The sequence below is a fragment of the Carassius gibelio genome, chromosome A19 (genome assembly GCF_023724105.1).
Source record: "Carassius gibelio isolate Cgi1373 ecotype wild population from Czech Republic chromosome A19, carGib1.2-hapl.c, whole genome shotgun sequence".
NCBI lineage: Eukaryota > Metazoa > Chordata > Actinopteri > Cypriniformes > Cyprinidae > Carassius > Carassius gibelio.
The window spans coordinates 13,040,926-13,185,104 of record NC_068389.1 but is presented as its reverse complement, the minus strand read 5'-3'; the positions used below and the strand labels follow the sequence as shown (position 1 = coordinate 13,185,104).

General features: G+C 39.6%; 3 protein-coding genes across 6 annotated transcripts in view; 1 reads left to right on the top strand and 2 right to left on the bottom strand.

Moving 5' to 3' along the window:
- Positions 1-5,924, bottom strand: part of LOC127935907 (peroxisome biogenesis factor 1) — a 9,914-nt gene extending 3,990 nt beyond the window's left edge. Inside the window, exons 1-15 of the mRNA XM_052534127.1 lie at positions 5,462-5,924; positions 5,193-5,333; positions 5,036-5,119; positions 4,549-4,663; positions 3,764-4,449; positions 3,145-3,264; positions 2,936-3,059; positions 2,754-2,854; positions 2,591-2,682; positions 2,340-2,472; positions 1,990-2,086; positions 1,709-1,879; positions 1,464-1,618; positions 665-851; positions 430-590 (exon numbers count right to left, since the gene is read on the bottom strand). Of these exons, the coding sequence (XP_052390087.1) occupies positions 430-590; positions 665-851; positions 1,464-1,618; positions 1,709-1,879; positions 1,990-2,086; positions 2,340-2,472; positions 2,591-2,682; positions 2,754-2,854; positions 2,936-3,059; positions 3,145-3,264; positions 3,764-4,449; positions 4,549-4,663; positions 5,036-5,119; positions 5,193-5,333; positions 5,462-5,569 (2,475 nt within the window). The 5' untranslated portion in view covers positions 5,570-5,924. The remainder of the gene's footprint in view (positions 1-429; positions 591-664; positions 852-1,463; positions 1,619-1,708; positions 1,880-1,989; positions 2,087-2,339; positions 2,473-2,590; positions 2,683-2,753; positions 2,855-2,935; positions 3,060-3,144; positions 3,265-3,763; positions 4,450-4,548; positions 4,664-5,035; positions 5,120-5,192; positions 5,334-5,461) is intronic.
- Positions 5,925-6,275: 351 nt separating this feature from the next.
- On the top strand, positions 6,276-11,674 carry lrrc69 (leucine rich repeat containing 69). Its single transcript, XM_052532550.1, has 9 exons — positions 6,276-6,590; positions 6,854-6,980; positions 7,064-7,136; positions 7,226-7,421; positions 7,499-7,570; positions 8,028-8,129; positions 8,311-8,490; positions 8,884-8,979; positions 11,651-11,674. The coding sequence occupies exons 1-9, from the start codon at positions 6,414-6,416 to the stop codon at positions 11,672-11,674; spliced, it is 1,047 nt and encodes a 348-aa protein (XP_052388510.1). The 5' UTR covers positions 6,276-6,413.
- Positions 11,675-24,457: 12,783 nt separating this feature from the next.
- LOC127935775 (protein CBFA2T1) lies at positions 24,458-87,370 on the bottom strand. 4 transcript variants are annotated; one of them, XM_052533933.1, is made up of 11 exons: positions 86,951-87,370; positions 49,066-49,203; positions 47,084-47,325; positions 45,483-45,572; positions 42,290-42,471; positions 40,406-40,656; positions 36,805-36,902; positions 36,115-36,316; positions 35,814-35,882; positions 28,166-28,356; positions 24,458-27,144 (listed from the first exon to the last, which is right to left on the bottom strand). In XM_052533933.1, exons 1-11 carry the CDS (start codon positions 86,976-86,978, stop codon positions 26,866-26,868), a joined length of 1,770 nt encoding a protein of 589 aa, XP_052389893.1. In that variant the 5' UTR covers positions 86,979-87,370; the 3' UTR covers positions 24,458-26,865. The 4 variants fall into 4 exon arrangements, with proteins under 4 accessions (XP_052389893.1, XP_052389894.1, XP_052389895.1 ...); XM_052533934.1 differs by having other exon boundaries at positions 28,166-28,353; XM_052533935.1 differs by having other exon boundaries at positions 36,814-36,902.
- Positions 87,371-144,179: the final 56,809 nt, after the last annotated feature.

The following is a 144,179-nucleotide window of genomic DNA, read 5'->3' as shown; positions in this document are numbered from 1 at the left end:
ATATTCTCTGTTTTAATTTTATTGTTTTTGACAATTTCATTAGTTTTAAAAAAAATAAGTTTATATAGTTTTATCAACTTTTATTTATTAGTTAGTTACTTCAAGTTAAACAAAACGGAAATAAAGAAATACATTTGTTATTTTATATTTTCTGTTATTTCAGTTAATGTTTATTTTGTTTGTTTATGGTTTTAATTTTAGTTAATGATAATAACCCTGGTCCTGACACTGAGATTTGAGAACAGATAGACTGCTATTATCATCCTGGCCTGCTAGCAGCACAAACACTCACAAAAAAGTTGCAAAAATGTATTCACTATTAAAAAAGAAAAAACACACTGAAAATATTCAAGTCGATTTGTGACGGGGACTGTATAGCACTCTTCTTGCATATATAAATGGACATATAATGCACAGTAGCGTCTGTACCTTAGCTGGCAGCAGTATGATGTCCATCAAGAGCTGACGTGCCTGATGAAGTCCCCCAATACGCTCCATGCCGGCCCCGGTGGGAGCCTGCAGCTGAGCCCCCCAGAAGGAGGGTGGGGTGAAGCCCTGTAGGGCCTGTCTGAAGTCTTCATAGTTTAAATCTGTGAAAGCAGAAAGCATAGATTTCAGCAAAACAGCTGAATCATAGAAAGCTCTAACTAGATTAAGCACTCACCTTCAGAGCTGCCATTGTTCCTGCTGTGTAGGGAGTTGGCATGGATGGCCCTCTCGAGAAGCAGGTGCAGGTCTTGTGGCATGAATCCTTCTGTTTCTCTGGCAACAATGTCTAGGTCAAGAGTAGTTGGACAGTCTTGGAAGTTCTTTTTGGTTATTAAAGACCTTAGAATCTCAACCCTTTGAATCTATAAAGAGAAACATCATATTACAGTCACTATTTTCTGCGGGGAAATAAAACACCAAGCAAGAAAAAAAAACTTTTGAGTATAAGCATAATGTCTGGTCCACACTGCAATTTATTCTGGCAAGGATTCATTAACACAAACATTATAAACGAAGCAATTCCATAAGCAAAACAAGTGACTTGAATTGTACCTGGGAACAAATGTCAAAATGTCTTTGATAGATTGCAGTAGGGCTGCATGATTAATTGAATTAAAACTGAAATCGTGACATTGTTTAGTAAGAAAAGAAGAAATTATGGCAGTCATTAATATTAGTATTGTAATTTTAAAGTTTAAATGACTGCTATTGTTATTGTTGCTTTTGTTATTATTTTTTAGTTTACTTGAAATACTACAGTAGCAATATTTAGATATTTTTAGGAATAATAATAATAATAATAATAATATTGATTGTTATAAATATTGATTTTAATTGCTATTATTATTATTAGATTTTATTATCAGCATAATATAAAATTGATATCATTTTATGTATTAATAAAAACATTTAAATTTTCATTTTCATTTTTTACCCAAATCATGCAGCCATAGATTGTGGTTTCATAAACTCACCTGATCTGGTGTTTGGATCTTGCAGAAACTTTGGAAGAAATGTGAACCCTGCACCGCAGTCAGAGTCTGATGAAGAGCATTTTCACTCTGTGCTGTGATCATCAGAGCTATGAGACTGGAGCGCACCACCATCTCATCCACCAAATCCCTCAGACCTGCGGAGAACATGCAGAGCGAAGATGTCCATCAGACGGTTCCTCAAAGAGATACATGTAGAGCCAGGTATGTCTCTGAAGATGTCTTACCCTGTGCGATGTGCTGCCGCAGTACTGCCTCTGGTCCATGCTCGTGCTCAGGTGAAGCTGCGGCACCAGTCACGTGATCCAGGTCATCCAGCAGGACCACTGAGGGCTGTCTCCAGATCGCCTGCTCAAAAACCTCTTCCAGTCTCAGTCTGATTTTATCGGCTCTTTTACCTAGAAATTTCATTCATAGCATCAATAAATTTGATGGAAATAAAATAAAAAAATCTTGCATGTTAAGTTGGACTGCACAGCAAAACTGCTCAATCTAATTTCTTGCCTACCTTTCAGTGTCTTGCAGTCCACAACTTGAACATGGGCATCTAGCTCTTCACTGGCCTTTCGACACAGTGCTCTGGAGAGAGAAGATTTTCCACTGCCCTGTGGAGAAAAGCAGGAAGCGTATCACATTTTCCCATTCCATTCAACTCACATTTCAAACGTCCTACTTAAACCGGCACTTGGTGTCAAACATACTTAGAAAATATTTACAGAGAAAGACCTATACTGCATGATCTTGAATAATGATAGTCAAATGCCTGAAAAAGGCATTGCCTTAATGCATAAGGATATCAAGCAGAAGTATCCCATATCTGACTTTGAAAAGACTGTAGCATATGTGTCTGAAGGTTACCTTTGCCCCTGTGATGAGCAGAGCTCCGCCCCTCAGTCCACGTCCTGTGAAGACCAGTTCCCGCGAGAGAGGACCTCCCATTAGAGCGTGAGAGATGTGCTCGAAAGCAGACCTGCTGATGTCCTCTACCCCACTGAGCAAAGACATTCAATCACAGACAACAAAGAACAGCTACACCGACTCATCAGAAAGTCAATCTTGTTTGCTGCTAAGGATATTAAAAAAATACACAGATTTTTCAAATTTTTTACCCAAGAGAGCTGAGGGAGGGAAAGCCGAGATGTGGATCTTCACTATCATTATCAGAGCCGCTGTGATCAGAATCATCTGGCTCTCTGACAATCTAAACAGAGATTGGTTTGTTAAGGCAGGAGCAGAAAAATTAATTTGTAAAAACAGCATTTGACTTTTTACCTGCAGATTTGATTTCTTTAGTAAACTGGCTGATAGAAAGAACATTTCATCCTCTTGCTGTTGCTCTGGTTTCAGCACAGTCAAGACAAACTCTTCTTTTCCTGAGAAGAGGGAAACCCAGGTTGGTCTGTAATAATAGTAATATGATTAAAAACATCAATTCTGATGGTTGTTCCTCACACCTTCGGCACAGGGTAAGAAAATGACGTTAGTGCGGCCTGTCAGACAGGTCAAAGGCTGATGGCTCAGAGCATGCAACCAGTTGAGGAATGCAGTTTGAATGTCGTCTTCTTTTTCATTCACTGCCTGCAAACAGAAAGGATATTAGTATACAATACAATATTTTCATTATCTGACAACAAAAAGCATCAAGTCTGAAAGAGAAACTTACCAGCGGTTGTAATGGTTGCACCATGACTGCTTCTGCAACTCTTGGCTTTGATTTCAAAGGCTGAATCCTCACAGCTGATCGAGGGTCTATCCTCAAACGCCTCTGCAGCACCTTTGGAATCTGCAACAACAAAAAATTTAACTACCGTATTTTTCGGACTATAAGTCGCACCTGAGTATAAGTCACATCAGTCCAAAAATACGTCATGATGAGGAAAAAAAACATATATAAGTCGCACTGGACTATAATTCGCATTTATTTAGAACCAAGAGAAAACATTACCGTCTACAGCCGCGAGAGGGCGCTCTATGCTGCTCAGTGTAGACTACAGGAGCAGTGAGCAGCATAGAGCGCCCTCTCGCGGCAGGAGACGGTAATGTTTTCTATTGGTTCTTGGTTCTTATTTTCATTTATTTGTACCAGTTGATATTGTATATACTGTATATTTTGTCTAATATGTAATTGTGAGGATGCAAGGGTGTACAGATATTACAATTCTTGGCATAATAATCTAAGACAATTATATACTTATGATATAAACGGTCCCATCCCTAGGAATGATGGTGATAAAGGATATTTCTATGAAACATTATAACTGAACTTGAATGGAATAACTTACCCAAACTCTCCCAGAGTAAATGTCTTCACATTTCTTGAATTTCTGGTCCTCCTGCAGCCTTTTTATATTGTGACAAAGCATCCTGACCACAACGGCGTTCTCCTTATGTTCCTCTGTGTCGTTCCCTTTGTGAGGTCCATCTCTGATCTTCTTCTTCTCCATGGCCTGCTTGACTTTCTCCCTGAGTTCTTTAGGAGAAAGGATCTTTGAAAGCCTGCCGTATGTTAGTGCAGACTGCCCTGGATTCCAGTTCTCTTGCTCTTGCAGGTTCCATGGCAGTATATGGACATCTCCGTGACATGAGCCTAGATGGCTGACAGACCTAGGAGGGGTTCCACAGGTCCGGAGGATACAGTCTTTCAGGATGGTGGGAACTGTGGGAACTGCGACATGCTCTTTTGCTGGCTCAAATCCTCCTGCAAAAAGGTATCTAACCAGGCTTTTCAGATCAGCTATTCCTCCCCAATGGCCTTCATTCGGACTCTCCAGATGACCACTGATGGGATCCTGATGGACGAGTGAGCTGGAGGAAGATGTGACATCAATGTTCTGGTTTTGTAGATCTTGGCTTGGTTCTTCTGACCGAGTTTGGAGCAGTTGTTCACCTTCTGGATGTAGTTTTGGGGAGACAACAAGCTCAGTGAACTGCTCCAGTCGGCCAAACGGAACAGATGGAGAGAGGGACGCTAAAAAAAAAAAAACATACAATCATTAGTGTAAAAAGATCAGTTCATACCTAACAAAAACTAACAATACGACATGCCTTTAAAATAGGACTGACTGACCTATCCTGATATAGATGACAGTGTGCTGGTCCACCCACACAGGAAAAACACCCTCACTGAAGACCACTCGGATCTGATCCAGGAGTCGCTGCTCCAGAGCCATGCTGTGCAGCTCCTGGAACAAAGTACAATCAGATTCTAGACCCAAAAGACATTCACAACCCATTTTAATTCTGTAATCTGACATATTTTTCCAAGTAAAACAGGGCATTTAGCAAGAGAAAATGTACAACAGGATACAGCGTAGAATTGATCAGATCATGAAAAGTCTGAGTTTCATACAAGACATTAATGCAAGGTGGCAGTGGATCATGATGGAGTCATGCATGGATGAATCATACAAGACTAGAAATGTGTATTACGAAAGTTTAGGTTTCTAGTTATTTGTATGTGCATTTTAATGGACATATTTTGCTAAACATCAGATAAACTTCTCCTAGAGAATGAAAAAAAAGAGATAAACGAAATGATGCCATTGTGAACTGACCAAGATCTCCCAGTCATCTGGAGACAGAGGCTCTACGAACACCTGCTGCACTGACTGCACCTGATGACACGGCCGCAGATACCCCTACAACACATCACAACCTTGTTACATGCATCGACATCAGTTTAACATACTATCCCTTTAAACAGGGACAAACCTGTTCTCCCTCCTTGAGCCCAAGTTTCTCTCCCAGCTGTCTGCTGATCTCAACTCTGTCCTCTGGACCTGAAGACCTGGAGGTGATCCAGCTGAGGAACACGGGTGCAGAAACACCCCATGACAGCTCCAGGATCTGGTTCTGACATCACATCACATCACATTAGAGCTACATGACTCAAAACTATGATGGAACTTACAGAAACACAGTACAGTGGTAGACTACCAACTGGCATGCATCTATTATAAAGCTGCTAGCTTGATACAAACCTCTTGAAGACAGAGATGCGTGGCAAAGTTTGATGAGAGCTGAAGAAAGCAGTTTTTGGAGTTATTGAAGTCTAGCGTGACAGGTTGAATCCCCTGACTTCCCAACATTTCCTGCGAGGCTACAACAACCTCGCTTCTACTGCAAATTATCCCTTATTTATTGAAATGATTCTGTGGTATTAAAGCCAGTATGCTAAAACTGTCGACATGAATTGCACGTCAGAGATAATCACATAGAGTGTGACTGTGTAAATAAGTCGTAAGCGCTGTTTGAACGAACATTTTCGATTAGCTCCGTCTCACAGTGTTGCCAGATTTCACTTGGAAAACAAGCAACACTTCATGATTAAACAAGCCTCAAAACAAATCGATCAACCGCACCAAAATGTGCGACTCCATTTCTTTTATTTATTGTTTATTTATTCTGTCATTTTAAACCATTACCAAGAGGAAAAGAGTCTGAAGTATCTAAGGCTTTTATTTTGAAATTTTATATTTCCGGATGTGCTGAAGCCAAAATTAACTATTCAATGGATATTCAATCTATTGTAGTAAACAGATGGATATTAATTTTGCTGTATTACCACAAATCCTGTTACTACAGGATTTCACCCATTACAAAATACTGTAAAATTCCTTAAAATTATTACGCAGAAAAAAAAATTACATTATTTGTACACTTTCAAATCATTATGTGAAGACAAGTAAATATCATTCTATTTTGTTAATTTAAGTTATTTTTAACCTGAAAAAGAAAAAAATAACAAGCATTTGCTGAAATAGAAAATACATTTTAATAACCTTTCAGGGACACGCTTGGAATATTGGGACACTGACAGCATGTTGTTGTGATGTTTGTCCGCCAGGCGGCACCTAGTCCCTCAGCATTAGGTGAGAAACTGCGTTGCATCTCCATAGAAACGTGGAGAAAGTTGGCTATGCAAGTGTCAAAATGGTAAACGATTCAATTATCAAAGCGTTAAAGACGAAATCAAAGTCACTTAATTTGAGTTGTAGGAAAATTACACATCTTCCAGAAGTTTTTGCGAGGCTAACATGGATTGTTGTATTAAAGTTGAATAATAATTACCTGTCGAGTCTGCCGGCTGAACTGATGTGTCTGCAAAAGGTGAGTTCGTTGTATCTGTCCCATAGCTTTAATACTTTTTAATACTAATATTTTTTTTTTTTCAGAGCCCAACGCAAAACATGAACCATACTGAAAATAAAAAATAAAAACAAGTTTGACAAACAACAAAACATTGGAAGCAAGAAACAGCACAATAAATGAATTATATATTATTTGCATGTATCATATAGAAGATAATTAACTTAGATGAACTATGCATACATTGTGTAGTCAATACTTTCATTTTCATTGTATATTTATAGTTGACAGAGCTCAATCTGGGAAATAATGTTCTTGAGGAGATCCCACCCGTGTTAAAACACTTCAGTTGCCTAAATAAACTGTATTTATATGGAAACAGAATCAGGCTTTTGTCACCAGAGGTGTTGGGTAAGATCAAACTCTTTCATATGCAGGTTATTTTATTGTTGCGGGTCAATAGTGCTGATTGTGTTGTGTTGCTGTATTTGCAGAGGGTCTACCAAACCTTCTGCTTCTCAATTTGAACCACAATAGAATCAAAGTCATTCCTGCAGAAATACAACGGTGAGACATCTTTTACACTTTTATCCTACGTCTTTATAATTTGATTAGCATGATATCTGATTTTTGAAGTGCTTCTTGTTTATTTGCAGGCTGTGTAGTCTAAAAAGCATTAGTGTCACAGACAATCTTTTGCAGCAGATTCCAGCTGAACTGGGCTTGATGAAGTGTTTGACTGAGATTAACTTCACTAATAATGAACTGACTCAAATACCACAGCAGTTATACAATTTACCACAGCTGAGGAAATTGTATTTGGCCCGAAACAACCTGACAGAACTACCAGAGGCAAGACAGACAACTTTTTCATATTTTAACCATTTTTTATGCATAGTAGTTTATCATGTGTTCGCTTTTTTGCTTAGGGCGCCCTTGGATGGAAAAATCTGAAGATCTTGGATGTTGCAGGAAATCGTTTATCTGTGTTTCCAGTTGGTGTAAGTTATTTGGACAAATTGGCAGCCATTTCAATTGCTATTTTAAATGTTTTAGTTATTTAATATTTGATACACTAAGGTTTTGTGAGATTATAACAGTATGGCAGATCAAATTATGGCAGATCAAAGCACTGTATTTTTTTTTTTTAATTTTCTCTTTCAAGTTTCTCCATTCCAGTAATCTTTTCATTTTGAAATATTACCAACCATATTAAATGTTCTTAAAAAAGAATAAACTCAACCATTTGGTAGCAGGCATGTACTGTTGTTGATTTTGTAGAAAGTTTTCCAGCAAAGTTTTTGTCATTTTGATCATTTAGAGGCCTTTGTGTATTAGATACAATACAGTTGGCTTTATATGACTAATGTTAACTTTTGTTCATGAAGTCATATACCATATAAAATATTTTTATGATATTTAAAAAATGTTTTTTCTCTCTCTCTCTGTAATGTTTAGTTTCAGTTTCTCACATTGGAGGAACTATTCTTTGAAGGAAACAGTATAGTTCCATTCACACTGATGGAGTCTGTTCAAGAGAAAGAAGTCCTCACCTTAAAAGTAACAATTTGTATTAAAAAAATATTATTATTTATTATTTTTTGCACAAATCTGATTGCTGTCTTGCTAGACTAGACTAGAGGATGTTAGTAGTGAGAAAACAATTTGAAGTAATCTTGAAATAGTTAGTTTTAACTATAACATTTCCATGGTGCTGCTGATTGTAGTTGAATGTGTTCAGGAGCTCTCAGCCAGGCTGATCCTCCAGCAGAGCACTAATAAGTTGTCAGTGGTGTCCAGAGCTCTGCCAGCATACCCAGAGCTGCAGGACATGCTCTCTCACTGGGGCCAGTGTGCTCTGTGCTCACAGCCCTTCCTCACCACCTGGCTGGAGTGTGTGCAGTTCATCAACACCAGGAAGGTATCAGCTCATTCTGCAGAACACCAGTGTTCACCATTCAGTGTCTGTGGCAGTCAGTGCACAGAAGAAGTGCCGTTGCTGAAAATCGGCAGGACATGCTTCACTCAGGATGTTTGATGACATTTTAATAGTTTGACAACCTGACACTTGCATAATAGCTGTTTAATATGCCTCAGGCACACAGACAGCATTTGTTAAGTGAATCAACAAAGATTAACAGGGTCACAATTTAACTTATGCTCCTGATTAGTAAATATTAGCCCAAACAACAGTGCCAATGTGTTACTACTTTTTTTCCTGTATGTTCCACATTGCATGTAAACAAAAGTAGAAGAGAATATTAGAGACTATCTTTTCAGAGTAACCAGAGTCTGTTCTTTTGTCTTTGAACAGCAGATGGGGATGAAAAGCTCTCAGTCTGTTCCAGTCAGAGTTCTGCTGTGTTCCTACGACTGCTTCAACAGAGATGACCACCAGTGCTATGGGCTTGTACGATTATAAATAAAAAAATGCATCGTCTTACCCCAAGACTGATTTATTATTAAGAATGAATAGTTGATGTTTTTGCTATACACCAGCAGATGGCAAGATTTGATCACTGACGATCTTTGATCTTTGACCTCTGCAGAAGTGAATCATTCCAGTCATACAGTATTTTTTTTATGACTAACAAAAATACACATCAGTATGCTTCTATGTTAGATTTCAATGTCATGCAATTCTCTTTCAATCTCTTTTATGCTTTACCTTTAAAAAAAATGTAAGCGATTTTTATATTGCTGTGAAATAAAAAATATTTTAGTCATTTTTAAGTGTAGAATATGTAGTCATTATATAGTTCCTCCTGAGTTGATTTTAAAAGTCATTTTTAAGTAATCTGAAGCACTCCACTGCAGGCTATGCCCAATTTTGATATGTTTTCCATTCACACTTTGCTCCTTTACACTTGCCATAATAATTCCCCACAGTGAAAGAAATCCACACCTTCCCTCTGTTTGGGCCAATGGCATCTGTTCTGACCTGAGAGGAAACATCTCTCCAAATTAATTTCTCATGCAGGTCTCCTGAGCTCTGAGTAGCGTCTACGAGTTGGGCCTTATGAATAATGCAGCAGGTTTAATTGCAAAGCCAGAAACTAATGACTTTGGACTGGTTAGCAGCAGGGGAACCATACATCTCTGCAAAATGAATGAAAAATCAGTTCAGAAAAAAAGAAAGGAGGTGGGGAGGGGGATGCTAATTGATGAATAATTAAAGCTTGAGCTACAGGGCATAATTGTGACATTTTGTTTCAATCAATTTAGAAATGCGGGGAAAAGTGCACTTAGGAAACTAATGGTGACTGTGTGGATGTCCACTGAAAAGTGCCACGAGACCCAGTCATTTATTATACAGCCCTCAGTCAAGCTCAGCCATTATTCTAGAGCAGTAGCCTCGATTTCCAAGCAGTTGTGCATTTGGTGAGCGTTAATGCGACTCACAGATTGTATATGGACTCCCTATGAAAGGAGGAGAGGAGATGGTGTAAACAAGTCTGTTTCAGTCTGATGTTACTAAATTACTTTCTTTGAGGCAAATGCACCAACAAGCAGAAAGCTTTCAGGAGAGCCACCCGCTCAGCCGCGATAAGACATTGTTGTAAAATCAATCAACCAAATGACAAGGCTCTCAACAGAGCACTTCCTGAACCATCCCATCTATTAAGATCCCCACGTTTGTAACTCATCAAGAGTACATAAGGATCTTTTTTGTTCACAATTTGGTGAAAAAGCAGCTGGTCCAACATGCAGCTTTGTTGAGTCAAGATGCGCAAAAACTTTGAATCTACATTTGCAAGACCAGCAATTCTTCCCCAAAATGTTGACCCAAACAAGCTCAGCAGAGTTGTCTGAAGTCTGAGCCAACATTTCATATTGAAGGTTGTTTCTGATTTCAGGCTCCCATGCAACATTCGGTGATGCATGAATAAATTAAGCTGTAACCATTGAAAGAGTACTGTTTTGCCGTAGCTTTTTTTTCATGCTGTTTACTGGCACAACAAGAGCGATGCTTTCCAAATGCATGGCACGATAATCACAGCTGTGCTGGCATTCAGAACAGGAACTGAGTGTGGTATCGATTTTAAACAACAGTTCAACGAGCAAGATAATGGTGACTGAAGGTGCGGTGACATCACATTTACGGACAAAATCCATCCTTTAAACAGAAATCCACATCTGAGAGAGAAAAAATTCAAACTGATTTCGCAGCGGGTTAAAGTTGGTCCAAAGAAAGCGGTTTCGTTTTTAAACGGTATTTCATAAATCGCTACTGACACAATAAACAACAACTGAGCTTTTGCAAAAAAAAAAAAATGGGCCAAAGATATATATTAGTTAAAATATATATATGTTTTAAAAAATATTATTTAAAAAAAAATCTATTTTTGGCCTTTTTTGTATATTTTTGAAAATACATCTTAAATGTATAAATATATTTTTTAAAGCATTTGAAAAATATATTTTGACCTCTATATAAATCAGTCCAAGAAAATTTATTTTCTTGCACCGAAAATATATTTTGGTATATAAAGGTTAAAAAAGTAAATATATTTCCTATTTCAAAAATATATTTAATTGGGCTTCACTGTTTGCAACATATATTTCACATATATTTCAAATATATTTTGGCCACAAAAATGGATATATAGCCATATGGGTAGAGACACACTTTCTAAGTCATTCTGGTAAATATAACTCTCAAACCTCAAGCCAGTTTTTGGTTGTTAGGGGAAGACAATTAGCATATCCATAAGTTGCAGTAATTAATTTTTTTTCTACTTCCACTTGAACTATATGTTTTACATGTACAATTAAATAAGTTTTGTTTATAATGTATCGATAAGTGTTTCTTTTTTAGCACATTCATATTTTTTATTGTATTTTGCCTTGGTAATATTATTATTATTATATTGTTTTGTGTATTATGCTGTGTAAGGCAATACAAAATCATAAATAAATTGACAATTTTGTGGGAGAGCCCAGTGGCATTACTCAGTGCACTGGAAACAAATGGTGCACCAGTCTCCTCCATCTCTTTAGCTGTATTTTGAGCACCCTGGGACATCTTTGAAGCTACCGGAGCAGAGTTTAACGCATGATCTGTGTCATTTGCATTACAGGCAGATCACCGCAGCATCGTGTAGAGAGAGAGAGCATCTGAAATAAAACAAGCATTATTCCAGAGAGCAGATGTTGGGGTCCTGGAGCAGCAGGACCGCCTCGGGCCCTGTCTGGTGTCAGTGTGTGTGTGTGTTTGTGGATGTATAGATGTGTGTGAGCAGCTCTCCTCTGTCAGACCACTTTGTTAAAACAGAGCCCAGCCTTTCCTCTTGTTCGCTATCCTCGTTTCAAACACACTCCACTGTTGTTTTCATACATCAACGATGCAGGAATGTCACCATCTGTGTTGCCTGAATAGAGTGAATGTGTTTGATTGACATTAATAGCAATGCAGATTATCTATCAGAGGAGAAAATATTGCACAGTGGGAGGCGCAGTGGAGAACCAAGAGCATTTTGCCCATACACTCTGAACCAGTATGCCATATGTTAATAAGGAAGTCTACACTGATATAATTACTGAAAGGGAATATTGCCTATGGTAAGAATAGCTCCTCACCACCTCATGGGGAACGTAAAGGAAGATAAAGTAGGTGTGCATGAATGTAAATTTACTAGCCTTGAAACGGGAAGAGTAATGTTTGCAAATTCACTCAGGATGATCTATTGGAAAGCTTGCTTTAGTGCGTTTCTTCTTTGTCAGACTCTTTAAGCTCTTATCAAGCCCACATACACAAACATGCGCACATTAAGGATGCTTCAGTGGCTACGTTACAGATTAGCTCTCTTTAATTGAGTTTCATTTGATCCGTTTCAGAGATTCCACCGTAATGCATCACGGCATCACTTATAATGGCAAACAGAATTTCTCCCACTTAAATATTAGCAGTAATAGGTTGCATAATGTACTCACCTTATTTACCTGCAGTCTGCTACTTCACTATATCTATCATATACACAACATTAATTGTTTATAAGATACTGACAGTGCTTTATTGTCACGTTGGACTTTTACAGATCAGCCAAAATAGGTTTCATCACAGCATATTGCTGTCATAATCTCTAACACGCATGTAACCGGAATGAGATTGCTTTGATTGTGCTTTGCCTGAGGCATCCGTGCTCATCTCTCCTTGCTGTGCCCAGTCTCCCGGGTTCATCTTTATACCCCTGAATATTCTTGAATGCTGGTGAGAAAATCTGACTCTTGATTGTAAGAATATGGCCTGAAAGAGTGAAAACACTATTTGTTCATCTTTTTTAAAACACTTTATGTCTAATTTGTGTAAGTAAATTACATCTTGCCTCGAAAAGTGAGATCACATCATTACTTTTATACATCAATACTTGTCTTTAATTTCTCAGTTATATTAAATCTCTAGGGAGAACAGGCTCTGAATATGACTGGCGTGGGTCGATTTTTAGCCCTACGACCTGTTATCTTCTGAGTTCAAGTATTAAAATTAGCATCATTGATTGGTGTATTGGCCTGCTTCTGAGAAGGGAAAAAACAGCTACTCAATACCACGCAGTGAACCACTGTCAAGCTAAGAAGAGCACTCTCCAATCAGGAAAATCTATTGTCTGGCATCTTATGCTGAATGAGGGCTCTCCTATTGAGCTGCTGGCATGGCACCAAGGCGTTGTCAACATGATGGTTGTACAATCAATCTGTCACAGTCCTTCTGGGCACCACTAGGGGGCACTGTGTCTCTCTGGTTAATGTCCCGACAGCAAGCATGATTGAAAAGCATTGAAGCAGAACCTGTGAAAGCACCTAAGAGGACGAGAATACCATACACTAAACAAAATGGCTGAGGAGGACTGGAGATGTGCCAAAATGTAACCAAAAAACACTGAAAAGGTTTTTTTTAGGCACCGCTTCAGCTAAAAAGACTTCAATTGACTGAGGTTTTGACTGAGCGTCAAGCTGTGTAGATTGTCTGATTTATTTACATTTATTTAATTGAATATTTAATTGTGCCTAAAATCAAAGCCAGTAAAATGTAAAATGTTCTGATATATCTATTATATAAAAAATACAAAGAAGTAAAAATGGCACATTCAGAATCATCCCAGATATGCAAGATTTGTTTTTCTGCCTCGGCTCAGAACAAATGAGAGTAAGTGTTAGACAGAGTGAGGCACGGAGGCTTTGAGGTGAAGATGAAGCTATAGCATCATTGGCCCTCTCCTCATTAGCTGGTTTTAGTTTTGGGTCATTCGCCCCTTTTTTCAAGTGTAAAAACACCTTGTGTTGTTAAGAGCAATAAAACATATAAGAACCAAAAAAAAAAAAAAACTTCAAAGAGCAAATAAGCTTTAATCTTGTTTTGTGTGCTTTGAGAGTTTCAGTAGTCACAATAATGATTGTAGACTATCCACAGGGAATTATAAACCTAGGCCTCTTTCATACTTTTGAGAGGCTTTGTTTTTCGTGTTAGTTTTCAAGTTTTGTAATTCGAAAAAAAAAAAACTACTGATGCACTGAACCAATCAATCCTTTGATGCGTCTTGCCTGAAAGAAAAAGAAATAAGAAAAAAGGTCAGCAAATTGGGGGATGATACTGTATGAGCACTGAGTTACTAGAGCGGTGATTCTCTTCATAATGCTATTTAAAGCAGATTAAATCAAAACGAAATTTATCAGTGCATATTATTCATTATTTTAATTAATAATAACAACTTGATTTACTTTTAAATTTACCTTTCTTTTTGCTTATATGACCTATCGCTCTTAAAAATATACTGAAGTAGAACCATTTTTGGTTTCCGAAGGCCCTTTCAGTGAACATTTTGTAAAAGAACCAAGTCTTTTTCTCAGTATCAAGAACATTTTTAAATCTAAAGAATTTTTTTTCACTATAAAGAAACTTCTGTGGAATGGAAATGTTCCATGGATTTTAAAGGTTCCTCATGTAAAAATCAATTCCAATAAAGACTCTTTATTTTTAAGAGCGTTACCCCAAAAATATATGTTTTACCGCTGGGGAACATCATAATGTTATTGCGGGTGAACTTGACCTCCTCAAAGGTGGATGTCTGGATGGATGTCCCCCAAAGTCCTATTTTTCTTTTTCCTTGAATATCGTGTTTCACCCAAAAATATGTCACATTAAAGTCAAAGCCAAGAAAACATTCCACAGAAATATGTTTATAATTATTGGGTATACACTGCAAATCTGATTCAATTAAAAAAGTCATGAGTCCTTAAATCTTTAAGAGTGACTGACAGAAAAGTTTTACTGAAAAATAATATCAAATAAACATAGAAGTATAAAAGAAAAAAAGTATTCAAAATACACAACAGAATGGCGAATATGTGCACACACACACACAGACACAACGAATGAAGAAAATGATAATAATAGCAAGTATTTTTAATAAAGTAATTGGCTTGTCAACATGTTTATTTCATATTGTACTTCATATAAAGAATCATTGTCAGTGGACACAAGTCTCATGCTTGTGAAGCTTCAAAAGCCTTATTCTATCATAAAAAAAAATAAACGCACAAAATAAAATGGATTGCAAATGTTGTTGACAACAGCACTAATATAAAATATATAATATATTTTTTTAAATGCTAATAAGTGATTATATATATATATATATATATATATATATATATATATATATATATATATATATATATATATATATATATATATATATATTTTTTTTTTTTTTTTTTAAACAGGTTTGGGCAAAAAGTACCTCTATATTTGCAATAAATGCTTTATTTGCTGATCAAATCAAGTGATGTATGACCCATCCCAGTGTAGGTCTCTGTGTACTGTCTGTTTTCCCCTTCATTCCCTGATGGCTCACATGGCCGAGGTTCATGCTCAATATGAAGGGCAGCTGACACCAGCACGACCCAGGAGGAGGCATCTGTACTCTGAATGATTCCGGAACATGCTGCGCCTGTGGCATTCTACCTTGACTGGCTCAACATCTGTTTCATATGGAGGGACAGGAGCAACGTCCTTGAGGAATAAGTCCGCTGTATTCATTAATCTCTCTCTCCCGCTCTCTATTTCAGTAACGCTCCACCACAGCATCAGTCATTGTCCCATCATATGTTACATTTACCCTTTCACAGTGCCATATGTCTGGCTCATATGTGCACACATGATTAGACTTAAGATGAAAACAGGGTTTTGACGCAGCCCAGAGTCATCACAGATCTATTAAAGGACATATTATTTGTCCAATACCAATATCTCTCACAGATTATTCACCAGTATTTCTCTACATTAGGTCGCAGATCTTCAACCACAACAGTTATGTTCTTGTTTTCAATAAACTGAATATGGAATATGCATGCTTATGAATCTAGTGCAGCATATGGGAGGCTGAGTGTGCTCCAGCAGGTGTGTTTGTGGAAGGGAAAGCGCTCCGGTCGCTGTTAACGGGTGGCTCTGCAGTTGTATGTGCTGGAACACAGCCAGCCTAACTGGAGCACCTGGCTTAAGTCAAGACCCTCAACCCACCCATTAATGCTACTGCTCTGGTAATGCAAGGAACATTTCGAAAATGAGACGATGAAGACTGTGACCCATTGAGACTGTTATTAAGACTGTCTAGTTAACTAGTAGATAATAGAAACTCCTGTGAGATGAGCTTGTCTGGTTCAACATTTTATGCTGATGAGCTGATGAGTCCACATTTCTCATAATTACTCCATACCAGATTAGAATAGAAAAGATTAACGAGAGGATTTTTTTTCCAATACTTTTTGGTCTTTTTGTCATTGTATTTTATTTTTGATGACAGAACGAACTGAGTCAAACTTATATCACTCACATGTGCTTCATGACTTCTTGTCATGGCTATGACATATATATATATATATATATATATATATATATATATATATATATATATATATATATATATATGGCTAGCCGCACACCAAATTCAAAGTATCTCTTTCAAAGTCTCTCTCATCTGCAGTAAATGGATTTGTACATATACACTCACTGGCCAATTTATTAGGTACACCTTGATAGTACAGGGTTGTACCCCCTTTTGCCTGCAGAACTGCCTTAAATCTTCGTTGCATAGATTCAACAAGGTTTTGGAAACATTCCTCAGAGATTCTAGTCCATATTGACATCATAGCATCATGCAATTGCTGCAGATTTGTTGGCGGCACATCCATGATGTGAATCTCCTGTTCCACCACATCCCAAAGTTGCTCTATTGGATTGAGATCTGGTGACTGTGGAGGCCATCTGAGTAAAGTAAACTCATTGTCACGTTCAAGAACCCAGTCTGAAATTATCTGAGCTTTGTGACATGGTGCATTATCCTGCTGGAAGTAGTCATCAGAAGATGGGTACACTGTAGTTATAAAAGGATGGACATGGTCAGAAACAATACTCAGGTATGATGTGGTGTTTAAATGATGCACAATTGGCACTAAGGGGCCTAAAGTGTGCCAAGAAAACATCCCCCACACCATTAGACCACCACCACCAGCATGATCCACTGAGACAAGGCAGGATAAATCCATGCTTTCATGTTCTTCATGCCAAATCCTGACCCTACCATCAGAATGTCGCCCCAGAAATCGAGACTCATCAGACCAGGCAACAATTATGCAATCTTTTGTTGTCCAATTTTTGTGAGCCTGTCCAAAAGTCCAAAAAGTGTCTCTTTTTATCAGATGCCACAGAGACAATACATTCAAGTTCCAGTGTGCAGACATGACTTACAGTATGTGTTCACTGGAATACCTTCAAGTAATTTTCCTTCTTCCTGTATTCACAGGTTTCTCTTAACAGACTGGTTTAGTGTGACAGCTCTATACAGCTGTCTGGAAGTGCCAGTTTGATGTGTGTCACACAAGTGATCAGCGGACAGGAAAAATCAGTGCAAAGAAATTCCAGCTTGTTCCATCCTTGATGCATTCAATCCATTCAAAGAGGCAGAATCCTCCTCAGCACATCGGAATAAATCCCTCTCACTGAGACAGACAAAAGACCATCTGTATATATTTATCTGGAGTCTATATAATTAAATAGGCAAATGCGTTATGTCAAATGTGTCAGGTCCTTCGCACAGCTGTATAATACAGTGGAACAGCTTGGCCAAACATTTGTTTTAGATCTGCGTGGCATCAGTCATTTTAGATAGATGGCTGGGACAGAGGGTGAGGAAATCACACTGCTGAGCCCAGCCACTCACTGCTGGAGGGAAGTGCAGGCTATGAAAAACAAAGATGTATAATACTGAAGAGATTATAGAGGGTAGTAAATCTCTGCATGATTAAGGCAAGCATGACATTGAATGTGAGGGTGCTGCTACGAGCCGCCTGAGGGAAGAGAACTGAACATGGTTTAGTTGCCACATAGAGACTAATTTACATGGGCTACTGCTACACATTTATCTTGTTTCCGCAGGACAAATGCTGAATACAGCTGCAGACCTGCACTGCCTACAGGTACTATGTGCTAAGTATGCCACAGTATGTTGTTCTGCATCTGTTTGTGAAACTGCATCTTTTCTACATGAATATAGCTTTTCATCTGTTACAGATGACACACGCCGATGAGGAATTATAACATTTTTACAATGCCTGCCTCCATTTTATTCCTTTTTGTGACGCACATCTAATTTTAATGGATTATCGAAAAGAAAAAAGAAACATCCAGTTATGACATTTTGATTAAAAATTATGTAATAAAAAAAGAGAAAGAAACATACATGGATGAATCTTTCATAGAAAAATCAATAAAATGCATTTAGAAAATATATAGGGTGAATTTTCATTTTATGGCACAATTTCAACCAAGATGATGAAAAATTTGTTAGTTCCCATAACTCCCTCCCAAAAGCAATATTTAGGGCCCAGATGGGCTCTTATTCTATTTATTTCTATTTCTTCTGTTTATTTCTATGGTTTATTTTTTCTTTAATTTTATTTTGGCTTTTCTTTCTTTCTTTTATCTTGTATAACTATTTTTGTGCTGCCAAAGTCATCGTCTTAAATCATCACTTAATTTTTTTTTTAAATTTCATATTTAATACAGATGAGTTTGAAAACTTTACAAAATACTGTATTAAATACTAAGTTAAATGCCATTTTTATATTATTTTAGTTACATTTTGAGTCATGAAAACATATTTTAGTTTAGTTCCAGTTTTCAATTTCTTTAGCTTTTATTATTTTCATTTAAACGTTTTATTATTATTTAAGTTCAGTTCATTTTTTTTATTTAGTTTCCATTTTAGTTAATGTCACTAATAAGCAACCACCTAGTAACCATTAAAACCCTTAGTAACTTAACCACCACCAACACCCTAGCAACACCGGAAGAAATGTTCTAAACATGACCAAGAATACATTAGCAACTGCATAGCAATGCCCTAAAACCACTTTAGGATTGTTCCAGTTAGTTCTGCACCAGAACTGCTCACATTTGCATTAGAAAATGTAAAAATCCAGTAGTTTTTGCTCCTGCGAGGGTTTGGAGGATGAGATCATCCATCAATGTGTGTGAAGGTGATGAAAGAGCTGTGGCATGTGAGACAGGATCTCAGGATCTGTCTCAGGAGGGGTTAGAGGTGTCGTCTCAGCCACTGGATTGATCAGAACGAGTGTGAATAAGGTGACACTGCCAATCTTGCCAAGTCTGGCTCATCTGCTTTCCATGATCTTGCAGCTGGAATTATCCATTCCAAGTTTCCTATTCCAACAAGAGCCACTTTTATCACATCTCATCAAAGTGTGACCGAAGGAGGTGGTTTATACGCTTCCCGGCCACTCTGTAGGAATCTGAGCTATGACACTTTTCAGCATGAAATATGATTTGGGAGCCTGATAAGCCGACTTTGAGAGCTTGCTAATTTTAAATGCGGCAGATGCTTAATTGCTACATTTTGCATTGAGATCCATTTACCTGCAATGCTGTATGGCTTTGTGTGTTTTTCATTCTTTCTCTTCATCCTAACTCTATAGAGCACCTGCTGGGTGCTCGTGCTCCCTCACCCCTCCCTCTGTGGCCCGTGAGAGATGGATGGCTCGTCTCTCTCCCGGGCCCTTGTCCAGGTGTGGAACAGCTGGGGAAGACCGTGGTGGGGGAACGGCAGAGATGAGCATGGGGGGAGAGCGCGGCAGGAGCTATAAATTGCGCAGGAACTCTGGGTACTTAACACCGGCGTGTCTCTCTAGCACTATTAATCATACGCAGGAGCTCAGGTGTGTCCTGTCACTCCTCTGGCCGTCAGCTGCACTTATTCACCTCCAATCCTTTTTCCACCATCTACGATAGTTCTCTTTTGCTCTATATTTCTCGTTCGGCTCCCTCCTGCTTTCTATCCTCATGCCGAGGATGGAGGTGGGGAGGCCCGACGGAGTCCCACTGATTTATGACCTCTATCTGGTTGTTTATTTGGTGGAATGAAGGCACATCACTAGCTTTGCCACACTGAATTTCTCACATCAACATAAAGCAGTGGTTTACGTCATTTTTAAAGGAGTCTTGGTGAATGGGTGAATTATTCAATGACTCATTCTTAAAGACATTCATTTGTTGCCACCTAATGTCATAAAAGGCTTAAAATGCTTTCAGTCCATGCAAAAAAAAAAAAAAAAAAAGACATACTTGAGTGTCCCTTCAGAACTGTTGGAATGCAGAACAACTAACTGTTTAATAATAAGAGAGATTATAAATCTCTTATTATTCATAAGATAAATAATTCATTAATCTTTATTTCACATCACAATAAATAAATTTGTATTTTAAAGAAGAGGACACATATGTTGGTCAGCACCTGACTGCATCACCTCTCGCTGGCAAACTGAAAGTCACAATTATTTGCAACCATTTATCAACATAATAAACACACACTGTATGGCAACTCTGTTTACTCAGAACCTTGCCGGCTGAGATCTCTTTAACCGTATTTCTCAAAACAGTTTACAAAACAGATTAAGAAAAAATGTATCAGCTGGCTGCAATATTCCGACGATGGCAGCCTGGATCGTGTTGGTGTGATATCTCACATGAGAAATCCTCTGTGGAAGACTATATTTGCAGAATGATGGATAGCACACAGTCCCACTCCATGAATTCAGATGTTTCTAGTGCCAAAACCCTGGGGGGTTCATGGAAAATTCAAGAAACTATGATGATTCAACAGACCCAAAACTATTTAAACATTAATACCAAGGCTTTGTGTATTTCTCCATATTACACTGCACCAAGGTCATAAGACGAGCCACGTGCCTGTTTCACAGCTGCATTAGGTTCAGTCCTAGCCAAATGACAGTATGCAGAGCACATCCAGTGAGGCCTGAAAGTTGTGGGTTCCATATGCCTCCTAAAGTTTTATTGTGCACTAGGCTGGCTCTCGTAAACACAAAGTTTGTATTTAAGTCAGCAAGTGCTGCCCTGTGTATTTAGAGCAAGCTGTTCCTGTGAAGAGGGGGCCGGGGAGCCATGAAAAGCATCAATCACGCTTTAAACACAGTGGGTAGCAGTCGGCCTGGTCCTCACTCTGCTCTCATTAGCCATCAGTCATCTCAGCTGGGTAAGACCCACAGCTCTGGGCTTCTGGCGATGTGCACGCTGGCACTTTTCTCGCAATCCAGCTCCAGTTCAGTTTCAGTGGGCCAGTGATTCTCCTGTGCTGTCTACATCTCTGCATTTCTACTCCTGACCTGTTCTCATCAATGTATGCCATATAGGTAACTTCTCAACTCCAGTCCTCGGGACAAACCTCCCAAAATGTTTTAGATGTCTCGCTAATTAAAACACCAGGTTCAACTCATCAGCTTTAGTGTCCTCAATGGGGAGACACCTAACACCATAGATACATTGCTATGGTGAAGACATCTCCCACCGTCACCTGCTTCATAGCGTCATCAAGCTTCGCCTTTGTTATTGTAGGAAATGCGCCCTCTTGTGGTCAATTATAAAAAAAATCGCATACTGGAGCTTTAAGAGTCGTTTGTTGTGAATCCTATCAAATGACTCTTATGAGCCAGTTCTTTCCACAAATCACTCATGCACTCAGTCCATATATGCCTACTCCCATACCATTATGAGAATAGTGTGGCAAAAGAGTAATATGGCCAAATTCACATATATATATATATATATATATACACATATTGTTGTAAGATTGTTTGATTTTGCTGTACTGACTTGTGCATGCACCTTCCCGTAGCCTAGATTTAAAATCTAGATTTACATTTGATTTACTCAACTTAGATCCAAGATTTACACATGTTTGAAACCAGAGATTTTATGTCCATCAATAACTATAATGGATTACACATTTTCTCACTGTAGCAGATTTTATGACAGTGTGAGAAAGAGCCGTGTTGTTTTATTTTTCACTGGATAAATATAGGCTTGTGCTCTTCAGCCCCTGGAGATAAACGGTAGATATATTTCTGCTGTTTTTTCTTCCTTTCTTGCCGTTCATCAGCAGGGTGCCGTGGAACCATTAGCTGACATTTAAGCATTGCACTCTCTTTTTCTCTCTCCATCTCGGCCCATATTCTCTGTCTTGGATGACGGAGGGTGGTCTACATGCATCATTCAGGTCTGGGTGGAGATGTAGACAGTACATCACTTCCTTAATAATGTCATTTTGCTTGAATGGTATTAACAGATTATCCAGGCCCATGGCAGTCAGGCGTGTGCCTGAGAAAGATAACCTTGTGTTCTGTAATTTAATCAAAAATGTTTTCTCCATAGAGACACTTTGCCCCCACCATAACAGGCTCCTGTACCCCCAAGTTGTATTCCTCCGTGGTTGCAGAGCAAAAAAAAAACTTTTACAACAGAGATTTGCGGAGCTTCCTCAGCGAGGTGTTTCGAATCACTCAGCACTTCATCCGTGGGCATGGGACTATAAATAGGCTTAGATGATATCAGATTAAAAACCTCAAATTTAGCTCAGCTGCATATCAAAGAGACACTCTGACTCGACTCTCAAAGGCAGTGTTATTTTCTCTTCCGTCATTGTAGGCCTACAGTAATATTCCTCACCGCATATCGGGTTCTAAAAAGCACGGTGAAATTCTGCGACACAGTTTGATTTAGTGGCAAAAAATGTAAACCATTTAGAGACGAACTCTTTATGGAGTTTAATCCTGCATTCCATCCCTGGAAGCCGAATTTATATCCCGCGTTAGCTATCATCTCGTCGGAGTATTGCTCTTTTCCTCGCGTGAGTGTTTTGGAGGCAGTCGGCAGCCCTATCGCTAACGAGCACATGCACACACGGGCATTATGGGCTTATCTTATCTCGCACAGCCCGCGCTACGCCTCGGCTTGGTCCTCCAGGCCACTTTACTAATAACCTTTATCTTATCAGGCACTATGCACCTCTGACTGTGATCCAAGATCCAATTAATGGAGTTGGGAAAGGTGAAGCATTCAAATAATAGAGACATCTGTTTTTCTCTGTTTGAAAGAATCCATTTGTATTGTTATCAGTAGAGAACAGTTCTCCAGACCTTGCTTAATTGAGGGTCTGTCAATTATCTCTCAATTATCAGCTTTATAAAAAACGTGGAAGGTGGTAAGTGGCAGGAATATCACAGTGTTTCAACTCACCCATACAGTAGCTTTATGATCTCTTAAATGGTAATAAATGCAGATAAGAAGTGTGAGAGCTTAAGAAAAGCATAGACTTCTCAGAAGAGTCGTGTGATTCTGAAGGTTTTGTCATGGCTGAGAGATCGACGAATCCCAGGGTTCATTTTGGGGTGGGGGGTGGCCGCATTTATAAAGCCTTTCGGCTGGGACGAAGGTAATTGCTTGACTTACTGTAGTGTGTTTCCTTGTCAATGTTGCTGTCACATTTCAGGAAAAAATGGGCTCAATACTGGACATATTAACATTTCAACATTAGGTAAAACGGGGGACATGGGAATTAAGTGACACTTTAAATACAGACCTTCCGTGCTAATAGCTTCCCTTCAGAGAGCATTTACTCTTCAATTCCCAAGGCCACTTATTTTGGGTTTAGCAGGCATTTGAAAGGGCTTTTCAATGCTTCAAGCTTTTCTCGACTCATATATGCATACATACCGATATACAATTTAATCAATCTTTAACAGTACACTTCTTACTTGCAGTATAGTTTTTGGTGTAGGTATATGTGTTGTAAAAAGCCATTTATCAATCAAGCTTTGAAGTATACAATTCTAACACATTTTGACATATTCTATGACATTTCCAGTCATTTGTGGTTTCTATAGACTGCACTCAAAAAAAAAAAAAAATACAATAAATTATGCCTGGCAAAAATCATAATTATGATATTAAGTAACAGTTATTACCATGTATTGAATTATAGTGTATATCAAATGGAGTCAACGCTCTGAAATCTTTTTTTTTTTTTTACTTTGAGTTTTGTGTGACAAAATTAAAAAGAACATAACTTATTTTTCTAGGTTTTTATTTTATTTTATGTATTCAATTTTTTTTTCTCTCATGAGGTCTGCATTGTTACCAAGTAGTGATATGGTTTGCAGCTATATGAGCTTTTAACTTTGGGTTTAAGTCCTGTTCTCATTCCCATTTGGTTTGACTAGACCAGTGTCCGCTCAGCGACTGGTTCTCCTAACGTGCTGTCAGAGGTAGAGTGAGACTTTTTGCCACAGAGGAAAAAAAGGTTGTAGCAAAACAGACATAATAGACTGGGAAAGAGAAGGAGTTATTTAACGCTTCACCCTTGCTTATTTTATTCAGGTCTCCCTGATCGAACTTACTACACTAACTATGTATTTAAAAAAAATATTGAAAAATAAAAAAACTAGTGTTTCAAGACAGCTTAGCTGGCAGGGTCTCTGGAGATGCAGACAGGTGTCTTACACCTTAGTTTTTTTTATTATTATTTAACCATAGCATGCCTGGAGTGCATCCAGAGCCAGCCACTCCTCAAATGCAGAGTTTAGCACCATGGTTTGGGGGACGTGAGCCGTCAGAGTGCAGTTAAGTGCCCATTTAGACCCCTCTTCCTTTTAAGCCATTGATGAGGTTGTTTAGTTTTAGAGTCTCACATGGCTTTTTATCTTGAGCTGAAACACTTGAAGGTTTGGTTATGCGCCATTCATGAACGAGAAGAGCTTCGGTTCGGTTGGGCTGGTTGCCTTGTGGAGCGACGTTCTCATGACAAATCCGTTTTCTAGGAATGATACGTTAGGAAAAACGATGACAATAAAATGGTCATGAAACCTCACCCTGCACCTGTTCGATTATTGCTCAATCTTTCAGACCGCATCATCCACACGTGAAACCCTCTTTCCTTAGGAACTGCTGCATGGTTTGGAGTGGCTCCTCCTCCCTACGAGCTGAACAGGGCTGGTCTTGGCTCTGGACAGGGGAGAGTTAAAGGTTTTCGAATGGAAACATTGCTCAATGTGGCTTCCCCTGATAAACACGTTGAGAAAACAAGAATGTCTCTTTTGTCATGTTTAAATCTTGGATAAAATCATGTTTTGGTCCTTCATGTCTGTCTTTGGCTGTCTTCCATGTTAATTTTTCTGTAATACTGTGTATCCTGGTGCTCTGCAGTGTTAAAGCTGTCTGTTTTTCACCTCTGCTTTTGGAAAGTTAGTTTCTTAGTGTATTTTCAATTTTTGTATTTTTCCTTTTTTTTTTTTTTGTAGAAAACAAAAACAACACACACCATAGCGTTCAGTATGCAAATGCATGCACTGTCCTTAACTATCCAAAGCAAAATGTTTAGAAAAAAAATCTTAACAAAAGCAGATTGTGATACTTCCGTTTTCTTTTTTCTCTTTTTTTCCCATAGATTTTCTACATTTTTTTTACAAGAAAAGAAAATCACAGATAAGTAACGAAGCACTCCAAAGATAACCTATGAAGTGAGGCTCCATTCTGCCAAAAAAAGCATGCTGAGAGAAAACGTGACAGTGCAAATACATTTATGTACGTCCCATGTACAAAAACATTTATGTTAGCATTCCATGTAACATGCTAGTTCTCAGAAAAACATCTGAATGAGACTGAAGTAGCAGCTCTGAGAGATAGCGTCTGTCTTTCGAGGACAATGGGAAAAGTGTTTTTTCTTCTTAGAGAATTACAAGGGGACTAGCACAAACACATACGAATAGAAAAGCAGCTTGCCAGAGAGAGAGAGAGAGAGAAAAAAAAGAGAAATTATGTTCTTCCTTTTTGCAACTAGAAAGACTAAAAAGTTGTGATCGTGGTTTAAACTATTAATGCGTCGTCAAAATTGTCCAGCACATGTACAATAAATAACCATTGGAGGCGGCACAGGACACAAGTGTTTAACACGATGAGATCTAGAAGGGCAAAAAGAATCAGAACGAGGACTGATGGTGGGATTCGAGGATAGGAGGAGCTCTGGGCTGGCTCCAAAAGCCTGGGATTTCTAGGTAATTTCTCAGCCCTTTGTTTCCCAGCGGCTGTCATAGTGAGGTTCTGACAGTCCTGCTCTGGTGGGCCCATGACTTCACTTCCTGTTTTGGGAGCAGATGGAGTTGATTTGGGATCAGGGCTCAGAGCGCATCCTTCATTATGTGGTGCGGTACTCAACATCCAGCACGGGCCCTCCTCGCCCCTACATTCCTCAGTGAAACAGCTTTTTATTTCTCAGACCATTGACCTGGATATTATCTTGCAGAAGATGGACGAACATCTGCGTTCCTTCACAATCTGCTGCACATCTGCAGAGTTCAGCCCGCCGTCTACTCCACCACGTCCAACACAGATGCCGTCCATGGCATGTCTTTTTGTCTTAATAATATTCTTAGTCTTTGCTTTCATCAGCTATGAAGTATTTCCTTGGTTTTTGTCATTTAAAGTGTCTTTTAATGAGGTCAAAAAGTTTCATTTCCCAGCTACTGGATAAAGAGCTTTAAGATCGGAATGAAGGAGAAAAAAAAAAAAAAACAGACAAACAAACGGAACGAAGTGGAGGTCAAATACTCATTGAGAGGTCCTGGCTGTCTACTTCATTTGTCTTCTTATTTACAAGAATGTAAGAGAGCCATAACAACAATAAAAGACATTATCAACAGTAATCGATAATAGCTGTAGTGACAATAAAGAACAATGAGAATTTCAAACAAAGAATATCTTTGCGTTCTCTATCATGGCAAGTCAATATGACCCGAAATGGACCTCCTGTGGGTGATCGCCCTAAGTACAGTTTTCTCTCTTTGTTAGTGTGCTAGATTTAGCATTTTGGAGCAAGTTAGGCAGGTGAGTCAGTCCCTGGTTGGCTGAGGCATCTAGTATGGCCCTCCCGGGGCTCTAGCGCGGCGTGGACTCTATGGTGGAGGGTGTGCCGGGCGTGACTGAGCGAGGAGTAGCGACGGATTGTGTGTCCGCGGGGCTGCCGGCGCCGCTGCTGGGGGTGGCTGAGGAGCTGACGGTAGCGGGGGTCTCGCCCTGCTGCTGAGCCTGCAGAGTCTGGCCACATACGTGGTGGTGCTTTTCCCAGTCCTTGTGCTGGCAGAAGGAACCACAGTAACGCGCCGTGTTGCAGCCGCTGCATGTCTCGCTCGCCTTCCGCCCGCAATTCCAGCAGCTCTGCACAGGAAAGAGGGAGGAGGAGGATAAAGCTGTGATATATTTAAAAAAAAAAGTGCACTTCTTTCCATGGGTCTTATCCCAATAAGGAAATAATAGATGCATAGACCTTTTAGAAAAGTCTCGGCTCATTTGCAGAAAACATTTCCCATTTGAGTTTAAGTCTAAATAGAGAATTCTGCTTTATTTTTCTTTGGATCTCCCTGCTTTGAAAACACAGAAATTATGAGCTAGCTCGGGAAAAATACAGTCATTTTACCCAGTTCCACATGGCGCTACGTGAGGACACATTTGTAACAGGTTAACTACAAAACGGTTAAAGATCACACAGAAACTCAGGTTACCACTGTGGCCTCTTTTTTGTTTGTCTCTGGGCCAAATAAGAGCAATTATCAAAAAGTCTCAAATGCGTTCCAGAGACAAGAAGCTAAAGTTATAAAAAGCTACCGATTCAATCCTCCAGGGGGACGTGCATAAACATGGTTTGTGCAATTAAACTCGGATGCGTGCTGCCTTTCTCTGTTAACTGATTAAACGAGCCGTACCCCCGCTGTGCGCAGACACTCTGCGCTCCCTTCCCAATTTCCCTCATCCAAATCAGTACCACCTTAACTGTCCACATGTTTCATTTAGAGGAAGAAAAGCTCTGCTCTGCCTGAGGTGATAAATGCAATATTATATTCCTCGGCTCTGCGTGACACTGGGCTGCATGAGAAATTATCTGGGACACACTTTCTCTTCCCCCTGTGCTTTTCATATGATCTCTATGTTTTCCAAAAGATTTCCATACTGAGGAGATCGGATGTAAGCTATGGAAATAAAACAGCCTAGCCCAGCCAAGTAAATCAGGCATCTACATATTACATGAAAAAAAGAAAATCCCCAAGATAATATATTATGCAAAATATAATAAATTATGGAATATATCACTACCCCCATGAACCATTGTACAGTATGTGAATGCTGCAGCTGTTCACTAATATAATAATAAGAATGTGGCGGTAGGCGTCCAAGCTGTTACCTCACTAGAGTCCTCCTGCTGGTTGATGACTGACAGCGCGTCCTCTGCCGCTTGTCTCTTGGCCTCTGCCACCGTGCGCTCCATCTTGGCTCGCTCAGTGCTGATCATCTCGTGGGCCTTGCGCTCGGCCTCTGACACAGCTTTCTGCAACTCAGACATGGCCTGCCTCTTCACCTCATTCACAGCCTCTTCTGAAAGAAAGAGCACAGTGCTTTTACGTGTTCAGAGCACAGCAACAGAAGCCCAGCAAATAGTTCAGAGAGAATGTTAACTGATGTTAATATAACATATAACCTGAAGCTCTGCCAACTAGATAAAAACATTACAAAAGTGAAGTGACATACAGCTAATTATGGTGACCCATACTCAGAAGACATGCTCTGCATTTAACCAATCCAAATTCACACACACAGCAGTGAACACACACACTGTGAACACACACACAGAGCAGTGGGCAGCCATTTATGCTGCGGCACCCAGGGAGCAGTTCAGGGTTTGGTGTCTTGCTCAAGGTCACCTAAGTCGTGGTATTACTGGCCCGAGATTCAAACCCACAACTCTAGGGTCAGGAGTCAAACTCTCTAACCAATAGGCCACAACCTCCTACTGTCTGCTGTAAAGATTTGTCCAGCTAAACTAAAACATGAAAACCTCACTAATACACAACCAAAAAGTTTAAAGTCCTTATGCCAAAAACCTTTAAGAACCTATCTCTCTCTCTCTCTCTCTCTCTCTCTCTCTCTCTATATATATATATATACACACAGTCACTTTACAATATTATCTGACATTTTAATTCAATTCAAGTAACTCAACAGCTAATTATTTTGCAATTTATGTTTATGTTGTTGAATTGATCCATTTGGTTTGTTTTGTTCAAAAGCAGCTGAGAGATGAATCTGGGGATTAATTAGAAACATCCACTTTTATTTGAATGGGCTCAGATGACTTTCTGTGTTTGCTGAAGACAAATAAACAAGAAAAAGTGCTTTTGTTTTGCCTCAAACCAAAGACAAGGCAGATTACAGGTAATCCTTGATATTTTTTCCGTCTGAAGTATACATGTATTTCCTTGAACTCGTACTTTATCTGTGCTTTTACATTGTTATCCCATTAACCGTAAATAATTCTGGCAGGAAAACCTTCACCCCTTATTACACTGTGGCAACTTGTGAAGACCTCTTTAAGGCAGTTCTGACTCTTAAACACTTTTAACTTGGGGAATTAAGAAAAAGGCATGCTGTTCTCAACGAGTTTTAATCGACTAAACTGTCAAGGTAGTCTCTTGTTCTGCAGAAACGGATGGCTGCAGTTGTACGGACCCTCCTCCCCAGTCTTAAATATGAAGGGTTGTACAGCCAGGGACACTTTCATCAAGACTAGACAGAGTTGTGAAACCATGGTGGTTTGGTGCACAAAGTTGTTGATTGGCTGAGGTCACAGAAAATGCAAAACATTCCCTGATACATTTTACTGCAGATGGAATTTCAAACTGTGCTCATTTTTTTAGGGTGTTACTATCACCTTGTGTGATGCGAAGGCAATGTATTAACTGAAACGAGCAGTCTTTTGTAACGTCACTTTCATGGTAAGGTTTGTTCACTGTTATAGAACCTTTGGTAAGACCACACAGCAAAGACAAACTGCTTTAGCAGATGCGTCTGTTGTCTATCAGAGTGTCTATAAGGTAAACAATCTGCCATTACAGAATCCATCACCTGTCATATTTCACACAGATCAACTGCAAAGCTTTAAACAAACCCTTTTAATATCTTTATCCATCTTATAACCAGCTCCTCTGCTGTGATAAAACAGAGTGTCGTGGAGAGCACAGCTAAAGGCAGTGGTGCTGAAGTGATGTAAAGGCTGGGAGCACTTAAGTGTCCTGTTCAGCCAGAGCAATAAAGGAGCTTTCTGATCTGACATCACTGTTGGAATGTGTAGAGGTGCTTCCAGTGAAGCCAGTCACTGAACTGCCCAAAACACGACTCAGGGAACATTACAGTACAGGAGGCAAACAAAATGCCACAGAACAAAACAGCACAACGAAAATGTTGAAACCCACTAAACCTTCCAAGTTTTTTATCAGCTTCTTAACATTTTTAGTTAATATTGGTTTGTAAATATTGGTTATATGCATTAAATGCATGATAACTAAATCTTATGTTTGCCCTTGAAAGACTTTTATTTTTTATAAAGTCTTATTTTTCAATGAAGTATTTTTATTAAACAATTCCAGTAGTTCCTGATTATTTATTATAATATTATTTTATTTAGAAATATGAATTTATTTATTGTTCAGTTTTTGCTGAGTTATTAATATTTGTTCTGCGGGCACCTTGTGCATTTCTTTTTTCCATAGTGTTTCAACTTCTTTAATATGAACATAGTCTCTTATGCATTTGATGAAAAAAATTCCCCGAAATTTTTCACAAGAACAACCATGATCTCAGGAAAACGTCCCTAGGTTACGTATGTAACCCTAGTTCCTCGAGGGAACGAGACGCTGCGTCGAGCGCTTTTGGGGAACGCCTTTGGCAAGAACAACTCTGAATATCGTGTGCAATCAGTCCAATGGAAGAGCGTGGCGTCACGGGCGGGGTGACGCAGCGACCAGGAAGCTATAAAGGCACCTGCCACACAGCTGACTTCAGCTTCGAGTAGGGAAGCAAGCGCAGGCAGGGTGCCGGGAGTATGGCTCTGCGACGCAGCGTCTCGTTCCCTCGAGGAACTAGGGTTACATACGTAACCTAGGGACGTTCCTCTTCGGGAACTCGAGCTGCGTCGAGCGCTTTTGGGGAACGATGTGCCAACGCTGCCAGACTACCAAACCCCTGCCTAGTGTGTATCCGAAGAGCACAGCTAAGGCGAGAGGACAGAAGAGCCAGGAGCGGCTTGCATATCAGGATTGTAAAATCTGGCGAATGTAGAGGGCGTGGACCACCCCGCAGCGTTGCAGATGTCCAAGAGGGACACACCTGCTAGAAAGGCCTTAGAGGCAGCCATACTCCGTGTAGAGTGAGCCTTGGCTCCCAAAGAAAGGGGAAGACCAGAGGACTCATAGGACTCGTTGATAGCCTCGACTATCCAACGACTAAGGGTCTGCTTAGAGGCAGGGGAACCCTTTTTAGGAGGACCGTAGCAAACAAGCAATTGGTCAGGTTTTCTCCACAGCAGCTCTGTGGACGTATGTGTCCAGTCCTCGAACTGGACTCATACAGTTTAGCTTCACCTGGTCTGGCTCCCGAAAGGGAGGAGGACAGAAGGCCTGCAGTACTATGGGTTGTGGCGTAACAGAGGGAACTTTAGGAATGTAACCCGCTCGAGGGTATAAAAATGCTTTGGCCATACCAGGGGCAAAGTCTAAGTAGGTAGGGGCCACCGAGGGGGCCTGACAGTAATATTCATGAATCGGCTCAAATGGAGCTTTACAAAGAGCCTCTAACACCACAACCAAGTCCCAGGGGGAACACGGGACCGTACTGGAGGTCTCAGCCTCAGCGCACCGTGGAGGAAACGTGTAACTAGGGGGGTGTCTACCCACTGACTGACCATTGAAAGGGACGTGGTAAGCAGCTATGACCGCCACGTACACCTTTAAGGTGGAGTGAGTTAACCCCGCAGAGAGCCTAGCTTGGAGAAACTCCAGAACTGTACCAACTGGGCAGTTAGCAGGGTCAAGCTGGCGGTCTCTGCACCATGAGGAGAAGGGTTTCAACCTCAGGGCGTACAGTTTCCTCGTAGAGGGAGCTCTGGATTGGAGTGTGGGGGTCTCAACAACCTCGGTTGGGAGACTGGAAACTATGAGCTGTGCCCCCTCAGGGGCTACACAGACAACTTCCACAACTCCGGGCGAGGGTGAATATTTTGCCCTACGCCTGAGAGAGCAGATCTGTCCTGATCGGAATCACCCATGGAGAGCCGTCGAGGAGAGATTAGATCTGCGAGCCATACTGGGCTCGGCCAGAACGGGGCTACTAACAACAGACGGACCCCGTCCCGGCGTACTCTCGCCAGAACTCCCGGGAGCAGAGCGATAGGGGGAAAAGCGTACGGACGAAGCCTCGGCCAGGTCTGTACCATAGCGTCCAGTCCCAAAGGAGCTGGATGAACTAGAGAGAAACAGAGGGGACATTGCGATATCTCTTGAGTCGCAAAGAGGTCCAAAAACTCTCCATATCTACTTCACCTTAGGGTGAAGCCCCCGGGTCTCGACCCCTGTCTCGACAGTATGTCTGCTCCCACAGTCAATCTCCCAGGAATATACACTGCTCCGAACGAGAGGAGTTTGTCCTGGGACCACAGAAGGATCTGGTGTGCCAGCTTGTACAAGGGGCACGGATGCCGATCTCTCTGGTGACTGATATAAGAGATCGCCAATGTGTTGTCGGTGCGCACCAACACATGGTGACCTCTCAGGTCTGGGAGGAAATATTTCAATGATCGATGCACAGGTAGCATCTTTAGACAACTGGTATGCCATGTTAGATGGCGACCGCTCCACAGACCGCGGGCAGGGTGGCCACTCATGACCGCACCCCAACCGGTGAGGGACGCATCTGTCGCTAGCGTTACACGGCGACCAAGAGCTCCCAGCACCGGGCCCTGATTCAAGAACCAAGGTTTCTTCCATATGTCTAAGGCACGAAGGCATCGCCGCGTGACCTGAATAGTTCGGAAAGGATTTCCCCTCGGGGAAAACCCCTTGGTCTTGAGCCACCACTGAAGGGGCCTCATGTGCAGGAGACCAAAAGGTATCACGTTGGACGCAGCTGCCATGAGCCCTAACAGTCTCTGAAACTGCTTCACAGTGAGTGACTGGCCTTCTTTGACTCTCTTGACTGATGTGAGGATCGACTCGATCCGAGCAGGAGACATACGTGCCTGCATCGTGGTCGAATCCCATACTACGCCTAGATAGGTGGTTCTCTAAAGTGGAGAAAGTACACTCTTCTTGGCATTCAGTCTCAAACCCAGCTCCCCCATATGGGCGAGAACGACACCTCGATGTCGAACCGCCATCTGCTCTGATTGAGCTAGAATCAACCAATCGTCGATACAATTTAGAATGCGGATGCCCTGCATACGGAGGGATACCAGAGCCGCATCTACACATTTTGTGAACGCGCTGGGTGAGAGTGCAAGGCCGAAGGGAAGTACCCGATATTGGTAGGCTTTGCCCCCGAAAGCGAACCTCAGAGACTTCCTGTGTTGTGGAAGGATGGATATGTGGAAGTATGCGTCTTTGAGATCTATTGTGACAAACCAGTCCTCGGATCTGATTTGAGCTACATCCTGTTTGACAGTGAGCATTTTGAACTTCAGTGACGTAACTGAGAGGTTTAGATGACGTAAGTCTAAGATCGGACGCAACCCCCCATCCTTCTTTGGAACTATGAAATACCGGTTGTAAAACCCGGATTCCCTGTCTAGAGGAGGGACCACCTCGATGGCCGCCTTCCTTATTAGGGTATTCACTTCTTGTTCCATCACCAGAGCCTGCTGGGGGCCGACTACTGTCGATGTAACCCCATTGAATGTCGGCGGTGGATGGCCGAACTGAATGCGATAGCCTCTTTCTACCGTGTGCAGGACCCATTGAGATACATTTGGCAGTAGTTTTCACGCTGCTAACTGATGTACTAAGGGAATCAGTCCCTCGAGACTGACCTCTGGTGTAAGAGGCCCCCGAAGGGGCGGCGAGCGTCTCAGCTCCGCTACGCTCACGAGCGGAAATAACTGAGAGCAGTGCTCGCTGGAAGCGGCTGCACCCTGAAACTCTGGCAGGGTTGGCAGACCCACCTCCCGAGGGCACTGAGGTGAGACAGGCACCGTATAATGAGGTGGACACCGCTCTACCCCAGTAGGGGCCGCCCTCTGTAGTCGTGACTGAAATGCGTCATGACTTCTTGGCCGTGGACCTCCCAGCCTGACATCTTAGATTGGGATTAGGCTGAGAAGTCGTCGGCCCAGAGCTTTGCTCTGTCTGTACATGGAGGGGCAGCTCCCGCCCAGCAGTCCCTCCAGTACATCTAACTTCACATGTTCAATAACTGTCATTATATTCCTCAGAATTTAATGCAATCAAACAATCAGACAAGTAAACACGGTCTGGATTGTGATACAATTCACATTGAAGTGATATATTGAACTTCTTGAAGTTAGATAACGGTCATTAGATTCCTCAGAATCAAATGAAATTCAGCAATCAGACAAGTAAACACGGTCTAGATTGAGATAAAGTACACATTGAAGTGCTGACTTCTCAAAGTCATTATATTTCTTAGAATTTTTAAACAATCAGACAAGTAAACACGGTCTGGATTGTGATACAATACACATTGAAGTGATATATTAACTTTTCAGTTATTAAATTTCGTAGAATTTAATGAAATCAAAACAATCAGACAAGTGAACACGGTCTAGATTGTGACAAAGTACACATTGAAGTGATAGAACTAACTCCTCCTTTTTTAAATGGAGTTTAAACAACCAGACAAGCGGTCGGGTATGGAAAATTCACATCAAAACTGAAAATGATGTAATACACGCGTTGCCTCGACAGCGCGCGAATAATTAGTCACACAAACAATATTAATCCCCTCGGAGACTTAAATAGCTGCTTGTATAATGTTAGGCATAACACTGTTTATTGTATATGCTTATGCAACTTTATGTTTGTGCAACTAAAAGCTCGCCGACGCCCTCCGTATCAATCTCCTCGGAGAAAGAAAGGTGGAGCGTCAAGCCCGATGCTCGGGGGGAAGAACCGAAGCTCGGGCTTCCGAATCCCGGAATCAGGCAGATCTGATGGGTAAGGTAGGAGATAAGGACGTGCCCGTCTCCATTCCCTCCAACAGATCGATCTGTGAACCCAACGAATGCCGGCGCCGTTCCGCCTCGGCGAAAACGGGACCGGTATCGCGAGGAACGCTGGCGAAGGCTCTCTCCTCGAAGAGAGCCCTCCGGGATCGAAGCGTACACAACGGCCGGGCAGTCGGCTCCCTCGAGAGCCGACTCAGCGTGCTTCGATCCCAGGCAAACCACGCATAGACTGTTTGTATCCCCACTCGTGATGTACGTGGGCAGGGAGGAACAAACAATCCATAGCGCAATCTGGAATCGCCCTCCAATTGTCGTGTCTTTGCTTTGCTCTTAGGCATTATGTTGTTTATTGGGACAGACAACAATAAATAAGACTCACAAGACAGACTTTAGACATGCACACACAGAGCGCTTGCTGAAAGACGCGAAGCTGAAGTCAGCTGTGTGGCAGGTGCCTTTATAGCTTCCTGGTCGCTGCGTCACCCCGCCCGTGACGCCACGCTCTTCCATTGGACTGATTGCACACGATATTCAGAGTTGTTCTTGCCAAAGGCGTTCCCCAAAAGCGCTCGACGCAGCTCGAGTTCCCGAAGAGGAACAATGGTTATGCCGAGTTCACACCAGAGTTTGATGTGACACCGACCAGGTTCCCACCTGGCTGTTCTGCTTAAATAACTAACTGACTGACTGATTGAGTTTCAGAGAGCTTTTAATTTACAGGCTTTGAAAGAGCTGTCTGAATAAGTTATCTTTGATTTTCCACCTGTGCTTATGAGTGTGTGTACATATTTAAAAATAAGAAGAAGAAAGACCGCATGCTAACCGGCTTTCTTCCAGATTTCTTCAGGGACATATCCAGACACAGGTCTGTGAAGGATCTCCCGATGGATGTCTGGAAGAGAGAGAGAAGAAAGGACACTTCATTTACAATGAACTCAATACATGGTACAACCATTTTACCAGTCAAAATAAATTATAGATCATTAAATTAACATCAGGACAATTGACTAATTTTTTTCTTTTTAAGATCAAATATATCAAGCTTATATACAAACAGATGAACAAAATAGAACATGAGGCCTTTTAGGTGATGTAGACACCTTCTTGTGCTGAATAAGTGTTACCTAAAGCATTACTTTCTTGACTGGCGGGGCTCTGCTGTCTGGACTGACTGCTGCTGGAGCTGCTTGTCTTTTTAATATCTTCAGCATCGCTGTAACGACGGATCCAGTAGTTGAGCTCCTCCCGGTCAGCCTCCTGGCACCTACGCAACACTGTCAGAGAGCGCCGTGTCTTCTCCACCATATCCATAATGCAGTTCAGGAGCTGCGGGGGAGATACAGGCAGTGTGTTACCAACACAACATCTGCTCTAAACAGAAATGACCAATTTAGATATAAAAACACAATGCTAAAGGCTTACATTTAATGTTGACATACTCCTCTATATGTTTGCAGTCACTGAAGAACTAATGCCAACCCCTGACAAAAAAGTTCATGCTCTGAGGATGATCTTTTATAACTGAGGAGACTTACAACTTAAATAATAACTGTTTTTGTCTCCTAAAACTTATTAGACAAAAATTGTCCAAATGAATATAGATATTTTGGAAGACTTTGAAAGAAATCTTTGGATTCATAAATCTCCAGTTGAGCTCAATATAATGTTTAGAAGAATGGTAAATTTAAAAAAAAACACATACAAACACAGAAACATACCAACAAACACACTTCTTGTGTCGTATTCACTCTCTCTCTCTCTCTCACACACACACACACACACACACTTTGGATAGTAATAAAAAATGTTATTACTTTTCTTACATGGTCAAGGTGCTTCCACTCTTCTGCCCATTCTCTGTCTGTAAGTCTGTGATCTATGACTTCCTCCGGACGAGTGCTGCCGTGCATCCCTGACACAGAATGAGAGAAAGAGAGAGAGAGAGTGAGTGTTAAATGTGTTACTATTTGGGCCTCGGTTTTCCATTTCTCTTGCTTGCCCTCAGCAGCATGTCCTGCCCGTCTGTTTCACAGCCATAGCTCACCCGCTTCCTGACATCCTCCATCGCTCACACACTCTTCATTCCTCACATGCTCTCATCCCTCACTCCTCTCTCCTGTGCAGCCTGCGGGCACGCTCTCTCCTCGCTGCACCAGAGCTGCCACGCTTATGCATATATCACTGGCTAACATGCTTGAGTATTTTTAGCACATTTAAACCCGATATGGAAAGTTGGTTTTATGTAAACCTCAAATTATTTTTAAAGGAGTTTATGTTCCTGATCCAACTAAGCCCCGTCTGGTTTAACTTCTAAGAGTCTGAGTGGCATGCAGTGGACTTTTGAGGATTTGCAGCATTGGCAAACTCAGCCACGGATAATGAGGCTTTTTTGCTTTTATTTTCTGAAAATAATCTGAGAAATGTATTAAAAGTTTTACACACACACACATCTATATATTATTTGTTTGTTTATGTCATTTTCATTGATTTTATTTATTACTACTTATACAATACAATTTATTACTACTTATTTAATTAAAGAGCCACACAGATGGGAAATCAAAAATAACCTGTATTACAGTGTATGATGTAGCTGTCCATCAGTGTAAACAATGTGCAAATAATTAAACCAAAAAGTACACGATTTATAAAGTTATTGGCTTCTAAAGTAAGGAGTCGACTCTGAATCGCTGAAACGAGTCGTTATAGATTTCAAATCTTTTGCCCATCTCTATGTCAATCATTAGGAACACTTTACATAATAATCTCCGCCTACCGTCTTGGGAGAAACGGAACTCTGACCTGCCCCCACCCCCCACACAGACGCTCTGGTTGGTGTGATAGCATCATGTCGAGGAGACAGTGTGTTTTATTTTCACTGCCAAAGAATGAAGATCAGAAGAACCAATGGCTAAAATTTATTTTCACCACAATACCAGAGCAGTACAACAAATCCTTGTTGTGTTCACAACATTTCACTGATGACTGCTTTTCTAATCTCGGTGAGTACAGCGGGATTTTCAAAGCGTTTGGCCATAAAAGAGGGTTCATTACCAACTTTATTTAGAACAACGAGCATCTCCGAATCACAACGCGAAGTATGATTATGACGTTATGTGTCTGTTTTCTCCCGAGCGTCTTATCAGTATGTGTGCTGTCTGCAGCCTGTCTGCGCTGATCTTCATTTACAAACACGTCATTAAAATGAAGTGTAACTCTGTGAATACACAACAAAGAGACATGAGAGAGATATCTATAGAAAGCTTGACATGTCTACTTTAAAACTAAACAAGTGCTGCCGAACAGATATTCTGTGATAAAGTAATCCATATGAAAACAACGCGATGTCTGTTTTTCATGTCTCCCTTCATTATATCTAATGTGACCACGCCCCCGCGCTTAACGCGCTATTCAGATTCAAACTGAAGCGCGCGGCTTGAATACACCCACACAGAAGAAAAAGCAGCGAGACTGTTCAAGTTTTTTATTTCACTGTTTGCTTCGCGGTGAGAGGAATAAGACATAATTCACCCCAAACAGATGCTAACGCATAGTTTACCGTGGAGGTGTATGCGGAACAACCAATCACAGGGTATCTGCACATTTTTGATCAACAAATTTAATGACTTTTAAGACCTTTTTAAGACCTTCAAGAATTAAAATTAAGACCATTACCACGGCAAAAATATATATATAAAAGGACACTCGACAAAGCTGTTCAGGTTAACAAAGCACATTTGTATTTGAGCAACAGTGCATATTTAGCAACATAAAGTGCACGTCAGGCAACTGCCTTCTCAATACTACAACAATACTGCTGTAAATAACGTACAAACAGTGTGTAAACAAATCAAATTGAAAATGACAAGTTAAACACAGTCCAAAAAATCGATGGAGTAAAAAAAAGGAATTAGTGTCCAAACAACAGCAAAGAACCCCAATATTCTTGCACAATTTTTACTGTTGATCCGTTCAGTAGAACGAAGCTGCCTTGAATCACACTTGACAGAAGTTCCCTTTTTATGTACGGAACAAGTCCAAATCGAGCAAGATAAGAGGTTTTGTCCTTGCCACAACTAAATGTTTTTGCACATTCCGAGTCAGGGAACATTGCCCTGAAGACGGTGCTCACGTCTTCATTGGATGTATAGGAGTGATGTCGGCTAATCGTGTGCAAAACCCACAGCATTTCGGCCTTCAGTGTAGTGGTTGGAGAGAATGTACCGAAGGCATTACTTGTACTGGGACCCAACGCGGGTGTAACGTTAGCCTTTGAAGTAGATACCGATGCTGCAAACAACTGAATGGGGACAGTTGTTGCCTGACTGTCGGCATAGCGCTTGTGCTTCTCCCCTTTCATATGTGCATCAAGGGCTCTGCAGCCCATTGTTCCCAATTGTATGGTCTTTTTGCAAAGTCTGCACCGCACTTCGTATTCCAACATTTTTTGTAACCAGCCGCGATATTTCTCATCATCGAGCCAGTTATCATTAAACCTACACTTTCCCATCTTGGCTTGCGTCTGTCACGCTCATAGCTGAAACACTTCTTCGTCTGTTTCTATGACAGGCCTACGGGGAAAACACTGCCCCCTAAATGAAGTATGATGCCTGTGTTATAGGCACACGCTACTTACTTTTTGCTGTCTTTAGACAGGGACGTGCGCTGGTGAAATTACGTTAGCATGGAAAATAGTTTTTTCCAATATCTTTCTTTCATTCTGCCCAGATGAAATTTAATGCCGCCCAGATGAAATTTAATGCCACTTTTCGAAAATTTGCGAAATTTAATACATTTTAAGACCTTAAAAAACGTATATTTTATTTAAGACGTTTTAATACTTTTTAATGATCCGCGGAGACCCTGAATCAAAGCTGACTATGTTAGTTGACCAATCAGAACACAGTATGCTACCGAAAGGTGGGGTTTAAGGAAACTGAATCTTTTGAACAGCTTCGCGCGAACCGTTTGGGGATCTCTGAGAATTGAGGTAATTTTAAAATGATATTCTGACAAAATGACAATGTTTTTTAACCTTGGATGGATTTAAACCTAATGTACAGGACTTATAAACAGTGATAGGAAGCTTAGAATTTTCATCTTACTGGCTCTTTAAGCAAGTACCCTTTCACTTTTTACTCTGACACTTTATGCTTCTGGGGTCTATTAAAGGATATGACCTGAATTTGAGCCTCATTTTATTTAAAACTTGTTTTTACCCTCAAAATGTATAGGGGTCTTGCATTAAAATGGAATATGTTATTCACAAAGTTTGAGGATTGGAGGAATTGGTGACCGCAACCATGGCAAAGGCAGCTTATATTGCATGTCTCAGAGTCTAACAATCTTTCACAGCACAGTGAAGCTCTTATAAATGACTGTCCCCAGATGCTACTGTAATCTGCCCTCTCTTACCCAGCGGTCGAGGGCGGTCGCGGAGCTCGCGGTGGTTTGGGTGGCGGTAGGAATCTCTATAGTGCTGTGCCACGGCCATGTCGTCCAGACGGTAGTGCTGTGGAGGGGGCGGGGTGGGGTGCGGCAGGCCGTTCGGCTGGTAGGAGATCCCGTTGGAGGGGCTGAAGCGCTGGCCAGGGCTTATAGTGCAAGGCCTCTTGTTGGGGTGCTCAGGGTGGAGCGGCTCCCGCTCAAAGCCGTTCTCTTTGGTTCTGGAGAGAGACAGAAGAATCCAGAGTGAAGAACAGGAAGGAAGGAACAGAAGTGTAAGAACGCAACACTGGTGTAAATGTTATGATAGATAGATAGAAGTTTTTTTTTATGCATGTTTCTGAGGACAGTGTGCTCACTGATGTAATGTACTGTCCTCCGCTGAGGACTGAAGGAGAACGTGAAAGGCAATAAGAGTCTATCATCTAATGTGCTAAGTAGAAAAGCAGCTTCTATGTCTCCATCAAGCACTTTGTTGTCAGGAAAAAGTGGTCTTGACAGAGCACACAAGGACCCTAAGAGATGTGCACTTACAGGACTCACTCACAGCACCTAATCCCTAGGGCTTTCACATTGCTCTGCCCTTCACTTTCATGTGTCACGGGTCCAGGTGTTCACAGATGCTGGTGCTCATGAGAGTCACTGTGTGTGTGTTGTGAGGCGGTTGTCCCTCGGTTACCTCTGAAAAATAATGAACTGCTTTTATGAGCTGCTAATGTGCATCCATCACTGTCCATATGCTCCTCAAAGCCACCTCTCTCCTCCACCCAAACCTCCAAACACAGATGCCTTTATTTTACTCCAGTCTCACTTATTTGAATACCTATACTAATTCTATCTATTCTTCATTAACTTCATTAACATTTATCAAGTATAAGAGACTTCATTTAAATACAAAAAAAAAAAAATCTTACAGAGGCCAAACTTTTTATTTTATTTTATTTTTTTACTTTTTTACAAGGAAGATCTAACTGACAGTCCTTGTGTGTAAGCATTTGAAATTCTAAGTTACGTTTTAAATTACCTCAGTTTACGAGACTCTTGTGGGGATCATTAAAAGCTGTGAACTGAATATGAACCTCATTTCAATGGGAATTCACCCTTTTTTGTTTTTCAAATATATAGGGGTCATGCAGCACAATGGAATATTTTATTCAAATAAGTCTCAGCACACATTTCTCTTCTAAATGAGGAGAGTCGTACTAAGAAGGCATTGTGGGGTGCACTTCTCTCCGTAGCCGCAGTTTCCCGATTCCTTTGATATTAATCAGAATGAAGTGACCGTACATTGTGCTCTGTGATTAAGGACAGCATTGCTCCCTTTCAAATTCCAATATTGCTTTCTCTCTCTCTTGCACATCCTCATTCTGAGCGCAGAGAGTTGAGTCGAGCTGAGCCGAGCTAAGCAGAAACAGAAGCGCTTAGCCAGCCGTATCTGAGCTGAGTCTCATCTGTATGTGTTATCAACCATGTCCCCAGACTCACCTAGCCATACATTAGAGCTCACACAAAAATACAGGTATTACATAAAAAAAGAAAGATAGAAAGAAAGAGAAAAATAGAGAGCTGTATATTCTTCTCTAATAACCACGGGGACCTGAGCTGATATGTATTCATATAAGATAGCACATTAAAAATCATATTTCCTCACTGAAAAGAGGAAATCATTCTGCGCTCCTGGGAGTGAACTTATATATAAAAGCTTTTATGTTTTCTCTCTGACCGCAACAGACATGTAGCCTCTCTAGTTTTATAGTGTGACTTCAAGTGAAAATATAGTGTGATTGTTTGAAAACCTACAAAACTACATGACATGACTGATTGATGATAATGTTCATTTACAGTTCGGCTCACCTGTCAGGCGTTCTTCTCTTGCCATTCTCGTTGACATCCATCAAGAGTTCAGACGAGTCGACAGGTGACGTGGTGCTTGTGTCCAGCAGGAGTTGCTCATGTTGGGCGAGATACTGAGCCGGGTTCTGCTTGGCCAGTCGTGCACAGTGCACCAGCTCCCTCTGCAGTAGCGGTAGGTTGGCCTGTAGGGGGAGATAGCGGTCAGGATGTGTTGAGCAGATGCAGCACTGTGAAGCTGTACATAGCCAGAGGCTCTAAACACCGTTTTTTGTTTACTCATTATTATCATTACAGGTACATTCTTCCAAAATAAAGACACTCGTGCTGTTCTGAGCAGCACTCTATTGTGACCTGAAACATGCATTAGTGCCCCGGGCCCTTCATATGAGCAATCATGGTCAACATAGAAAATGACATCTTCAAAGCAGAAGGTTTTGAGGGGTGGGGGGCGTTTGTTTTCTGTCTCATTTCCTCTGCATCTCCATCGTGAATACTAGCTGGCTTGGCTTTCTCCAAAAGCACTTGCAGGCCTTGCCACTTCAAAGACACACTGAGGAGCATTTTCACGGCAGATGAAAGGTTTTTGTGAATCCCCCATCCAGGGATTGTCATACTATTGCACCATCTAAACAGCACAAGGTGAACAGCACAAGATTTCTTTATTTCTGTTTTCTTTCTTTCTTTCTCTATGGCCTGTGACTCTGATCTAAGACTATAATCAAACATCCTTTCAGCTCTGGAATATTCTCCATTGTACTCCCACTGTGCGCCTTTTCAGTGATGTAATGGCTAAAATTAGGAGCAGTGCGTTGATTGAATATTGAACGAAGTACAACGTAAGCACAGACTTTAAAGAAAACGTGTCCGCCAGTTATGATGGAGATTAAATGGCAAAAATCAGAACAGTAAAATATGAAAAAAGTAAATAAATAAAAGTTACTCTGATACATTTTTATGATGATGATGGAGATTGTTTATGAAAGAGCGCCTGGTCACCAGCTGTATGAGGTAAGGTCTGTTAGTAGTTTATGATGATAATTACCAGAGGCTAGTGAAATTGCTTTGACCCTCAGTGACCTCAGATTTTCATTAAATGGAGGTCCTCACAGTTAGTTCAGTTCACATAAAACATGTACAATGCAAAAATAATTTTCTCTTAGAACTAAGTTTTGTTTTTACTCCATTGGCTGATGTCTCGTTTAAACTCACTTAATTTACTTTCAATCTGAATTTATCTTGTTTTAAGAATGTTTAGACATTTTATTTACTGGAAAACAAGGCGAAATACTGAGGAAGAAAGCCATTCTAGCAGTGTATTTCAAGATAATGAATGAGAAAAGCTTATTCATCAATAACAGTTAGAACAGTAGTTTACAGTTTTATTGTTTATCATTATCAATGTTTTAATTAAATCCCACATGTTTATAAAAATGCAGTGATTTGGCATTTTCTTCGATTATGTCTTGAGTGTGTTCTTCAGCTCCTGTGTGGTCCATTAGCACACAATTAGTTGGAAACCAGCATATCAAACACAAGCCGCAAAGCAGTTTGCCACGTACATGTAATCCTCACTTCCTCTGCACTGCTAGCTGGTGAAGCACCGTCTGTGTCACGCTGAGAACGTCTCTGAGCAATGAGGCACAGAGCCGCAGAGGAACACACGTGCTTACAGGCTTTATGGAGCCTGCTGAATGAAACGGCGGCTAAATATTACAAATTTATTTGACGAGGAATCCATTTAGAGATATCATAAACAAAAGCCATCAGCACAAATGCTGTCAGCTGGTGTCGAATTTGGATTACATCATTAGTGTGATGCACGCTGCCCTTCCTGTAAACACTTCCCCGCAAAACCCAACTCTGACGGGAGGGTCGCTAGACAACATTAGCCTAATGAAAAAACGCTGCTAATGCACATTGTTGCAGCTGCGCTTCTGCACACTTATAAAAGCCCCTGTTCCCACAGCCATATGGTATTTGTCATTAAAGGCTCCTCTGAGGAAAACCACTAAAATTAGACGAGAGAGAAAGAAAGAGCGAGAAAAAACAAAACAAAAAAAACCACAAGTTGCATGTTTGTATCAACCATATGGCGTGGAGCTGTGCGAGAGTGAGCGAGTCAGGGAAGTGTCCCTGTATGCTTCTCTGCATCCGTCAGTGACCGGGCGCAACCCCTAATGGGTCCAATTTCTTTATGACAGAGCCGCAGTGGACAAGATGAAATGCCTTCGAACGGAGACCACATCAAACGGACAGATCCCTTTCCATCATCATCTAATGGAGTAAACAACAGATTCGATCCATCTCCACTGGTCGCTTATTTCATTATTATGGAAAGGAAGACGGAAGAACGCAAAGCGCAAGAGAAAGATGGGAAACAGGGGGAAGGGGGTGGAGGTTAGACAAAGAGGGGGAGGAATGGGTAGGTTGGAGCGCCGTGCATAATAGCTGTCACTTACAAGCAGATTAAAACGAATGGCTAACGATTGAGGGAGGATGGATACAGCAGTCACCATATGCTCATGGGAATTTAATCTCTATCAGGCGCTGATGTCTATTTGTTACATATGTCATAAATTAACTAATTATACATACGCTCTGCAGCCTACGATCATTTTAATCTTGAACACGATTATGTGATACAAAAGTATGGCATGTGTAACTCAAATACTTCCCTTGGTCGAAAGAATAATATGCAGAGTGTTTATTTGAATGGTTCGTGTTAAGTGCTCCAACATAAACAGGCCCGGAGACACATTTAACTGTAATGAAATAAGAGCTGCAGTGACAAATGGGGAGCAGAGAGGGCAAAGGTTGATATTCTCCCAGACAACAGATCGTCTTACTGTGGTAATGGTCTCAGATGTGCCCTGCCCTCCAAAATTCGGCGTGTGTGAATAGGCTGAACAAGGGGGTCCATCGGCACGCATGAATAAATAGAGACACTGTGTAGTGGGACGGGCCCGTATGGTGCTGTTACACTGATTAATCTAGGTTCACATCATTACACCAAAGAGAAATAAAAAAATATCCCAGTGATCAAGAAACCTGATGCCTCTTTGCTCACGAGGAAACCACTGTTTCCATTTAGGCCATTTCAAAGTGAGGGGTGAAAAAAATCGAAAGCTGGGAGAAATATGTACATCTGTGCCTCAGTTGTTTATAAATGTTTTCCAGATTGCTTGTGCAATACCTTCAAAAAGGGGATGACAAAAGGTCGGAGTGGGAAGTTGGTCGCTTCTTGCAGTTTGGAGTGGAATTCCTCAATGGTTAGAGTGGAGTTCTGCAGGGAGAGAGGAAAAAAGACATGAATACATGTGGAAAACATTATGTGATAATATTACTTATTGGAGGCAAAACTATATCCTGCTGAAGATTGAATGATTTAAAGACTGTAATGGGAGGCGTATGGATGGCTGTGGTGAAAGGCCTCTTATGGGGAAGTTTGATCCGGAGGCTTTTACATGTGCATGCGCTGACCGGATCACCATTGCGTCAACAAACACATGCACAAACATGTATGCAGACAAAACTACAGATGCAGCATCACTGCACATCTTGCTCTGCGAGATAAAACATGGCATAAACATCGTAATGCACACAGAAGGTATGCAACTTTAAAAAAACGTATTCCCTACCGAACTGATATATATCTCACCCCTGTTAAACTCGGCAGTATAAAAAGAGAAATTACTAATTTCAATTATCTTTTAACATATTGATAGGACACTATTTTCAATTTCTACATGTTATTTCCAAGAGAGCTAGCAGAAGGAAAGACTGGAAAGAGAGCAAGGAGTCGTACATTTGAGGAAAATACACAGGCTTTTTTTTCTCCCCTCATTTCCCAGTCCTGAATTTTGTTACATTAGGCTTACATCTGTTCGGCCAGATTGCAGCGGCCTGTTTTGACAGCCAGAAAGCCTCCTGAGCTTTTCTCCAGCATCCGCGGCGCTAATTAAGTGTGTCACTCTTTTCAATAAGGCAGAGTGGGGAGCGAATTAAAAAGAGCCACGGAAGCCAAGGGGACACAAGGAAGCCTGTGCATGTAGACACAGCAAAAAATAAACAAATGCATGCTTTAAAAAAAGAGCTTTCCTTTGGAATGGCTAATTAAAGCAGCCCTCAGGCTGCTATTTCGTTATTGTTTATTCCATAACTACTTATTAACGAAAACACTGCTGTGGTACAGCTTATGGTGCACATCTTGTCAAGTGGATTGTTTTTTTTTTCAGTTATGTTTTCTATTTGATTTATTGTTGTTGGACAAGCCTTTATTTTCTATGATGAAAGCCAAACAAGATTTGCTATCAAGACCTTTTTGGTGGCAAGAAAGCAAAGCAAATCAGTTTCTACTGTCTGCAAACTTTTCAGAATACAATAAACACTATTATCTTGGCAGAGACAACTGTTTTTTTTTTCTCTAAAGAATGAGTCAGAATATACACTTCACACTATGTTATAAAATTCTTGCCTTTCCCCCTTTAATGTGCAGAAATGGAAGTAATGATTTTCTTCCATATTGTGGTGTACATCTGTGTGAAACTGGTTTTCACTGGTTTTTGACTGGAATTTAAGATTTCAGATACAGGTGAATGCAAGCTTGCAAGTGTGGGGGTTAAGCTGTTTAAATGACTGGAAAAGTCCTGTTAATGTAATTTCACGCAAAGTGAAACTTTAAAAATCAAACTTGCACGGATGAATCATTCAGAATAAGATCAATGACATGCATATACACAAGAGAGGATGCATTTTAGCCAGTGAGTGCCACATAGTTTGTGACTGTGGACTTACCACAAGCCCCAACACCAGGGTACGCACTCGTTCTCCTATCTCAGGTGAGATGTCATTGCCGAACTGCTGTAGTGTCGTGAGAAAGCGTTTGAGCTTGCTGAGCTGCCTTGCACCACAGGCCGGTGGCAGCTGTTGATTGGCCAACGAGGATGATGATGATGATGAAGGCCCATTGCTGAAACCATTGGGTGGAGATGGAGCTCCATTCAATGCAGTGGGAGAGTGACTGGTGCCATTCGTTACTGGAAAACAGGAACTAAATTATTTCTACATGCCACAAAAAAAACTTTATTTACTGTGACTGACGGTGCTTGAACGAGGCTCTTGTGACAGTGGGACATTTGTTTTGAATCAGCCACGGCAGTTGTGAGAAGGAAGCCAAGCGTTCTTGCTTCCATACATCAGACATATATTAAGAATACATGTGGTCGAGTGCCCCCCGTGCCACGATGAGAAACATACGTGGCGGAGGGATGCAGCTTGGAATCAACGTCTCTCTAATGAGATTAGGCTGCGTGATAGCCTCGTTTGCCTGGCCTCCCTCCAACAGAACAGAAACGAGATACTTGAGTTGAATCTGGTAACAATTACATGGAGGGGAAATCAAAGCATTTGCTTTGTTAAACCTTCAGAATGTATAATTAGAGTCTGCCTTCAAAAAGGCTCCGGATTGCTTCAGACCCGGCTTGCGTTTTGTCTCTTTTTTTCATAGGCGCTAATTGCAGAGTCCAACTGATCTTTTTTTAGGGATGTAACATCAGAGAGAGGAATGTGTTACTGCTGTTGACAGCACACCACTGCTCAATTACACTGATATGGTGCTGGGAAACTGTGGCACGGACGCCTTTGATAGTGAGCCGCTCTAGTGCTCCCTTGAGCTGGCATGTGTGATGCTCTTTGTGCCATGAGCCAGCAGGCAGACAAATTCTTTAAAATCAACAAAGTTGATGGATTATCTGAATGACTGGTCAACCAGTTGGCCTTAAAACCTTGTATAATTTTACCACTTTACTTGACATTTTTTTCTATTGATCTGTGGTTTGATTGCTTTCGTTTCCATATTTGTGTTGAATTTAAATTTTCTTATCTGTTATGTCATTCCTTGTCTTTATGAAGTAACTTTGAATATTAGAAAGGAGCTATTTAAATAAAACATTATTATTAGTAGTAGTATTAATTAGGACAATTTATGATGCCTTTCCACTATCACTAACATTTAAGTATGATTTCCGTACTGTATCTCACCCCCCTAGAATCATGAAGCAACCATTACCCTCCACCTATTCATTAAAACGAGACTACAATGAACATGTGAATATATTCACACAAAACAAAAGAAAGCTAAATATAATAGGTTTTCTAGGAATCATAATAATAATAATAATAAAAAAGACAATATAAATAACAATTTTGGACATTAATGATAATTACCCATTTTACAGAAACAGTATTTAAAAAATAACATTTTAATTCTGACCTTGTGCTCAGACTCGATTAGAACACATCACATCTAGTTTAGCAGTTGCTTTCAGTCAATTCAATTATTTTAATGCAGTTGAAGCTTAAATTGAATCTGAGAATTATGATTGGAAACCCATGCAGATTATGTACTAATCTCTATTGGATGAAAACACAACTGATTTAATATTTGAAGCACATATTTCCTTTAAACCAACTAGTCAACAATACTGACACATCACAAACTGTAAAAAGCAGGAAGATGGATTGCAATTCCAAATTCCAATTTTTAAAAGAAACAATGCATCTCCATAAACTCCCTTTCTATTAACCAATTGTAAAAATCTGTCTGCATTGCTCTGTCTAGACTGACTTGGTTAAAATATTGTAGATACTGGAAATTTATTTAGATTACAAAAACAGAACTGTACACATTTTAATCATAATCTAGTTTCATTCATATGCATTGGTCTTCTGTTAAGGGGTCTACGTATAGGCCAAGTATAGTGTGTGCTAGAACTCACACGCAGTGGGGGTGAAGGAGCTGGTCCTGGGAGCTCCCTGTGTGGTTGGGGGAGGAGGCATGGTGGGCGGAGTTAACCTGGACTGTGTTTTCACATCAGCAGGTGAGTCAGGCATAGTGGAGCGCTTCTCAGTGCGATCTGCAGAAGAAAAAGTGGAACAGTTCTTGTGAGACCTTAGTGATATCCCAACAGCTGCCGCTCTGCAGCACCTGAGCTCCTGTAAAATACACACACACACACACAGCTACATAGACGGTACACGCCTTTAGAGAGTTCAGAGATAGTAACACCAGTCAAATTCCAGCTGTCATCCCCATTTCCCAAATGATCAAAGACACTGGCAATATCCTCATTAAAATGTTTCAGAAATCTGGAGGAGCCCCACAGAGGTCTTCAGCATCTTCAACAGACAAGTAATGTCTAAAGTACCCCATTTCTCTATCGACCTGTTTTACACTTGATCATGGTTAAAAACAGTGTTGGGTAAGTTACGGTACTTAAATTTTTTCTAATTACATCATCAATATTGTATTTAAATTACTTTTCTAATTACTTTGTCTAAAAAGCCACTTAATTACTTTATAAGTAACTTAATTATTAGAATCGTTAACAACATGATTTGTACCGTCATTCATGCACATATGCTTTGTCTGTATGACCACACAGTTCATAAACAACATTCTGATATATTTTATAAACTAAATTCTTATTGCTTAGCACATTATAAACCTCAACATCTGGTCGTAGATCAGTAAACCCTGATCTAAACATTCCTAGATTGTAATAATCATCGTGCTGCAATGAAACCATTCACATTACTTTATATCTATCTATATATATCGTATTATATCTCATATTTTTTTATAAGATAGCTAAATATTTACATCCACCATGACATTTAGTCTATGTAATAAGTTACCTATATATTTATATGAATGTATATCATATGATATTTCAGCATATTTTACTCACATTCACACATTTCAGTTTTGTTTAGTTTAGGAAAAGCCCATCTTGTAAAATGCATACAGGATTATGTTAAACTTAACATGTTAAGTAAGAATACATTACAGAAATTATATCCTCCACTGAATAAAGCCGCATCAGATCACGCTGTTTTTTTTTTTTTAGGTAAATTCCAGCTTCTACTCAAGTCTCCCCCCATCCCCCAATTTTTTTTTAATTACATGTTTGTATCTAGGTAATGAGGCCTTGTGTAAGTTTCATACTGATTACAGATTTGGAATTAGTTAATTTAAAAGTAGACACTTCAAGTTTTCTATAGACATATTTCTAACGTATGTGTGTCAAGTATTCGCTGAGTTTCTGTTCATTTTTGTGACGTTTTTCATACAGAAGTTCAGGAGACCAAAACAGTGTTACTTAGGGTGCTTTCACTCTTGGTCCGATTGCCTGGTCTGAGCCTGAGTTCGACTGCACCCCCCTCCCCCCTACCCCTGCTACTGCTCGACTGTGTTCATAGTATATTATTTGGGTCCGAACCATGGTTTGTTTGCATCATCAAGCCAGTTGCTGTTTACCTTAGTTGCTAAGTAATGAAATTGCAGGAGAAGGCGGCAAAATGGAAGACAGCGTTCACATCATCCAAACGTACCGAACTCTGACGTCAGTCGAACCCGGGTGCGCACCAAAAGTGCTAGTGTGAAAGCACCCTTAGTAACACGTTAAGAATAATAGTTGAAATTTGAATTTTAATGTATATATTTTATGCAAAATGTGCTGTCTCAGCTGATAATGGCTATGAACTGCCTTTCAAAGATGTTTCACAGTTGAAGATACCAGCTATTGTCTTGCTTGCCATGTAAACATTGCAGTATGATCTAAAAAAGAAAGGCTGGTGCTTTTAGACAACCACAGTCTGACCAGAAAAGCACAAGGGATAAAAAGGTGGGAATTTCAGCTCCGTATGGCTCCCATTCTCTAGGCACCTCAGTGGCTATATGTGTGCACCGGATCCCAAACATGTGTGTCTGTGTAGGCTTAATCTGCCCCATACTTACTCCCCATGCACTTTCAATCCTTTCCCCAATTGAAAACAGAGTTGTCCACACTAAAAACAAAGCTTAAGCTTAATATATTACACATGCAATGCTCCCATCTATCCCCGCCTAAGCTAACCATTTATTTCCTCAGATAAAGAAATAATACAGAATAATCAGCAGGGGTCTTCTCACACCTACACATGTGCTGATTAACAGTTTTGTATCTGTATTGTTAAAAAAAAAAAGCAAATAAAAAAGCAATGAGGAAATGAGACAGGCTACAGTGAAAAAGCAGTGCTGGTAATGTCAATGCTACATATAATTATTTCTAATTAGGTGACTCTGCATTTGGTCCATGATATTCATTCAAAAACACAATGATAGAAATTAAAGATTTTTGAGTCAGTGAAAGGGATGAAGCAAAGCAATGTGGCTTGATCCAACTTTAAAAACTCAGTATGTGACCAGTTATTACATTGACATGTTAACAATGTGACAAGTCCAAGCACTATAATTCACAAAAACCACAGCACAAGTCTGAAATGAATAAAATTGCCCTAGCACTAGTGTGAAAGCTATACTGAACCAATAAGCCTGTCAGATCGTTATAATTGGAAAATACCACATGAAATTGGAAAAAATATATATTTATTGTCCAAGACAGATAAGGTCTACAGGAAAAACTTTTATTCAGCTTTGGTCTCAGTAGGAGCCCAGGGCGACATAAAAAGCAGTTTGTGGATCTACATGTGTTATTGAGGATTAACATCTGGGTCAAAGTTGGGATTGGATTGGGTATCGGGAAAAAAGAAACAACCCCAAGGCATCTAAACCTCATCCTCTCTCCTTACCTGTCAGCCAGAAATGGATGATAAGAGGTAAAAAATAGGTTGTAATCTGCAAGCACACGTACATGCGTGTTTACAGGTCTGGACAACATACACACTGAGATTATGACCCCTTGAAGACACACAAAGGTGTGAAAAGGTGGTGTAAATGTGGAACATCCTTCAGAAGGATCTGTCACCATAACATATCCATGATGTTTTATATTTCCTTCACTACTTTCATCTGAAATATTATACATCAGACAACTTAAAAGCATTGCACTTCCATAGTGTGCGTCATCCCATGTTCAAGTGAAATAATAATCGTCATAATACATCTAACTTTTATACTGGTAAGATGGATGAATTCCAGACAAAGAACAGTGAATAGTTGTAAAAACCCATCTGAAGAAAAGGAAAAACTGTTCAGATAAAAGTGTTCTCTAATATTTATATTATAAATGCACTACTTCCATTAGACTAAGAGTGTTTGAAAAACTTAGTATTACATAAATGGTGTGGAGTGCAAGGTACATTTGCACAACATTTATATATTTTATCTCCTATTATTCAAAGTAAAAAAGGACTGCTGATAAAACTGCATTGTACAACAGCAACAATAAACCCACCACAAGTGGTAGACTGTGGAAATATGTTGTTGAAAAAGAAATGCTTAACTCAATTCAAATGAGTTCCTACTAGGAGTAGAAAAGAAGCAATTTAGGATTTTAAACAGGCTCAAAAACATACCAGAGTGCACGTCCATCCTGCCCTGATTTCATTTACACTTAATCCATATAGAGTTAATCTGCGGACAGTTCACGCACAGAGTGCATTTGTTTGGCAGTTACCTTGCCTTTCAAAAGGGGAAACAGGTGGATGAATGGTACAGGTGAATATCAGTCAAGCCATCATGGATACTGATGCAGAAAGAGATTTAATGTGGCTCCCAGGAAGGACGATGAAATGCTTTCCATTTTCCTATCCAGCAAGGTCTTTTATTGCTTTTCAAAAAAGCTCTCAAGTAATATGGATCGCCATTAAATGGCACGCCAAACTGAGCATTAGATAGCACCGACTCGCTTACAGTATCTTCATTCCATGCCTGGTCATTTTTCACGACCCAACAGTGGCAGTGAACATCTTACTAAGATGTGACTGGCTCTTGTAGCTGCTTCCATTATATCTTTGTGCTTATATCACCAATATGCATGTAAAAACACACACAGAAGTCAATGAGGAATAACAAACTTTCACACTATTTTATGAGACCACTACTAAAAACCAGTCACATCCTTCAGTGTAAGTTAGTAAGTTTGCCTTTAAGATCTAGGGTCAGCTGTGCATGCTGTCTATTTCTACAGTTTTCCATGAGGTTCAATAAAAAATATATAATACAAAAACTCTTTGCTATTTAGTGGCATTTTAAAAATACTACTACATAATAATGTCCAGCATCCCTAAACAGAGACACCACGTAGGTGTCTCAAAGTCTTGAGACTTTTTTACTTGTTTTCATTTTGATCAAAAAACATTAGACTAAATAGTAAATTATCTACAAAAAATATTATATAGAAATCCATAACAAACCAACCAATCAGCTATCAAACTATGGTCTGGTTAATGTGCCGGAATGGATAATGGCTAATTTTTCCAGTTTAAAATACTATAAACTTTAAGCTTATAGTCTGTACTTTTGTATCCTAGATATCAACATCACTCTTTAAAAAAACATATTATTAATCAATAATTAATCAAGTCTGGTCTGCTCCTTTCGTACATGCACCCTGTGTTAGATCTTTTATCAGATAATGTAACCAGAAAAAAAACATGAGACTGTTCATATGTTTGATGCACACAGCTTGACTTGCATGTCTCTTACATCACTCACTGCACAAGTAATAATGTTCAGCTCATTCCACAGTGGGTAAAACAGACATCCGTGTACACATGCAGTAAAAAGAAGGTCACAAATAATCTCATTAATTGTTTTGTTGTGTTCTGAAAACCTTAAGGTTGTTTCTGAAGTGGCCCTCCCCATGTGGGAGGCAAAGCTAGAGAACACCTTTCATGGGAGACATCTCATGGGACAGATAGCACTGTGAAAGTAGATGACGAAGGTGGAGATACAACCAGCTGCTGCGCTTCAGAGACGCCGTGCATTAAAGATGAAAAAGTTAGTAATGTGGTGAGAACGAGAGAGAGAGAGAGAAAACATAGACTCTTCGGATAATTGGAATTCAGATGCCGTCTAAGGTATCCGAGGCCGAGGGTGAACTGGCAGAGTGTGTTGTGTTGAATACATTATGAACTTGTGCACACTGATGCACCATGCAATCATCTCCGCCAGATGGAACAGCGCATGGAGCGTGGCCCATCAAACCCTGCCGGCTTGTCAAGGAAGATGTATGGTTACCCCCACCTTCCTGGAACTCATTCCCAAACACTTATTCCGCTCATTCTCCCTGCAACAAAGCCTGTCCCTTTGGATCTCCATCTTCTACTCTATCTTGTTCCCTCTCTCCCTGAGCTCTCACTTTTCAAGGCTTCTCCCCAGGCGCAATTGTTTTCCCGAGCCCCACTTGGCCGGCGCCAGGTGGTGTGTCAACGTTCCATTCCATCCCATCAAATGGCACGCATGCTGAAGGGACCTGCATCAGTCTGTGCTCACTCAAGAGTTTCCGATACACCCAACCACCAACTGCAGCACACAGCAACGTGTGCACTCCGATATTTAAAAAGATTGCACTCTTCCGTCTGGCTCTTTCTGCAGCACGCCCAACCGAGATGTTATTTCTGGATTCCGACAGATGAATGAATCATTCCACCTCTTAAATGTACCGTAAATGCCATCATCGGTTACCGATGGCAGTAACCTTTAAAAGAAAGTGATTTCACACTATAGCTACCCACTTTGATGCCAGTCGTGCCGACTTAAGTGGACACTGACGAGTGGGCACTGCTAGTTTTACAGTGTGGCTATAATGTGAGATAATGTGTTCCTGGAGCATGTCTGCCGTAAATAGGAAAGACCGGGAGCCATCTGCTGATCCATTTCAAAATATGGTCTTGCGTCAAAAAAAAAAGACTGACCAATAAAAACAGATGCAGCATTTATAGTGGAAGCCACTTTTTTCCCCTTCGTCCTCTTCTTGAAAATGGATTTATGTTAACGTCTGTTTTAACCATCTGTTGAAATAAGGCCCCATTGGCATGAAGAGCTGAGGAAGAAAACAAGTGTAGAGGAACAATAAAAGTGATTCACGGTTGCCGTTACACATCCGTTGAAATCGCAGAGATTTGTGCAGTATCATGTTGCCAGACTTTGAAAAAGAAGGATAAATCCTTAAAAGCTGTGACAGTGCAAGACCTCACAGGGGAACTCGCATAAAAAAAACACTTAGAATCTTCTCTCATGTCTCATCTACAAACACACAATCATAATTGAAATGGGAACAATGAAGGAGCTGCAATTACACTACAAGCACAACTGCAATTTCCAGCATCTTTTGAACAAACAGTAAATAATTATTTACTGACTTATCTAGAGAGGCAGAATTAGAGCATTTTTCAATAAAAAGCCTTTCATACTACATTAGTGCTCTCAAACGCTTGTATGAAGCTCGTCCAACTCTCAAGTCAATGACTCACTCAGCTTCCTGGCATGAGCAGATGCCAGCTGAAAAGCGGGGAGAAAGAGAGAGAGAAACAGAGAAAGACTGCACATGCAATATGGCTCAGCACCTAGACACATGGCTTTAATTGGCTATCCACCAACACTGCTGTGTTTTTTCACCATGTCCCTCATTAGAATCATGTAGGTTAAAGTCAAGTCCTTGTGGGATTTATGCTTGGTCCACGAGCAACACTCTGTCATTGAAAAAGTTTGTTTGGTGAAAACAACATCACATAAACAGAATGTCACATGGCCTGAAAAAGTTGTTTCATAACTGATGATAGACTGATAAACATTGAGCACTATTTGGCCATTTTGATATTGAAACTTGGCAGCTTAATACAAGTGGTACTTTCCTTTTGTGTCTTGTGTCTTTTTGCCAGAATCTACAATCAGCCTTATCAACATTTCTTTGTTTTTGAATGTTTTTATGAAGTTAATGTATCTTATAAAAGCTCATGAGACTTCATGGAGTTAACTTTGCCTCACATGTTTCCCATAGAAAGATTAAACCAAAATAGATATGAAAACAGTCACATATGAGATCTCTTGAATATCTTTTTTTTTTCTCCTAGAGAGCAATGAGATAATGGAACATAAATGAATCACAAGAGATCTCAAAAACATCTTAAACTGCACTCATATTTGCCAAGATTAAAAAGACTGATGAAAAAAAGGAGAAACATTAAGTATGACCTTAAATATTTCTAATTAGATTCTCCCAAGATTAATGGATTATCAAAAGTTAATAAATTTTTGTTTCGCAAAGAAAGTCACATGTAAGCACAATGCGTATTTGTCTACAAAACATATGTCGAACATTTAAGCATAAGCCTCTGTATAAAATTTGTTTTTTTTTTATTAAAGAGAAACATCAAATCTTTCCAAAACTTTGACTTGTAGTCACATAAGTGAACATTTCATTTTATCAATTGGAAGTATATTTTTTGTACATTGTACATTAGCCACTGAATAGGGTTAGGTATCGATTGTTTTTATTCGATACCGGTGTCATTTCGATACTTTTAAAATGGTACCGGTGCCTAAACCGACACTTAAAAAAAAAAGAGCCACAAAAACTTTGGATAACATTAAAGAACATTCAAAATATTTAAAATAAATCAATAGCTATCACACGCTCCATGGATGCTCTCATTTCCCAAGTTGTGCTTCCCTTAATCTAAGGCTAATAAATGTATTTCATGATCTAAGTCATTATTTAATACAAAAGCACACATAATATTTTGACTGTATCTCTGTTAATCTCTCTGATATTTAGTTAAATTGAGTGCTGTCTGTCACTGTCTTTAATAAGTTCTGTGAATGACTGTATGGTCATTCTTTATAAAGTAGCAACAATGTTGTTTGTAAAGTACAGTACTGTGCATAAGTCTTAGGGACGTTAGAATTTTCACCCCCCAAAATGGTTTTAAGCCAGTTATTTATATCTTTTGCCTCAGTTTGCCTCAGTGGTGAATGGAGCGAAAACTTTACAGTAGATGGGAAACCGACTGCTTCCTGAAGAGTGCGCTGAAAGACGAGGAGGAGACAGATCTGATGGCATGTTCATATGAAACTTAAAGGGACTGACTCTGAGGCGATCGCGAATTTGTGTACAGTTTATGGAGCTAAATGCTATAGCTCCGCTAAAAAAGACTAGCAACGACAATGCTTCTTGTGAACATTTCGGAGAACCAGGAGAAATATCTGCGAAATTTGCGCTCTGATTCGTTTCGGTGCATACCGGTTCCATATTGGTATCAGATTTCGGTACCCAACCCTACCACTGAATAACCCATAATGGTCAACAACATGCAACAACAAACGACAGCCTAACAGAAGTCCAAACTGAAAGAAGCTAGTGAACTTCATGAGGTTCCCACAGAGAGCCCTGGAGTTTCTTCGAATGCTAAGAGAACACATGTCAGATGTTTCATCCATATCCATATACAGCTCCTGTCCTCTCCTGAAGCTCAAGCAGTCTGCAATTTCCTCTGCACTCTGCTCATTGCCCTCAGCACCACCAAATTGCAGGCCTTTATCCACTTATTCACTTTATTCATTTCAGTCACTTAATCTCACTGGCTGTGGCGGCTATGAATGGATTTCTCTTCATGCTTGGCAACAAAAGTGTTGCAAAGTCTCTGATGCTAGGACGAGTCGAGCCCACGGCGGTGGATGTCAAATCAATTTTCAACATAAAAAAGAGGCTCATGTTTTACATTAACAAAATGCTATTTTACTACAATCAAAAAAATGTGAGCTAATAATATATTGCTCTCGCTAACTGAAAGCACAGCTACTTGATAAAAGAATAACTGACAGGCACAGAGGAGAAGTTGGGGTGTCTGAAAGTGTTTTGAAAATATCACGACAGAAGCCATGTGTTCAAAATTAGAGTGAGTTAAGTTCACGGTGCAGAAAAATATGTCGACAATTCATGAAACGCAGTCCTGGATGGAGATTTACTAAGTAGAACCAGATTCAGAAAACAACTACCCCCCCACCCCCGCCCCGCCCCATTACTGTGCACACACACAAACTGTCTCTTTCTCTGTCTCTCCTTCCCTCCTCCTCTTCCACTCCATGAGACCTTAAAAATGGTTTGAGTCACATCTGGCAGGCAGGAGACGCCAGAGATGGTGGAGTATGACCTAACGTCAGGGCACTTCCACCCTGAGCACTTTTCTGTGTGTGTGTGTGAGCATGATTGAGGCACTGGCCACAGTTTGCTAATGGCTTTCAGTACAAGGAACTGAGGCGTAGCTCCAGGCAATGACTGCCCCTCAAACGATCAGCCATCACTGAGTGGCTTCTTAATGACTAAATACACTCGAGCGAGGCTGTCTTTAATGCTTAAACTTGGATCAAAAGCCTTGTTGCCATACTACGCAAAAAAAAAAAATATTGCAATGGGAATTTTCTTATATAACACTGTATATAACAAAACAGTTACAAAGCTTGAGGTAGAGATAGTTGTTTTCATATTACCCAAGAGAACAAGCTTCATCTTGCAGGGCTCCAGACAAAAAAAACTAAACAAAAACAAAACACAATTCAAACAAAATAACTACTGGCTAGTTTTATTATCATTCTTTCTTTTAACAATAACATTACAGTCATCCTGCCATGTTTTTATGTCTTATCTTTTCTTGTCTTTTTCAGTATTTTAATCCATCTTGTACAGTAGATGTCCTGGGAAAGTAGTATTACACAGAATCTGTGCCAATATCATGGACCATAACCATGTCAGCATCACTTGGCCATTGATTGTAGTTTGGGCTCCTCCTCAATGCATCCTATAAATGCTGTCATATGTCCTGCACACATCCAGTCTGTTTTTCTTCAAAAGTAACATGCAATTATATAGGAGGTCTTGAATTTTATTTTTAGACTCTGAATGCTTATTTCGTACTATAGTAGAAAAGTAAAGGATATGATGGGTTCACGTGCTGCTTGAACTGAGGCGATAAAGTGATCGCTCATCATGCCACATCAAAGTTTTTTTTGTTGTCTGAATTTTGTTAAGAATTGGGCTGAATTTTAAAGCTGATACTTTGTTTACTAAAAGGTAACAGAGCACAAAGCTTATTGCAATTATTGGACGGCAGGTGTGCTACTAATAATATGAAGTTCAAGCATTTACAGAACACAGCATATAGACTAAAGAGCTTGAGTTGATTTCGTCAGCATGATAAAAATTTGATAGCAAAACAATCAGGAAAAAGGGCGTTACATGCACATTTTTAAGATAGAACATGTAGTCGCAGTGGCAATCTCAGCAAAAACTTAACTCGCAAATTAATATTTTTGGCCAGAAATGTGACAATTTAATGGAGCCCTGTCTCGTTACAACAGCATAACGCCATATATCGCAATCTAAGAAAGTTCACTGAAAACGTATCATTCAAAAATGCTGATAACAGTAAGGTTCTATAAACTTGGTTCTATTTCTATACTAACAAAGAACAACTTCTAATTCGTTAGAATAGCATAACTTGCAACTGAATATTGCAAACTAAGAACCTTTGTTAAACATATACTGTATGAAAACATTGTTGCTAGAAAAAAACTACAAAACTACAGGAGCTTTGCCATGTTTCCATATTACAAAAAAAAAAAAAAGACCTTTATCTCTTTACAGTAGCATATTATTGTAAACTGAGAAACATGCGTTAAAACATGCTGTACAAAAACACTCTTGCTAACAAAAAAAAAACGATATAACTACAGGCGCAGAAGGAGCCAAGCTCTGCTCAGCACTGAAAGCTTCAGTGCCTGCCACAGATGGACGGCACTGTGTTTGGCACTCTGCCAGCGAGTGAACAGATTGTCCGTGGCGGCGGCCTGGAGGAACGGTAGCTCCAGTGCAGATGGGTGTCCGAAATAACCCAGTGTCAGTTCTGCTCAAGTGTCCCTGACCTGGCACACGCGCCTGCTTACAGCTGCTTCCTCCAGAGCTTCCCCGAACAATTCTACACATGCACACACAATTCATAAACACACGCTTCACATAAAGGCCAATGTTAACAAACACGTTTCAAGTGGCCGTTTGAAAAGAATAAACTGAAAATCCAGATCAAAACCAGGGAAGGAAAAAAAAAAAAAAGAATAAAGACATTCTTTGGTACATATACTGTTCCTGAAAAAGCACAAAATTAGAAATGCAACCATCCATAACACTTAGAAGATTTGAATACGATATCAACTCAACCAAAGAATTTCATCATTCAAACTTGAGTCTGAGAAGCCACCAGTTACACTGAGCCAAATACACAAACAACAAGTTTCGAAAGAGAAACAAACAGAAAGAGAAGTCAAGGGTGGGTAGATGGAGAGGTGGGCACCAGACGGGTTGGCTGGCAGAGAGGTAGTGGCCATGGTACACAGGAGAGCATCAGTGCCAACAGAGCTTGTCTCACAACACCATCTGTGAAGAGCAGCACTGAGATCTCCCTGCAGCCTGCACACACAGCACGCCAGCTGCCCTCTGCAACTCTCCTCTCTCATTTTCTTTCTCTCAGTCTGCTTTCTTTACTTTCATGCTCCTGTACAGTGATTTTACTCTTTCTAGAACAGATCTCTGATCTCCCTGAAAAGGGCTCAACAATGAGGATGTGTAAAAGAGTTGATGGACTATCAGGCCATTGCTTCATTGTTCACTCATCTTACATTTATTGGCCTCGTATTTGGACAGTTATGTATTGTGAACATAAATTTTTGGTTTTCTATGATAAATGAAAAGTTGCCAACTGTGTCTAAGTGACAAAGGTAAAGTTAAAAGGCTAATGATTTGTAATAAGTCTTACAACATGATAATTTTCATGCAATTCTATGTGCAAGGATTTAGCCATCTTGGAGTTACATTATAGCTTCAGAATTGACAGCTATAATTGCAAATAATATATATAAAAAAAACTTATTATTGAGCTTTGTATTATTGGATTCTATAAACAAATGTTTATAATTTATCAGCATTCCCTTGCAAGGTAGAGATACCATTCATCTTAGCTTATCAGAAAAATACATCAGCTGTATTTAAAAACAAACATCTTACATAATAAATGCATTAATTAAAAAAGCATATCATTTAAATAAGGTTTATGCACTTATTTGTCTTACAAGAGCAACCAATATAGCCAAAAAAAGCACAAATTACCTTATATAGTCCACTTCTATATTTCAAGATGCACAATTTCCCACTGACACAGTCACACACATTGAAAGCTACCCAATCTCACCTGGCATCATGGATGATGGAGACAAACTAGAAACCAAAGAGTCCAGGGTATTTTCTCTATTTCTGCCAGCTTTCCTGTAATCTTAATCTCTTTGCGTCATTCTGTGCTCTACGAGGGGCAGGGGGGAGGCACAGGACCCCGAGGCCGGTACACCAGGTCTGAGCGAGAATCGAGCAGCCTGTCCTCCTGCTTTCAGAGCCCGAGAGTGACAGATGGAGACCTGCCTCTCGTTCTGCTCTGCTTCCAAGGATGCCCTGTACTAACGAGGGCACGTGTGGCTGCTGGGGCCTCGTGTTATCCTGCACATGCTTGCTCCCTGAGCCCGTAGACTGAGACAATGACAGCTAGAGCGCACGCAAATACGCGCACACAAACATACACACACGTTCTCCACCTCCTCCACTGACCCCTCCCAACTGATGTGCGGCAGCCAAACAAAACACAACACATGTAACAGAGAGTGAGGGATAGATAGATAGATAGACAGATAGATAGATAGATAGATAGATAGATAGATAGATAGATAGATAGATAGACTTGTGCTGTTTTTTTATATATATATAGATTTGCTTTGAATCTGTCCTCACATATGCTTTGAATTAAGAGCACTCTTGCAAAAACAACTTTCTTCTGGTCAACCGACCAATCTGAGCTCAGTCACATCTGCTTCTGTTTAACCAGATTCACATCATACTTCACAACTACATTCACATCAGATGAAAAAATATAGGTGTGAGGTTAACAGCATGTTTGCTCATGTTTGTGATGTCCAGATTATCAGATTTCGTTATCAACCTCTTGATTCACCCGTCTAAAAATTCACTGTGTGGATGCGTGAATCATGAAGATCCATACAAAATAACGGCATGTGGCTGTCGTGCCTGCATCAGTAAGCCTCCCTCCACCATTTTTTTTGCATGGAGCGGCGCGAACAACCTCATTAAAACTAAGAAAAATCAATTTGGAGAGTCCAAACCAAGGCAAGCATCTGCCTCTACTGTGTTTTAAGTCTCTAGAGTGGTGCTCTTCCTCCTCTCTCCCCCCGCCCCCCGCACACATTCTTTTTTTGCTCTCTTTCTCAGTTTTGCTGTTTCTCTCTCTCCCCTCCTAGACTGCCATCACTGCATGTGATTAACATATGTCTGGGCTTTTAGCCCCTGTCAGCTTGCAGGCATTTCTCCCAGCCTCCTTAAACAGCAGATGAGCTCCATGTGGAGGAAACACTGTAGAAGGGGGGGGGGGGGGGTGAAGACACGAGGGGTGGAGAGACAGATAATTCCTTGTTGCACATTTAGTGGCACATTTCTCTCTTCATCAGCCTCCAACCTGTCTCTCCATATTGGGGGTTGAACAGTGTGTGACTTTAAGATAAACAGCACTGGCAGTTCCTGAGATTCCATCCCAACCATTTCACTGAGATGGGTAATAATCATCTCAGGGATAGGGATCATTTTACCTTAAATGTTCAATCACTGGCAAAAAAAAAAAAAAAGTTTTTTGGAAATTCCCATTGGCATACTGCCGTCAAACAAGTTGATTTGTATTAATGGGCAGCGGCTGTATTCACTTCTAAATTATGAACATCACCAACACTCCAACAATGTCATATTTCCTCATTTGCTTTTTCCTGCAGCTTTAAATACTGAAGTAAAATGCAGTGTAGCTATCAAAGTCACAAAAGGCAATGTGTGCTACAAGGTATAAAAAATTATAAAAAAAAAGATTAAAAAATAAACCCCTGCTATACTGACAGATTTGCTTTCAAACACCTTGTCAATGATGCCTGCTGCAGCTCTTTCAGAAAATGTAAACATAATTGAACAACTCTATGATGATCACTTACCATGAGGTAAAAAACAAACCCTTGCTGCATTTATATCCTGCAATGAGGTGTGTGAGAAAATGCCCTTTCAGCTTCCTTTCATCAGCGCTTACACACCTTCACGTTCACTCAACATAAAGCCAAACCTGTCAATTCCGTCAATTCCCATGTCCAGGATTTTATTAAAGCAACATAGCAATTATTCACTAATTATTAATTATTAACTAATTATTCAGGCTTTTCTGTGGCTCTCTTACGTACCCTCCCTCCCCTTAAGCCAATGTGACAACCCTTTTGAGTCGGTTGGAAGAGAATATTTTCCAGGCTGGCTTTATAAAGACTTGCTGCATTAACAGACTGAAAGAGATGGAATGAGACAATGCAAGATAAGGAAACTGTGTACTGAAGGGATTCCACTTCGTTTGTGTTCCAAGGATCAATAGCACCATATTTTTTCCTGATGGGTTTAAGAGCTTCATGAAAATCCAGTGAGTATAGGGATACCTCTTCTGCAGGGTCTTTTCTGTGAAGCGAAGGCCCCACCTAGAAAAGCGGGACAGAGTTGTACACATCCAATGCCCCCAAATGCTCTGCCCCTTGACCTATGCTGCACATTGACACCGGGGGAACAGTGTCTTTTGTTGTCTGTATGTATGGGTGAGTGTACATCAGTTTCATCACAAACGATTATTTTTTAAACGATTAATCTAGCGATTATTTTTTCGATGCATCGATTAATCTAACGATGAATTTTTTCAGACCAATTTGATTTCGATTATCTCCCCATTAATTGACTACTAACAATTTATACATGTTGATTTACATATCTGAATGAAAAAAAAAACATGAATTCCTTAACATTGCAATTTATGTTTATTACTCTTAAAATTACAAAATAAAAGACTGACTAAGAATGCATTACTTTGCACTTGTATAGAGATAGCATTCAATAAAACCTTGAAGCCTTGAAAACACATAGCTTACTGAAACAAGCTTACTGAACACATAGGGCCTAGCTTACTGAAAAAAAAGTTCTTCTTTCAGATGAAAATAACAACAACTTGATATCTAGCATTCAATAGAAAAGGTCACCCAAAATACTTGTTTAGAGCAATTGAAAGAATACAGTAACCAATGTAAACTTGAGGGCTTTAAAGGAACACTCCACCGTTTTTTGAAATAGGGCTTATTCACATTATTTCCTACATTTAGATAGGTGGACAAATGCATTTTTGTGTCAGTGCATGCATTGTTTTAGTTTGACTGGGTCGGCATTAGCTTAGCTTAGCACAATGAATGGAATCCTTTGTTGCCAGCTAGCATGGCCTGAGTAAAAGTGATCAAAAAAATAAAAAAAACCACCTAATTACTTCTTGTGGACTGCGTATTCACAACGAGTACAAATAGCGATCCAGATTAACACTAGGCGATTTCCTAGGCAGATATTGGCTTGGGACTATATTATGGGGAAGCACTGCTGCTTAGGCGAAGCACTGCTACTTCGGCGCAGAGATATCACGCAACACATGAAATCCCACGACTTCCGTCAACATACCGGCGTGAATAGTAGCTGCCTGGCTATTTTCCTTACAGTACACGAATGGCGATGAACATGGCTGATTTTGAGAGAGACGAAGAGGGTGACTTCTCAGACAGTCAAGAACCAGAACCATACCTATTTGAACCAGAGTTTACAGAAGACGAGCTGCGTGCTTTGGAAATAGAACGACAGTAGGAGACTGCGGTCAAGCCAGCCGCACTTCAGAAAAACACTGTCAAGCCAGCCGCGAGTGAAATTTATATGCGCGTGTATTAGTTGCGATCGCTCAACAGCCTCAGGACGTGAGGATGAGAGCCAACATGAACTGGTGGTGTGAATGTGGGGGAATATGCCAATCTATGCCGACGGAAATAGAGTGTCTTTGCTGTAGAGAGTGGGGCATGTTTTTGCCATTGATGACCAGGCTCAACACGTCAGATCAAGATGAGCGTGCCCGAAGTTGTGTCACATCTACAGAGGATTTCACGGCGCTTATCCATTCTGCAGTACTAGATTTTTTTTTCCGGTGTGACAAAGTGAACTGGAAAAAACGCCCCACGCCGAATGGACCAAATGTTCAGCTGTCCACAGAGTAAGTGATTATTTTAATCATGACGCATGTATAGATCGACCCATATTATACCTGTATTCACATAGAGTTGATGTTTTCATGTGTTGCGTGATATCTCTGCGCCGAAGTAGCAGTGCTTTCTTCTGTGCTTCCCCATAATATAGTCCCAAGCCAATATCTGCCTAGGAAATCGCCTAGTGTTAATCTGGATCGCTATTTGTACTCGTTGTGAATACGCAGGCCACAAGAAGTAATTAGGTGGGGTTTTTTTATTTTTTTGATCACTTTTACTCAGGCCATGCTAGCTGGCAACAAAGGATTCCATTCATTGTGCTAAGCTAAGCTAACGCCGACCCAGTCAAACTAAAACAATGCATGCACTGACACAAAAATGCATTTGCCCACCTATCTAAATGTAGGAAATAATGTGAATAAGCCCTATTTCAAAAAACGGTGGAGTGTTCCTTTAAGCTAATACAGAGAGTGCTTTTCCAAAAAAAAAAAAAAAAAGAAATTAACAGTGGGAGCCAGCAGCCTGTCATGGAGAAAAAAAAAAATTATCCGAATGCTCCACAAGAAACTTTGGCGTTCCGCCCTTTTTCTATCGTGTCTAATGATTTTGGTTAATATGCACGAGGGAGAGAGAGAGAGCAAGACAGCGCTAGTGTAGTTCGAAGACTGTGAGTGCGCGAGCGCGTGTGAAACTTTGGTGTTTCGCCCTTTTATATCGTGTTTAATGATTTTGATTAATATGCACAAGGGAGAGAGAGAGCAAGAAGGGCTCGTGTTGTTTGAAGACTGTGAGTGCGCGCGCACAGCCGGGGGATCTCTCTTGTACGCGCCCTGTCAGGCATCACTCACTGATCAAATAAGGCTTTGACAGCCGCCAAAAAAAAGATCAATGCAAAAAACCCCTGGATTGGTTATATAACGTTGGACAGAATGTTGATCCGGCCATCGTGTATATTCAGCGCACATAATGTCGCAAAACGTTTGGCAAACGTTTTTTAGAGTAATAAAAACAGGTTGACGAATCGATGCGCATATTTTGCGTCGACACATTTTTTGCGTCGATGTCATCGATGACCTCGACGCGTTGTCCCATCCCTAATCGCAAATCAAAATCACAATCGCAATATCGGTCAAAAAAAAAAATCACAATTAGATATTTTCCCCATATCGCACAGTCCTAGTGCGAAGTTTGCTAGTACCATATATGCCTCCTCTGATCCTATTTAAGGTTAGTTTGACTGTATTTTTAAAGGTTTCTTTTCATATTATTTATTTAATTATATGGATGTGATCCCTTTTTAAAAGTTGTCTTCTGCTCATTGTGTAACTGTTTGTACAGCACTATGGAAAACATTGTTATTTTATTCAGTACTTTAGAAATAATTTTGAACTTTGAATTTGTTGTCTGTTGGCACTGAAAAAAGGGCCAAATTAGTTAAGTTTATCTTGTGCATTGTCTGCTTCTCAACTCAACCCAAAGGGCTTGATTTTCCACACAGCTGGAAGCCATTAGAGCTCTCTGATGATCTGCTTGTATGACGGGTTAGCTACAGAGGCTGTAATAAGACAGAAAAAAAAAGAGAAAAAGAGGAGAAACTTTGGAAGTAGACACAGTCATTAGATCAGCCAGTATGCTGCAGTCTCACAGAAAAACACCTAAAAGGCAAGACTGTCCAATAAGAATGTATGAATCACAGCTTAAAACAGACAGCAGAAAATATTTGAAGATGCTCCTTGCAGGAGCAAAACACTGAAAACAAGCAGCCAACACAGGAATGCTTATATTGTATCTTATGTAGAATTGCTACAAATATGAACAGGATATCAATGAAAACTCAAGCAAGCTGGAAATGCCTCAGTTGATCTATTGTGCTTTAATAATGCTACAGAGAAATAGTCTGTATAATGCTGGAAATACAGTATACATATGAATGGATGCCCTATGATATGTCCTGATCCCAATAACACTCTCCTTTTATGCAAACAACATGGATAAGCAAAAAAAAAAAAAAAAAAAAGATAAACATGTCAGCAATGTGATGCAGTTCACAACAAAAATGGTGCTAGTGTAATGGAGGCCAGCGAGTAGTGCTGTGCAGGTAAACCTCACTCCCCGATCTCAAGAGACGAACTAGTGACTGACACTAGTGGCTGTAGCCATTTAGCCTCTTTGTTAGTGCGTCCGCCTCCCATGCCAGAGACCTGGGTTAGAGCCCCGCTCGGAGCGGAACTCATCTGTTTAAATTATATTAAGACTTAAAGTTCTGCATAATTAAGGGTGTGGCCACTTGAGTGATACTTGGATTGCTGCTGCTGACAATACCATCGCGCTAGGTGGGTGTGGCTTCAGCAAGTAGCTTCTGCCTTTTTGCCCATTTTTGATTGTCCGGAAGAGTCGCGCAGTGACACGCTGCCAAGATGGCGACGGCCCGCTCTGCACACTTCAGGAATCTACGGTTGACGTCACAGACACTACGTCCATGTTTTTATACAGTCTATGATAAAAACCTATATTTTGATCAGTAATATGACTTGCTAAGAACTTTAAAGGTGATTTTCTTTCACCCTCAAATTCCAGATTTTCAATGGTTGTATCTCAACCAAATATTGTCCCATCTTAATAAAACATGCATGACTCTACAGCTTGTTTATTCAGCTTTCATTTGATGTTTAAATCTCAATTTTGAAAAATGACAAAATGTGTGTTGTGGCCCAGGGTCACATATGAAATTATGCTTGAAGAATTTCACTATGACTGGTTTATCACTTGAGAACAAAACACCCTGAACAGCATGAAGTATTCAATTACCCTAATTTAATTAAAAACAGTTTTACAGTTTCAGTTTTTGAAAATGAAAAATGTAAATTTAATAAAAATTTGTTTTGGTGCATCACAATTAGTTTCTATATGTATCTTCTGCAAATTTAGGCATCACAGTGTTTTGAGTTTGCATGAAAAAAAGAAGAGAAAAAGCAGAAGCAAGTATTTGTTTGTGTGTGTCCAGTCCTGAGCCATCTGTCCTGTTCTGCTGTCCCCGAGTCCCAGAGCAAGCCAGATCTGCGTTCCGCAGTTATTCATGACTTTCCCACTCCACCTTTTCAGCATGACTGCAGCACACAGTGCACGCCAATCAAGCTCAACAACGGTCACCAGGTTCAGAGACCCCCCTCCTCACCAGTCCTGACGGCAGAATGATCGAGCTCTCCAGTCTGTATAATGTTTGCAAGTATCATCTGAATGTGTGGCTCACACTAGAAAGTGACACAGGCAATTGTGCTGATTCATGAAAAGCATGTCGTCAGTAACAAATCAGCCCCCTCATTTGGACCCGAGCCAGACTCTGCTCTCAGCCACCATCTGACAGCTGAGTCTCTCTTACTTGCTGCGGAAAACAGAGCATGTTTCATTAGGCGGTAGAGTTTGGCATTACTCTGAAGTCTGTTTAATCTCAAAACATGGAAAGGGACGTTAAGGTAGAGATGTCTTCATGGCTCATCTTTTTTGTGTTTGCACACAAGGTGGTGCTAGTAATACACACTTCAGATATACAGATTGACAGATTCATTGTGTCTGGTTCTGTATTTAGGTAACAAACAAAAACACCTACGTCTCATTTCTAAATCCTGATCATGAGCTGTTCGGTTTTCAGAGCTGAGTCCAGATGCGCACTGACAGATTCACCAGCAAATGCTGAAGACAGAGAGAGAGAGAGAGAGAGAGAGAGAGAGAGAGAGAGAGAGAGAGAGAGAGAGAGAGAAAAGATGTTTCTGCTTTAGAACGTTTTTGTTAACTTTTTCGAAAGTGAGGATGCCAGCTGTCCCAGCTTATGTTTAGATTATGTAATGCAAACATATGGTGGAAAGAGGACAGAGACAGCACAATGCAGGCTCTTCTCAGTCCTTTTATTACGTTCTGTATCCTCATGAGTGACTAACACAAAAAGAGAGAGAGCAAAACAAAACAGGAGGAATCTGTCAGTGGGACTGGAGCTGGCTGAGCAAGAGACCGAGTCCAACAGGAACCAGTCATTCCTGGCCCAGCCCTTCTCCACACAATGGCCTTTAGAATAGAAGGAACCACGGGCCTGGCAGAGATAGCCCACTGTCAGGAACTAGGACGGACAGGGCCCGGCCTCCCCGGGCAGGATGTTACTGCTGCGCAACTGCACAGCCCCGATATCCCACGTTCACACACTCTTCCCCCACCGGCCGGCCGGGATGTTTTGCTCCTAAGGTAATTAAAATCGGAAGCCCCTGAGGGGTGGCGAGCTCACAGACTGACCTCCACTGTCCTGGTCGAGAGGCTGGTCCCGCTATCAGGCTTCCGCAAGCCATGCTGGGGCATCAACAAGCTGCAGATACGGTATCTGCCCCACTCTTGCCCTCCTTGATGAACACCCAGAAGGCAAATTAATGGCAGAAAGTTAAACAGATTTCTACAGATATCGAATGACCTTCATTCATAAATGCCACTTGTATGATCATCAAGGGATTAGTTCACACAAAAATCATTTTTTACACCCTCATGTTGTTTCAAACCTGTATGACTTTCCTTATTCTGAATAGTACAAAGGAAGATATTCAAAATAATATATCAACTGTTTCTTCCCATAAAATGAAAATCAATGGAGTAAAAAATAAAAAAAGGTCTATATGGACTTTCAATTTTATTATTTTTTGAATGTATTACTCCATTTTACCACAGAAAATGTGGCACACACACCTCTTTTCACAGGTGTGAGGATACAGGAAATGCAATTACGGTAGTTCTTTCTTCTAAACAAAACAGTCCCTCAAAGAGGAGCTGAGGCATGGATTTCACAAATGTCCACACTTTATATTCACAGATTAGGATAAAACACCTCCAGCATCCTCATGAAATACTGACTAGCCCCAGCGAGGTGAGGACATACAGAGCTGTGATTCTGTGGCACACTGACCCCAGGTGTCCCAGGCAGACCCCGAGCATCCCTCTGGTCAGCACTGCTCTACTTCAGCACACCTCCGACCACAAAAGTACTGCCAGAAGCCCGCTGCAGTTGCCATGACAACGGGCACTGCAGATATGTTGTGAGGTGAGCAGCCTGTCAACCTGCAAAGCTGCTTTTGTGTGTGTGTACTACATGGTAAGTTATCGCCACTACTAGAAAGAGAAAAGAGAGAGAGAAAAAGATACAGAGGAAATAAAAAGAGAAACCCACTGCTGTTAATAAAATATATGGTCACCCGCAGCAGTGGATGAGTTATGCTCAGGCTTGCATGAATCAAAACATGTCTCATGTCAGAGCCATTAAACTAAAACAGTCCTCTGGCATATGTATGCTATTAACGTCACTTGTTCATTGCTTAAAAAAGCCTCTTAGTCCTTAAATCAAACCCACAGATGGCATGAAGACTGAGATGGGAGAGGAAATGGGTAGAAAACAGAGGAGGCACTCAATTCAGGGTTTACATTAGTCCGTTATCAGAGGAAAATCCAGGGACACAACAGACTCACCAACTGACAAAGGAAATGCAAATAAAAACTGAAAATGGTTTTCTCGAATGGAATCATTTTTTTTTCTTTATGATACTATTGAGAATGTAAAAAAACTATGTAAAAGTAATTCATAATTTTGTGTATGTCTTATGTGCTGTGATTAAATTATATTTATTATTATAAAGATATCAATATCACTCTAGATGCTATAACACTGATTGCTATAACTACAACTATTAAAGGTAATAGCCTTTAGCACTGCCATTGTATGAGTATAAGTGTCAGGATGTGATTAGACGGTGATAAAAATAAACATCTATTAACTATTTTTTTTTATCTTTAATTAATTGTATTTATATGTATTTATAGTTTAAGATGTAATTAACATTGGCAACAGCCAGACACATATTTTTTTTTTTTTTTCAGTAGGCTTCTTCCAAAGTGATTCCAGTGATTCTGTGATTTTGGCAAAAAAAAAAAAAAAAAAAAGAAAAATAGAAAAAAGAAAGAAACAATGGCTAAGAACTGACCCGAAGTCTTTTTTCTGTCTGGAGCCCAGCACAGCCAAAAATCCATAACAGTCAGTAAACACAGACACGTGCAGTGTGAATTTTGGGCAGTGAATGCAATTCCACATCAACACTATGTGCTATTAAATGTGTTTAGGAAAAAAACAAATACAACCCAAACAATTCTTTTGCACACACTCAACTTAAAACCCAAGAGATCAAGATCGATGGCACTGTCAGGTACTCCAAACTCAGATTCTTAAGTGAATGGCATGAACAGAGGCAGATGTCTTTGAACGAGTGAGATCTGCGAGAATGAGGACAGCAGGAGTTAACTGAACTCTCCATAGCCTCCAGCTACACGCTTCTACTACAAATGGCACATTTCTATCACAAATGTTCAGTTCTACTGAAATATGTTGTGTTGGTTGCACCACCACCCTAATAAAAAAGACATGAATCTGCAAAGTTATGTTGCACTGTACAACATAACAGCCTGCATTATCCATAAACGAGGCAATCTGATTATAACATTATTCCAGAGCCCATCATAAATAAAGCTAGTGATTATGAGCGAACAAGCACAGCTTGCAAGAGTGATTCAAATCCGCAAATTAAAACATGATACTATACGATGCTTCTGAATGTGCTGCTGTTCAGACCATCTCCTCCGGTTTCATTTATCCTTTTCCTCTCACTTCTTCCTGCTTCTATATTTTGTGGCATCTGGCACAGCAACTATACGTCTGTTCAATCGTTCTGTGCTCCACTCTCAATCTTCCTTCTCTCTCTCTGGTCTCTAACAGGGTTGCCTGATCTTCTCCTCCCTCTGGTTTCCTCTGACTAGTTCTGCTCTGTGCTGATATAGTCCTGGCTTGCAGCCCTGTCCATCAATCTCCAGCCTGTGGCACTGATGAACATGGGAAGGCCCCACCCTGACAAATGTCTGTAAAAACATTATTCCATCCAGTCTTTCTCTCTTTATCTTTGCCGTTCCTTGTGTCCTATGGACATCTCACTCTGAGGTCAGTTGTAGCTTTGTCTTTCCCATTCGTTTTGTGCTCTCCGATTTTGTAGAATAAATGCCTCAGGGAGACGGGAGGCATGAGCTGAGCTTTATCCAATAATCACAATGATCTTGAATTTTAGTCCATTCTCATTCCATTTCACTGTCCGCTCATCATCGACCATCTGTGTTACCCATAATCCACTCTTTGGATTAACTCTATTTTCATCTCATCATTCCTGATAGCAAATTCCCAGAGGCCCTCTGGTTGTTTTTTTTTGGGGGGGGGGGTATCACTTTCCTTTTCATGGTTCTGGATAACCCGCCACACTCCCATCAGCATTGACACCCACCTCCGCAACCCCCCTCCCAGAGTGTGGATAAATAATTGCAGGGATTTGCCAGACTGTAAGCTTCCTTTCATATGTTAATTACTCACAAACAGTTGTTTTGAATAAAGGCATTCTCTTCTCTCTCCTCCTCTTTGGGCTCCAAATCCTGCGTGGAGAAAAATGTGGTGCCAATCGCAGATAAATCCAACTCTCTGTTTATAGCATTAATCCATCTTGTGCACACACACACACACAGACGCCTCCAGCGCTCAGCTGATGCAAGGGGCCTTTTAAGAGTCGTGTTTGGCGCAGAGTGACAGGGAGCTCCATACGGGAGCCAAAAGTGAGATCTGAATACACATGCTGTGCGCACACGCTCTCTAATCAGCTGCTGACTTTTCAGTTTACGCTGTCATTAAAAGCAATAGCCTGAGGCAGTGCATGACAAATCGTCTCTTTGGCAATAAATGTTCATCGAGGCTGTATCCAGAAGGACCCCCTTGTCAGTGACGAGTGCTGTCTTCTATGCTTCTATGCTTCCATGCTGCGCGCAATGATGGTGGCTAATCACCTCAGGATCTCTCTGGACACCGTATTAAAAATAGGATGAATCACAATAGTGGATTAATTGTCTAACAGCTGACTAGTTGAATCTCGAGATCTCTTTTTTTTTTTTCTGTTTGTTATTTTAGCAGTGGCACTTTCATTAGAATGCTGTGTTCTTGTTCGATAGTCTGATTGAGTCAGATTACCTGAAACTAGCTTAATTGTATGGGGCTTCTTTAAAGGGATAGTTCTGTCATCACTTACTTACACTATTTTTTTTTTTGAAGAAGAATGTTTAAACTGTTTTGTCCATGAACGTCAGTGGAGTTCAAAGCAACATTTGGACCACTGTTTTTACTGTTAACTGAAACTAAATATATTAAAATCTGTCTTCATCTGTAAGTCGCTTTGGATAAAAGCGTCTGCTAAATGAATAAATGTAAATGTAATGTAAATGTAAAATAATTTAAAGTAATTAAAATAAAGCCGAATTTTTCAAATAAATATTATATTACATACATATACTCAGCTTGCATATAAACAACAACAATGGCAAAAAACTGCATGAAAAGATTTACTCAAAAAAGTGGAATAAGTAAATTTAAGATGAAGTGTTAAATTAACCAAAAAAAAAAAAATAAATCTATATAGAAAATAAAAATAAAAGCTTATTAAAAAATAATAATAACCACTATTAAAAACTTTTAAAAACTGATTACTCAACTATTCATTCAGGCAGCTCCCTGACTAGTCAATTTATAATATAAAGTTTTGCACATCACTAACAAAAAGTATCCCAGGGGTAGCTGTAGCTAGCTGTAAAAGGGTGAGCTTTTAGACTGTGACCTGGCCAATGATCATTCTAGATTCGATCAGGTCTCCAGAGGACGGAAATGTTTGGAATTAAGTGTCTCAGGGTGAATGAAACCATGGCAAGCTCCTAATCCCTCTATTGAGAGCGCATGCTGTACCTCGCGCAACTGCAACACAATCTAACCATCAAGGTGGCTACTACTGCACATGACTCTGCAAAGCACAAACCCCCATCATTTGACTGCAGCAGCATCTCCCATATGGTGTCGTGAGGAGGCGGGGCTGGAGGGAGACGGTGAGACAAAAAGAAAGAACAGTCAAACTCGCAAACATAAAATTGCAGCTGCACCATTACATTTGATCCCAGTGCAGCTGTGTATTATTATGTGGACCATTTAATACTGCCAAAGAGGAAATAGCAGATTAAGATCATATCTTTGCAATCGCTGCCAAGGTGTGCATGTTCCTGAGCCCAGAGCCTTGGAGCAGAGGATGGGTTCGCTACAGATGCATCTCCTTTTATGTGCCAAACGAGACGGCTGGAAGAGATCTTTCTCGCTTTCTGTGTTGGTAAGGTACGTGGGGAGGTGCAGACAGGGCTGTGCTTAGAGGGATGAGCATTCACGTTTCACTCATGCGCCCCGAATGTCCTGCGAGCCAGTAATTTGTCCAGTCATCAGGGGAACATTGAAACCAGAACAAAATAATTATTTACAGTTATGGAAAAAGTGAAGAGAAGAAGAAAAACAGGCACATGCACATGCACACATCTTTCCCCTGAAAAGTTATTACATTTTGTAAATGGTATGGAGTAATGGCAAGCATACGTGGTGCAGTAGTCAAGGCTAGGCTAATCGTGCTAGCAGGAACCCTTGACATATAACGGATACTTGTTACTGAAGTATAGCTTACAAAACCAGATGTTGATAAAGACACATTAAGACAGATGGGAGAACAATTACTGGCACAGACAACTGTCCTGAAACAGCTTAAAACATTTCAGCCATTATAAGGCAAGATGGATTTATACACACTGCCATTTTATTGCTCCATGAGACCCCTTCCCATTTGGAGAGGGGTTTCAATTTTGCCACAGCTGTGCCATTTGCCGCAACATGCAGCTATTTAAAACACTGGTGCTGAAGTGTATTTTGAAAGGAATAAATCAGAGACAGACCACAGCTCAATGAAATACCATATACTGGCACTCTAATCCATACGTAGCCCTATATATGCATGGATACATTGTTCAGGAACTTTTCTGGCAAACTGAAAAATGCCAAAGATCACCACTTCACTGGGACTCACTGGGCAATTACAAGTCTTAAAATCAACATAAAATGACACATGTGACATAAAATTTACAACAAAAAACTGCACAAAGAATTTGGGATGGGACTCAAAGAATGCCTTAATTCCTCTTTGCCTACTGGTTAACATTATCCAATAGCCAACACTGCCTTAGTGATGTCAGCAAGGAATGTGCACTGACGAGTCACATTAATACCAGGATATCCAAAAATCTAATAAAAATCTTTAAACCGTAGAACAAATGCACAATGAACCAAATATTAATAGTCAATGTCACTTTCCAAATACAATGCATGATATATCAGTAGCGACCATATCAGCTATATAGTCATTTTGTAATTTATCTGTATCAGTCAGTAACACTCAAAGTTAATCTGTAAAACAGTAATAATGCAATAAGAAAATGTAATCTTGTGCTAATCTTAAAATTAATATTTATTTATTGTACTAATCCTTATAATGTTGTGATGCCTCAATTCAGATAATGTTGTGATGCAGAGTTTAAAATTTACATTTTTAGTGTATTTCTTGATATTTATTTTAGGCATAATAACATTAAATTCTAATATCAGCCATAACAGATAAATACTTGTCTATAATTTGTCATATTGGATCATGCTTAATACAAACATCTCCAAATTGTTTTTGAAGGCAGAATCTCAGGTTCTTAGAGGATGTACCACATATATAAAGGTTAATGATATCCAAATACTCTGCACCAGAGATGGGACCAAGTCACACATGTGCAAGTCTCAAGTAAGTCTCAAGTCTTAACCTTCAAGTCTCAAGTAAGTCCCAAGTATTTTTTTCTTGGGCAAGTCAAGTCAAGTCAAGTCACAAGCTATGTCAAGTAGGGATGCACGATAATATCGGCACAACATCGGTATCGGCCGATAAAAGCTTAAAATGACCATTATTGGTATCGGCTGATATGAATATTTCTGCCGATGAGCCAAACCGATATTCTCCAAGTGAAATAATTGACCTGTTTTTCAGATGTGAATGTCTGTCTACATTTGTAAAATAATAAATTTATGGTAGAATCAGTACAGAAGAGATACATGGATTTCTCTTCAGTAAAATTAAAGTTTAAATATATCAGTATATATTTGTAAATATATCAGTATATATTTGTATATATATCGATATCGGTATCGGCATCGGGCAAAATTATTTAGAAAATATCGGCATATCGAATATCGGCCAAAATCCAATATCGTGCATCCCTAATGTCAAGTCAAGTCCAAGTCAAGTCACCTTAATATTGTTATTTTACCTGCAGAATCTGATCTTAATAAAGTTAAAAGACAAGATATAAGTAACTGTCAGTAAATTAAAATAATTTGGATTTGCATTGTAAATACTCATGTTCAGTAAAATACATCATGGAATCAAACAAAATTGTAACTTCCTAAAATTATTTATTTTTCACTTCTGCCAACAGTGTTTGAAATGTTTTACATTTTCAACATTGAGTCCATAAAACAAATAACAGCTAAACATCCAACAGACTCCTCTCTGAACACCTCTCTCTCTCTCTCTCTATCTCTCTCTCTCAAACACAGTTTACATACAACATTAAACTTTGTTACATTTCTCCTCTCTCTCTCTCTCTCTCTCTCACACACACTCACACACTCTCTCTCTCTCTCTCTCAGAGTATAGAATATAAATATGACGTATTTTCAGTTGTTTCATACTTTTTTGTTATGTACAGTACAGACCAAAAGTTTGGACACACCTTCTCATTCAAAGAGTTTTCTTTATTTTCATGACCATGAAAATTGTAGATTCACACTGAAGGCAACACGCTTGGCATTCTCTTGATGAGCTTCAAGAGCTAGTCACCTGAAGTGGAGTTCTCCGAGAGATGCTTAGCACTTGTTGGCCCTTTTGTCTTCTGTCTGCGGTCCAGCTCACCCCTAAACCATCTCGATTGGGTTCAGGTCCGGTGACTGTGGAGGCCAGGTCATCTGGTGCAGCACCCCATCACTCTCCTTCTTGCTCAAATAGCCCTTGATGCCTTCAGTGTGACTCTACAATTTATATATAAATATATATATGTAATATGCACTTCTCATGATTGGGTAATCGAGGCAGCTACATTTGTTTTTCTGATTAATTGTTTTGCTCTATGAGAAAGACAAGGTAACAAAATATTCGGGGCTTAAGCCCCCTTAGCCCAGCCCTAGCGACGCCCCTGGAATGCGTTTTTTTGACGGCCTGCTAGCGGATCATTAGGGGCCGTTCACATCACGTCTTTTGCGTGCGCAAGTTCGTTATTTCCAATGTAGGCGCGCGGTATGCGCGCTCATAATGGAAGCAACGCGCGCGTGTCGCACCGCATCGAGTTAAAAACATCTAAACTTTTCAGAATGCCGCAAGCGCACTGCAGGTCATGTGACAATAACTAACCAATCAGCTTCATCTTTCCCGTATCAACGTTGAAAGCTCAGCTAAGATGAAGGAACAGCTGTTCATAGCTGTATATGAATTGCCATTTTGAAACGAATTTAGTAGCAGAGCTACTGCGAGCGATTTTTAGTGCTGCAAATCCATTTATCCTTTGCTGAAATTTTTACGTCTTCATCGAGAGAGAACGTGTCATGGATGCTTAGCAACGACAGACGCCCCAGGAGCACTTCTGCTCGAGCGCTTTGGAAAGAAGGAGAAAGCGGCGCGACTAGCGTTTTCCACGCGTTTTTAGGCGCGAATTATTGAAGACAAAAGCGATGACCCTCGGTAACTCTCAGGCTGACATGTTGATGTGATGTGATATCTGATTTAAGTGGGCGTGGTGTGTGTAAGGTAGAGAGGGCATGACTGATGATAGTGTCCTGACGCTATTCTCAGCCTGCGCTCCAGCTGAGTAATCAACTTTATTTAAAAAAATAATTTATATATTTTATATTCAAACTGAAAACATGATGTGATTAACACTCAAGTCATTCAAGTCATCGTGTCTCAAGTCAAGTCAAGTCCCGAGTCTTTAACTTCCAAGTCTGAGTCAAGTCTCAAGTCCTAAAAATAGCGACTCGAGTCGACTCGAGTCCAAGTCACCAAGTCACAAGTCCCCATGTCTGCTCTGCACAAATTAAAGTGACACGGATCACTGCCCTTGTCTCCCAACCCCCTCAAATGAGACCATATTGATCCATAATGATCCACTCCCCAAATACCACACACAGGTCACGTAATAACCATGAGTGGTACATCACTTCACTGTACTTGATCTGCTTTGATGATCTTCTTCAATATCTTCTTTTGGGGGGGGGTCGAAGATCTTTGGCAGCTAGGATTGGGTATCTTTTGAATTTTATCAAACGATACCCCATCGTTTGAATAAACGGTCAAATATCCTGTTATTATCAATATTCCAATAAGAAAAAAAATCCAATTACATATTATTTTTGTCATAAATTTAAATGTCAAACATTTATTCTGTCTTTTTACAAAGTGCTCTGTTGCAGGTGAATATCATGAGCAAGCAGCCTACAGAACACTTTTGACTTCTACACTAAGGAATGTTTGCCTATGATTTTAACAAAAAATACTACAGCAAAAACATTTACAGTAATATGAATTTCAAACAGTAAATTGTTAAAGACGAATAAACAGTCAGTTATAAAATTGGAACAAACAAATCAATTAGCAAGGGCTGGGGACTGTGGTTCTCTGTGCTCACGCTTCAGATGTGTGCAAGTTCTTTCCCTTCCTGCACTTAAATCACGTTAAATAAAATTAAAATGGGAATGCAGGAATATTAAGCAGAATCTAAATGCACATGTCTTATCGAATCCCTGGTTCATGGAAATTTGGAAGTGGTTCTAAAATGAAACTGGTATTTGATCCCCAACCCTAGTGGCAATGCCCATCTGTGAGTTCATTCTGCGGTCATATGTGTGCAGTGGAGCCATGCTGCTAATGGCGGAAGTGACCTGAGTCACCAGGAATGGCTCCTGGTAGGGTGAATTCCTTCCCAGCTGTTTAAAAAAAACATGCTCACATCCACACTGCCATAAACAGGATCTGATACAAGGTTCATTCTTGTTCCACAGTTTCTATGAAGTCTGCATACAAGAGTCTTATCTGAGGAACCTCGTTTGTCAGGAAATGTCTACTGGTACTTTCTAAGCTGCCATAATTCAGAGCATTAAGTTTAAAAAAGCGACTGAGTAATAAATGCATTGTAATCTTGGTCTATGGTGTTTCATATATTTGGTATATTTTGACTTTTGTGTTAAAACGGCTCCTTTAGTCTTTCCAATAGCGATGATGGTAACATGGGGAGATAATGTCAAGTAATTTAGCGCAATTCTCCATTCATTCTGTAGCTACAAACAATTTTTATACGCTAGGGGTGCCCCCTCCATTCATGGCTAACAAAAGCTTAGATGCAACAGACGTTTAACAAAATTATTCTTTTATGCGTAGCCGCTTTGAAAACGAAGAGGTTCATCCACCCGGGTGCATGCTCCTCTTTACCTGCACCCCCACGCTCTGTCTTCCTCTTCTTCTACACTCAGCCTTGTCTTATGAATCACCTCTTCTAGAAATAATTGACACAGAGCGTTTATCTCGAAAGCACCTGCTGATCGACAACTACAACACAATCTTCTAGTGTGCTACACTTCAGAGCTATTGTGCCACCACAGTGTCTGTGACACTAACTGCCAACAACAGGAAGCCTAAACTATAGCCTCAATACAATTTGGACTAATCGGGAGGGACGAGAACACACGCACAAATGCTTTTTGAAAAGAAGGTATTGATTTTAAGTTTGAATTCCATTTTCTCTAGCGTTGTAAGAATCTATAGACGTTATAATGAATGCACACCATATGGCATTGTGTGCTTTGGAAAATCACTGTGTTACACAATTGCTTACTACCTTATTTTTCAATTATTCAGACCATACCAGTGTTGAGTGCAATTCTATCGAGCTATCTTGTTCTCGCCATCTTTCTGCCCGCTTGCTCTCTGCTTTTCTCGTCAGCTCTAATTGACTGAGCGTGTCAATACGTGTAGTGAACACACAGGGGTCTACTGTCTCTGCCTATTGATCCACAGCTCTTGAAGGAGTCAAGCTCAAAACAAATCTTAATTACACTCCTCTTTACTGGGCCACAGAGGCTGCACTCGAGTGGGTGCCCTTTTCATAAATACATATCAGAATCCATAAATCAAAAGTAATGGGCGTGAGCATCCCATAAATCAAACATTAGTGACTGAACAGATACAGCTGACAGATTCCCACTCTGATCCCATAAATTAAAGAAAAAGGATGGTTCTTTATGCATCTGTTCCCCGTGTAAACTGAGAACGCAGTAATAGCAGCAAGTAGGGCTGAGTATCGATACAGATTTTCCAATTCAATTAGATCTGATTTGATTCAAATTTCAATTTGATTCTGATTCATTTGGGTGCATTTCAGGTATAATGGATTCTGTTTTATAACAGCCCAGAAGGAGTCAGATTTGCTTTATAATTTTTTATATTCATTATATTTATATACAGACACATGTTTACATTTCTGTTCTGAGTCCTTTAATTTTAAAGTGTAATTAAAGTACACTGGAATCAATCAAATTAAAACTTTTTTTTTTTTTTTTGGTGTACACTTATTATTATATTATCATATTCATTATTACATGGTTATGTAATATAAAGGATTTTTTTTAGAAGTTCAACAAAATAACTAGGCTTTATCATGTCAGCATGAAATGAGTGAATATAAGATTTAGCCACCCCTAGCTAGAAGTGACTGTAAAGGAAGCAAAAGGATAAACGTCACTGAAAGAATGTTTCTGATGTCTCTTTGGCTATTTGTCACCAAGGAACACCCTTTTTTATGGAGGGACTTTATAGACTTCCTGCAAGAGCTGAGTCCATCCCTCAGCAATTGTTACCTCATAAAAAGAAGTAAACCTTAATGAAGCCATTACACAGTCCATATTCCCCATCAATCATGCCTTTACACTGATATGCCAAAGCGTAATGTTGGTCATGTGCCATTCTCACCTTCTCCTTGGCAAAAGCAGCCACTGAATCCACAAACAAAACCCAATTACAGATAACAATGTGCTAATCTCTGTTCCCAGGGAGCAGAGAGTCGGTCTGGAAAGAGATAGCGATGCCACGAGGCTGAAACGCAGGCCAGATACAGCCTGTATGACAGAGCCTTTTTTTTCCTTCTCTCCTTCACTCCTTCCTGCTAAAGTCACACTCCCTTGGACCCCCCCCCCCCCCCACAACACACACACACTCAGAGTACACACTCATCCTGACACCTTCACCACCCTGAATCTTTTACCCTTTTACAGTTAATCTTTAAATGTAAATCCTGTGACGGGAAAATAGAGGAGGCAAAAGATAACAGGTCACATCTTCACTCCTGCGCCTCTATCGTCTTCTGCATCGTTGAAAAGCACCTATTCAATAAGATTACCTTCTGGCAAAGTGCACGGCGACACACCGCGGCTTTGTATTCATTAAACACACATCCAGGGCTTATCTGAAATATAAAGGGGCTTGTCAGGATGGCACATTGTGTGTATGTCTAAGGGGAAGGCAATGTGCATTAGGGCGATTACAATATCAGCTTGGTCCAGATGGAGGCAGGAAAATAAACAGAGGGGGAGAGAAAACGAGCGATTGAGAGACAGAGACAGAAGACAGAGCGGTAGTTTAGCATGCGCGTGACTGTGCGTGAGTGAGTAAGTGTGGCTGATGGATGTGAGTGAAAAATAGGATGTGTTGGAATAAGAGAGGAAAGGAGAGAAAGAGAAGTTAATTGGCAAATTAATCTTGGATTAACAGACAGAAAGAGAGTGAAAGAGAAAGAGAGAGAGGAAGACAGATATTGAGCAAGTCTGGGCAGCCTGGACACCTGTCAGCTGGAGCAGTGGTTTGTTTAGTTAATCCTGGTCTGGACCACAATGACGGCTCAGGTTCAGATAGTCTACACTGAAAGTAAAAATCCATCTTTACAGAAATCCTTTAGCTTTTTTAAGACATCGAAAATGAAGTACCTACAGCAATATTCATAATAATACAAGTAATTACCTGATGTATATAAACACATCTCAATAAATTTGAATGTCTGAAATGTTTGAAAAGTTCATTTATTTCAGTAATTCAACTCAAATTGTGAAACTTGTGTATTAAATAAATTCAGTGCACACAGACAGAAGTAGTTTAAGTCTTTGGTTCTTTTAATTGTGATGATATTGGCTCACATTTAACAAAAACCCACCCATTCAATATCTCAACAAATTAGAATATGGTGACATGCCAATCAGCTAATCAACTCAAAACAACTGCAAAGGTTTCCTAAATCTTCAAAATGGTCTCTCAGTTTGGTTCAGTAGGCTACATCAATCATATAAATCATGGGAAGACTGCTGATCTGACAGTTGTCCAGAAGACAACCACTGACACCCTTCACAAGGAGAGTAAGCCACAAACATTCATTGCCAAAGAACTGGCTTTTCACAGAGTGCTGTATCCAAGCATGTAAACAGAAAGTTGAGTGGAAGGGAAAAGTCTGGAAGAAAAAGATTCACAACTATTCTAGAATTTAAAAGAACTTCACAAGTAATGAACTGAGGCTGGCATCAAGGCATACAGACGCGTCAAGGAATTTGGGTAAAATGGTCGGTTTCGTCTTGTTAAGCCATTCCGGAGGCGTCTTATCTGGGCTAAGGAGAAGAAGAACAACACTGTCTTTTTTCAAAGTCACTGCACGCATTTAGCAAGAAATTTTGGAACACTTCATGCTTCCTTCTGCTGACCAGCTTTTCGAAGATGCTGATTTAATTTTCCAGCAGGATTTGGCACCTGCCCACATTGCCAAAAGCACCAAAAGTTGGTTAAATGACCATGCTGTTGGTGTGCTTGACTGGCCAGCAAATTCACCAGACCTGAACTCAATAGACAATCTATGGGATATTGTCAAGAAATATGTTTAGTATTAACTGTTTTGGATTTTAAAAAAAGCTCCATGTAAATTCTTACACATTCCCCTTTGACTTTATATTGGCTTATTAAATTGTACACTCCAGCCCCACGAATCACGATACAATAAAAACAATAAAAACAAATTGAAAATTTGTAACCATTATGCCCCCTATAAATCCGAAGCACACATTCTGGGATATGACGGCCACCTCAATCATTCACGGCCTGCCCTCCTCAGAGACTCCCGTCGAGTCAAATCTACAGCCCTCGCAAATAAGGGCCCTTCCTCCCTTCTGACAAAGCCCAACAACTCACGTTGCTTATTTACAGCCCAAGATTGAGTGTGTCAGCAAGTCCGACAGTAGCCCTCAATGAATATAAAGAGCCTCATAGATGATAAAGCTCAATGGAAAGAGATGCAAGTGAAATAATTCTAATGTATTATGGGAATGTTTCCCTTAAGAGCTGAAATATTAAGAACACATAAAATGCACTTGGCTGATATTGCGTAACTGAACTCGCTCACTTTTCTTCCCTTTTGTTATTTCAATTTTTATTCATCCAGAGAAATTATATGGTCTGTCAGCTTAGACTTTTTCGCACACATTTATTATGATTTGATTTGTATTTTTTATTTTAAATATGCATGAAAGAGAAACTGTAAAGCATCGAGACATGCTGCGTATTTGTGCAAGTGTCTGGTGAGAATGTCTCCCAGTTTATGTATGGGGTTAATGACATCACTAATGAAATGAGTTACTGCAAATTCTGCAATGATAACACGCTTGGCTTTCGGCCAGAACGTCTGCTGTTGTTCATTGAATATACACAGTAAGCACTTAACTTCAAAAGTTTTTACGCTGCTCTGCATTTAAGGTAAACAAGAAGCACATTTATCCGTAGTGGAATGCGCAATACTTGTCTTTCATCAATGCGAAAAAAAAAAGGTTTAATACTTACTACACTGTGTAGTTAATTAATTTCTAGTAGGGCATGGTGCATATTTATAGATTATCCTAACAGAAAATATGTATTCAATTTACATATGTTTAAACCAATATGAGTATCTGAGTATCTTCCGGACATACTCGAAAATAATGGATGAGTATTTCCATATCTCTCTCACACACAGCTGTGTGTGTGTGTTGGTTTGGGCAGCCGAGTCATCTCTTCATTATGCTGTGGCAGTGTCTGGTTTCATGTGTTTGACCCGTTTGAGGCCAGTGGGAGTGGAGGAGAGGGGAACAGGTGTGAGGCAGGCAGGCTGGTGGCTGTGCAGATGGCCTTAGCCAGAGGATGTTGCTGCCTGCTAATGCTGGCTTCAAAAACACACACACACACACACACACACACACACACACACACACACAGTGCTTATCACTCACCGAACCCTCACCTCCGGCCACCATACACTATATTTGCCTTTAATCAAGGTACGCTCACTACTTGCTCTGTCCATTGGTCTCCATTTCAAATCTCACGTTGACAAAGGACATGTGCAAAGACCTTCATGGGTTTTTGAAAAATATTAAAATTTTTTTAGAAGAATTTTTTTTTTAAAAGAAGACGCTGTTTTTAGCCTCACTGGGCATTCTAACACAGTTCCCACACGTGCACCTCAAATTAGTAAATAATAATCATAATAAATACATATCACGAAAAGTACCACATAAAAGGCTGCATCGGTATCAACCTCAAGTTCAAATTGATAAGGTAATATAAAGGCTGTTTTTGTAAGCTCATAGTATCTATGTCTACAAGTAATCCTCCTGGGCAAAAAAAATTATTATGGTAATGTGTATTATGTTTCTGACATGCATGGTATATGGAAAGTCCTATCACAGACTTCGCCAGGTGACCAATCAGAGCAGAGATAGGCTTATGGGAGTGAGGAGTTTACAGACCTTAAGCTAAGAAATGCTTCGAACAAATCATTTCGAAATCATAAAAAAAAAAAAAAAAATGATTCCAGTTTTAAATGTATATTCTGAAAATTACAATGTTTTCCGACCTTAGATACATTTAAACCTGTTGTAGGGGACTAACACAATATTAGGACACTTTAAAATACCATATGACCTGCTCTTTAAAAAAAAAAAAAAAACCTGAACTGCATGACTATGAAAGTAAAAGAAGCCCCTTTTGAAAAATAAAATGTAAATCTACTTTGTGATGAGAAAGTTCAAGATTACGAAAAAACTCTGACTGATTGTTAAATAAAAAAATACATTAAAAAAGCATACATTTGACCTGAGCAACACAAGCTGTGAGAACAAGCATATTTTGTCATGGGAACAGCAGTTCTTCAAAACCAAATCTTTTTTTTCTTTCTTTCTGCTTTAAATACACACTGAGAGCAAGGGAAATAAAACTTTACCCTCTAATTTTCGACTTTTACCCATCCAGCCTTAAAAAAAAATCTAATTTAAACTTTAAAGGCTCAACTCTTCTGTTGAGAGAACTTGAGTGCTGAGAGTGGTCTATTCACATCATGATGGATTGAGAAGATGAGCTTTTTTTTAAAAAAAAGCTGGCTTAGACACAATTGATGAGCACATCTTCTCAATCCATTGTGTAGCCACAGTTGTCAATACAGCCACATTTTCAGACACATCTTGTCAATTCACTGTGACGTCACAACAACCAATTGATATTACATTGTTAAACACGCCTGTTATATCACACTTCTCAGATGCACCTTCATCCATTGCGATATCATGATGGTCATGGATCTTATCAAAATATGTATCACTATTGTAAAAAACATCTTCTCAATTGTGTTGTTGTCACAACTGTTAACTGATTAATTTACAATTAAACAGAGATGCAATAGCCTTTATTGTCAAAGGTGTCCTCTTGAACGTGATTTTAAAAAGCATCTCCTAAATCCATCATGATGACAGTTTTCTTCCAGTCTCACACCAGACGTTTACCTGTGCTTGCAATCAAACATTTGATTTGATCAAATGCAAAGACTGGCCGGCAACAATTCAAGTTTATTAGAGAGCATCCACGTGTTTCAAGACGGAGGTGATATTACACTTGGCAAACAGATGACAAGCTGATAGTATGTAAATGTTTGAAAGGTTGACTTTATATATTTTAATATGGTGAATTACTGTAAAAATAAGATATAAAATAACGAATTCTAAACGAATCTAGAAGCTGCATTAAAATTCTTACACAAAGCCTTGCAGTGTTTTGTTGGATTTGCTAAGCTGTATAATATAAGATAAATGATTTACTGAGCACGTGAGACAGCACGCATTAACCATAATTCATTGGGGGGAAAAAAATCGCTATTAGTAATACAATCTACAACAACAATTACTCCCATAGTCTCTCTTACACAACATTTCCCTTTAGTTATGGGAGAAATAAAATATGTCATAAAATCCAGAGTAGCCTAGATAATACGCGTCACATGAAAGAAATGCATTGCTTGAGCGATATTTTACAAATAGAGGTAAAGGCGGCCATTTAATTTACTACAGGCAAATATGACAACTTCAAGTAGACTATTATTTATAGCAGGCGATATTCGCGTTATGTTGCGAATCATACATTAAGCGATATGCGCAAAAAAAGGAGAAAAATAATGTAACTGTTTGTCAGTTATCCAAATGTAAAACAAAGCATCCTAATAAAATAATTAAACGTGGCTAAAGTTCACAGACTGGTAAGTATTCATCTGAGATCACGGGAAATAGATATAAAGACAGTAACTGAGCGACTTACACTGAAAAGAGGTAGAAATTCCCACCATGCGTAACCGCGTTGTGAGAGAAAAAATAATTCCCTGTCCTTGAGTCCGGTCGATATATTTAGCGATGTTTCTCAGTCTTAAACGAATACTTCCAAGACGAAGAAGAAAATGTGTCCGTCAAACTCCAGTGCACAGTGCTAGAAGCGCTCCAGTGTGCTGAAGGGCAGTGAGCCCGAGGCTCGGATGAGGCTCAACTTGACAAGAGAAGGATGCTGTGCGTGTCTCGAGCTCAACTCGTTTTCCTTCAACTGTCCGAATACATGAACACGAAACACACGAAAACGTTTGATCCTAGTGTGCGTCAGGAATATTTAGAGAAAATTGAAGTATTGGGGAAAACGGTTTCTTCCGAAGAGCTTCTAACGCCCGTCCGACTGCTTGGAGAAGCTGTGGTACTTTGCCTCTAGTCGGCGAGCTTCGGCGGGAAACCCAGGTGCAGGGTGGGCGGAGCATTCTCTAGCGATGGGCGGAGCCTGACACAACAGACATCTGGATATAAATACGTACAGGTCTATGGGATAAACTCCATATAGTGCGTAATAAATGGGATTGTATATAAAAAAAAAACAGGATGATAACGGATATGGCTTGTTGTGGGAAAAGTGCATAAGTGTGTTAAGAGAGGCACACAAGTTTAGTTTAAATTAGTACAAAGATAGTTTTATTTTATAAAACCAAAGTATACTTCAGACTTAAATAATGAATGTTCTTCAAGTAGTACAGGTACTTCTCCCCACAGCAAATCAGTTCATAACATAATGTTAAGTTCTTATACTAAACATAAATGTACAAAGAAGACATACCAGGTACATAAACTGCAAAATTCTTCAGCTGACCACTTGTCATCAGATCACCAGAGACCTTAGCACAGGGCCATATATAGCCATATATATCCCCAACACCCCCCAAGGCCAAAAAAAAAAAAAAAAGATTTGCAGTCAATCAATATGAGTTTTTCAATGACCCCTTCTTCAACTTTTACATTTGCCTGCCCCCTCCCCAATCTGGAATATTTGGTTCCATCCTTGGGCAAACAGTTCCCCAACCATCTGGACTTCATCTCGGCCCGCCAAGCCAGGAAAAGCAGAAGCGTCATTTACAGCCTGATGATAACAGCCTCTTTCACACAGATGCTGTTGGTGAAGTTAATGCAATGCAGACTCCCTCTCCCAAATCTCGCTTTTTAACCCCAACTCTGCCAATACGTTGTATGCTTCAAGTGAAATATGTATATTCTAGATGGGTTCCTTTTCCAATAATGGTTTGCAATAAGATTAACTTGGCAAGAGCTTAAAATATGATGTATTGTACTCTTGTTAACAATGTTTTCATCTTGTTTCAGCTGCTCAAATGAAGAATATTCATTTAATTGCAAAGACTAAGCTTAATCTTCGGTACTTAGGTTCTCAATTGACAAATTGTTTTCTCAAAGATCATAAAAAGTCTTGAACTCTCACTAGTTCGTGATGTGCAGGTTTGATTCTTTGTTCTTCTCAGACAAAGACAACTCAGTGAGATGCTCTCAATTTGGGAGCCTGAGAGCTGTCAGGTGAATGAAATGCACTTGTGTCAGATCAGTACAAACAGACCCCCTCTGTTATCACAAGGACTCAATCCAATCCCTTTTGTGCACAACGTGCCTTAGAGAAAAGCTTCTTGTGGCAATCACAGGGCAACATCTTGACACCGGAGGCAAAAAGGATGGTGGTTTAGGAAACCTGCAGGGGCACAAGACCAGGAAACACATAGTGCTGTTTTTGCCGCTGGGGTTCCTGAAAGTTAGCCGTCCTGGACGATGAACCGCACATATACAGGATACGTCGCCTCTGCTGAGGGTAAAACATGCTGGGACTGACACACACACACACACACATGGCCACATAGACTTCCTGCATTTCCCCACCACCCGGTCAGCCACCTGTGGCATGCATGCAAACACGCTGAATCAAGCCACTGTCTGTGAGCTTTAAAACAACAGCAAAAGAAACTAATGTGACTACTGAGGAAGTAGTTCATATAAAGTTATCATCCATTTACCATTTGACCCATTATGGTTGCAATGCACATTTATAAACCACATCCTTTTCAGCAAGAAAATTAAGAGCCAGATATTAGATGTTTCTGGATATTAGAAGTCTTGGATGATGGACCAAACAGTTGCTGGTCCCCACTGACTTCCACAGTATGGGGAAGAAAAGAAAAAAAACAATATCGGGTACTAACTGTTCAGGTTCCTACATTCAAAATATCTTCTTTTGTGTCCAGCAGAAGATAGAAGTTTTCGGTTTGGAACAACTTGGGGGTGAGTGAGTGATGACAGTTTTCACTTTAACTATTTCTTTAATAAACTGCAATACCTAACATTTAAAATTATTTTCTCTATGTAGCATTTATTTTGTGAACTCTTGAAAAAAATATAGACATCTTCAAATCAATAGTCAATAAAGAGCTCAAAACAAATTATCAGAGAATAAAAGCAGAGTAAACTCAATGAAATATTGGATTTTTAAAAACTGTGAGTGCCTCATGTGAGCCTGTCTTCCAACAAAAAATGACCATATAGGTCGTTTGTGCAAGCACCTTATTACGACCTATATTTACGTATTAAAGTTAAGCGCCCTCTAGCGGGCGTAAAAATAATGACAGTATCGTGTTGCGTCTGTCGTCATGAAATGACGTATAACGTCATTACCAATCAAAACGCACATTTAAATGCAATGTGTGGGCTTTTTACACCGATCTAACAGTATTTCCTAAATATTTAACTAGGTGGCTTATTCGTTCGAATGACCACACCTAACCCCACCGCCAAAACCTAACCCTCACATGAAATCATGCTAAATTATGATTTATTGATACATTTAAATGTAACGTTGCCCTTCCTGTCAGTCATTCACAGATTTTTAAACAAACATACACGCTTACAGTCTTTCTGAACCACACTCCTTGAATTATGTCCCCGTCGCTGTGTCATGAGAATGAAAGACAACTGCCTTCTTTCAAAAACTGGAAGTGCTCTCAGTCAAATGGATTTCCCACACATCAGGAGATACCTACTGTCTGTGAAGCAGACAAATTAAGAAGCCATAAAGAGGAAGCATAAACACACTCTTGCATACAGTACATATGAGGACACCCACTATGCACACACAAATGCATTAGACAAATATGATTTAAGGTAGCCAAGGCCCACTGTTGGCACAGAAGTGTTTGTTTGCACCAGGAGAAGACATCAACATAAATAAATCACCATAGTAGAAAGGGATATCAACAAATACGTTTTTAACAAGGGAGTATTTTGAGCTTTTGTTTATAGACTTGGCCTACCTCAATTCACATAAACAAAATGAAGCAAAATGTTATGAGGTTCTCAACAGACACAAAACTTTAGAGTCAAATTACTTGCTTCGTGCATCAGATCAAGGCTGCATCTCATTGTTAGATTTACTTGACCTTAGTGTTCTTTTCAACACCATAGATCATGACATACTGATAGATCGATTACAAAATTACACTGGTATTCAAGGGCAGGCTCTAAGATGGTTTAGATCCTACCTGTCAGATCGCTACCACTTGGTTTATTTAAATCGGGAGTCATCTCATTTATCACCAGTAAAATATGGAGTGCCACAAGGATCTGTGCTAGGTCCTCTGCTATTTCCAATATATATGTTGCCCCTTGGTAATATCATTAGAAAATACGGGATTAGTTTCCACTGTTATGCTGATGATACTCAACTAAACTGTATATCTCAGCGAGACCAGATGAAACTTCTAAATTAGCTAACAGAGTGTGTTAAAGATTGGATGACCAATAATTTTCTCCTATTAAATTCGGATAAGACAGAGATATTACTTATTGGACCAAAAAAAAAAAAAAACAGTACACAGAATCTAGTAGACTACAGTTTGCAACTAGACGGATGTACTGTTACTTCCTCTACAGTCAATAATCTGGGTGTTATATTAGACAGCAACTTGTGTTTTGAAATCCATATTTCCCATGTTACAAAAACGGCATTCTTCCATTTTAGAAACATTGCCAAACTATGAAACACGTTACCTGTTTCTGATGCAGTAAAGCTAGTTCATGCATCCATGACCTCTAGACTGGACTATTGTAATGCACTTTTAGGTGGTTGTCCTGCATCTTCAATAAACAAGCTACAGGTAGTCAAAAATGCAATGGGCTAGAGTCCTTACCAGGTCAAGAAAATATGATCATATTACCGCAATTTTACAGTATCTGCACTGGCTATCTAATAAGTTCCGTATCAGTAACAAAATATTATTACTTACCTATAAGGCCCTAAATGGTTTAGCTCCTGCGTACCTAACTAGCCTTCTACCATGCTACAATCCATCATGCTCCCTAAGGTCACAAAACGCCGGAATTTTGGTAGTTCCTAGGATAGCAAAGTCCACTAAAGGAGATTTCTTGTCCACTTTTTCTCATTTGCTTCCCAAACTCTGGAATAGCCTTCCTAATTAATTTTAATTGGTTGGAACAGCAGCTCCGCTAATTATGTCTCTATTGTTTCTCTTTTTTGCCACAGGATTTACATCCTGTGTTAACTAGGATTTATACAAGCTCCAGTCTGGATCCAGAACACCTGAGAAGAGACCCCTCAAAGGACCTCAGATGATGCTAACTCTGAAACAACATACAGAACTACCAAATATTGCTACAGGTGTAATTGGATCATATGATAATTGCTGTTAATAGTGTTCATCGTCTGGTTGACTACGTCTTGTATTAATTTTTTCTGAATATTTCTGGCATATGCACATAAACTGACAGTCACCACTGATAAGCAACTTCAAAATTTTGTAGAAACTTAATTTTCTGTTGCTTTGCAATGATTTGTATCGTAAAAAGCGCTATACAAATAAAACATGAATTGAATTGAATGAATTTAGATATTTAAAAAATATTTTAAATATCTAGTGGATTTACATTTACCCCAGACTTCTGTCACTGACACTTCAGCCATTCATGCTTCGTCACATGGAATTTACAGCACAGGTTTGATTGGTTTGTATCCAGTGCTCATAACCAAAAATGGCAACATTTTGCTTTGGGATTTCTCCAGCATTATAGACCTCCATGGTTTTAAAGGCTCCATGAGTCTGATTCTGAATACAATACTTACAAGTTTCTTTTGGTAAGAAAATGTCAGCTCTAAAAAATATAAATGGTAATTTATTACAAGTTTTAGGCGGAACTAGACTTGGCCGACTCTAATGTGATGGTGGCTATACACACAGTAGCCATTGGAACCAAATGAGCTCTGCAGACAATTCATGTTTAAAGCATATAAAGTTTAGAGACTTCCCACACTCTACAATCAATGGAATAGTTTACCCAAAATGAAAATACTGTTTTTATTTACTCATCCTTATGTCCAAAGCCAAAACCATTTCTTTCATGTAACCCAAGGATTTTTTTTAAAGAATAGCCACTCCTGACCACTCAAGTATAATGAAAGCAAATGAGGACTGGGACTGGCAGAAGTCAAAAGGCACCATAAAAGTAAAATGAAAGAATCATAAAAGTAGCCCAAACAAATTGTGTACTAAACTCCAAGTTTTCTGAAGTCATTCAATAGCTTTGACTAAAAGTCATTACTTTCAAATAATTTTTCTCTTCAGTAGGCTCACTTCCCACACTGTTGCTTCTGAACATGAACATGTTCAGACTGAACATTCTTCCCACATTAAGTGAACAAATAATTCAGACAGATTTTGTGAACTAGATCAACCAATTATATATGTTCCATGCAAGAAAGTCTGGACAACATGAGGGTGAGAGAATTTTCGTTTTGGGGTGAACTATCCCTTTAAACTCCATGGTACTTTTCCACTAGTAGACAGGAGAAACAGAAAAATAGAAGCAAAGAAAACAGAGACTTTTGCAAGGGAGGAGAGAGCTATCTCTGGCTGAGGAAAAGAGAAGAGAAAAGGAAAGGAGAGACAGACAGCAGAGGAACAACACTCCCAAGGTAGGCCTGATTGGCAGCGTCACTCCTCATCATTCAACACATGGGAACTTCATACTTCCCAAATCCTTCAGCAGATGGAGTGGCCAGTCTGTTTAAACACCTGATATGAAGCCATCCGTCATGCTGTAATGCGCCAGTTGGGTCTGCAGCTGGGCCCCCGATTCGGTGCGGCACAACTTTGGCGAGCTTGAAAAGCAGCCTGAGTGCACCCGTGATGGACTAGAGCCAGGCTTGCTGCACCACACCACGCTCTCCCCTGATAGCATTGACAGCCCTCCACTGGACCACGGAACAGGTGGATGCAAGAGAGAGAAAGACGGTGTGACTTCATGTGTAGTGGAGTGGGGGCAAGGTTAAGGTAGAGTGGAGGACAAAAAATGCACACAGCTTCCTGTGTTGAATACCAATGGTTTGAGAGCCCCAAGAGCTGTACACCAACCCCAGACAAATAAATAACCATTACTATCCTTTTGACAAGCACAGAAAAGGTGCAGTTTATTTCAGCAAAATAAACCAGGCGCAGATGCTCGGCCTTGAAACCCATAGTTAGCTACCAACTGAGGCAGAATTTTAAGGCAACATATGTAAAAGCTGTTCCAAAAGGTAGTAAACTTAATTATGATGCCTACTAAGATACCTAATTTTACCTATATTCTAAAGCAACATCACAGTCACACCATTCATAAACTCACCAAGCTGCATTTAATTGATCAAACATACATAATATCATTTTAAAATGTCGTTTATTCCTGTGACATCAAAGCTGTATTTTCAGCATCAATACTCCAATCGTCAGTGTCACATGATCCTTCAGAAATCAAACTATGCTGATTTGCTGCCCAATAAAGATTTCTCATTATTATCAATGGGGGGGGAGGGGTGGGGGTACAAATAAATAAGAAATACTGTTTAATATTTTAATATTGCATTTATTTTTTGAAGATTCTTTTATGAATAGAACATTCAAAAGAATGTTCTATTAACATTTTTTTAAACAGTTCTTTTAAATAGAAATCTATTGTAACATTATTTCAGTATTTATTATGACTTTTGATCAAATGCATCATTTCTGAATAAAAGTATTTATTTCTTTAAAAAAAACTGTACTGACTGAACTTTTGTACAGTAGTGTATTTTTCACAAAGCTGGCAATAAATTGTGACATAGTATATGAAAGTGCAAAATGACTTATATTTCATTCATACATTTTTATGTTTAGTAAAGTATCGCACGATTAGTTTAGCTTAACAACATTCTACTTTAAAATTCTATTGAAATGCATTGTAAAAATCAAACCTGGAATGTTCCCATTTTCTCACCTAAGATATTCCATGACATTTAGGATACTCCCTCAGAAGGCAGCTGACTATATAGGAAGTGAGTCAGCTTTCTAGGTTTTTGGAACAGAGCTAGAAGAGTCTATTTTTCTGTATCTATCTTTCTCTCTGACAGACTGCAGTGTATGCTCACACACAGTGGATCTCTCATTAGCCGGAGCTTTGCTGCAGGCTCTGTGCACAGAAGCCTTGAGCCTGAGGACTAATTTGTCAACAAAAACAATTAGGGGAATGATCCGTTACACTGGTTTTAATGAGTCCTGTCAGATCACAGCACTGAAAGTGACAATGGAAAGGTCATCACAGCACCACTCGGATACCCAGCCACCCGCAACCACCCAGCCGTATCAGACTGGGCTGAATGAGCCGCTTATGAAATCCGTAATTGTTCAATACTTAAACACAGCATGAACACGCATGTCTAAGTGTTCATAAGGACACCATTTCAGCAATGGATTCTGCTAATAAAAAGAGTCTACGCCACTATCTGCAGTTTGTCATCACTGTGTAATCACAAACATTTTATGTGAGAGCTTTGTTTATTTCTATGACCTTGGCGAGGTCTTAGTTGATATCTAATAGAGACAGTGGTTGCTGTAGCTATGGTAACCATGACTTCCATTTGTGAAGGATTCTAACTTGTTTGATTTGAATGGGAATGTCTTTACCCAGTTAAACTAGGCATTGCTTCGAGTCTGAGAGCAGCAATGTCTACAAATCAAATGAGTGTCTTAACTACAATTAGTAACTATCGTTAATTAAAAACTCCAGTTAAAAGCATGTGTATGCCTACATGCACAGCAACCTTTTTAGTTAATGTGAATTGCTTCGAATAATGGCATATTTGGTCTGCTTCTCTGAACACAACATCATTAGGATTTTAATCTATTACTATTACTAGGAATCTCGTCTAACATCAAAGTACCAACTGAAGTTGATCAATAGTTTATTAATTACAGCAGCGGGCAAATTGGGTTCAGCCTACGTACAGTAATTGTACAGATACCCTGTTTTTATTATTGTTATTTTTCATTTTAACATTTAAAGCGAGGACACTTTCCATGGCTGCATATTCCTCCCTGTCCTTGTTCTTCCATTATCTGATGTCAGGCTTTAATTGTGTAGCAAAGAGCTTTTTTCACGGATCATTGCTTAACCTTTACAAATGCTTCATCTCCACCTCATCACAGACCTTTGTTGTCTGTATGCTGTCTGGTGGAGAAAATGGCTCACATTTGTGGACTCTCTAATTCAGCCCCACCCCCAATATGTAGGAAATGCATTTGAAAGCAGGAGAGCACAGATGGACTGCAGGTAAGATACTGTAGTTTATAGTATGATGGTCAACAAAATGCTTCTAAAAAGCACATGATGGCTATGTTCAGAAAAATGTTGTACTTTACAACTGTGGAAGTATGTAGTGTATATGGATTTTTTTTTAAATGGAAATTGTATGCTTTAGCATGGAATACTGTATTGCAAAATCCAATGCATTCAAACTGACAGTCAATTTCCAACGTGATGGTTGAAACAGAAATAATATCAGTTGTGAACTGTAACATCTTTTTGACTTATACTAACAAATTTGTTCAGACAGCCAAACGTTAAGACATTTTTAATAAAATTTGATAAAAATGCTAAATTTTATTACAAAAACAGTAATTGGATCGGGGTTATTTTAGTTAACTAAATCTAAAATCATTCAGAAAATTTATTTTTACTTTAAATAAACCTTAGCTGAAAATAAATAAATAAAAATAATGTTGGCCAGGCTTAATTTTATTTATTTTAACACAACATAATTACTAAAACTTTAACAAAAATTTGAATGAAAACTGGAAATGAAAACAAAGTTGTAAAATATGAATAATAGTATGTCAAAAATACTAAAATAACGCTGAACTGGATGCTACGTACTGAATTAACCAAACATCATATACGAGTAGTTATCTGGAATTGTTATCTTAAAGATTATTTAACCCATAAAAATTATAAATTAATGTAAATACTTTAAATCAAATATTAAATGATATTTTTGTCACGCAACGACACACGCACACACACAGACACACACGCACACACACACACACATATATATATATATATATATATATATATATATATATATATATATATATATATAATGTATTATTTTGCAGTAATGCCTACTCTTTCCCTTACCAATTTTAATAACAGTAGGCAGCATACAGTGTACAATTTGCACAGTGTACATTTAAATCTGAACATACGGAACTGAAACCACCTCCCTGCATCACAACATATTATAAATATACCGTAATTTGAATGCTGTAGCTTGAGTGTGACTACGAGTAGTTTTATGAATACAGTATATAAAGCTCAAGTTTGCTTTAAAAATCAAACAGCATTCCTCCAAATAAAAACAATTGGAAAAAAATGTAAAAAGATTCAAGACAGACAATAGCCAGAGATGGAGCGATAAGATTACTGGTAGAAGAAAGATTACTGGTAGTGTGGTGTGCTCAGGTTGTGTCAGTGCGATGGTATTGTAATTAAGGCATGGCTGATTTGTCTGACCAGGCATGTGAGCAGAGTGACTGTAGCTGTCAAAGACAGCCTGAGCAATTTCTGGAGGTGCAGCCGCCTATGAAAGGAAATGTCATCAGAATCGGTGATAAGCCATTACGTTAGAAGGGTGAAAATAGTTTGAAGGTTATAATGCACTCTGTAATTAAATGAATATAAATGCCAAGTGTCTGTGCCACTTTGACAGAGTCATTTTTACCAAGAGATTATTAGCTTATTGTCCAATCAATGAGGGGAAGGCAGAAAAGACTGAAAAAAAAAAAAGAACTCATTACACCATAAAGTGCGTCTGGTTTGAACGAGGCCTTTTGGGTTTGTCAAGGGCCAAGCTTAAGATGCTGCTGCAAACACTTACATCTGGCCATACGCATGCTGCCACACATGGAGAGTGTGAAACAATGAAGGCAAACATTGCTGCAAAGGATGAATGAACTGATAGAGAAGCATTCAGCCTCTTATCAGATAGCTTTTATTCTCTGGTGGTTCAGGCTGTTTTATGCAGTGAGAGCTGTATAGTAGAGAGAGGAGAGAGCATCTACAAAGAGCTCAATTTGTGAGTGCGGTCAGTATCCAAAGCACAACACTTAGTCTCATCATCATGCTTCTCCAGCTTGATGTTATTAGATTCTGACAAGGACAAAACACAAAAAAGGAAAGTGGGAGCATAGAGAGAGGAAAGAGAGATTGTATTAATGTGAACAGTACTCACAGTTGGACAATGCCACCCCCCTAGTGAGATAATTTTCTCTCAAAATTGCAATCAAAGCTGCTGTAACACTTCAGCAAAAATATTAACTCAACGGCTCCAAGGGGGGAACTTTTTATCCCTCTGGTTTTTGCCAACCCATCCTTTCTTTTATTCTGTCATGCAAAGTGCCCTGTCAATATCCTCAACATTAACGTTTAATCATAAATTTGAAAGATGCTGAACAGAGGGCATTTTTCATTTTATACTGAATAAAGAAAAGCTGTAAATTTATGGGAAAAAAACTTTCACATTTTGTATCAGTTATTATGAAAATAACTTAACCTTCGTCTAGACTTTTTAGGATCTGTGAGGTTCATAACAAAAAGTGTTTTCTATCTCACCAGAGCAATGTGTTGCACAGATGTCTATTTCATAGCTCATGAGACTTGCTGGAGATCTCACTTACGCTTTGTTTACCTTTTCTGCTAAAGGACTGAGAGATTCAAACAGTCAGAAAAACACAGTTGTCGACACACATAAAAGGTATAAAAATATGTGAAAGATCATTTCTTTTCAGAATAGTCTAAGAAGCATTTGACCACGGACCATGGACCTGTGACAACAACATCTCTCTGCTGAACGAGCTGAACACCTTCTTCACTCGCTTTGAGCAACAAAACAGCACCACTGCACAGAAGACTCCACCTCCTCCCGGCGACCAGGTGATGACGCTGACCCCAGACAGCGCGAGGAGATCCTTCAGCAGGATCAATGCCCGCAAAGCTCCGGGTCCTGACAACATCCCTGGGCGTGTACTGAGAGACTGTGCAGCAGAACTCACTGATGTCTTCACAGACATTTTCAACATATCACTGAGTCAGGCTGTTGTTCCCACATGCTTTAAAACCACTACCATCATCCCTGTCCCAAAGAAGCCATCTCCATCCTGCTTCAATGACTACCGTCCTGTTGCACTTACCCCCATCCTCCTGAAGTGCTTTGAACGGCTAGTCATGCACCACATCAAGTCTGCCCTCCCCCCTCCCTGGACCCCTTCCAGTTTGCATATCGGTCCAACCGGTCGACCGATGATGCCATTGCCACTGCCGTCCACTCAGCACTCACACATCTGGACAAAAAGGACTCATATGTCAGAATGCTGTTCATAGACTTCAGTTCAGCATTCAACACAATCATCCCTCAACAAGTCATCTACAAACTGATTCAGCTGGGGCTCAACACTTCGCTGTGCAACTGGCTGTTGGACTTTCTGACTGGAAGACCTCAGGCAGTACGGGTCGGCAGCAACACATCCAGCACCATCACACTGAACACTGGGCCCCCCCAAGGATGTGTGCTGAGCCCCCCCCCTCTTCACTCTGCTGACCCATGACTGCACACCGTCACACAACTCCAACCTCTTTATTAAGTTTGCAGATGACACGTCTGTGGTGGGTCTCATTAGCAACAAAGATGAGACAAACTACAGGAGTGAGGTGAGCCACCTGGCCAAGTGATGCTGTTACAACAATCTGTCTCTGAACGTGGAGAAGACAAAGGAGATTGTTGTAGACTTCAGGAGAGAACACACTCAGCACGTTCCTCTGACCATCAACGGTGCGACTGTGGAGAGAGTGAACAGCACCAAGTTCCTGGGTGTGCACATCACAGAGGACCTCTTCTGGACTGAAAACACCTCAGCACTGGCCAAGAAATCACAACAGCGTCTCTATTTCCTCCGCAAACTGAGGAGAGCCAGAGCCCCACCCCCATCATGTACACCTTCTACAGAGGCACCATCGAGAGCATCCTGTCGAGCTGCATCACTGTGTGGTATGGCGCCTGCAACGCGTCCTGCCGAAAGACTCTGCAACGCATAGTGAGAGCAGCCAAGAAGATCATTGGTGTCTCTCTCCCCTCCCTCCAGGACATTTATGGAACACGTCTCACCCGCAAAGCCCTCTGCATCACAGGTGATCCCACCCACCCATCACACAGCTTCTTCAGCCTGCTACCATCAGGGAGGAGACTGCGGAGTCTCCAGGCCAGGACCAGCAGACTGAAGGACAGCTTCATCCACCAGGCTGTCAGGAAGCTGAACTCCCTCCCGAACCTGCCCCCCCCCCCCTTCTTCCCCAGGCACCACTGAACTATGAACCCCCCCCCCCCCCCAAACACACTAATTATTATATGATGGCATGCACTAGTCACTTGTGCAGCATTGGTCTGCTCACTACCTCATTCGGCATGGAATTGACGTCATTCCACTACCTCATCAGTCAGTTAAATAAAATAACTGCTATGGTCACTTGTCACTTTAATCAGACTTAATAATATATTTTTTTTCATAAGTGATTTTTTTGCACTAAAAAATCTTTTAACTGCACTGTTGTTCACTTCATTGATTTGCACTATATCTGTCATTTGCCTTGCCCTGCTTTATTTAACTTTATTTTTAATTTTATTATATGTCTTTTTTTATATCATTCCCTTGTATACATTGTATAGTTGTATCTACATTTTATATTTGATCTAGTTTTGTTTTGGCTTTAATGTTAATGTTAACTGTATGCACCAGGGTCTGAGAGTAATGCAATTTCAATTCTCTGTATGTATGTACGGTACATGTGGAAATTGACAATAAAGCAGACTTGAACTTGAACTTGAACTTTAGTGTCTAGACAAATCTGACTGTGGGACATTTCTGAGATTTTGCTCCCCATTTAATCTTCACTAAATAACAAAGATTTTTTAACTTTGAAATGGTGATCACAGTACACTTTTCATTCCATTTACTTCCATTTTTTATGCTTGTGAATGTGGGTGACCGAAAACACAAGCTCTCGGTTAGAAGTCTTTCATTCAGTCTGCATTCCAAAGTTCAAGTCTGGTGAACTTTGACCTGCAAAATGTATATCATGTGAAGTCATGTAACCAATAGAAGATGCATGAACATTTAAACTAAATTAAATTATAAGAAAACAAACTGCAGGTCTCTAACATTGCAGAAATGTGTTGTGGAATTATTGTTATCTGCTACACACACACACACACACACACACACACACACACACACACACACACATATATATATATATATATATATATATATATATATATATATATATTTTTTTTAAGTGCACATCAGTGCATGACATCAAACCTTGTCTGCTACAGTGTCCACAGAATCTTTATGTAAACAATGGTCAAAGATTAGCCAAACCAAAATATGTTTACATAGAAAAACATTTAACTGAAAAAAACAATTAATAGAAAAATAGTCAGAGATGCCCATCTAGCATGTTTAAATAAAAAAAGGCTAAATAAAACAATGCCAAGGAATTGTAAACTACATTTCAAAACCCTAAGTGGTTGGTTATTCACACAGAATGTTTGCTTGTGTTGAACAATGTATCAAGACGTGTTTTATAACAGTTGAACTTCAGTGCCGTGTTTTTAGAACTCAGTAAAATATGTCCGTCTAGTGCATGTTTACATACATACAATGAAACAGTAGCACAGTAAAATGCATTCTGTGTGAACATCCCCTTAGACCTGCAGTGAAGCTGGTGCTATTTTTTCTCTTACAGCAAACTAACCCTAACCCTAACCCTAACCCTAACCCAAGATCTCCATAACGTGACACGCTTGTCTGGCTGTCTCTTCTGCAGTGGCACAAGTTTGACACCAGGACTATTCTGTCACAAGAAGTCCTCAGACCCTGACTTTGTATCAACTCATCAATTGTCATAATTACTTGAATGTGGGGGACGTCTAGGAAAGGTCTAATCAATCTGATTTAATTAAGTGCAGTCAGACAGTTGATATGAGCAGAATGGAAGTAATGAGCACATTTAAATCTGCATATTTGAGCTTGACTAACAACGCCAATTCAAGGCACTTACAGCACCATTCTTTTGTCCCCAGATGAAAAAGAATAGAAAAAAGATAGCTAAAAAAGTGTCTCTCACTTGGCATAAAGTGAAATTAGTGCACTTTGCTCTCAAGATGTATTACGACAAAGTTTTCAGTTTGATTCTTTTCGAAGGATATAAAGAAATGGTGTTGTCTTACATGTAATGTGCTATTATCTACAACTGAACTGAACTCTCCTGTTTTTTCAAGGGCACATGGAGGGCAGGCAAATTTGGAGTGTTAGAGCTGGAAATGGTGCAGGGAAAGCTTTGGTTTCTAGTGAAGCTAGGGAGGGGTGTAGACAACATGACAAACCAGAAGAGACAGAGGATCATTGGGTTTCCCTCGGGCCAAGCACAGGCACTCATGGAGAAAGGAAATGCTCACTAGCTCCTGAAAGAGAAAACAAGGTGACTGGTACAAAACTGTCCTGTGCATGACAGCCCTTCATAGCAGCAACCAACACTCTGTCATGGGCTTTAGCAAAGGGTGACATTCAAGGGGCAGTAGAGCTGATACACAGGCCTGTCTGTGCACCTGACAACACCAGAAGGACATCAACTTCAATATATTCATGTGCTACCATTTGATCAGTAATACAAATACAAAGCTACTGTACATATGTTGATGCTAACCAAAACAGCGTGCAGCCTATTAACAACGGAGGTGGGGACAGTGAAATTAAAGGAATAGTAAACCCTCAGGTCACCCAATATATGAAATAATATATATCTTCACTGGAACAAATTTGGGAAATTTGAGTGATGGCACAGTGAATGGGTGCTGTCAGAAATGACAGTCCAGACGACTGATAAAAACATCACAATAACCCACAAGTAATCCACATGACTCCGGTCCATCAATAAACATCGTGTGAAGTAAAAAGCTGTATGTTTCCGTTGAGAAACAACTCCATCATTGAGGCATTTAACTTTAAACCGTCACATAAAAGTTGCTTTGCAATGATTTGTATCGTCAAAACATACAAATAAACTTGAAATGAATTGAAACTTGAATCACTTCTAGCCAAAATACCAGCTTTAATCCATAATAATGCTTCCTCTAGTGAAAAAGTCCATCTTTCGTTGTCCTCTCACATCAAAATCAACCAACATATTTGTTTACATCTGTTTTGGACCGTTTTGCTTGTAAACAGTGTTTGATCTTTGCATTTTTTTCTCTGCTGATTTAGACAAAATTTACTTTTATTTTATTCAGAAGTTAAAAATGTCTTAACAGTGAATTTGTTTCTTACAAACATACAGCTGTTGTCTTTACAATATGTTTACTGATTGAGTAGAGTCATGTGGATTACTGTGATGTTTTTATAACCTCTTGTTCTGATTCCACCCATTCACTGCAGAAGATCCACTGGTGAGCAAGTGATTTAACGCAAATTTCCCCAAATCTGTTCGGATGAAGAAACAAACTCATCTACATCATGGATATCCTGATGGTAAATGTGTGTAAAATAATAAGACAATGTGTCTCTTGCAAAATCCCTTTGTAGCAAAATTAAATCTTGCTCATTACTGCTACTGGGTTTTGCATCTAATGAGTCTTCATGATGTATATTGGAGTTTGGTAATGGGTTTTAGCAGATAGCAGGCGTTTCTTAACATTAGCACCCTGTCAGGATTAGAAGAGACTTTTATTAAGGTTGCATTTGCCTTTTGTCTTGTCTCAGCCATGTGTTTACGTGTCAACCAGAATTTCATAAGCCAGATTTAGTTTTGTATATGTATCTAAAATTATGATACATTTTGTATATGTATCATAATGCTTAACTTCGACAAACCAGAGACAATTGATGCAGATGATTTTCATTTCATGTAGTTGTGTGGTGGGGCTTAATAAATACTATGCTAACAGTTGGATAGTATGAGTTTTTTAATAGTCTATGCTGATATCGAGAGAGAATGCTGACCAAAATAATACTGTGTGTCTATTTTGATTAAAGCAAAAATTTTAGTTCAAAAACAGAAGATCTTCACTATCTATATTTAATGCTGTCGGTAGCACGGTTGTGCACTATTCGTAATTGATTAATCCATTTTAATTTTAATCGGGGCAAACAGAAAATAATAAATAAAATAAGTTATAATTTAAGTATAATTAAAATAACTGTAACTCAAGCAATGAAATCCTAAAAAAAAAGAAAGACAAAGAAGTCCTGACAAATGTGTGTTGACCTGACTGCATTAATTAACAGAACACTTTATATTCCCAGAATGCCACTAGGCAGAATGATTACCTTAGTCAAGCAGGCAATGATATCATTCTATCCCTATAAAAAAAAACCAGACCTCTTTCTTTCCAACTGTCCCCATCTGTGTTCTATTTATTTGAGATTGAGTAGTCTGATGAGGTTTATGGCGTGCTCATTAAATGGAGCAAACATGAGATAATGTAACATATCGCGCCAAATATGTATCTCTCAGCCAGGACAGTTCTGTAGGAAACTGCAGTCTTACACATGGACAGTGTTGATAGTATGAGGTGTCTGTATCTCAGTATAATGGTTCAGCCAACCCACCTGCTCTGTACACATACAAAAACACACATACTGTACTGTACATAAATAGAAGCATTCTCCAATAGAAAAACTGTACAAACGATTGGATATGTTAATCTGAAAAGCACCGAAAAGACTATTGGAATAAGAGTCAGATTTAAGAGAGATTTCATCTTGTTTCTGGTCGCCAAGGAGTTGGGTCTTACTGAGGATGACAAGTGCAGAGTTGATCAGGCGGTACAGGGTAAAAGTGTGATGTATTGATTGTGTCTGACAGTTTTTGCGGTTTCTTTCCATTAATACTAGTATCCGTAAGGATACAATAAATTCCAGATTTACTGTATATAAAAAGCTGAACACAATTAATAAAGGCAACAATCTTAAAATGACATGCTTGCTTATTTCCAAGAGACTTGGAAACCGAGACAGCAACATAGTGTTGGCCCAGATCCGTCCCACATCTGGCCCGCATGAAATCCATGTGGGCCAGATGTGGGCCAGACCTGGGCCGAAACTGCTTGCTGTCTGGGAATGGACAGCGAAATCTGATTGATTACTTTTCCAAAATTGACTGTAAATTACTTTCCTATACCAAAATCATAAAATATCCAATAACCAAAAGAGCATGTTTCCTCCACCACAGGTGCTCTCATTGGCTGTCTCCTTCCTTCCCAAACCAGCCTAAGATGGATATGAGGTGATTACCCCCAAAGTCTTGCTGGAGAGGCCCAGCTATGTGTGCTTTTTATTAAAATAAGTACCATGTAACCTCCCTGCATTCAATCAAGAGATGTGTTATTGGTCCCCGGTGAGAAGAACGCAGGGGTCAAAGGTTCCTGGAGATGAATTGTGCTTTGTTGAGCTCATTCTGGGGAGACACCAGCTGACAGCTGACACAAATCTGACAACACACACACATACACACACACACACACACACACACCAGGCAGTCTGTCAGCATAAGGTCAACACTCCAAGGCAAATGTTGTCCAATCAGTTCTCATTGGAAGCAGAGGCGTCATGCCCATTCAAACTAAGGGGGCACAAGTTGCAAAATGCATTTACTTTCACATATTTGAGAATCGAGACATATATTGTTAACACGTTTGGGAATATTTTGAATAAATGGGAAAACATAAGTGAAGTGACCTGACATTCAGCCAAGAATGGTGACCCATATTCAGAATTCGTGCTCTGCATTTAACCCATACAAAGTGCACACACACAGCAGTGAACACACACACCGTGAACACACACCCGGAGCAGTTGGGGGTTCAGTGCCTTGCTCAAGGGCACTTAAGTCATGGTATTGCCAGCGATTGCCGAGATTCAAACCCACAACCCTAGGGTTAAGAGTCAAACTCTCTAAACACTTGGCCATGACTTCCCCCTGTATGAATAAGCATATATCATGTACACCTATATGACTGTTGTGTGTCACATGACAAGCATGACAAGCACCACCAATAAACATTACCTCCAACAGCCACCTCAAAAAACATGAGTGCACGACGCCCCTGATTGGACGTGAGAGGATGAATAGAACAGTAATGAGGGAAAAGAATTGTGTGGAAGGTTAATTTCTCTCTCTCTCTCTCTCTTAGTGTTTTCTGGACTGGAGATTCCAGGCCTGTTTATGGTGGATACATTAATCAAAACATCCCCTTATTTTTAAATATCCTTTCCAATATAAATTTGAGCTAACAGGGCTGATTGGTTCTTATATTAGCATTTGCCATCGTGAATTTTAAAAAGGGTTTATTTTTTTGATAATGTATGGCTAAAAAGGCTAAAAATCTGATTTTTCTTTTGAAACCCTGTACTACATTTTATCACTTGGCATATTTTACATGCCATATCAAAGCCATTGTCAAACTTAAACGATGACATTTTCATGAAAATCCCCAAATGTTTTGGTAATCAACTTTCAAGCAAATGCAAAAGCTTATTTAAAATAAATCAAAATAAAATAAACTAATAAAACAGAGAGACAAACACCTATCATTGATCTCTATTCTGTGGTGTTAAAAAGGAAACCCTCTGTTATTGTGGGAGACTCTTCTCATCCCCTGTATAGTTCTTTCCAGTTACTTCCCTCTGGCAGATGGCATAAACTGCCTTTAGTGAAAAGGGCCAAGTATAAATAGTCCTTTATCCCAACTGCGATTAGCATTTTAAATAGGCTATTAAAATTATTATAATTTTTTTATGCACTATTATACTTGTGAACTGATGTATGTATTGTAAAGTGTTGTTGTAATGATTATTTGCATTGGCCGTTTACTGAGCCTTTTGCCTAAAGACAATTTTCCACCCCATTTGGGATAGACAATAAATATTTTGAAATTGAAAATTGAAATATGGACTGATACAATATTTAGACACAAAACACACAAAAAAACAGAAATGTAAACTGGTTGCCGTGGAACAGCCACTGATTTTTATTCCGTTTTGTTTCATTACTAAAATATGAAACCTAATATGAAAAAAATATGAAAAAAAATATGAAAAAAATATGAAAAATAACACTTTTTTAAAATTAATTTTTATTATCATTTTATTTGTTTATTTATTTTAGGGAGCTATAATGAATATTTAAACAAAATGTATAATCTGACCCTATTATGCAAACTTTAGGTATTAATATGCACTTTTAAAGTACCAATAAGTAACTTTACGCTACTAATATATATCATTTAGGAGTAAATAAGATATTAAGATATACCTTTTAGCTTTTGTACCTTAACTTACTGCCTCAGTGACAGTGAGGAGAAAATGTTTTAACTCTGTATGCGGTAAGAGGTTATCATCTTCTAAGTAAATAAAGGAGCACACATTAACTCTCATCCCTGTGATTCCTGGAAGTGGCTTAAATGTGGTGAGCAGGAACTGTTTTTAAGAGAGACTGACAACTCTTTATTAGACACAGTGCAGTGCTATTATCATTTACTAAATAAATTATTCAGAGTGTTTGTGAGGGTTTGTGACTGTGTTTCTGAGGTCCTGAGATTAGCTTTTTCTTGGCCTCTAAGCAAGCACATCTGCAGTCAAGGCTTCACATCTGGTTCTCACATTTCCCCCTTGCACTGCTGAGAGGGAGCAAAGAGTAAAAGAAGAGCGACAGAAATAACCAATCATTACACTTCAACAGAGGGGCAAATTCAGATGTGTAACTTTTGTATGCAATCGTATTCAAAAAGCAACCACAATTTAGTTTAACCCTGGATTTATCTGAATTTACTTTTGGTTTTGTTTTTAGTAAAGTTAATAGGCTAACCTGATTTAAACATGTTAAACAAGTCTTGTGTTACTGCATGTTTAATGCATGTGGGTTGCAAAGGTTTATGATAAGATTTTTTATACCTTAAAAACGCTAAAATAAATAATAATTTTCACTTAATTTTGGAATTAGTTTTTTGCCAATTATGCTTTTTTTATTATAAAAATTTTGTTTTCCTTTTGTCGAATTGTGCACTAACAATAATGCTGATTAAACCAGTCCATATCACAATTAAAAAGTCACTGCCATTCTTTCCAGCACAAACATGTCTCATTTCTATGTAAATGAGGCACTATTTGCCTGTCGCAATTAATTTTGTGCTATTATTGCCCACGGAAAGCAGGCTGTAAACAGACGTCCTTATTTTCTACAGATCATATCTATCATTCTATAAGTTATATTCCCGTTCAGTGTAGACAAGCGCACCTTTGGCAATTTTCGGACAGAGAACTGAACCACAAGACCGGGAATTGGGGTAAGTTTGCACCTGTTTTGCACAATTGTTTTGAATAAACTTCAAACAGCACTTTCAGAGAGTGTAATTCATTCTTAGTGAATTCCCCCTTAGTACGTCTTTCTCTGTTCCCACACCTCCCCCATTTTCTTCACTCTCCTCATTTTGTGTGTGTGTGTGTGTGTGTGTCAACTCCCCATCTCACCTGGAATCAACATCAGTACTTTTTGTCATTACTTTGGCAAATGTCCCTCAGTTATGATTTATCAATTGAGAAGTAAAGCATCTTCATGTGGCTTGGCTGTATAGCCAGGGAAAGCTTCCAGCTCCTATTCCACTCCTTACCCTCACAGCAGATGTTTTGAACTCCTCTATGCGAGGCCCAGCCTGGATTCCTTGCTCCCTTCCAAGTTGCGCTGACCCTAGCGACCCTGTAATTGGTGGAATAATTTGCCCTGGTTTACATAAACACTCCCTGAAAGACCGATTCTGTGGAGCTCTCCCAGAGGCTGAGCTGCATCATGGATATGTGCAGTGGGAGAGTGAACGAGACTTCAGGCCTCCAGTGACAGACCAATACTCAGACTGATGCAATAACAACTGAGTCCATCAGCACACATGGTGTAATGGTCTTCAAGGAACATTACCAATGAAGTGAAAAGAGCCTCTTTTTTTATTGAGAATTGAGTTTCAACTGTTATGAAACTGGAAGGTTTTGTATGCACTGATCGACTGGAGACACAACAGGCACCCGAAAGACTTGTGCTTGATGGCTAACAAGGTTAAAGACTAATGTTAAACTGAAGCACAGCTAGCATGTGTAAAATTTCTTTCTTCTTACAAAGATCCCATGATGAATACCATTTTTTATTGCTGCTGTTGATATATTTCGTATTGAGACATTTCTTGTGCTAATAGTCTCTCGTTGGTGCCCAAGCTTTAAAACCAAGATAATTGGTATTCACTATTGCTAGCCATTGTTAGCCAGCCAGTATAACCAACATTTTCATTATATAGCTTATTTTATTGGACATGGCTACAAGTCTAAGTCAATCTTTTCAGTCCCTAATCTTTTTGAGATCAAGTGTACATTTTATATGTGTACATATACATAACTTTTTTAGAAGTATATTTGCATATAAGTAGTCTTAAAGTTAACAGACAAACAGTAAAAGCTGTAAAACCCCTATTCAAGTGCTTCTTTCTTCATGTGTAAGTACTGCACATTGCCATTTATAACCCAGAGGATGATACAGTACTTGTGTGGTTCAAAATGTCACACGCCTTTTATCCTTCAAGAATGAACAACTCCAAAGTGTGCTTTGCTGTCCCAGCAACAATTATTAGCAACCGTTTGTGTGTGAATTGGCCATGTTGGATCTTTCGAACGTGTTAACGTTTTAATCAATCTGATTCCATATTAGTTTTGACAAATTTCAGCAAATGGACATAAGCGTCTGTGAGGCGTACAGGCACGGCCGTACAGGGATAGAATGGTTTCCATATGTAGACACGGGTCCACGCCAGCACCTTCCCTAATTGCAGCATTTACATGTAAGAAAAAAGCCTGGCAGGTTGAATGTAATGACAGAAACATGGAAATTATTAAACTCTGGAAAAATAGAAATGGTCTCATATAATAGACATTTTTATTCCCAGTGATAACTGAGTAACACGCACGCAACACGCACTCTTATTTCTTCTGTATGTTTATATATGCATACATACAAACAGTATATACAGTACATACAAGCATCTGTGCAATTATTTGTACATGCAGCTGTGAGTTAATCTAATACCGTCAAGATAAAAAATTGATGACAAGACCACTCTCACTTCTCTATTACCTTTTTCTTGATTACTCTTTTCTTTTTACCGTTATACGGTCCAACCAGCCAGTTCATCAAATATTAAAGAACAGCAGTGTCTATTAATGCTGCCAGGGCAACTGAAATATGTGTGATGGATTTTTACTGCTGTAGTGCAGAATGTCTTTCTCAATGGCCCCCTGGGATCCCCATCCAGCTGTTTAATCCATAGCTCCATCACAAGCGTGTGAGGATGGGGTCGACCTCCACCAAATGTCTTCATTTCTCCCCATACCTTCCTCCCCCTTGGGATAATTGCTAACGAGGCCCTTTCGGTAATAACGTTGAAAGACTCAATAGGAGCAGAAACTTTTACAGGAAGGTCAGGGCCGATGTTACCATGTTAGGACGCTGAGTGATTGATAGAGGTGTGTTTCACGTCACCTCATTCGCTTTCCTTCCACGTGTGCTCTGTAAAATCACATATGAATATTCTGTGTTGTTAACAAGCTGAGCTAATGAGATGAGAGGTTTTATGAGCGACATTTCTTTTGATTGCGCTCTGGCGTAAGAGGATGAGCCAAATGAATGAATCATGATCACCTACAGTATATGATGTTTATCGAACTGCATACAGTAGATCAAATAATCACATTCAATAGGTTGGTGATACGTGGAATCAATTTTTGCTGATGATTCACTCAGCAAGGCATGGCATGATCACCTATTCACATCTTCTTACTTCATGTTGTGTTTCATTTTAAAACAAATCTTGTTTAAATTACTTTCAGGCACTGGTAACATCTCTCCATTGAATGCTAACTGCGGTGTTAATTAGACCAACTGGAACCGGTAACCGTAACACTTCCCATAACATCCAATGTACAGAATCATAAGAAGAATGGCATCTACACTAATATTAGTCTGTTTTATTCTTATTCTGAGGCCACCGTAGCCACCCAGATCCAGTACGCATCCAGATCAGATGGTCACTGCAGTCATCCAGATCCAGTCGAGATGGTGGATCATCATCTAGAGACGACCTCTACAGCCCTGAATGTCAGCGGAGACCATGTCAACTAGATAAGCTCCAGAGACAGATCCCCTGTGAAGACATTGTTGGCCATCGGGACAAGACCACAAGAATCAGATGAGTCCTCTGCTCAATTTGTTTGACACTGTAAAGTTGCTTTGACACAATTTATATTTTATAAACACTATATAAATAAACTTCCCTTAGAGTAATAATGGACTGTCAGCTTAAACTTCATTTATAAGGTACGCCAACAGACATTCTACCTATTTAATGAACTTTGAAAGTACATGTCCACTAGGCTAACCTAGGGTAACCTTTGAGATGACACAAGACTAGTTGACCAGTCGATTAAACATTGCTGCTGCTAGGCAACATTGGAAATACTAGTCCAGTTGAAACTATCTTTCTTACAAAAGGGTATGTTGAAATTTTTTATTCATGTTATATCTGTATGAATCTTAATAAAATAGTGTTTATTTGCACATTGCTGCTGTGTTTGCAGGAGTAACCATGGTAACCGCAGTATTTCTATGCTTGATGGAAATAAGAAACATTTGGACAGTATCTGGAATTATTTGACTTTTTGATTCATGGTTTAAGTACTTCAAATGGATCCCATTTACACACAGGGCCCTATCATACACCCGGCACAATGCGATGCAAGGCGCAAGTGTGTTTGCTAGTTTCAGTCTGGAGGCGTCACCTCTGCAGTGTTATATATATTTAATCCCTGAGCAATATTTAGAGTACATCGTGCAAAAATAAGTAAGAACAGTTTTATGAAATTGGCTCGTTTTGCAAAAAGGCTACATGTTTTTATTCGTCGCATTGGCACATGGGCACATGGGCGTACTGGTCTAAAAAAGAGTTGTGTTAAGGTGCATTGCTGGCACATTGCTATTTTAAGGAGCTGAAAATAGCCCTGGCGCAAGCGCATCTTGCTCTTAAAGGGAATGGGAGATGACACTCTGATTCATGTATTGAACGTGCCGCCCATTACTCATTAAGAGAATAGGGACAACCCCTTCCAAAAATGCGCACCATTTAACCTAACAGTGTACTTAATGAATGTTAGTTGAGATATACTTGCACAGTAATAAGCAGTAGTTGACATGTAGTTGCGAAATTACTTATAGTTATAAAATGGACTATCAAAATAAAACCTAACCAACCATTCCAGTCATTTTGTGGATTGAACAAGTAGCAGTAACAAGTAGAACAATTGAAAATTTGACTAAACGACAGAGCGCCACAGTGTTCTAGGAAACTGATTTCAGATGGAAACACATCAATCATCTCAGGCTCTGGTGGTCCACTTTAATTCAAAGAATGTGAGGTGGGGAAATATGGCCCACAGACCGCGGATGCTGGTGACTCGGATCGTCAGGGCGGAATGAAGAAGGGCACTGCAATTAGCGCTTATTGATGCACCACTGCTGCCGTGCCACCCATTACTGGAGCAGAGGTGACCAGCTGGGCATAGCAACAGGTTAATTATGGCCGTGCGCACGGGCTAATAGAATTCCTCTTTCGCAGCGTGCCACAGATGTGCACACTAAATCACACACAGTATTAATTCTGCCCCTTCATCCTCTCAAACCAACCGAGGCCGCATGGAGCTCCATGATCCACCCCCCACCCCACCCGGATCACCCGTCCTATATGTGTAGAGGAGGGCAGACACAAACGCACTTCACGCTCTCTAATCACAGGTGTACGGATGGGAACATCACTCCTCTCCTTCACCTCACACTTTCCCCAACAATCAAGACCCCATTTTAAATGTCATTAATCAGCAGGTTGCATGGCAAGATCCAATTCATATCTGTCAGATGTACTGGGCAGAAACTAATAGCGGAGCAATTACCTGAAAGAAACCCTACATGACAGAGATGTCAATGACAGTGTGTTTTAATACAATGAGCTTACTGTATTGTAAGAGCCAGTACCAGAATCAGTTATTTGTGTCAAGAAAACACAATAGAATTGAGCAAGAAACATCCACGAATACCAGAAGACTAAAACGGATCAAGATGTTTTCCAAAACGGCGAGGGAAAAGAGCTGCGCCTCAGAGATTTGAATCTCAGCGTGAGTAGATAACACGCTCTCTTTGCCATTCCCTGCAAAAGTAACAAAAACCAGATCTGTGACAGGACAACAGTTTTTGAGGGGATGCAGTATTAAAGTTGCTACAAAAATGAGTTGCTACGGATCAGTTCTTATGTATTGTGACGTGTTATAGTTTTTTCGAAAAAGCAAAATGTAGGACAGGGCAGGTTCTATAAATCGGTTTGTTGATGGGATTTTGAGATGTGAGTGTTGTACTCAAAAGTGGAGGCAGATGAACATGAGCTTGCAGGACAGAGTTTATATGGACTAAATGATTGGAGAAAATCTGCTCTAAAGGCAGCGACAGCTATACATGTTGCATACGGTTATTGATGTAAACAGATGAGATGTGCGCAGAGAGAAATTAAATATAATACAGTGTTGAGAAAGGATCTCATTACAAATAAACAGGCAGCATGACTCAGGCCTCACACTGGTGAGTGCTGGCTTCCTTTAAAAAACAAATAAATTAAACCAAAGTTTCTCCTTTTCTTGGCAAGTACATGGATAAAAGTGTGTGGTTTTTATTAGTGTCAATGGAGAAACAGTGGAAAATGTTTCTTTCTTTTTGTAAGATTTGCCTGAAAAGAAAGGCTTGTTTAAAGGAGGACAACATATGTATTAACAAACAGTTTTTTGTTATTCATTCATTCATACATTCATTCATTATTTTATTTTTTTACTATCTATCATTATTTTTCAATTTTCCATTTAATCTTTGTTTAACTTTCTTAATTAAAACAGATATTTAAATATGGGTTATCTAACTATAATTAATACTTTTGAGTATTTTAAGGCTATTATTATTATTTTAGTTTTAACTTCACACATGGCTTATAATGTGCCGTGATATTTAGCCTTCAGCTGGGTTTGTAGATACTTAGATTGGCAGAACATTGTCACTTTGCTTTTGTGCCGGTGATGTTAAATGATTTCAAAGCTTCATGCTTCACATTTTCCTCCTCTGTGAACACAATTATGTTCTCAAAAAGACCTCTTCTTTAATACGCATCAGCCTTGAGAGGGGAAGAAAAACACATAAGATATATATTTATATATTAACGAACACATTCACGACAGCTTCCTCATTAAAATTGGTGTTTATTCACTTTGCTTAGCATTAGCAGAATTCAATAATAGAAAGTAAATTACAGTGATCCTTTTGAGGACGGACAGGTTAATGGTATTATGAAGAGTGGGAGTGGAAAATAGAGATACGAAAAGGGAAACAGATGAAAGGTCATTACTACCACCTGTAGATTCTGGGCAAACAAATGGAGAGTGGATACAGTCTGGACAGCACTATCACACACACACACACACACACACACATGCGCACACACACACACACACACACACACACACACAACATACATAAAGACCTTAACTTGTGCTGTGCAATAATATATATGTGTGTATAAACATTTCGTGCTGTGTAAATCAAGAGTGAAAACTTATGGAATGTTTTACCAACCTATTAAACATGATTCTTGAAATCTTTGAATCAAATAATTTTTTATCAGAGACTCATGTAAAAATGCACGTTGTTAATAATAATTAACAACATTACTGATAATAAGAAATGTTTCTTGAGCAGCAAATTAGAATGATTTCTGAAGGATCAAGTGACAATGAAGACTGGAGTAATGATGCTGAAAAATTATATTTTAAATCAAGTTAATGTTTCACTGTTTTTACTGCATTTTGATCAAATAAATGCATTATTGCAAATTGAATAAAATAAGAGGCTTCTTTCAAAAACAACTCAAACTTTAAATGGTAGTTGAATCTGTTATTGTTCAGTGAATTAGAAAAGAAACAAACACAAAACAAAACAAAGAACTGATCAAACTGTGAAAAAGAATGTCTTTATTACAGGTTGTGTGAGGGTAGGGTAACATCAGCCAAAAGTCAGCTAATGAATCACTCAAAATAAGACCACAAATGATTATTAGTGAGCAAATTTAGTCAATTTGATTTCATACTGACTTCAAGCGAAAACAATTGCTTTCACTTACATGAAATGAATTTATATGTATGTATATAACTTGATATTAATGATGTGGGTGTTTTCATTTGTACAAGATGTTTCTTGCATATAAATCCATAAATATATACTCATTTGCATGAGACAACTGCGTCTCAGATGTAAGAGATTTATCGGGCACACATCCATCAGTCTGTGTGTGTTTATGCATAGGTAAGTTGTTCTACTCAGGATGACACTGATTACAGAAGGTGGTTCATGGGAAGGAAGAGCACTTGTAGATTCCAGTCGCTTTGTAAGTTCTACAGTGCAAGAGACAGAAAGAGTGGAAAAAAATAACGAGGATTGTGCCGTATGTTTCCCTGGCCTCGAAGGAGAAGCTCCCTGCTTTGATCATACACTTCCAATCAGACTGTTTCAGCAAGCCGCGAAGTCTACAAGACCTCAAACAGCTGCCAGACAATACATCCCATTACCATGGAATACACATCAAATTCATGTAAGTCACCAGGGCTACAAAGGCAAAAAGGTTTTGAAAAAGCACTCCACACCAGACTATGAAGGAGCATGAGGCGAATTCATCAGAAAAAAATAAGTGCTGCTTTCCAAACAAGTAGTCTGAACAGCATCTCTGTGCAGTCAGGATTAACACAATTAATTGAAAGGGTTAAAGAAAGCACTTGAAATCAAAATTAAGGAACAACAATACAAGTCATGCCTAGTGAAATTTTTGATTTTTTGAGCCAAATGGATTTTGAGTACAATTACCTTAAAAACATACATACAAACAAGTTACTTCATTATTGATATAATAATGGACCTTTAAAAAAAGAATACTGAGTTTAATACAAGATGGATTGAGAAAAACTGCAATACTTAAAAAATACGTTTAATTAATTCATTGTCGCAATTAAGAACATGCCTAAGTTTTAATGTAATTGCTTTAATATTTATTATTATTAATACAGAAAATGTTTTTTAATTGTATATAGTACTAATTGTTTAATGCACAATATTAGCTTGTGTCACTGATGTTAACTCATAAATATCAATCTGGGCATACAAACACTTTTTAAAACTTTTTTTTATTGCTTGACTGAGCATACAGTATGTTACTGCTATAGACTAACACATCAAAGATAATGTGTATAATATACAAATGTTTCATCTCATCTAGGGCAAAATCGATATCTTAATTCTTTACGTTTGACTTTATGGTCATTGTAAATCAATGAAACCTGATTTTACGGAGGAATTGCAATATTTGCATATAAAACATATGATTAATTAGGCTTTGTTGGTAAAACAGAAGTGTCATGCTTACATGCATATCCAGATTCCATCTGTGATCTGGATTAATATGTGATTCCTTCCTCTGTATATAATATCACTAGATGAAAATGTAGCACATTTCAGAACATTTAATGTAAGGCATAAATAGTGAAGAGCGTCTAGTTATACTGGAAGCACAGATTTCTGTTTTTGCATTTAAGATACAATTTGTGGCTCTAAATTGTTAATGTCTTTCAGAGGATGACAGAAAAGCTGCAGTAAGCTGAAAATGAAAAGAAAAGCACAGTGTTTTTCTGCCACTATAGCAGTGAAGGCACAAATGCTTCAAATCAAAAAATGCAATGACTCGACAGCCTGGCAATGCCTGTTCTACAGACAGGCCACAATTTTCAACTCAAAATCGCACCCTTCTGCAAGGCGCATGAGGGCACTCCTCTCATTGGCTGATACCTTCTACAGTAATACATTACAGTTGAAGATGGGCTAAGAGCTGCATAAGCTGCCTTTTAGAATTGAAAGTCAGAAAGCTGGGGAATAATAAGCAGTCTTGATGGAAGAAGTGAAATGCATAACATTTGCTCAGTTAACCATTTCAGCTGCCGTTTCTGGGTTTTTTCTTTAACTTGGTTCTTTAAATATGACCGATAAGAAACCTGAAAAAATGTGAGAATGTTAACAGAAAGGACTAGAAAGACTTCCAATATATATATAGAGAACATTTCATATTAAATACAACTTTACAGTAGCTTTAGTTTCTATTATTATTTTTTAACATTAAACGTCTTAGTGGTAAAATAAATGGCATGGTTTTGTAGCATACAGTGTCACAAACAGAATGAGACGATCCACAAAAAAAAAAAAAAAAAAAATTTGAAAGATGGCGAAAGATGGCTTATTTGAATTCTGGCGCTCTCTCGTGACGCACGCTGTGATGAACCTGTCATGTGATGGAGGCGGAACTGTTATTTTTCAACAGTTTTCATATATGTGTGGCGCATTTGTTTTATCACCATCTATATGTGATATAGTGGCCATCTGCACATCAGCATGTATTTTCATTGTAATTCTTTGTAAATGCTGCATTTTTAGCAATCTCAGGATGTTCTGTAATTGGCATACAAAGTAAAATCTTATATGATGTTATATGTCTAAGTTTCTGTCTAGTGATTTATAATTGAAAAAAATATGCAGTGGTATGTTTAATGACTAAATAGTTTGTAGAAGCCTTCAATACATTTGGTAAATATTTTATATTTAAGGGGGTGGGGGACTAGACATAGTCTCAAAAAAATGTTTGCAGGAATCAAATCTTTCATGGTATCTTCTTCAGATTTGAAATAGAAACTCATGAGACATGTGACTCATTCAACCCATTACATTTCCCATTACATTACATTGATTGCTCCAGGACTGATTTAATGTATTTTTACACACATATATATATATATATATATATATATATATATATATATATATATATATATATATATATATATATATATATATATATATATATAAATAATAAAAATCAGTGTGGTAAAAAAAATGTCAAGGCACTTCAGTGTCTATAACTTTTAATATTTTTAGCATTATCAAATCTGGTAAAAAGTAAAGTCCAAAGGGTCTTCTTTCCAAAGACACCAAAATTATGTTTGTAACACACTGAAGTAAGGAAATGTTACAATCTTAAGTTAAGTAGGGCACTTTCAGCTGTGAGTCCCATAATGGGGGGTGCTGGCTAACAGGTTTTAAACAAAACCTAGCTCTACAGACAAAATAAGTTCAAATAATATACCTTTTTCATAAATAATTTACGTTACAAAAATACAGGCCTCACATATTTACCTCACATACAACCCCACAGACGTCAAGTTAATTGCTGTAAATGTTTATATATATATATATATATATATATATATATATATATATATATATATATATATATATATATATATAAATCAAGGGATACTGATATTCTGTCCAAAGTTTTTAACCAAGAATATTCCTTTACATAGTTTAAACTCAAGCCTTGATAGTCTTACAAAGAAATGTTGCACTTAAAAAATGCAGCAGTATTGAGAGGAAATGTAAAAATTCACATAAGAACATACAGCAGAGTGCATGAATAAAACTTAACCAGTGTGTATCTGCACTTAAGGCAGGCTAAGATATTTATCAGTAAAGAGAACAGTCTGCTCCATAATCACTTTATTCAGGGGAAGTGTATCTGCAGCTTTGTGCACAAGGTTGTCAAACACTTAAATCCCATGGAAAAATTATCACAGGTATCTGGGAAGAACCTGATGACACATTTTTCAGAAATATTATGTCTATCCACACTATCACAAAGCACACTTTACTGATTCACACTTATGTACACACACCAGCTGCAGAACATATGGACCTTCACAGATGAACATCCACAGCAGCGTGATAAAGAGAGAGAAATGCAGTCTAGGAGCATGGCAGCAACATTTGAGTCTAGGTTCAGCTGCAACCCCGCCACATGGGAGAGAAAGACAGATAGAGAGAACAAAAACAATACTCAATGCCTTCCTGTAAAACCTCTCTGATCAGGGCACACATGCTTGGCCAGGCAACAGCTCTCGTAGCTATTTAAAGCAGTTTCTCTACGTTTTTATGGAGATAGCAACAGCCACTGACACAGATGTTGAAACAGGGATTTTTTTCCCTGGCGCGCACTTGGTGCACCTGTGCACATTTACTGCCAAATTCCTGTTGTGTCTAAATGGGAGGTCCAAACATTCCACTCGCTTAAAACATGAGAGCAAATATCACATTATTACTTATTATGATCAGGCTCTGGGGTGGGCGTTTTGGCTGTAGCCCAGTATCTGAATGATGAGAGGGGTCACGTGAGCACTCTCTCTCACACACACACGTCAGGGAGTGGGATTGTATATGTAGTGTGTGTGTTCAAGAACACTTGCTGTTAAACAAACTGTCAGTATATTTCAGTATCAGCAGATTTCTGCATCATCAGGTAACGTACAGTGGAGGAGAGGCTGTTAACAACCATTGCCATCAGTAAGGAAATAGGCCTATAATTTACATTTACATTTAATCATTTAGCAGACGCTTTTATCCAAAGCGACTTACAAATGAGAACAATAGAAGCAGTCAGGTCAACAAGAGAACAACAACAGTATACAAGTGCCATGATAAGTCTCAGTTAGTCTAGTACAGAACACATAGCCAGGTTTTTTTTTTTTTTTTTTTATAAATGGAAAGACAAGAAAAGGAAAAGTGCTAGTATTAGTTGGTTAAGTGCTGTTGAAAAAGATGAGTCTTTAGATGTTTCTTGAAAATGAGTAATGAGAATTTCTCCTGGCCTGCCAGGAGAGCATTACAATAGTCCAATCTGGAGAGAACCAGAGCTTGGATAAGAAGTTGGGTGGCTTCTTTTTAAATTACAATAATAATTAAAAAAATTCTGTGTTTGTGTATATATATATATATATATATATATATATATATATATATATATATATATATATATATATATATTAGGGGTGTAACGATACGCGTATTCGTATTGAACCGTTCGGTACGACGCTTTCGGTTCGGTACGCGGTACGCATTATGTATACCGAACGGTTCGTTGGAGTAATTAATTATATTTGAAAAAAAAAAAAAAAGAGAGAGAGAGAAATATAATGATATGCGTTCAACAAGGTAGCCCAATAACCCAAACAACGTAACAGGCAATGCCCCTGACACTCCCGAAGAAGAAAAAAACACCATCTTATATGTTTATGTTAGGCTACTCAGCAGGCGCTCGCTCACTCAGTACGCGCTGAAGGCTCGTTGCAAAATAGCCAATGCGTTTAACAGACTAGAAATGAGAAGATCCTCCAATAACCAACAGGTCTGGTGTTTGGGTGCACTTTGGATTCCCTTTAAGCTATAATGGTGATGGCAAGAGAGTGGTGGATAAAAAAACAACGGTATGTCGCATCTGCAACATGACAGGGTACACCAGCGGGAATAAAAAAAAAAAAAAAAACACCAGCGGGAATATCTGGGATATATGCGTCAGTACTATCTGGGAAAAGACGAAAAAAAGGAGAAACATGCACGCAGCAAACTATCCCTGCAGCATTTAGAAACTATAGCTTACAGGGAATCCAACCCAAACACCAGACCTGTTGGTTATTTTAGGATCTTATATTTCTGGTCTGTTAAAGGCATTCGACATTTTGCAACGAGCCTTCAGCGCGTGCTGAGTGAGCGAGCGCCTTAGGGGCCGTTCACATATCGTGCCTAAAAACGCATGGAAAACGCTAAGCGCGTCTTTCTCCTCCTTTCCAAAGCGCTTGGGCAGAAGCGCTCATGAGGCGTCTGTCTTTGCTAAGCAACAATGACGTGCTCTCTCCATGAGACGCGGAAATTTCAGCGAAGGATAAATGGATTTGCAGCTCTAAAAATCGCTTGGAGTAGCTCTGCTACTAAATTTATTTCAAAATTGCAATCCATATACAACTATGATCAGCTGATCCTTCATCTTGGCTGAGCTCTCAACGTTGTTACGGGAAAGGATGAAGCTGATTGGTTAGTTCTTGTCACATGACCCGCGGTGCGCTTGCGGCATTCTGAAAAGTTGAGATGTTTTTACATTTTGCTGTATCTAAAACGTATCGAACCGAACCGAACCGAACCGTGACATCAGTGTATCGTATCGAACCGAACCGTGAATTTTGTGAACCGTTACACCCCTAATATATATATATATATATATTATAAGTAGGCATAGATTTTTCTTTTAAAATCTAGATTAAGTTGTAAATTGTAAAATATAACTTAATTCACACCATATTTCTGATATTATCGATCAATCTTATCAGATTAACTTTGATCGTTCACTTTTCCGTGAGTGCAGTACACCTGCAAAGCGTTAGCACTCGTTAGCTTGTCATTAGCGTTTTCTTTTCTCCTCTCCTCTCCTCTCTCACGCTGCAGTTTTTCACAAGTTCATCAAACAACCGCAGTAAGAATATTTCATCAAGCACGGTGAGAAATGGCTTCGCCTGCTATCGTTATTTGCACCTCTTGCCACATGTACAGTATATCTATCTCTGTCGCTGATGAGGGATTCACATGTGATAAATGCAGGGAAATGGGTAGGCTGACAGAGAAGATTTCAGAATTAGAGACACGCATCCAAACTTTAATTGAGGACAGTTAGAATGTTAGGGCTCTAGATACGGCTTTGGATGTGTCTAGCTCAGGGATTCCTGTACATTGTCCGGTTCCAGCAGAGCCCCTGCAGCAGGGCAACTGGGTGACGGTGAGGCAGCGTAGTCGTGGGTCAAAACACCGCTTTTCTGTTCCGATCAAAACATTAAACAGGTTCTCCCCACTCAGTGATGCACCCACTGAGAAACCTGATGAAAGTGCTCTAGTTATTGGTGATTCTATTGTATGGAACATGAATATAGAGACACCAGCCACCATAGTCAAATGTTTACCGGGAGCCAGAGCGCCTGACATCTTGGCAAATTTAAAAGTGCTGGCTAATGATAAACGTAAATACAGTAAAATTGTTATTCATGCCGGCGCTAATGATGTTTGACTTCGCCAGTCGGAGATCACTAAAAATAACTTTAAAGAGGTGTGTGAACTTGCAAGCACGATGTCAGACACTGTAATATGCTCTGGTCCCCTCCCTGCTTACCATGGTGACGAGATGCATAGCAGATTGTCATCACTCAATGGCAGAGGTGGGTAGTAACGAGTTACATTTACTTCGTTACATTTACTTGAGTAATTTTTGGGGGTAACTAATACTTTTCGGAGTATATTTAAAGATGGGTACTTTATACTCTTACTTGAGTAAATTTTTTGGGAAAAATCTGTACTTTCACTTCGTTACTGTGGGCGACGCTCCTCTAGTTACTTTATCTTAATTCAATAAATGTTATAAATGCTTCAGTTTATTCCAAACGCGCCGTCTACTATTCTCTGGGCAATGATCGATGTCCATTCGCGAATGATTCATTCTTTTGAGTCAATTCTGTTCAAAGGCTTGATCAAACCAATTGGCAAACGAGTGAATTGGTTCATGAATCAGTTTGAATGATTCGTTCAGTTTCCTGCTGCACGCGCTGAGCGTCTGAAGCGGTTCACTCAGAGTTGTAACGTTTAAGAATATCAGCAGCGTTGAAAACGGGGCTATGGAACTGCACTGAATTGAAAGAGGCTATTATTTGCTTGCGATGGAGATCCTTATTATATGAACGCGTGTGCTGTCTACCGTTTATCAGGTAATAACTTGGGCTACATTCGATTACAGTACACGATACCACTGTGACATCAGTTTGTTGTACGTGTGTGGCTTATAATGGCGGGGAGTCAAGTTGAATGCAGCTTACAAAAGACAAAAAATAGCCGATTAAAATTGTATTAATTTTAATACAATCACACCGGTGCGAGTACGTTCAGCAAGTCATATCATCAGCTGTTAAATTCAGATCTGTGATCGCTTGCTGGCGCTGAGCCAGAGATAGATGCGTTTTTACAGAGTTGCGCATTATAACCAATCACACACGATTCTGTTGAGCTTTTGAATACTTCACTCGCTCGCTGACAGAATAATACCTCTTTCTGGCGAATTCTTTCGTCAGAAACAACAAAGTGCAGATGTGTGTAAGAATCTATAATTAAAGATATTTATTTTACAGTGTTAACAGTTTCAGTGATTTTAATGGGAGTTTCTGAGAGTGATTGAAATCTAGACTGTCAGTGAAAATGATCTTTAAAAATGTAAATGTTATTTGCACTCTTTCTGAAAAATGAAAGATTAGTAGCAATATTTATATCACATTAACTTTCAATGTTAAATTCACATTTAATGTAAAGTCAGTCGTATTAAAAATATGTTATGGCATGATACCTATATCTGTTAGTTAAGTAAACAGACAGGGTTTTATAATAAATTACATAAATTGAGTAAAGGCTGATGAAATATATACATTTATACACACACACATACATTGCATACATTTTATCTATGTATCTAAATAAAAATAGGCTCAGTATATGACCCAAAGTAACTAGTAACTAACTACTTGGCTGCCTCCCGTCACAGAGGTCAGTTAATTCTCAGCACATAGAGACTCTTTCACCTAGATATCACACTATAGAGACTGTGTCTGTTCCCCGAACTAGAAAATACAAAAAACGTCCAAACCAAGTTAAGGCTAACAATTTAATTGAGGTTCAACAAATGCAATATGGATAAACAAATGATAAAGCGTGGCTTATTGAATATCAGATCCATTTCTACGAAAACACTTTTTGTAAATAATATGATAACTGATCATAATATAGATGTGCTCTGTTTGACAGAAACTTGGCTAAAACCTGATGATTACATTATTTTAAATGAGTCCACCCCCCAAGATTACTGTTATAAACATGAGCCGCGTCTAAAAGGCAAAGGGGGAGGAGTTGCTTCAATTTATAACAACGTTCTCAGGATTTCTCAGAGGGTAGGCTTCAAGTATAACTCGTTTGAAGTAATGGTGCTTCATAAAACATTATCCAGAGAAACCAATGTTAATGATAAATCCCCTGTTATGTTTGTACTGGCTACTGTATACAGGCCACCAGGGCACCATACAGACTTTATTAAAGAGTTTGGTGATTTTACATTGGAGTTAGTTCTGGCTGCAGATAAAGTTTTAATAGTTGGTGATTTTAATATCCATGTTGATAATGAAAAAGATGCATTGGGATCAGCATTTATAGACATTCTGAACTCTATTGGTGTTAGACAACATGTTTCAGGACCTACTCATTGTCGAAATCATACTCTAGATTTAATACTGTCACATGGAATTAATGTTGATAGTGTTGAAATTATTCAGCCAAGTGATGATATCTCAGATCATTATTTAGTTCTGTGCAAACTTCATATAGCCAAAATCGTGAATTCTACTTCTTGTTACAAGTATCGAAGAACCACCACTTCTACCACAAAAGACTGCTTTTTAAGTTATCTTCCTGATGTATCCAAATTCCCTAGCATATCCAAAACCTCAGAACAACTTGATGATGTAACAGAAACTATGGACTCTCTCTTTTCTAGCACTTTAAATACAGTTGCTCCTTTACGCTTAAGGAAGGTTAAGGAAAACAGTTTGACACCATGGTATAATGAGCATATTCGCACCCTAAAGAGAGCAGCCCGAAAAATGGAGCACAGCTAGAGGAAAACAAAACTAGAGGTATTTCGTATTGCTTGGCGGGAAAGTAGCATATCCTACAGAAAAGCATTAAAAACTGCTAGATCTGATTACTTTTCTTCTCTTTTAGAAGAAAACAAACATAACCCCAGGTATTTATTCAATACAGTGGCTAAATTAACGAAAAATAAAGCCTCAACAAGTGTTGACAATTCCCAACATCACAGTAGTAATGACTTTATGAACTACTTTACTTCTAAAATCGATACTATTAGAGATAAAATTGCAACTATTCAGCCGTCAGCTACAGTATCACATCAGACAGTGCACTATAGACCCCCTGAGGAACAGTTCCACTCATTCTCTACTATAGGAGAGGAAGAATTGTCTAAACTTGTTAAATCATCTAAACCAACAACATGTATGTTAGACCCTATACCATCTAAGCTCCTAAAAGAGGTGCTTCCAGAAGTCATAGGTCCTCTTCTGACTATTATTAATTCCTCATTGTCATTAGGATATGTCCCCAAAACCTTCAAACTGGCTGTTATTAAGCCTCTCATAAAAAACCACAACTTGACCCCAAATAACTTGTTAATTATAGACCAATCTGGAATCTCCCTTTTCTGTCCAAGATACTAGAAAAGGTGGTATCCTCACAATTATATTCCTTCTTAGAGAAAAATGGTATATGTGAGGATTTCCAGTCAGGATTTAGACCGTATCATAGTACTGAGACTGCTCTCCTTACAGTTACAAATGACCTGCTCTTATCATCTGATCGTGGGTGTATCTCTCTATTAGTTTTATTGGATCTTAGTGCTGCGTTTGACACAATTGACCACAACATTCTTTTGCATAGACTTGAACACTTTGTTGGCATCAGTGGAAGTCCATCAGCATGGTTTAAATTAGGGATGCACCAAAATGAAAATTCTTGGCCGATACCGAAAACCGAAAAAGAGAAAACCAAGGCCGAAAACCGAAACCGAAACACCGAAAGAAATTATGCCAATTATTAGTACCATTGCATTTATTGCTATGACCGTGTACTAACTTTACTAAAATTAAGACATTGCATTTGCATAAATTAATATTAAAGTTTCAAAGATAATGACAATTGCATAACTTATTTTTTTTTTTTAAAACATAAAAATACATAATTACAAATGATGCAAATATTTATTAAGCACATTGCAACAATGCACAGTATAAAATAAAATTCAAACCAAAAATTTATCCCACTCGTGTATATTTAATAATAATGTACAGGCCTACTGGCCTGCAGAAAGGTTTTAAAATGAACAGTTCTCTCATAAAAACAAAGTGCATTTAGGTGAAGTGCATTTGAAATTGTTCTCTGTAGGACTAGAAAGTGCATCACTTCTCCAGTATAGGCAAGAGGGTTGTCACTTCTGGGGATGGGGACTTCAGACAGTTAACCATCTAGCTGTTGAGCAGTTGAGCTTGTCATCTGCCTCACATTTGAGAAATATTTGAGAGAGTGTATTTAAATAGGGCCAGGGCATAAATAAACGTTTTTATCAAATTAAAGCAGAAATCTAGCAGAAAATCTAGCATAAATATGGCTACAATCTGATATTATATATGTATATATTTGTGTGTGTGTGTGTGTATATATATATATATATATATATATATATATGTATGTATATATATATATAGTAGCCTAAGAACAAAATAGCCAACGTATTATTATTATTTGAGGCACTTTCTGGCAGAATTCCACTGAACATATCAGACAACGATGGTGCATGCCCCTCATCTGGTGCAGAGACCAGTCTTTTTTTCTGCGCTCTGATCTGTCTGCTGCGCTTGGCGCTTCTCCGTCTCCAGGCGGGTTCTCCGCATCCAGCGCGGCCTTGATCATTTCTCGTTCGCTCTGCCTTATTTCCGCATCCAAGTAATGGTTTTATAACGCGGATCAAGCACATTCGCGATGAAGTGCAGAGGATCCGAAAAGATCTCAGTGAGACGTGTGCTAACAGACTCTATAAGACTGTACTTTTCTTTGTTTTTACTTCGTGGTCCGTCTTAATCTCTTTGTTAGGAGACTCTTTGTTAGTGCTGCGAATAAAGGAGTAAGAAGAGAGAGAATGTTCTCACTGGTTTTAAGTGAATGTCGCGTGGAGCTCGTGGTCTGTGCTATGCAGGTGCACGTGCAGGTCGTGGTTTCTGTTTGCGTCATCACAATATTTAGGACGTGTTGTTTCGGTGATAAAAGTCTATCGGCCGAAAACCGAAAAGGCCATTTTCGGCCGAAAATTTTCGGTGGCCGAAATTTCGGTGCATCCCTAGTTTAAATCGTACTTATATGACTGCCATCAGTTCATAGCAGTGAATGAAGATGTATCATATCGATCACAAGTGCAGTATGGAGTACCTCAAGGCTCAGTACTAGGGCCGCTACTCTTCACGCTTTATATGTTACCCTTGGGAGATATCATCAGGAAACATGGTGTTAGCTTTCACTGTTATGCTGATGATACTCAGCTCTATATTTCCTCGCAGCCCGGTGAAACACACCGATTTGAAAAACTAATGGAATGCATAGTCGATATAAAAAATTGGATGACAAGTAATTTCTTACTGCTAAATTCAGAAAAAACAGAGGTGTTAATTATAGGGCCTAAAAACTCTGCTTGTAATAACCTAGAACACTGTCTAAGACTTGATGGTTGCTCTGTCAATTCTTCGTCATCAGTTGGGAACCTAGGTGTGCTGCTTGATCGCAATCTTTCCTTAGAGAGTCACGTTTCTAGCATTTGTAAAACTGCATTTTTTCATCTCAAAAATACATCTAAATTATGGCCTATGCTCTCAATGTCAAATGCAGAAATGTTAATCCATGCATTTATGACCTCAAGGTTAGATTATTGTAATGCTTTTTTGGGTGGTTGTTCTGCACGCTTAGTAAACAAACTACAGCTAGTCCAAAATGCAGCAGCAAGAGTTCTTACTAGAACCAGGAAGTATGACCATATTAGCCCGGTCCTGTCCACACTGCACTGGCTCCCTATCAAACATTGTATAGATTTTAAAATATTGCTTATTACTTATAAAGCCCTGAATGGTTTAGAACCTCAGTATTTGAATGAGCTCCTTTTACATTATACTCCTCTACGTCCGCTACATTCTCAAAACTCAGGCAATTTGATAATACCTAGAATATCAAAATCAACTGCGGGCGGCAGATCCTTTTCCTATTTGGCGCCTAAACTCTGGAATAACCTACCTAACATTGTTCGGGAGGCAGACACACTCTTGCAGTTTAAATCTAGATTAAAGACCCATCTCTTTAACCTGGCTTACACATAACATACTACTATGCTTTTAATATCCAAATCCGTTAAAGGGTTTTTAGGCTGCATTAATTAGGTAAACCGGAACCGGAAACACTTCACACAACACCCTATGCTCCATCATTAGAAGAATGGCATCTACGCTAATATTTGTCTCTTTCTCTCTTGTTCCGAGGTCACCGTGGCCACCAGATCCAGTCTGTATCCAGATCAGAGGGTCACTACAGTCGCCCGGATCCAGTACGTATCCAGACCAAATGGTGGATCAGCACCTAGAAAGGACCTCTACTGCCCAGAAAGACAGCGGAGACCAGGACAACTAGAGCCCCAGATACAGATCCCCTGTAAAGACCTTGTCTCAGAGGAGCACCAGGACAAGACCACAGGAAACAGATGATTCTTCTGCACAATCTGACTTTGCTGCAGCCTGGAATTGAACTACTGGTTTCGTCTGGTCAGAGGAGAACTGGCCCCCCAACTGAGCCTGGTTTCTCCCAAGGTTTTTTTCTGTCACCGATGGAGTTTCGGTTCCTTGCCGCTGTCGCCTCTGGCTTGCTTAGTTGGGGTCACTTCATCTACAGCGATATCATTGACTTGATTGCAAATAAATGCACAGACACTATTTAACTGAACAGAGATGACATCACTGAATTCAATGATGAACTGCCTTTAACTATCATTTTGCATTATTGAGACACAGTTTTCCAAATGAATGTTGTTCAGTGCTTTGACGCAATGTATTTTGTTTAAAGCACTATATAAATAAAGATGATTGATGGATTGACATTCCACAATATTCCGTAAATTCCATTTTAAGTACTGTATTCTGTGATTCTGTCTGCGTTTTCTGCATTGCACAAGTCACAGGCCCTGGAACTGCAGTAAGAATGAATGTGTTGTACCAACTCCCTCCAATAGCGCTGGAGTCTCTAATGATGGTGTTTTGGCTTTTGAAGAGAGCTCAAGGTCTGAATGCACTGCAGGATCTTTTTTCCCTCTACATGAACAAAGATTTAAGATTATACGAGCAGGGACTAACTCCCACCCCAGGCTGCCAAGGCATTTCCATCCATCTCTGATCTGCTATCATCATATTAACATAGATGACAATCTGGCGAGAAGGTGCTGATCAAAGATAAATTTCACACCCTGGCTTAGCTTCCTCTAATTACGCCATCTGTGGCACATTCCTTTGTGCCATGCCATGTGCAGATCTGTCAAATGCTGGGTATCAACGAGAATGCACTGGAGACCAATCACCCCAAAACCTTGTGCTCATGGAGAGTTGCTCCCCCACTCCATTATGCTCTTCTGCAATGCAGACAATCCTTGAACACCCCCACACTGCTCCAGCAATGCAGTTTCACACTAGATATTACTATAGATTTTATTATTGACACATTGCACTTGCATTCAACTAAGAATAGAGCAAACAGTTCCCATAAACAATAAAACAGACTCATTAAAACACTTTAACACTTAACAGTATACTCAACCATTAGGCATGGGTGCTGCATTATTAAATTATATAAAATAGGAATTGATGGGCAGATTCAGAGTTAATTACACTTCAAGCTAAACAAACAACACCAACTACTAGTGTATGATACATAGACAATCGATAGATCGATACAAGAAAATGCATTTATTTATCTGCATGTAGGGAGGATGCCCGCATTTCCGCCACCTTTTTACACTTAAAACTAGCATACATTCAGGAATACTGCAGGCCAGCTATACTGAAAGCAAATTTGACCTGAAAGGGACATGTTGTCACTTATGTTTTAAATTCTGTAGATTTACACAGTTTTATTAATCGCAACAATGTTCAACAAACAGTTATTTCAAATTTTGTCTGTTTTGTTAGATTTTTGCTGTTTCATTATTATTATTATTATTATTATTATTATTATTATTATTATTTATCTATTTACTATTAAAATTTTGCTGAAAAGCCTACATAGGCTTGATTAAATGCAGGCTCCACTGTGATAATGCACCCTGCATTCGGGGGAAAGTTGTTACAAAAGATCAGTCTGTGTGTTTAATTAGCTCTCCTGCTGAGCAATAATCATAAAAAAGTAGAAAAATATAATTAATAAGTAAATAAATAAACAAACAAAAAATACAGTGAAAAATACTCTCTCAAGCAAAACGTGTGACAACTAGTCCTGGTCACCCCTATATATTTTTTACATGTTCCATCTGTCTTGTGTCTTATTGACTTATTTTGAAGCTGTGTTCTGTCTTTCTGTGTTTGTTCCCTCATCTGTTTCTATGGCAGTTTATTAGCTCCACCCCCTTGTTAGTTTTGTTAACCTGTGTATTTAAACCACCTGTTTTTCAGTCTTTGTTCGACGGTCATTGTTTTACTTGATGTAAGCTTTTGCGTTTTTATTTTTTGTTAATGAATTGTGCTGCATTTAGATTTTTATCTCTTCCTTGCCTCAAGCGTTACAATATTATTCTATATCCATGTCAATTAAACAGAAAATTCATACAGCAGGCTAATCCAGGAATCCATGTATTTATCTTTTACCAACTCCCCCCGGCCCAATTAACTTGTGACATTGTGAGGTTTTGGAAAGATGTTTCCACTAACATTTTTGTACATTTTCAGAACAGCAGGACCCTCACAGAGCTATTACAGTATGTGTCCTTGTAACGAAGCCACTTACTAATTTTGGTTAACAAAAGCACATGCCTGCACACATTCACGGTCATTGCAAAATGTTTATGAAAAACACAGCAACGGCAAACAGTGCAAGAGGTTTTTATTCTTTCAGTGTGATTAATTTTTTTTCCCTTTAATTTAGTAATACCACTCATAAACAAGTCTCTTCATCATGCCATCACGAAATCAGGGAAATAATTGGCTGGCTGCTTAAAAGATGCAATTATTGCAGTTACTTAGCAACTGAGAAATGAATCAATATGTCTTACAAGGACAAAAGGCCCTGTAGTGCAACCTTAAACATTTCATGAATAACCAGGCAACAAAAGCAACGTCTGAACACATTTCATTTGACTTTGAAGAGGAGCTGGGAATCCAGTCCTTGTTGGATGCAGACATACATAATAAAGTTTGTGTAACAACTCGCTTTTGGAATTTACATGTATTTTTCATCCATTTGATGAATACCAATAGATAATTTATAAGGCTACATGAATAAATGATGAAAACATGAGACTACAAATCCTCGCTCCATTTCGGACGGAGACACTACATCAGACAGCATCTGCTGTGCATCTTAGCGGGTACACTTAACATTACCCTCCCAGTCACTGAAACCAGTCAGCAAAGAAAATGAGCACAGGGCATTCCTATTAAGAGCCCTCTTCCAGAGCGTGGCCTGGTTAACCACAGCCCTGGCACGGAGAGAGCAGAGGAGCTTCCTCCTGCCACTGAGAGCCAATGTAGAGTATTACCGCACGGCTGCTGCCAGATGCTGGCGAAAGGGGAAGCTTTCTATTTTTTTTCCTGTAGTGGAAAGACACAAATCATTAATCCCTGGCCACTGGGAGCCACTGATGGTGTTGTGCGCTGTGATGGAGAAGCAGTGCCAGCTCTACTCTTTGTTCCCTCCGGATCTCACCTCGCTACAGCCCCCGAGGCCCACGGCTGATGAAGTTGTCTCGACTGCACAGGCCGTTTTGCTGGCAATTATTGACTGCATTAAGCTAGCCAGTGGGATGTGCTGCAACACTGAGAACAAGTGTTGCTGGATCGATAAAACCCATGTGGCGATGGCCAAGTGACCGGACATGAGGTTGGAAGAAAAGAACTTAACATGATTACGGTAACCAGCAGGGTGGGGCCTGACAGATAGCTAAGCAGCTTTACTGAACAGAAGTGCTTCATTTTTCATTTTTTTTACTTTTATTATGTACATAGAGAAGTGTTAGAAAAGTTAAACTAAACTAAACAAAAATAATAGTTTTAAATCTTACAGGATGAAGGACAGTTTAAAGAGCAGTTGATATGGGTTTTTGAAAAATTTATAAACATATATTTTTTGCAGTTTGTAATGTAGCTATCCTTCAATGTAAACAGTCTGCAAAGTTGTTAATCAAAAAAAGTGCATGATGAATAAAGATCTTGTCTCTGAAAAGAATGATTCGGCTCAGACCTGCCTTAATGAGTCATCATATTTTCTAATCTTCTGCCTGTTATCTATATACGTCACAAGGTAACACATTTGCATATTAATCCTACCCATGAAATACAAACACTCTGACAAATACTTCCACTAGTAACGTGTTTAAGTTTTCATAAAAACTTTTCAGCCTCAAATTCATGAGTTAATATCAATGCCATTTTTGTAACCTTATAGCATATTTGTTTACAAGTAACCCTCCAGAGCAAAAAAAAATAAATGTGTTATGGTAATGGCCGTTTAGTTTCTGACATGACAACAGACTCACTATAAAAATTTGACCCAAAGTTGGGTTGAAACAACCCAGCATTTTTTAGAGTGAGGCCAGCTGACCAATCAGAGCAGAGTAGGCTTATGGAAGGGAGGAGTTTACAGACCTTAAGCTCAGAACTTCTTCGAATGAATCGTTTTAAAATGAATTTAATATTAAATGTATATGCTGAGAAAATTAGAATGTTTTCTGACTATTGATGAATTTAAACTTGTTGTAGGCTTCATAACAAGATAAACTTTAAGTAAGCATTAGATGACTGCAAATATAATCTAAATCTAAAAATAGAGGAAATAAATAAATAAATCCACCAGACGTGGTTGCAAATTGAGCAATAGGGCCAGAATAGACAAAAATGTTTCTCAAAGGAAACTTTGCACTTGGCAAGAAAACAAGAAAAATTATTTCATCTTCAGCAGTGCTCTCTTGGATCCAGATAGTCTGAGAAGTCTTTAATAACATCACTCAAGACACTAGTCTATCAGTCTTACAGTTGCTTTGAAAAACATTGGTTTTGTCCTTTTGTTGTAATGCTTAATAACAGTTGGCACAAAGTTGGCACTTTTATAGTTTCCTCACACAGAAAATTCAATGTGTAAATTAATGAAAACAAAAGGAAGTTCTTTAAGTGAGGCCTACATGAGAATCCTGACAGAAGGAGGGAAGTACAGAACGCTCACTCTTCACACAAATTGAACACAGTTGTAGGTCACACGGTAGGAGAGATAAAAAAAAAGACATAACTTAAAAACTTCACTTAACATTGTGTTGGATTATACATGAAATACATTAACAATTTGGGCCAACATTTCCCTTCCTTTCACCCCTTGATCAGGTCAGGCTTTTCCTCTGAATGTGGTGAAGGTCAAAGGTTTCACACTGAGCCAAACCGAGGGAAGAAAGGAGACAGAAGTAGGGCGGTAGAGGAGGAAGAGAGCATCTGTTTGTGATTATGGTGCAAATTCAAACCTGCTGATGAGTGTGAGGCATGCCGTGCTTCTCCTGGAGATTTCCCAGATGGCCCGTGCCACCCTCTTCTATCTCCAGCCTGCTGGCACTGCCAGCTCACAGGGCACAGACTGCAGCTTTGGCATGATGCTGATGCCCGGGACAAAAGAGGAACTTTCTAGAGGTCAATGTCAATGTGCTGAAGTCACAGCTGCTTCTTCTCAGAGCTAGCAAACCCGCATTTTGTACCGGAACACTCAGCAAATATGAACACAAATAACTTTTTCCCAAAAAAAAAAAAAGCTCTGAATGACTTAAGACTGAAGTTTAAATTAAAAGTGCTATAGTATGAAACTCCAATAAGGTTTAGATGAAGTTTCAAGTCTAAGTATGGACTTTTTTGGCTCTGTTCCAGTTTAACTTGCAGAATCAACTAGAAGTAAACCATTTGCATGATGATTCCCCCGAAAACCTGTTTGAAAAGTGGTAAAATATATATATATTTTTTTAAGTCTGCTAGAGGAACAGAAACATAGAGGACTAGGAGTGGCACTTAAAAATACAATGAATTAATAAAATACCAAATTATTCACTCAAACATTTATAAATAGGTCTGTTACAAACATACATATTCATGTTTTTTAAATGCAACAATAAAATAAATGATTAAATTTGTTATTGACAAACTGAAATATAAAAATACTTAATAGTATTTTTTTATTATTAATTTTAAATTTAATGATTTTTTATTTTATAACAAATTTTATTCAAGGAGGAGATAGCCCATCTCTCCCATGCTCTATGTAAATGTATGACTGGACAGTATGACTGAATGTGTCACCATTAAAGCTTCGATCAGCACCTGATTTGATACAACATGTGCTGGTTAGAAAGTTTGTATCACTTATCGCTTTAATTTTTTTAAATAACACTCCAATTCTCCTTATAGAGGACATTTCTGTAGTTATGAGTGACAATGTTTAAATTTAAACTAAACCAGGGGGAGATATTCTGCCTCCTCTTTCCTGTTTCCTTCCATCGTCTCTAGATTACATCATTCCAATCCTAACTGTCAAAGAAAGTCACTCTGATACTTGGATCATCTTCGGAAGTAATTCTCATACTTCAGTTTTACAGAAGCAGCCAACTCTTGCCAAGTCAGATGAGAATGGAAGACAGAAAATTAATTGATATAGAAATTAATAGTGGATAAAAGACATGCAGAGGGTGAAGGATAGATTCAATTAAAATGGGCTGGAAAGCACATATACTCAGTCTTTTATGAGGAGACAAATGTAAAAAAATAACGGTTACTGCTGCATATTGGCATAGTGAGGGTATAAGGATGGAATGATAATGTTTTAAAAAAACTTCGTTTACCCCCTACACTTCTGACTGTGACAAATGAACACAAAAGGAGAAAGATAGAGGGAATAGGGGTAATATATTTGGCACTAAATGCACCTGTTGAACTTGCAGCATCTGCCCATTAAAATGTTTGCGAGCCCCATACTGAGCTTCGTCTCTGACCAGAGAAAGACTCCAGAGTTTACTCTGATGCTTTAATACACTGTGAAGAAAAAACAAAAACAAAAACAAAAAGACAGATCGAGAGGATGAAAGAAGCCATCATCTCCGGATCTAACAGTGATCAAAGGGATGTTCAATTGTGTGGTGCACACTGAAAGACTTGAGTCCATTAACAAGAAAATGTTACGCTTACTACGAGGCATCAGTCTGAATCACTCATCTAAGTTTCAGGAAGAAAACTAAGTTTACTAAAAGATACATTTAACCTCCGTGAAGACGAACTGTCAAATGTAATTTTTCAGTCTCCTCGGGTATCTAGACCCCACGGAGGCAATTCCAGCAGGGGCCTGGTGTGTGACTTTAATTACATGTACCCTTTCCTCTTTTAATGCCTTTATTTTATTACTTTGATGTGATTTATTTTACAGAGCTTTGACATAATTCAGCTATAAAACTCTTTGTTATCAGTGAGTCAGCCCACATGGCTGCATCTGAATTCAATTATCACTCATCATCTCATGCTGTGAGCAAGCGCTAACTCTGAGGCTATCACTAACTTTAACCTCTTTTTTCCTTTGTTTTTAACTTCTTCCAAGTGAAGGCCAATTTAACATTAATCCAGTTATGCTGAATTGGTGTACAATATGTTAATGAGCAACGACAAAGAACTGCAAGATAGTTATGCAATGCCTGCCAGTGGAAAACATGTGGCTCTTCATTGAAAGTCTTGCAGCTCAGTTTGTCCAAATAACATGTTCTTATCTGACATCTGTCAAATTTCAGTATGTCTGAAAGTCACATCATCGGTAAAATCCCCTATTCTGAGGTCACAAGGTTGTTTGGTTACACTATTAGCCACACAGTATTTAATCTGTAGAACATTATCAGTTACTTTCTGTAGTACGAAAACATTTTGTGAACATTCAGGGTTCAACAATAAGGATGACAGAGTTTTGGATGAGATGGCAAAACGGTCGCTTGCTCTTTTAAGCCAGTGCGGCTACCAATAAAATTTCCTCTTATGATTACAAAACTTCTACCTTTGGTTCTACTTCTTTCAAGCATACTGTTAAGATGTGTCAACATGCCAGATATTTTATTCCCCATTACATTTTTACAAGATTGCATTATGTATGATGTCAAATGAACAGTGCTGTAATGCTGTTACAGCTTGCTGAAGCTGGAACACAGCAGCATATGGTAAAACTACACAACATTAGCCATTTAGGAGCATTTTCCACCCCTTTGTCTGGATGGCAGAGTGCCTCGGTAAATAAAATGTCATCAGAAATGACTTATTGACTTACTTATCTCAGACAATGTTCATTCTGGGCTGTCTGTGAAGCAGGCACAAGCTTTGAATGGAAAAAGATGCATATGTTCATGCACAAACACACATGCATACATTTGTCAGCTCACAACACGCTTGAGTGAAACATGCCATCGCTGTGTTGCGTAAACATGAACAATGACAGAAACACAATCGTTCTGATGTTTGTATTTTTCTGTTGTTCCCAATCTCACTCAGTCCAGGATCCGTGTGAGCTGTTTACAAAGGTCACCTGTCTGCGAGTCTCCGCAGCCCAACCTGTTTTCCCAGGATCTTTCTTCCCACCTGGAGCTGCATGCCCCTCTCCACACTTCAGTGCCTAATTATATCCAAGACTTGAAAATGTATTCATATTCATGGAGACACAGATGCTAAATTAACTATGGCAGGGACACATCTCAGTGTGCTGGCTTCGCAATCTGCTTCCTCTAGATACGGAGGGAGGGATGTGAAGGGGAGGGGAGGAGGACAAGAGAGACCGAAAACAAAGAGGCAAGAGGAAGAAGAGCAGGAGGAGGAGGAAGGTAGAAGTAGGAATGGGGTAATGATGGCAAGCCTGGTTATTGAAACCGAGTAGCAGGGGTGTATCTTGAAGTCTGGGATGCCCGGCCTCTGATGAGTGACAAATCAAAAAGTCACACTGAAACTTCCCCATGATGCATGAGCCCATGGCACCAGAGCGAATGCTCTTCTACTTTCCTCTCTTTCTCTCTCTCTCTCTCTCTCTCTCTCTCACTCACTCTCTCTCATTCTCCTGCTAAAGCCAGGCAGATGGAGGGAGGTGCAGCAGTGCAGAGCGAACAGATGGCCGCTCCAAACTTGATATATGAAATTAATAACGCTTCTCAAATAGAATGCAGACACAGGAATACATTGTCTGAATTTTAATAACTGATATTTTTTTTGCATTTGCAAGTCATTGAGAGATACAGAGCAACAAATATGCAATGTCAAAATTTGAGGACATTTTTATTCAAGTGTAAAATAGCGGGTATAACTGAACTCATTAACATGGACAAAAGTAATGATGTCTTGATGTAGCTGAATATATGATGGTGTAATTGTGCGATCTGTAGTCCATAAACTACACTGGAAATGTATTGGATAATAACTGTTTATTCAGAAATATTCATTTTAAATAGTTATTTTTATATATTTATATTATAGTATTAGTAAACAATGGATATCTCAATTAGGTTAACATTATTAAACTAAATATGATTGGCTACAAACTAGTGGTCAACCAGAATGGGCTCATATGGCCAATGATACCTAGAGAGAAGGGTTGCTGATGCACAAAAAAAATGCTAATGTTAACATACAATTTAAAGTCAGCAAATGAGGCACACAGAAAATTGCTCAAATACTTGCAAAATATTAGAAAATATTCAATAGAAAAGAGCTATATTAAATAGTAAAAAGTTCCCTTTCAGTCGGTCACTCTCGACGCCACGTCAGTGACCGACGAATACGGGATATCGCTTCGATAGACCAATCTACTTCGAGTGTAAACTAAACGAGCCATTGCACATTGGCATGTAATTATTGCATCCGGCTGCCGCTGATCACTGCTTGAGTATAAGAAGGCAGCAGGTGCAATGCATTCCAGCTTTTCGCTTCGGAGCCGAGCATTAGTATCGCTCTGCTCAACTGTGTCTGCTGTGAACTACGAATTCAACACGCTCTCAGAAGCTTCGTGTGTTCACGAGACGGCGCTTCAGCACACTTCAGGCTGCACTACCTCTGTCGTGTTGCAAGCAAACAAATTCCCCTGTGCGCCTCAGCACTAAAAGAGCATTTCCTAAAGAGCTAATTTCTCTAAAAGAGCTTCAAAGAAAAAGGTTATTAATGCATTTTCGGTCGATGATTCATGCCTAGAGTTCGGGCCGGCTGACTCCCAGTTAATCCTGAGGCCCTGGCCTGGCTACGTGCCCAAGGTTCCCACTACACCCTTCAAAAACCAAGTGGTGAACTGCAAGCACTGCCCCTGGAGGAGGCAAACCCAGCCTTGGCTTTGCTTTGTCCCATCCGAGCATTAAGGTGCTATGTAGATCGGACAAAAAGCTTCAGGACCTCAGACCAGCTCTTTGTCTGTTACAGAGGCCGGCAGAAGGGGAGTGTCATCTCTAAACAGAGGATGGCCCACTGGATTCTAGATGCCATAACCCTGGTTTATCAGGCTCAGGGTGTGCCCTGCCCATTCAGGTTGCGAGCTCACTCAACTAGAAGTGTTGCATCTTCCTGGGCGCTGGCTTGTGTCACCTTGCTGACAGATATTTGTAGAGCTTCTGGCTGGGCGACCCTTAACATGTTCACTATGTTCTATAGCCTTCGTGTAGAGCCGGTATCCTCTTGTGTTCTCACCTCAAGCGGGTAGTGGCACTGAGAGGCCCTGGTTAGTGTCGGCTTGCTTAAACTGCTCCAGAGTGTCCGTACTGTAGACCCTGTTGAGATCCTCCGTCACCCTAAGCAGCTGGACGCGGCGGAACATCTGGCTCCAGGCCTTCATGATGTATCTGTGAGAACCATGGAAGGGTGGGTTCCATATTGAGACCTAAGCGGTACTCGTATGTGTATAGTCCACGGTATAGCCTTAGAGCCCGTGTTCCCTGACAGACTTTTGCCTTCCCAAAAGGGTTTTCAATCACCTCAAATTTCTCTGTATACTCCTAAATGGATGTTATATGTGTATTTGCCTCCGAGACCTCCTTCCGGAAGGATGGGGCTTATGCAGTGTCCCGGTTCCAAGCGGACTGGGTATGTTTTCCCAGTGTTATCCAATCTCACCAAGTGAGGTACTGCTTTGACAATGGTGAGTGGAGCTACTTGTTCTGAGCCCCGGCCTACACCTAATAGGGGCGCAGGAGCTCGCACAGGGCACTGGAAGGGGCAGCACCCATGGCGCTTTGATAGGGATCCCAATGTGATTTGGCGTCGAGAGTGACCGACTGAAAGGGAACGTCTCGGTTACGTATGGTAACCCTCATTCCCTGAAGGAGGGAACGGAGACGCCTCGTCCCGACGCCATGGTTGCTGTACCGCTGCTGAGCTGTCAGGTCCCTGGCTCGGCTCCTCAGCGAAAAACTGGAATGCATTGCACCTGCTGCCTTCTTATACTCACGCAGTGATCAGCGGCAGCTGGATGCAATAATTGCATGCCAATGTGCACTGGCTTGTTTAGTTTATACTCGAAGTAAATCTTACAGACCCCAAACTTCTGTATTACTTTCAGAGTATTAAGGGGAGTCAGTTTACATTTAGATAATTGACAAGTGTATGCAGTTATCGGCCAGTGCAATATATTCTCAAAATTAGCAAATATCAAATAATTAAGAGAATGAATTAAAATGAAATGGACTTGCCAAAAAAGGAGATAGTGGATATTTTTGGCCAGTATGCGTGATTATCGCCAAAAACGTCCAAAGGGGACGCAACATAGAGTGATCAAAAATTATCTTTGTCACACTTCCTTACTACTCAATGTCAACTTGTTACTGGAAATGTTACACTGAGCAACAACATCTGAGCTATTGTGATACAAATGAAAAAATTTATGCATTAGATAAGCAGTCTTACTACTGTACGTTTAGTCGTTTACTCCTCAACCTTGTGACAAACATGCTCAAGCTGAATCATGTATTTAACTCGCCTTAGTGCTTGGAGAGCATTAATAAGTGAGAATTATTCTGTTGAGATTCAGAAGATAAGCAATAAAGTGCCACTCAGTATGTCGTGCCAAACATTTTCAACACATTGAAACCACTGTGTCTCGTTAAATCTTCTTGACACTCATCCAAGAATTCAGGGACGGTCTCAATTACTCAATATCTGCATCTGTTCTGGAAAGTCGGAGAGACTCTCAGCAGATGAAAGAGAGGAGATGCCGTAATTGAGAGCAGGCTGCATGCTGCGTGGGTTTCAGCAGATGTAATGCACTGGAGCAGAATTGGGTTAAAAGGCGGAGTGTTCGTTTTTAAAGTCTCTGGTGGCCTCTGAGCCTGTTGCGAGTGCTTGTGACTGCATTATAAAACCCACTTCACACACTTCCATCCCATGTCGGTATAAAATAGCCTGGGAATGTCCCCTCTGGGTCTTCCAGCACAAGCCGTGACACAGGGGACTTCTTTTTAACCAGGCACAGTGGGAAACAGAGGGATGGCCTGGCTTTCCCGCTTCCACACAGTGTCATGACAAACATAGATGCCGATATTAAACAGACCCAGAGCTGTTTCCTTCACTCTTTCCCTTCTCAAAACCAACAAGCCTAAATACAAACAAGATTGGCCAGATTGAACCAGCTTAATGTGGTAAGCTGGTACCCCAGCCTGGACAAGCTGATTAATATGATATGTTTGGATGGTTTTAAATGGTTTGTGAGCTGCTGAAAAAACATCTTAATCAAGTCTAACCGGTTTACTGGTTTTACCTGGTCTTCAGGGCCGGATTTTTTTATCTTATCATCCTGGAAGCCCCAACCTATCCAGGCAAAGAGTCCATCTTAAACTAAGACTAATAAACCTGTAGGCTGGTTTAAGTATTTTTTCAGCAGGGAAGACTGGGAGTCCAGCTGGCTGAGTATGGATAAACCAGCTAAACATCATCCTGGACATGCTTAGGGACCACGTAAACAGCTGGGAGATCAGCTAGATCACTTTAAACCAGCTAAAACCAGGAAAATAAAAAAATACCCTAGTGGTCTTTTGTTTCTGCAGCTTCAATAATTAATTTGAAATTCTATCTGAAGAGAAATCACTCATCTTCAGAATATGGAAAATCTGAAGTTGTTTTTTTTTCTTTCTTTAAATTACCCATTATTTTGTTATATAGATGGATAAAAAAAATGACATGCTCACTTAAGGAAACCATCTGAGAAACTACAAGCAAGAAAACTAAAAAAAGAAAAAGAAAAAAAGCTCACATTTTCCATATTCTGAAGATGAGTGATTGACCTAAGCCCTTCACACATCCATGAAGATCTTTGCTCCCATCTTCCCCCGAACCTCTTCCCACATCTCATTATCAGTCATGAGCAATGCAGCAGTAGAAAGGTATGTCTCAATCCACAGGGTATAAGTTCCACATAAAACAGAAGGTAAAGTTGGCTCTCTGCTCCACACACAGAGAGTGTTACTTACTGGGTATTGTGGTGGTCATACTGTGTCCCGTATGGCAGTGTATTAACGAACAGCATGCAAACACCTTCTGTTGAAACATCTGCGACAGGCACATTTTTAGGCTGCCTTCCAAATCTGAAAAGAGCTAAAGAAAATGTTTTCGATATGCTGCTTTCTGCTTTTGATGGTGTGCAAAATATTTCTCTTGCAGATGCACCTGTTTTTTCTTTTTCTTTGGCACCACTTTCCACTCTCCCTTCTGTTAAACCTTCATTCACTGGTTGTGCACAATGCAATGTCAAAAAAAAAAAAAAAAATCCAAGTTTGATTTTATGCAATTCTCGACCCCTTGAGGAAAAAATAGCATTTTTTTTTATAATGATATATTGAGTATACATCATGCAATTTATTTCTTTTATTTATTTATTTCTGCAAAAAAAATAAAATAAATAATAATCTGACCATTATAACTATTTTCTCCTCAGGATTGCAAAAAAAAAAAAAAAAAATACTGATAAAAAAAGTCCCAAATACCTTTTGTCACGCTGTCAGTCTCTGTTTTCCTGGATGTTCCCTAGTGAGCTCACTTCTCCTTAGGCACTTCACCATAGGCACTTTAATTCCTCTAGTCTGGTCCTGTCTTCACAGTAATTGCACTCCAATTAAATCGATCAGGTGCTGGCAATCCTTTGTCATTAGTCTCCTTATATATAGCTGTCCTTCTCTGTTGTTTGTATGGAGTCCTTACCCTATGTGTATCTATGTTCTCGTCTCCCGAGACTTCCTCTTACCTTCTCTTTCCTCCGAGTTCCCGTTTCATCCGGTTCCCTCTTGTTTTGTTTGTCTTCCTGAACTGTTTATTTTGTATTTACCCTTTTTGTTTATTAAACATACCTTTGCAATTGGATCCTACCCTCTCCTTGTGTTTTTCCTAACACACGATCATCACAGAAGGACTCCATCCACAAGGATCCAGCGGTATGTCTGCTGCCATTTCCTCCCCAGCCAGCAAGCGGGAGAAAGGTGGGTTTGAGGGCTCTCGCCTAGTGGTGTTCCGGGGGACCAGGGGAGTTTGCTCCGGAGCAAACAGTCCGGCAGAGATCTCCACTGTGGGCTCCCGTTGACCCGGGGTTCGGTTGGGAGCCACCATTTCCCCAGTATGTCCCGAGAGGAGAAAGGAGGCGCAAATCGGCCGAGCCAGGGCCGTGGTACCAGATGGCCGCTAGTCCTGTGCTGCTGCACAAAACGGCCACCAACCCAGCGCCACTGCGCGTCATGGCCGCCAACCCAGCACCACGAGGCAAGATGGCCGCCAGCTCAGAGCCTCAGCACAAGATGGCCGCCAGCCCAGCGCCAAAGCACAAGATGGCTGCCAGCTTAGAGCCACAGCACAAGATGGCCGCCAACCCAGCACAACGAGGCAAGATGGCAGCCAGCACAGCGCCAAAGCACAGAGTGCCCACCATTCCAGTGCCACAACACAAGATGGCCGCCAGCTCAGACCGACAGCACAAGATGTCCGCCAGCCCAGCGCCACAGCACAAGATGGCCGACTCAACGCCTAAGTCTCCAGACAAGGTGCTACCAACTCGCCATCATGGAGGGCGGAGGAGGAGGAGACAGGCGTCTACCGTTCCTCAAAGCCCGGAGGATGTTCCCGAGCGGGCCACTGCCGTCCAGGAGGACGTTCCCGAGCGGGCCACTGCCGTCCAGGAGGACGTTCCCGAGCGGGCAGCTGCCGTCCAGGAGGACATTCCCGAAGCCGTTCCAGAGGCCGAGGCGGTGCCCGAGGCCATTCCCGATGCGGTGCCCGATGCTGTTCCGGAGGCCAAGGCGGTGCCCGATGCTGTTCCGGAGGCCGAGGCGGTGCCCGATGCTGTTCCGGAGGCCGAGGCGGTGCCCGAGGCCGTTCGGGAGTCAAGTCAGATTCCTGTTGACCTTCCCAAGTCAAGTCAGGTGCCCATTGACTTTCCAGAGTTGAGTCAGTTCCCGGTTGACCCTCTAGAGTTGAGTCAGGAGTTCATGGACCCTCCAGAGTCAGGGTTAGTCACCGTCGACCCTCTAGAGTCAGGGCTAGTTCCTGTTGACCTTCCAGAGTCGAGTCAGGTTCCGGTGAACCCTCCAGAGTCAGGGATAGTCACCGGTGGTCTTCAAGGACAGAGTCAAGTCACCGGTGGTCTTCGGGAGCGGTGTCGTGGAGTGTCTTCCGCTCCGCCCTGGGGGGGCTTCTGCCGTGACCATATGGTGGTGATGGCCCTCTGCTCCGCACGGATGTCTTCCATGGACCCATGTTTTTGTTTTCTTTTGTTTTTCTGTTTATCTCCTTCTTTGGACCTGGCCCTCCATCCCTCCCCTTTATCCTCCACCGGTCCACCACCCTCCTGGACTCCTTGTTTTGTGTTACACCTCTCCTGCCTCTGCCTTTCCATTCCACCTGGTTGTTCCGTCTCTGTTTTTCCATTTTACCTGGTTGTCCTGTCTTTGTCTCTCCATTCCACCTGGTTGTTTGTCTCTGTTCTCCTGTCTCTGTTTTATGACCCTCAGTCCCTCCCCCTAGTCCGCCGCCACTCCACCTCCCTCCTATCTCCTTTTCTGTTGGGTTTTCCTGGGTTTCAGGTGGAGCATCTTGCAGCTGCTCCGTAGGGGAGGGGGTAATGTCACGCTGTCAGTCTCTGTTTTCCTGGATGTTCCCTAGTGAGCTCACTTCTCCTTAGGCACTTCACCATAGGCACTTTAATTCCTCTAGTCTGGTCCTGTCTTCACAGTAATTGCACTCCAATTAAATCGCACAGGTGCTGCGAATCCTTTGTCATTAGTCTCCTTATATGTAGCTGTCCTTCTCTGTTGTTTGTATGGAGTCCTTACCCTATGTGTATCTATGTTCTCGTCTCCCGAGACCTCCTCTTACCTTCTCGTTCCTCCGAGTTCCCGTTTCATCCGGTTCCCTCTTGTTTTGTTTGTCTTCCTGAACTGTTTATTTTGTATTTACCCTTTTTGTTTATTAAACATACCTTTTCAATTGGATCTTACCCTCTCCTTGTGTTTTTCCTAACACACGATCGTCACACCTTTTTAATATTTCTTATTTTGTTGCAGAATTTTCAAATTAGTTTTGAGCTTTGGGTGTATTGAAATATTTAAACTTCATACTACATTTGACCATCTGATTGGATGTGATATATTACAATATATAAGCACAGGTTGTGAATTAACAATATTTTTTACACTAAAATGTTAATCTTTAAACACTATTTCTGTAAAATGGCCAGTTATTAATAATTATGTCTGCAATAATTGCTTGATAATTATTACATAATTATTTACGTTTATT

Coding starts and splice junctions, on each gene's coding strand:
- lrrc69 (XM_052532550.1), top strand. CDS start 6,414: ATGGTAAACGATTCAATTATCAAAGCGTTAAAGACGAAATCAAAGTCA. Junction 6,591..6,853: donor AACTGATGTGTCTGCAAAAG/GTGAGTTCGTTG, acceptor GTATATTTATAG/TTGACAGAGCTCAATCTGGG. Junction 7,422..7,498: donor ACCTGACAGAACTACCAGAG/GCAAGACAGACA, acceptor TTTTTTGCTTAG/GGCGCCCTTGGATGGAAAAA.
- LOC127935775 (XM_052533933.1), bottom strand. CDS start 86,978: ATGGTGGGAATTTCTACCTCTTTTCAGT. Junction 40,657..42,289: donor AAGAGAAGAACGCCTGACAG/GTGAGCCGAACT, acceptor GTCTCTCTCCAG/AACCAAAGAGAACGGCTTTG. Junction 36,903..40,405: donor CGACCGCCCTCGACCGCTGG/GTAAGAGAGGGC, acceptor ATTCTGTGTCAG/GGATGCACGGCAGCACTCGT.